Raw genomic sequence first — 144,179 nt, forward strand, 5'->3', positions numbered from 1 at the left:
TTGAAGTTCCTTTGAATCCTGATGCTGCTCCAAGATGCTCTCTCATGAATTGTTCTTCTTGTGCCAGCAGTTCAAGAGTTTCAAGGTAGTTGCCTCTATTCACAGAATTACTACTCTCAACATGCCCCTGGAAAGGAAGTTCTTGTTTACTAAGAAAACAAACCACTTGAACTAATCTACCAACAACCCGTCGATTATGTGTTACTACCTCATTATGTTTCAGAGCTGCAAGACATGCTGCTTCTGATAATGCATGCTCTACTCTATTCCTGCCAAGAAGAAGAAAACGCTCACTATTTAGAATATGTCTTTCAGAAATCTGGTGTTTTCGTGCTCTCCTATGAAAGTTTTAAAGGGTACTGATTCCATTCACTATCACCCCCAAATAACAAACAAACATAACAATAAAATTTACAGTCTGTCACACTTGCCGTAAGCCATTGATAATTCTTATACCATTGGGACTGAAAAGTTCTTGCTTGATTGCCATCTTTTTGAACAATTTTCAGTAATGGTTGTGGCCGCTTGTCTTTCAGAGCACATTTTGCTTCAAAAGATAAAGAAGAAAACGGAGTTTGAAGCAAATACTTCACCAGATCATTACACTGATCCATAGCCTAATTATTAAGAAGTTGGAAATTATGGTGAAAGTTCAACAACAAATTGAAGATAAAATTTCGAAATTGAAAAAATATTCAATTTCATTATTTATGATTATGGGTAAACGAGAACAAACCGCCGAAACTGAGTTTTAGGTTAAGAACGCACCAAATGTTACCATTACATGAGACATAAACCAACTGATTTATTTGAAATCTTCAAATTATTTTGAAAAGCATCGATTGCTTCAATGTCGACTGTTCGATACATCGAGATCAAGACATCGATGATATCGATTCAATATGGAACTCTAACTAGGAGCCTAGACTCCAAGCCCTACTATGTAGCATTGGTGCTACATCACGTTGTCATAGCAACCATATAATACGCCACGCCTACTATGAATGAAGTAGGAGTCTTATAAGTACGAGACTCACAATGGTGAAATTGAGTATCGTGTTAGCTCTCATACAGTGCAAACGTACTCGTAGTGTAGTGCAGTAGAAGTAGTGAGTCAGCAGTTGATTGTTCACGGTATTTAAGTGGAACAAAACATTGCATCAAATTTCGGTTAAAATCCACCGTCTTTATGCAATCGAAGTGACCTACTTTCGCGCGGCCTTCAATTTTCGTTCGCGCTCGCGTTTCCGCGATCGTGAGTGAGTACGAGGGCTTTTCGAAAAGTATGTTCGCAAATTATTGACTATGGCTACGTCAAGTGGAAAATTGTTGAAACTACCCAGTTTTCTTGCCCCGGAGTTTGAAGAGCAAGAAGACGAGGAAAGCAACATCGAGAACATGGACACCACCAAACCATCAGAGATCCAGTGTTCACCGGATCGTTATATTAAATCAAATAAGCTCCATTCAGCCGCTGAGCATGCACTCTTCATCACCTGGAAGGAGTCGGATGAGAAGAGAAAGCAGCTAGAGAAGAGCAATGTAGAACTTCAGCGGAGAATTGAAGACTTAGAATTGCGATTTCAAAAAATAGAACAGAACATTCAACAACCATGCAGTCCAGCAGTTGCTGAAAACTACTCAACTAATGAGGATGAGTTGGAAAAAGAGACTGAGTGGATCAGGGCCCGTAACAAACGTACTACAAAGAAGAGGAAACTAAATAGTACTTTGTCTCCTGAACCAAAGAATGAGCCTACTGGTAACCATCGTCAGTTGAACAAAATCACCTCATTGCAGAAGAATAAAGGTGAGGAAGTAAAGAACAAGAAGAAAGAAACGCCACCGCCACCAATCATAGTGGATGGTATAAAGAGCCTGGAGTCTCTTCATAAAAGTTTGAAAAAAGTGACTTCAGATGAAAAAATTTAGAATAAAGCTCTTGAGTAGAGAGACTTTCAAAGTAAATTCAGTAGATTCAGAAACGTACAGAAATATTACAAAAGAATTAATCAACGATGGTTTCAACTGGCACTCGTATGAAAACAAACAGGTGAGACCCATAAGAGTGATGATAAAAAAACTTCATCACTCCTGTAGTATAGAATCCATAATGGAGGACTTAAAGGCTAAGGGATTGCTAGTGGTAGATGTAGTGAATAAGTTGAAGTGGAAAACTAAAGAACCATTAGACATGTTCATGGTTTCGTTCAGCGCAGAAGAGAATGTTAAGAAGGTTTTTGAACTTAAACATATTCTGGGTTGTAGAGTAGAAGTTGAAGCATTGAAGAAAGTTAATCTAATACCTCAATGTAAGCGTTGCCAGGCTTTCAACCACACTCAGGCTTATTGCAACAAGGAGGCCAGATGTGTGAAGTGCGCTGGAAAACATGCATCAAAGGAGTGTACGAAACCTAGTGAAGCACTACCGAAATGCATTCATTGTGGTGAAGCTCATCCTGCAAGCTACTGTGGTTGCTCTGTAGCAATTGAGTTACAAAAAATATGTAACTCGAGTAGGGTAGCCAGTAAGAATATAACATCAAAAAATGTTGTCGATTCTCAGGCTCTGAATGTGGCTTATTCTCAAAGTAGGCCCACTCAACATCAAAGTAGGCCCACAGAAAAGAGAATGACTTTTGCCGAAATCGTATCCAAAGAAAATAAATCGCAGATGAAGAAAAATGAAGAAGTAAAAGACACCTCACAAATCCTACAGCTCATCTTATCTAAACTTGATAAACAAGAGAAAATAATTTCATCCCTTCAATCTCACATCGAGAAATTAGACAATAATAGACAACAAAAACCAAAATGATTCGTTCACTAAACATAATGGAATGGAACGCAAATGGACTCTTACAACGACAACTGGAATTGGAAGCAGTTCTAAACATAGATAATGTAGATATTTGTCTCATTTCTGAGTCTCACTTTACAAAACAATCCTACATAAAATTTAAAGGTTACAGGACCTACCATGCCTTACATCCCAACAATGTTGCGAGAGGGGGGAGTTCAATCATATAATCAAAGAGAGCATTCAGCATAATGAACACGTTAAATTAGAAACTGAACGAATTCAATTGATAGGAGTATGTGTGGAAGCAGTTAATTATCGATTTGTAGTTGCAGCTGTCTACTGTCCTCCTCGATATTCATTCAGAAAAGAAGATCATCTATCAATGTTTGATATGTTGGGAACGAGATTTATCCTTGGCGGTGACTTCAATTCAACTTGGATAAACTTGGAATCTAACCAATGCTTTCTACATGACGCAAATACTATAGTGAGGTCCACGTTATAATGACAGTGAATAAAGATAGAAGAATTGCAATGCCAATTCTCAGCATCAATTAATTTTATTTCTACACTGTCAAAAACGTAATTGGCATTGTTGTGGACCTAGAAAAGGATGGTACCACCGGCTTTGTCGAATGATAGACAAGGATAGCAAAACCAAAGTTGATCAAATGGTGTCATTATAACGTGAACCTCACTATATAAGCATTTTTATGCCTGATTTCACCATAACCAAAAACGAGGCAGTTGGAAATTGGTTTTTGTTCGTTTAGAGTCAACTGGCACTCAAACCAGGTCGCTCATAGTTTTAGTAAACAAGGGAACAAAATCTCGAAGCTCGATACAAATTGTTTAGATGCTGAGTAAGGCTTGTTTTACACCTATACGGTACTGTTACGCTCAGTTCGGTTTGTTTTCAGTCGATTCCGACAAGTTTGGTTCAATAAGAATTCGGTACCGAATAAAAACTGCGCAGAATAGCAAAACCAAAGTTGATCAAATACTGTCATTATAACGTGGACCTCACTTGTATTGATGGTAGGTTCGGATCATTTTAATGATCCGGATCAATTAATCTCATTCACTGCCACGAGCCAATCAGAAGGCCAGGATTGGAACTTCCCAAGGTCACGTGACGTGTCTATAGTGAGGTCCACGTTATAATGACAGTATTTGATCAACTTTGGTTTTGCTATACTTGACTATCATTCGACAAAGCCTGTAGTACTATCCTTTTCCAGGGCCACAATCATGCCAAATATGTTTTTGACAGTGTAGGAATATGATTAATTAATGCAGAGAATCGGCATCGCTATTCTTCTATCTTCATCCACTGTCATTACAACGTGGACCTCACTATATTACAATGCGGTGCTTCCTAACAAGATGGCGGATTTTGGCGTCTGGGTACTAGCCAAGTTTCCATACTGTATGTATACTGTTCCTGGGCCTCCTACTGTTCTGTTCTGTTTTCTGTTGACGCTGTCAAGTGTCAACGGGCGAACGTCAACGCCAATGCCTTTCCATTTTTGTTATCAATGTTCCATTCATGTAATAATTGTTTAAAGCTTTAATTTCCCCAGCTCAAAAGTTGATTGCAACGTATAAATAAATTGGCGATCGTTGATATAAAAATATTGAATGGGTGATAAGGATATGGCACGCTTGTCTGTAAGTACTGCCATAACTTACCTTACTGTAGTTAGTATGTTTGAAATATATCTTATAGGCTATTAGCTTGTCATCTGACATTTTAGGTTTTTCCTTGGTTTTATTCATGTTTTACCAAAGATTTAAGAATAGAATTCAAGGTTGGATTATAGATGGTAAAATAACCGGCTAAAGTGCACGTCCAGTGCCAACATACCTGTCATCAAATTTTTGGTTGGGATCAATTTAGTACGGTATGTTATGTTGAGCACAAAATCACAAAAATTAAACGGCGGTCACTATTGTTTTTAAAATAAACTAAGTTCAAAGTAGCACAACTTTACATGCATTTAACCTATAAGTAGCAATCATAAGTAGCTAAGGTTAGGAATGCTTAGGTTAGGAAAAGCTTTGGGTTAGGAAAACTCAGATTAGGAATGTCATAATTTGATGATTTCAATAAACAAAATGGCTGCTACTCATAGGTTAAATGCATGTAAAATTGTGCTACTTTGAACTGGACGTGCACTTACACCAAATAACCATAACATAACCTAGTTACTGAACTACGGCCAGTTCTTAAAAAAATTTGGTTAGCCATCGATTCTAGATGGATTCGCCAAAACGGTCTCTCCATTTGAAATGCATGGCTACAGCCTACAGTGTGGTCCACCTTATAATGGCAGTGGATAAAGATAGAAGAATAGCGATGCCGATTCTCTGCATTAATTATATTCCTACACTGTCAAAGACATAATAATTGTCATCGTTGTGGAACTAGAAAAGGATAGTACCACCGGCTTCGTCAAATGATAGACAAGGATAGCAAAACCAAAGTTGATCAAATACTGTCATTATAACGTGGACTTCACTATAGAGTCATTCACACATGGGGGACTTGCTGGTACCGTACTGCGTTGGTGACTGTGTCATTTGAGAGCTCTTCAAGGCCACGGTCTCATGCCCTGTGGGTCGCCGAAGCGGCTTCGGCTGTTTCCGTACAGCCTCGGGCATGCTCGGAAATGCTTCAATCACGTATGGATAGGCTTCCACTGAATTTGGTAATTGTCTAGGACCTGAAATATTTAGGCGATCTTCATCCAAACGTTTACTGAGAATTGAATTTGATAGAATTCCACCATCACTAGATTTTCCATAACCACCAAAATCAATTATCACGAATTTATAGTTTGCATCAACCAAACTATATATTACGCTAATATAACGCTAATTATACAACCGAAAATGTCGTTTATAGTTGTAGTAGAGTGACCCAATATTTTTTGGAGCTTGAATTTCAATATCCTTCCCATCAATTGCACTTATACAATTGGGGAACGGCCATATTGAACCAAACTTTTCAGCTATTTTTCCCCGCATTTCCTCTGTTGATTCTGGCATTTCTTTAGCAACCATACACTTTCATATAGCTTTCAATGTTGGAAAAATAATAGAGTTCACTGTCGAAGGAGCCAATCAGCTGAAGCTGACAGTTGTGAATTGCCTGAACCCAGGTATTTTAATTTTAATATCAATGCCAACCTTTCTTCTGGAGAAACTGGCCGCCTCCACCTCGAGTGTAGTTTTGATAAATCATGCTTTTAAGACGCGAAAATATTGTGTGGAATTCTCCGTCTTCATCTCTTGCTTTCCACAGCTGGTGCACCCAATATTTTGGCCTCTTTGTTTCTTCTTCTTCTTGTAATACAATAAACCCATCAACCGCTATAATGACATCCTCTTCGTCGGAATCCATCTCTGTGACTAAAGTAAAGAAGTGATTGCAGTGGAATGACGTAATACAGAGCAAAACAGCAACAGCACGGCCGCAGTACAGTCCCCTATGTGTGAATGATAGCGACCCAACACGACCGCAGTCCCATCGCAAACTCAACGCAGCACAGTACCAGCACAGTCCCATATGTCCGAATCAACCTTAAAGAAAGGAGACGGGGCCGCGCTACCTGTACACTAGGCTATTGTGCCAAAAAGGTTCATCCTCTAACTCTCGACTACCATCTATTGTCCACTGATTCCGCTCCATTGCCCCTTATTAGTGGTCCGTGTGGTTTCTTGAAGGCTGGTATCACCAACTTATCTATTAGTATGCACCTTACATACTTGTATTTTCTACAATTATTATTGAATTTAAATCAGTGATGAAGTTCTTGTAATTGTATTATTCCAAATAGTTCATTTGATGAAACTCAACTTCCTCACTAGCAGCAGAGAAAACTTCTATAATTTATTTTGCTCTATTCTGTGCTAGCAGTATACATACTATATTGAGATACATAAAATTCTATCTTATCAAACGTACGTTTTTTGGCGTATTTTCAAATTCTATTAGATTGAACACTACTTTGCAAACATATGATGTGTATCATGTGTTTATCAAGTTCCATTCAATTTCGTAGAATTTATAAGGACGGCAAACAAATGTAAGCTACGTCCAAAAATCGATGTGAGCTTTACACACCACGTACGTTTGACTAAATTTGTACTTATCAAAGATATTATTTGTGTGTGTTTATCCAATCACTGTAGTAGGCTACAACTGGTTTACAGCTGAAAGTGCCTTCAAGTAATCAGACTGGTCCACCAATATATTCCTCGGAGTGGAAACCTTAACAATAAAACACGAAAATGTTGAAATTTAATAGGCGACCACTGAAGGGTCACTATAGTGAGGTCCACGTTATAATGGCAGTGGAGAAAGATAAAGTAACAACGTTGCCGATCCTCTGTTTTGTCAATGCTTTCTATAAACGGTAGCTGATACAGGTTTATTGATGTAATATTAACTGTTCATTCTCGTTTGAAATAATAAATTATTATTAAGCGAGGAATTATATTTTTCAATAAATTCGTAATGAATTTTCATAATTAAGATAAAATATGTTGTTAATTAATTATTCATTCTACATTATTAAAAGACGATCTGGCAACAGAGCAAAGCGAGACAGAGATAATGCTATCCGCTTTGTTGAATGATAGACAAGGATAGCAATACCATTTCTAATCAAACACTGCCATTATAACGTGGACCTCACTATAGATTTTCTACCTGTCCATCCATTGATTTCGGCGGTCCCGGCTCGTTTCTTTAACCCATCCAAACATTTAATTTTGAAAAAGACTACCTGGTGTTTGCAACTCTTATTTCAGGTAGAAAGTTCAAATGTCTGATTACAAACGATTTGGTAGTTTTATCGAATGAAACGTTTATAGTTTCAAATATGGTTCCAATCCATTTCTTAGGTAGCTTTATCAAATAATCAAAACGTTTGTAGTTTCGAAGAGGTGAATTTGGTGATTTATGGCCCGACCACACAGAGCGATCTGCGATTCTATAAATATCTATATAGTTAGTAAAATCAAATTATCTTTCTAATTAAAGATGAGTGTTCGACATCTAATTTTTGTGACCAAAGTAGCATATTTAATCGATTGCTACCAACAATTTGATGACAGGTATGGGGGCTTTTACAGTCTTGACTTTGTCACAGAGTAAAATTGTGACGGAAAATATTGCTAAATAATTAATAATATTGAAGAAAGACGCTCGGCTATCAGCAACGCAAGCCGACCGTGGAGACAAGGAAGGTACCGATGGCGCACCATCTTTCGCGCATCGAGACGATTTCCACCGCCTCTGGCGGCGGCACAACTCCATCCCCTCCACTTTGGGGGAGTATTTAAAGGCCGGACGAGCCCCAGACCACAGCATTCCGCTCACAACCTTCCTGCTCCTTGTACAGCGGCCCATTGGCTGCCGTACGTCCCCGACCTCCTGTCCTGGTACAGCGGCCCGTTGGCTGCCGTACGTCCCTAACCTTCCATCTCCCTAGGGCACAGCGGATCGTTGTCTGCCGTCCCTGTCCTCCCATCTCCCTAGGGCACAGCGGACCGTTGTCTGCCGTCCCTGTCCTCCCATCTCCCTAGGGCACAGCGGACCGTTGTCTGCCGTCCCTGACCTTCCATTCCCCCAGGGCACAGCGGACCGTTGTCTGCCGTCCCTGACCTTCCATTCCCCCAGGGCACAGCGGACCGTTGTCTGCCGTCCCTGTCCTCCCATCTCCCTAGGGCACAGCGGACCGTTGTCTGCCGTCCCTGTCTTTCCATCCCCTCAGGGCACAGCGGACCGTTGTCTGCCGTCCCTGTCCTCCCATCTCCCTAGGGCACAGCGGACCGTTGTCTGCCGTCCCTGTCCTCCCATTTCCCCAGGGCACAGCGGACCGTTGTCTGCCGTCCCTATTCTTCCTTCTCCCCAGGGCACAGCGGACCGTTGTCTGCCGTCCCTATCCTGTCTGTCCTTCCTTTTCCTACTTCACTGGAGCGGAACCGAGGCCGTAAGGCCGATACAAAATTACATCAAAGTGGTGTCATCAGAGAAGAGAGCGACCTTCACGCCGTCAGAAGCACCAGAAGGTGCTGTTCACGCCAGCTGAGGCACAAAGAAGAAGGAAGAGGAACTTCGACTTGCCTCCTTTCCCCGCCCACATTACGACTGAGCGAAGTCATCCAGGAGCAACACCTGGGTATCAATCACCCACCTCTGAAGCTACTCAGGGTGTACGTGATAGATTGGCGCCCGCACTTGGGGCACGAGGCAACGAAGTAAGAACCACTCAGCGACAGGTGCCCAAGCTGGGTTCAGAACCAACATTAACACAAACCCCACTCATGGACCCAGGCGTGGTATGTGACAAAGTAAGAAGCTGGAGACTGTCATTCGACGGCCAGTCAGATGCTCCCAGCTTCTTAGAAAGGCTAGACGAGCTACAACAAGCCTATGGGCTCACTGGCAACCAACTACTAGTCGCGCTACCTGAGCTACTAGTTGGTAAAGCTACTCTATGGATGCGTAATCGTCGTGACCAGTGGAAATCATGGGACAATTCTGTGACAGATTTCAGATCACGCTACTACTCACTTACCTATGAGGAGGACCTCGAGAATCTAATCCAGACAAGGAAGCAAAAGGAAGGTGAGTCGTTTGACGAATTTCTCGAAGATGTACTGACACTCATGAGGCGTCGAGGAGGTTTCACAGACGAAAATAAATTACAGAGAGTGTATAAGAATCTCCTCCCACGGTACAAATTGTATATTCGGCAATCAGATGTTCATAGTATCAACGAATTGGAAAAATTCGCGAGGGAGTATGAACAAATAAAAGCAGAGGAGAAACAGAATAGACAGAATTCGAGAGTTCACATGATTGAGGACACGAAAAAGATTACAAGGCTCAAGGTTGAGACAGTTATAACCCCTACTAGTAACAGACCATCTCTTAGTGAGTCTGAACCCATGTGTGGGCAATACAAGAGACCGGGGCACTGGAGATCACACTGTCCCGATATTCCACCATGTAAAAGGAGCGGAAAGAGAGCACTGATATGCGTCTGTGATGTGCAGAAGGAGAATAAAACTCCGAACAAGACAGCAGTGATGCGAACGGCACACAGGATTCCTGTGATTGAAGAGTCATCAAGGGACAACAGACTATTCATTACTGTGACAATCGGAGGTAAAAAGTGTCTGGCATTGCTAGATAGTGGCGCTGAAGCTAATTATATGAGTAATGAGGTTTATGAAGTTCTCCAAAAAATAGGGATGATAAGGAAGGTACCAACTTATCACCACGCATTATTAGCTGATGGACGATCTACCGATCTACCCCATTAAATGGGAAGCTGACAACTAATGTCAGTATAGGACAAATCACAGTTCCACTAGTGGCGTCTATACTGGATGGACTTGGACAAGAGTTGCTATTAGGCATGGAATTTATGCGTGAGAACAGGGTGAATATTCACACATTCACGAGAGAGGTAGAGTGGGATCCTCCCCAACTGAATCCTACAAGTCCGCTAATAATGTCGCAATCTCTCTTATTGGGGACTAAGACAACAGCAGTCCCAACAATATCAGCTGTACAATCCGAATCTCAGGACAACAAGGATCGCGACAAAAGGATATTCATGCAGTTTGGTTTGAACAGAGTCGAACCCAATGCCTTGATTGATAGAAAGGCAGAGTTGTCATATATTCCGAGGAAAGAATCCAGGGGCAACATAGTGATGGATCACAGGGATGAAATGACTGACTCTGAATGGCGGGCCACGATTCATGCCCCAGCCACCAACACAAGTGGAAACTCTGAGAGGGATGTGAAAGAGACAACATCACCCCCCACGGTCATGGATGTGAACGAGACAACACCACCCCCCACTGCCATGGATGTGGAGGAGTCAATACCCTCCTCAACTGATACGGAAGTAGAAGAGCAAACACAGTCTTCGACTGTCAAAGAGGTAGTCTCACAGTCCCAGGATCCCAAACCAGGACTCTCAAGGAATAAGGATCCAGTGTTGTGTCACCGAGTCTCAACACCTGGTAAGCGTAAACGGGCTGGCAAGCCACGCATAAAAGTCCAATTTCCAGATGGACGATGTGAATATGTACCTGGTGGACCGGGTGTAGAAGATGCTCATAGTGAGTGGCATACACCCCTAAAGGTGATGCCTGGGAGGTGTACACCTCTTAAGGTGATGCCTAGATGGCTCACGCCTTTAAAGGTGATGCCATAGAGGGCTCTGACCCCCCCCCCCCCAAGTAGGAGTGGGGTGTCACAGAGTAAAATTGTGACGGAAAATATTGCTAAATAATTAATATTGAAGAAAGACGCTCGGCTATCAGCAACGCTATCCGACCGTGAAGATAAGGAAGGTACCGATGGCGCACCATCTTCCGCGCATCGAGACGATTTCCACCGCCTCTGGCGGCGGTACAACTCCATCCCCTCCACTTTGGGGGAGTATTTAAAGGCCGGACGAGCCCCAGACCACAGCATTCCGCTCACAACCTTCCTGCTCCTTGTACAGCGGCCCGTTGGCTGCCGTACGTCCCCGACCTCCTGTCCTGGTACAGCGGCCCGTTGGCTGCCGTACGTCCCTAACCTTCCATCTCCCTAGGGCACAGCGGACCGTTGTCTGCCGTCCCTGACCTTCCATTCCCCCAGGGCACAGCGGACCGTTGTCTGCCGTCCCTGACCTTCCATTCCCCCAGGGCACAGCGGACCGTTGTCTGCCGTCCCTGTCCTCCCATCTCCCTAGGGCACAGCGGACCGTTGTCTGCCGTCCCTGTCCTCCCATTTCCCCAGGGCACAGCGGACCGTTGTCTGCCGTCCCTGTCTTTCCATCCCCTCAGGGCACAGCGGACCGTTGTCTGCCGTCCCTGTCCTCCCATCTCCCTAGGGCACAGCGGACCGTTGTCTGCCGTCCCTGTCCTCCCATTTCCCCAGGGCACAGCGGACCGTTGTCTGCCGTCCCTATTCTTTCTTCTCCCCAGGGCACAGCGGACCGTTGTCTGCCGTCCCTATTCTTCCTTCTCCCCAGGGCACAGCGGACCGTTGTCTGCCGTCCCTATCCTGTCTGTCCTTCCTTTTCCTACTTCACTGGAGCGGAACCGAGGCCGTAAGGCCGATACAAAATTACATCAAAGTGGTGTCATCAGAGAAGAGAGCGACCTTCACGCCGTCAGAAGCACCAGGAGGTGCTGTTCACGCCAGCTGAGGCACAAAGAAGAAGGAAGAGGAACTTCGACTTGCCTCCTTTCCCCGCCCACATTACGACTGAGCGAAGTCATCCAGGAGCAACACCTGGGTATCAATCACCCACCTCTGAAGCTACTCAGGGTGTATGTGATAACTTATACCTACATATTATATACTTTTCTATATCCTCCCAATAAATTCTCATCGTAGATCTCTCTGTGTGACCTGGCCTTCAGGCCCAGCTGAACGGGCATTTAAATCTATCTGTGTCGTGTTCCTATATGGTATATATTTTAGCCAGTCTTCATAAGTGCTGTATGTTTCAGCGAGAAGAGATTGCAAAGCAGTTCCAACTTCCTGAACGCAAATCGAAAATCGCTACACTTTTGAAGCAAGATGGCCAAAAGTATTGTATCTGCAGATCGTCAGATTCTTCCAGATTTATGATGTGAGTACAATATTGAAAATATCATTGATTGCACTCAGATTCAACTGAACTGTAGGACACCCCTAATCCAATCTGAATGTAATGATGAGAAATCGTTTTTTATTGATTCTTCACACAAACACACACATGTGAATGTTCTTATTTTCAAGTATTTTATAATAGCCTACCGTTTCTGTTAAAATTTTTTCTATAACTACAGTCTATCTATCAGAGGCCTATAACTCAGCTGACAGGATTTTAGTCCACACGTTTAACTCATTAATCTGTTAACTTCTTTTTATTAAAAAAAAAAAACTTCGAAGTGCAGTATAAATGTTGTTCCAGTGTATGCTTCACGTTATTTTCTTGGTCATCCTCTCATTTTCTGTTCTATCTCTTCTTCCTACACAGAACTTTCGTTCACTACAAGATTAATTTGCTATCTTCCACTAATCTACTTATTTCTCTTATTCTACTTGGATAATTCCATTTTTTCCAATTCAAATTATGTTGAATTAAGCTATCGATTGAATTTCCTCAAAATAATATTGTTGTAATAATGCAACTGTGTGTATTTTATCCAATTATCAGAAGAAGTATTTAGTGATGCTGCCTTTGTGCACATGGTATGTCGAGGAAATCAAAATCCCACGAGTTGGAGTTTTTTACATTTTGAAATTAAATGTAAGAAATTTTACGAATTTGAAATGTTGAATTTAAACCATTTTACAAATTTATAAAAAGACATCCGTAAAGGGATAAATTTTTCATAAAAGTATGTGCATTAAACAGAAAATTCATTGCTGAATATTTGACATTGGTGCTCCAGTTCGACATACTGCTGCTATCATGATACTGAATTAATGAATACATTCATTCTATTCATCGTTTACAGAGGATGTGATAGCTGTGAAGAATGGTATCATGGAGACTGTATTGGCATTCAAGAGAGAGATGCAAAATTCATTCGGCAATTTTTTTGTATGGTGAGTTTCAATAATTTCATTATAATGACTAATCTCACTATTTCATAATTCTTGATAGTTGATTTTCATTGGAAAATCGAGAACATTCAGCTAAATATTTTCGAACATTATTTTGAACATTCAGCAGACGCACAGTCTGCGTCGAGCAATCAATGAGAGAGGTTGTATTTCTGTTTTGCTCCTGCTTATCGGTAGATAAGAGCTGTACTAAAAATGAGTAACTGCGTTAAATGTTTAAAACCGGTGAATCGGAGTTCGAAGGATAAAGTGAGTTGTAAAGTATGTTCGGGTTATTTCCACACCACTTGTGTTATTTTGAATGAGTCTGATGTGAGTTTTGTTTCGTCGTCTGCTAGTGACGGTTGGAACTGTGATAGTGTGTTAAAGACCGCCGTCTGAGTCGATCACTTAGTGATTCAACTCCAGTGATGGCGGGCTCGGACGACTCGTATAATGACTCGATTAACAAGCGTAATTTAGAGGCTATGCTAGCTAGAATCGAGAAAGGAATTGACTCGAGATTCAAACAACTCGAAGATGATTTGGGTAAGTCTTTGAATCCATGCCACAAGAAACTTGATGAAAATAGTGTATTGCTTCTTACTCAAAACGAAGTTATAATGAAACTTGAAGAGACTAAGTTTAAAACTGAAAATTTAGCATTGAAAAATAAGGTTGACGAGCTGCATGATTTGTCTGTTTCACTTTTGAGTTTTACTTGCGATATTATTATCTTATTTGAAACCTGGCTAACCGAGGACATTGAAGATGGCGAGTTCTGCTCTTGCGACGGCAGGTATCGAGTCTTTCGATGTGATCGCGACCGAACTGTATCAGGGTTAACGAGAGGAGGGGGTGTGCTGGTTGCCGGCTGTAGCTGTCGCGTCGAGAGCGGAGACCCAATACGAATCTCTTATCATTCGGCTTCGCCTACCTGGACGCACTATCAACATCACTGCTGTTTATCTCAGACTAACAGCTGGGCTCATCCATTATCAGAACTTTTCAGAGAGCATTGAAAAAGAGCAAATAATACAGTACTCAGCGAATATGAATTGAATGGTGTTAAGATTTCGGTTAGTGAAGTACCACAAAAATTTGCAAACTATTTTGCTTCAGTTTATAGCAATGATGCTCCATTTGGCTTTGATGACCTTGTTGAAACAGATGCTGAAATCAGTAGCACAGTTGATAGCTTTGGTATAAAAAATATAACTGTAGATGAGGTTGTTGAATCCATTAGGAATTTGAAACCTAAAAGGTCATGTGGGCCAGACAACATTCCGCCGTATATAATCAAGGGCTGTTCGGAAATTTTGATCAAGCCTCTTCAATTTATTCAATCTCTCCATTGACAAAAACAGATTCCCAAGTAGATGGAAAGAAGCAAGAGTGACTCCAATCCAACTTATCGAATTACAGACCAATATCTAATTTGAACTCAACTGCAAAAATATTTGAATATATATTGTATAAACGTATCTACAATCATTTTAAACCAATAATATCAACATGGTTTCCTGACTTTTTCCTAACTGACTTTCCTAAACGTTCAACAGTTAGCAATCTTCTATTTTTTACTAATTTTGTTTCTGCAAACCTTGATAGAGGCTTACGTACTGATGCCATTTACCTTGATTCTTCTAAAGCCTTCGATAAAGTAGACCACAAAATCCTTTTACAGAAAATGTTTGCCTTAGGATTCAGGTCTGAATCGGTAGCCTTTTTCCATTCATACCTACTTGATCGATTGTTTTTTGTACTCTTTAACAACATTAGATCAGGGAAATTTTATAGTAATTAAGGAGTACCTCAGGGTAGCAACTTGGGTTTACTCTTAATGGCATTTCTTCTTGTGTAAAAAATAGCAACTGCCTAATATATGCAGATGATGTCAAAATTTATCGCGCCATAAATGACTGTCGAGGCACTGAGTTATTACAACAAGACTTAGATAGAATACATGATTGGAGTCTGAGAAATAAACTGGTACTCAATATACAGAAGTGTAAATAAATGATTTTCACAAGGCAGCGGACGCCTGACGTTTTTAGCTACTCAATGCAGGGTAACCAACTTGAAAGAGTTTATTTTATGAAGGATTTGGGCATTTTCATTGACTCCACCCTCAATTTCAAGGAGCATGTTAATTATTTTGTTAAAAGTTCCAATAAGATGTTAGGCTTCTTGATAAGAAATGTTAGACATTTCACAGATAATTGGGCTTATCAAAATGCTGTACTACTCTTTGATGAGAAGTCGATTTGTTTTTTTTATCTCATGCGCTACAGGCAGTAGTTTCAGTATTGTTTTAGCAATCTTAATCACCTAGACTAGACTCACAGCTTTTATTTTTATTTTTTTTTCATACAAGTTTACTTTTATTTTTATTATTTATTATTTAAGTTGATAATGTTTTTACCTTGTTAATTATACTTTGATTATCTGATCACACAACTGGATACGTGATCAGTATAATTTCCAAGATACTATTTAATTTCTGCTTTTGTAATTTGTAATTTGAGGAGGAAATAAATTCATTTATTCATTTATTCATTTATTCATTAGAGTACTGTGCTGTGATTTGGAATCCATATCAGAATTCTTTTGTAAACTGTGTTGAACACATACAGAATAGATTTCTTAGATATTTTTTTTATAAAAAACATTATATTTACTATCCATATGATCAGTCCATGCGAACATCTTCAACGAACATTGCGCCTGTATAATAGTTGAAACCCGATTCTTGATCCATTTGGTGATAATTTACGCAAATTTTGTTTTAAATCTATGCAAGCTCTTCAATTTTTAATGTCACATTATTTTGCAGACCTTCAATATATTCTTCCTTTCATTTTTCCCCTGTTCTTCTTTTTATCATTTTTTTTTTGTTTTCTTCATTAAGTTTTTTTTTTAAATGTAGTTCTTATTTATAATCAACTTTTCTCCAACTATCTAATCTCGTTTTAAGCAACTGTTTTCTGTTTTCTTAATCAAGTTTATCTTAATTTTTAATATCAAGTTCTTATTTCTAAAACAGTTTTTTCTCTAAGCTACTATTTTCTGTTTTCTTTATCTAGTTTTGTTTTGCTTTTTAATTTCAAGTTCTTAATAGTATTATTTCCAAATCATTTGTGTCATACTTTTTGTTTAAATGAAGTTTGTTTTGGCGTTTAGCTGTAAACCTTTTCTAGTTGTACGTTTTTTCATGTAATGTATTCTCAATAAATAAGTTCAATAAATAAATATACATTGAAGCTTATGGAGTTTCATTTTGTTGAAAGTAGAAGCTGAATAATAATTATGGATATCAACTAGGAAGTAGCTCCTGAGTAATATTTTCGATTGTGTTCTTCTCGTCGTATATACAAAATTAAAATTGGCATTTTCATCGTGTATCTTTTTTTTAGCGATGCCAAGATGAAGACCCTACACTTGAGACGCAGTTCAAGTCTGGGGTGAAAGCAGAAATCGAAGCACGATTTTGTTCACCCAAGAAGAAGAAACGTAAGGAACGAAAAGAGCTGGTGGACACTGTAACTACAACTGCACCATCTTCATCATACGGTTTGTTTATCACTTATTTTCTTGTTTCTTCAAAATAATAACTCATTGTTTCATCAAAGACAATGTATTCTAGATCAACTTTACAACAATCTCGTCGTCGTCCCGCCGACACAATCAATGTAAAATGAATTCACAAATTAATAAAACAATATGAAAATCGGCGTTTGCTGAGCATTTAATTGAAACTTATCATAATTATATCAATATAAATTCTACTATGAAAATACTAAGCATTGGTAATGAAAGTAATACATTTTCATAAAGAAAGAAGAATTTTATACCTAAAACTGCAAAATTAAATAGGAATAATTTAATAAATATAATTCAATTTGACTTAAATAATCCCATTTTTGATAAAATTAAAAGTAAATAAAATTTAATTTCATTAAAATTTAATAACTTCAACCAAAAATAATGAATAAGAAATAAATTAATCATATGAAAATAAGCATATGTTCATATTATATAGTATCAACTTGTTTATTTATTTTCTACATTTCAACTTGAAAATTATTCAAGTTAGGGTCAAAACTAGTCGTTCAACTATTTTAATGTTTTTAAAAATAAAGGGTACCTACTACAAGATTGTTATATTGTTTTTATTAATTTGTTCAAAAGTAGCCCATTCAAGTATAAAGTGTTTTTATGAATTCACAAAATATTCTCTGAAATTACTCATATTTGTTTATGGTTAAAAAAATTCCAATAACTTTTTTCCAATCTTCGTAAAATTTCCAAATTAATTGTTTATGAGGAGAATATTGATTAAGACTGGGTTCTCAAATTGCAAGAGATAAGCGTTATCTTACTATAGTTCACCGTTCAGGGTGAACGGAGCAAGTGATAATCTAATCATTCGTTCTTCCACCTAGAATCGAATATCAGAAATTTCTGTTCTAATCACCTAATATGTGAAGGAGATAATATATTTTTAAACAGCAAACATTACAATATCACAATTTATTCCATAACAGCAGTCTTTTAGCAATGAATTTTCAAAGCTATTCTGTAAAGTGAACTTCATGGAAGGACTCGAATATTAAGCCACTGTATATTTGGAAGAAGTCAGCTGTTGGAGTGAAAGAAGTCTGTTGTTGGAGTATTATGCAACAGCTGATTGTAAAAGTCATGCCATGCTGTTTTATGGTTGTCAAACTTGTTGAATTCCATGCCATGATCTTGAATCATTATACATTCAATATCTTTTGAGATGTGAGAGTTGTTCGTAGTAATTTCGCTTCTATTATCAAAAATTTCAGTATTCTGTTGATAGTAAACTGTTGGTTGCTTTGAAATTGAAAATTTGCTAGTTGGGGGATTTTTAAATTGTGAACTATTCTCTCAGAAAGTGTCTGGGATGAGAAATTTATTTGATCATTTAGAATACTGTTGGGATATTGTTTTGTTTAATTATTGTAGATTTAGTATTGTTCAAGTTCATTCAGCTTTCTGCTTTTTTTATGACATTTAGGACTTCAAGATTGGTGGCTATGCCAGTGTATGTTGTTGGAGCGGATGAGTATCCATTTTGTCGGGGAGTGTATTTTATAATATTGAGCTCTTGGTTGTAAATATAATAGGCCATGGAGAAGTTCAATAGTCGGTGGATCATGGTAGTTGATATTTATTTTATTTATTTATTTACATGAATAGAAAAATTACAACAACATATAGAGGCTTACAGCTTCATGCCAAAACAAGCCTCATTGAAAATCAATTGTTTACAAAAACTGAAACTAAATTAGTAAGAAAGAAAAAAAAACTAAAAATAGCAATAAAAATAGTTTGGAAGAAAGATTATAAATAGGAAATAACACAAGACACAATAGAAAATAGAAAAAAGACTGAAGAAAAAAAAGGCAAATTGAAAAAAGAGAATAGGTAGCAAGCCTATTTTAAGAAGAAGAATTTGAATTTTAAATTTTTATAGTCTGAACATTGATTAAGCATTTATAATTATTTAAGAGCTTGATAACATTGTTCACTAAAATTGCGCAAATTATCAGCGAATATATCTAGAATCGTATTCAAAGAATTGTACAATCTAACAGTTTTTTGTAAGAAGCAATTTGCATGATGTACAGTGTATATTCTATCCAAAGCAAAAAACATATTTAATCTAGGTCTATTTAACGGAACAAAGATACTAAAGAGTTCGATAATATTCGGAATTTCTAAATGATTATTCAATATTTTAAATAAAACAATGATACGAAATCCCGCCTGTTCTTCAACAACATAATTTAAAAACTGACTCTCAGACACCTCATAGAAAAGTCATACGGGAATGAATGTCCATACTTCTTGTAATACATGAATCTGAGGAATTTATTTTGTATGCGTTCGATACTACTAATATATATCTCTTGATAAGGACTCCAAACAACTGCACAATACTCAAGTCTACCTCTCACCAGGGCCAGATACAGCATCTTGATTAAATCAATGTCTGTGAAGTGTGTGACATTTCTTATGATAAATCCTAGCATCTTATTTGAAATATTAAGGATGTAATTAATGTGATCTCTGAAGGTGAGAGTGGAGTCTATGTAGACACCCAAATCCTTAATCACATAAACTCTTTCAAGATGTTCATCTAATAATTTGTAGTCAGCAAAAATCTGTTGCTGTCTAGTGAAGACAATAAATTTACATTTCTTCACATTTAATGCCAGATTGTTTTTTTCACTCCAATCATTCAACCTGCCCAAATCCTCCTGTAACATCTGAGAGTCCTGATCATCCTGTATAGTTCGATAAATTTTAACATCATCTGCATAAATGAGACAATTACTGTTTTTAATACACTCTGGAATGTCATTAATAAGTAAAAGGAACAAAAGAGGCCCAAGATTACTCCCCTGGGGCACACCTGAACCACTCGTGAAACATTTTGATCTAATATTATTGAAATACACAAAGAATAAACGCTGACTAAGGTATGAGTGAAAGAAGACAACCATTTCGGATGTGAAACCAAAGGCAAACATTTTCTGCAGAAGGATTTTGTGGTCTACCTTATCAAAAGCTCTGGAATAATCGAGGTAAATTGCATCAACACGTATGCCTTTATCAAGGTGACTTGAAATGTAATTAGTAAATAGGAGAAGATTACTGACAGTTGATCGTTTTTTAAGGAAACCATGCTGACTAACCGTTATAATGTTTTTAAAATTATTGAAAATATGCTCAAACAGTACATACTCGAATACTTTTGCAGTTGCATTCAAGTTGGATATTGGCCTGAAGTTTTTCAAATCATTTAATTTTCCACCCTTAGGAATCGGAGTGACTCTTGCCTCCTTCCACCTTCTAGGAAACTTGTTTTTACGGATGGACAGGTTGAATAAATAGTGTAGAGGCTTAATCAAAATTTCCCCACAGCCCTTTATTATATAGGGGGGTATGTTATCTGGACCACAAGATCTTTTAGGTTTTAGGTTTTTAATAGATTCAGCTACTTCTCCCTCAGTAATGATTCTTATATTAAAAGAGTCTGAGACACCGTTTATTTTGAAATTGTTATTGGGACCTACTATGTCGTCGAGAACAAAGTGAGTATCATTATCATAAACAGACGCAAAATGATCAGCAAATGCTTGAGATACTTCTCTAGCAGGAATCTTCACATTGTCAATTTCATATTCCCCAGGTACGGTTCTATTTGCTCTTCTATCCTTCACGTAGTTCCAAAAACTTTTAATGTTAGTTTTAGCACTGTTTTGTACACCTGCTATGTAGCTGTGATATGCAACTGTTATTTGAAACTTCAGTTTAGTTCGAACTTCTCGAAACCTTTCCTTGTAATGATTTGAAAACTTTCTCAAACGGGCTAACTTATTTTTTAATTTGAGATTTTTTATGATATCATTGTTAAACCAACGTGGATACTTAATACTACTTATTTTATTTATTGTTGGAATACATTGATTCATAGCCTTAAGCAACAAATCATAATAATACTCAACGGCTTTATCAACATCCTCAATCAAGTATAAACTGTCCCAATCAGAATTTTGTAAAGTTATATAAAGCTTATGAAAATCTGCTTTTTTAAAATTATAGTAAGAAATGCTAGTGGGAAGGAAAGCTACGTGAGTCATTTCAATGTGAAAAACAAGAGCAGGGTGGTGACTATTTTGAGCAAGCGTGGGATCGTCTTGCCTGGTAACATTCAACGGGATATTACTCAAGATTAAATCAAGAGTTCTTCCATTTATATTTGGAACATTATTGAAGGAATTCAAATTTAACAGACTCATTAATTGAGCAATACATCTAGCCTTACTGGAGCCGACAGAGAAGTTGAAATTATAATCAGTAATCTCATTCAGATTGAAATCGCCAACAATAATATTGTCATCGTTTATCAAACCGTACTCGTTTTCAATACTGTCTACAAAGTTCTGATAATCGAGGAGTCCAGCTGTTGGTCTCAGATAAACTGCTGTGATGTTGATAGTTCGTCCAGGCAGACGCAGTTTGACAGTGAGTGATTCGGATCTGACCTCCGCACGCACACTCACCAATGCAGTCGACAACGAAGCAGCAACAGCCACCAGCATGCCCCCGCCTCTCGTTCTACCTGATAATGTTGGGTTACGGTCGCATCGATAAATTTTGTATTTGCCATCACAGAATTCACCGTCTCTAATGTACTCAGTCAGCCAGGTTTCAGATAAGACGATAATCTCACAAGAAGAATTCAGGAGTGCAAGAGATAACTCATGAAGTTTAGTTCTCAATCCATCAACATTCTGATAACAAACTAAAGGTTGTTGAAATCTAGAGTCTTTGTTAGTCGACATCACTAGAGATAAGAATTGCTTTGCTGCCTTCTTCTCGTTTAATCTTTATATTGCCTCCTTTGTCGACCCACAGAAACTTGTATTTTTTGTCGATTTTTATTTGCCGTGCTTACGCGAACAAAATCCGTCTTGCTCGGGACAAAGATTGATTTAAATAGATGGGTGTATCCGATGGAAGTCCTAGATGACGTGTTGACAGTGTGCGTTTCACACGTCTTTTCTGTAACATTAACTCCTTATCAGTTCTTCGTACAAACCGCACTATTATACCAGGAGTTGACCGATTGTTCTGCTTCTTCAATCGATGGCACACATCAATCATCTCAGCACGAACTTCCATGTCCAGTGCCTTACCAACCTCAATCACCTTATCTAAAGTGTTCTCGTTTGGAGTTTCAGGTACACCAAATATCTCGAGTGTATTAGCACGAGAATATTGCTCACTGTCCTCTAACCTTATCTGAAGTTCACTTATTTTATTCTTTAAACCCTTATTTTCGGTTTCTAAAGTGGAAATAGTTTCATGAAGTTTAGAGATGACTTCATTTTGCTTAAGAAGTAACTGACAGTTCTCATCGAGCTTTTCTATTATGCATTTTAATGCATCTTAAGTTGCCAGGTCTGATAAGAACTATGGCAAACACTAGAGCAGTGGTTCTCAAACTTTTTACTTCGAGCCCCCCCCCCCCTGCATAATTCAGCTGTAAGCCGGGCCCCCCTACATGTATAAGCGTAGACCCCTAGCCCTAGACAACTATACCTGTTGTACATTATGTATACGTACGTATATACCTACTTATTTTACACTCAATATTTATTTAGTTGAGTTTTGCTTATTCTATACATAACCAAATGGGGCAATAGTTTCAATCATAATAAAACAACAAATTCTATACAAACAATTATAATTTATTCAGGTACTAATGCTACTATAGTACATAGTTGTTATTTTTTATTAACAATAAAAAGAGCTTCAGTGTGAAGGATGAGCTTGTTTTTTCGCAAAGAGATTATTGAAGCGAGGTGTCAGCTCTGATAACGCTACTCTAAGGTCCTAAAGCCGCGTCCACACTATGTGGATCGACACCGATCTACAATGTCGAACAAGTCTGGACGTGTCGCTAGACATTGTTGAGCGCTGTCGAGTCGAGTCGAACGCAACCCGAATCTGGTCGGTCCGGATCAAAGACAGTCGAGTCGAAGGCACCAGTGTGGACGTGTCGATCTTGTCACTGCCGTTTTAAAAAATAGAATAGTGCTATACTGTTGTTCAAGTGCTTACATTTTTATTGAAAATGAATTGGAGTGATACCCAAACGTCGAATTTTATTGAAATGTACCGTGATCGTTCTTACTTATGGGATTCAAGTGATGTTGACTATAAAAACAGAAACAAACGGCATGATGGTTTGGTGGAAATTGCGGTGTCATTTGGCATTGAAAAAGTGGAGGTGGAAAAGAAAATTAGAAATTTGCAGTGTATGATTCGCCAGTTGCCAAAAAGCGCAGCGTTACTGCAAGGCGATGGTTTACTTGAATTGCTTTTCTGAATGGTGTGTCTTTTTTAATTACGTTCGGCGCAATCATTTTCAAAAGATTTTCAAAATAGGAACTTTTCATTCTGAAAAAGTTTTTAAAGCCCGCGTCACATCTATATTCTAGATTTAATTCGTCAACCTCATCCAGCAATAAATCTTCCATAAATTCCTCCGTACTATACTTTTTTCTGCCTCGAACAAGGCTAGGCCATACCCAAAATCTCCGCGGGCGTCGATCTTTTTGGCTTCCCAAGATGGTAATAAGAATTGCAGCAGAAGCCGCTGCTCCAACATCTTCATCATCACTTATTTTGTATAAAAACTCTATATTTAAAATAAAACACTCGATTAAATATAAAACACTCGATTATGTATGAAAATTTATGATGGTTGTCGGTCGACTCGTCCACATGTACTGAGGCAATTTTGTCGAGTTGACACAGTCGAAGGTGTCGAGCGACTTTATCGATCGACCGGGTCGACAGAGTCGATCGACATAGTGTGGACGCGGCTTAAGAGCAGAAAACCCAGTTTCACACGAATAAGTTGTCGCAAATGGAGTAAATATCTTCAATGCCTTTTCACACGAAATTGGGTGTTCCTGATGCACACCAATCCAGAAGGATGTGAAAGAATATACTTCAAACTTCATTTTAAGCGCAAAGTCACCTTGGAGATCAATGAGGTTTTCTTTTTCTATCATGTTGAGGGAGCACTCATTGATTGAGAATTTGAATGAGTTTTGAATCCATGCCAAACCATTCAAGTCCTCATTAAAATATTTTTCAAAACGACCTTTGAGGATTTCTAAATGTTCAAAAAAGCATTTCTTCTCATTGGCTGGAATGTTTGTTAGATCAATTTCTTCAGTAATAATCTTAAGATTAGGAAATAGCTCCAAATCATCACTTTCGAGACCTTTTCAGTCCATTGCAGAATGTTTGCATCTTTTTTCTGCAAAGATTTGTTTAGAACATTTATTTTCTCAAAGATATCCGCCATGTATGCTAATTGCAGCAAAAAATCTGAGTTTGTGAAAATCTTTGAGTTTTGGTGGTTTTCCTCAAACAAAAGTGTAAGGACTTCATGTCTGAGCTCAAATATTCTAGTCAAAGCCTTTCCTCTTGAGAGCCAGCGAGCTTCAGTATGAAACAGTAGAGCTGTGGGTTCTGTCTTCACAGAGAATCCTAGAAATTCGTGACTTTAAAGGCTTCCCTTTAATGAAATTGACTGTTTTAACGACCACATGTAAAACTTCATCAAGTTCAGTAGTCATGCATTTTGCTGCTAAAGCCTCCCTGTGAATTATACAATGTGTCCATCTAGCTTCTGGTGCTACCTTTTCGATCAACCCTCGAAGTCCAGTGTACTTTCCTGACATAGCCCGAGCTCCATCTGTGCAAATTCCTACACATTTGCTCCAATACATGTCATTGTCCTTCAAAAATTTATCAATTATTTGGAAAATGCTTTCACCAGTGGTATCAACTGAAAACGGCTCACAAAAAAGTACTAACTCTTCTCGCATTGCCTCACCATCGACAAATCTTATTAAGTTATTAAATGTGCATCTCTATGATGATCTGTAGCTTCATCAACGTGTATAGCAAAATGGGTATTTTTCAGCTTTTCCATCAATTGCACGTGAAGATCTTGTAATTGTAAGCGTAACTGATCTGAGGCTGAGCACAGTAGAAGCCTAGACGAGACGAAACGCATTCCTGGAATATGGGATAGTGGATGGGGGCTTCGGGAAAGTCCGGATGCGATCAGTCAATATCGTACTTCGTGGTATTTGAGCCAGAACAACAACAACTAGCCATGCTACCGAGAATCATCAAACCACTGTTGATGCAAACGCACATAGCTTTACTGTCAATAAACTTGAAATAATTAAATGTTTGACAATACGGTTGAAATAAATATTTTTATGAGTAAAAATTACACACTTGTAATTTTAAAAGTGTATTTGCTTATCGTAATTATTTTAGAAGTTACTATAATTTGAATAATTTTCCAACCAAGCTTTGCGCCCCCCTGAGCATTCATCGCGCCCCCCTTGGGGGTCGCGCCCCACACTTTGAGAACCATTGCACTAGAGCATGATGAGCAAGAAAATATCAATATAAAAAATGCTGAAATTAGTTTATATACGATAAAAAATAGTAATTAAACCAACTTAATTTGAATTAGGAGTTAGGTGTAGATATAAATTAATAGAGTAAATCCTATAGAGTTATTAAACAATATAAAGAACAGAACATATAATTTGATAAAGATAAAAGGAATAGGGAAATTAATATGGTTATTAATAAAGTAGTAGTAATAAACGTAATAATGTACGTGGAAACGTAAAATGTAATGAACGGAGCTCTCTAATAATGAATTAGGTGGAAATGAAAAAAGGTTAACAGAGGAAAAAATAAATTAGAAAGAAGAGAAAAATCTAAATTAGGAATAAATTAGAATGCAAATAAATAAAATTTTGAATCAAAACAAGCTCTTATAGATTTATAAATCTATTAGCCGGCAGGCTCGCTTCGCTCGCCTTATGCGTCTAGTAAGGGGGCTCCGCCCTCTGGACCCCCGGCTGGATCACCCAGAAAGAGAATCAACAGGCTCGCCCTGCTCGCCTGCATTTTTCATTCGAACTTCCTTCCTTCCGTCAAAAGAGGCTTTCAGGATCGACTCAATCATCAGTTTTCCTTGAATTATGTAGCCCAGGGTTGCAAAGATCTTTATTTTTATCAGAATCAATAAATATTCAGTTATTTCTCAATTAGAAACTTGGTTAGGGTATTTCAGTCTAATAGTTCTTTGAAATATGAAACAGGAATGATATGGAGAACTCAACAAACTTTAATATCGAACCCTATCAAGTATGAATTTGCTTGAGAAATGTAAAAAAATGCTTTGAAAGCTCAATGAAAAACTTGAAATAAGATACCCTCTAAAAAAACGCTGGGGAACGCTTGGAAAACGCTGTAAAACCGCTCATCTTTGGCGTAATTCTGAAGTCCTCAAGACAACATTTCTAGACCCTTGCTGAACTGCTGTACTAAATTTGAACATTATCTGTCAGTTCTTGAGAAGGCGTAGAAAACACAGGAAACCGCTCAAAAACCGCTGAACTTGAGCGTTATTACAAGACCCTCTCAATACAAAATTGTTATACCTCAGCTGAGCCTGTGTACCAAATTTGACTATTTTCTCTCAATCAATTCTTGCAAAATGAGAGAAAACGCTAGGGAACGCTGGAAAACGCAGTAAAACCGCCTATCTTGGACGTAATTCTGTTCTGAGTCCTCTCAAGCATGAATTTCTAAAACCTTGCTGAACTTCTGTACGTAATTTGAACATAATCTGTCAATTAGTTCATGAGATGGTCTAGAAAACGCAGGAAAAACACTCAAATAAATAAAACAGCCGATCTTGGGCAGTACATGGGCGTCCGCCTAACTCTAGGCGGAACTCAACTACCAATACAACATTTTTATAATCCAGCTGAGCCTGTACATTGCACTTTTCCTGTGTTTGATTTTTTACATTACCAAGTTTGAACATTTTTGCCAATTAGTTCTTTAAAAAACCGAGAAAACGCAGGAAAACGCTGCAAAAAAGCAGATTTTTGGCGTATTTCTGGATTTTTTTCAAATCTCTAGATGGCCAACAGAACAGACATACCAAATTTGAACGTATTTGGTCCAGTAGATTTTTAATTCTGTTGATTATGAATGAATGAATGAGTGAGTGAATGAATCAGTGCCATTTCGCTTTTATTTATAGGCTATAGATAAAATATTATACTATTATTTATGCAATATTAACGCTGGCGCGTTTGTATGTTAACTTACATCTAACACGTGATCTAAAGACCTTCATTATAAAAGTATTCTTCAACTGACAACTGTTCTCTTGAACGATGTTTCTTGATTTTCAGCATCAAATGAGCGGAAAGAGCGCGAGAAGTCGTCGTCCAAGTTGACAGGCATACGTGAGAGGCCTTGTGGGAGATGTGCCAACTGCTACCGCACACGAGAATGTGGACAGTGCTCTCCATGCCGCAAAAACAGGAGAGACGCCTGTGTTCACATGCAGTGTCTCAAGATGGTGGTCAGTTGTCACATATTAGTCACATTTTTCTTATCAATATCTTTCAAGTTACAGTGTAGAACTGAAATGGCTAATTGTCAATATTTGTTCGTAACTTCTGAAATCGGATGACACGAAAATCCAATAAAATTTAACAGCCGTAAAATGATATGTAGTTTATAGAATACAGTTTGAATTTAGTTTTTGTTACACTTTATGGTAATTTCCATTTTATTGCTGTGACTTAGATAGTTAAATGAGTTGGAATTTCTCTTTTTTCAAGCTGACAAAGGTCAATGAACTTCGTATTTTTGTGAATTTATGTGTGTGTATTTGTCATACGCTAATAATAATAATAATAATAACCGTGACTATGTCTTATTCAGATTTGTAAGATTTTTCTTGGACAAAATTAATTGTTATGCCAGAACAAATCTGATGATAATGTGATTGCTTTATTTTACGGTTTGTATTGGGTTGGCTGTTCAACTGAATCTTCTTAACTATGAATCCATGAATTATAATCATAAATATGACTATATGACTATAACCATACATTTATTACTATTATATTCATCGACCTTTACATGAAGAGTTCATGACACTTGCGGATGTGAATAAATAAGAATTGAATTGGATTCCGTTTGAGTGAAGTTGTGTAATATAGGCCTACAGGTCGAGACACGGAAATATGTTTTTATTAAATGCAACTCAACCGACTTTCAAATGAATGAATCAATCAATCAGATTATTACTAAAAAAATGCAATTGTCCTGTACATAAATGATGTGAAGTTGATGTTCATCTTGAAGGAATGAAGGACTGATGTCATGGAATTATGTCAAAAAATCCTCCATAACTTGGACTAAAATCTCTGCTGGGATAGCGCCATAGCAACAATTTATTAAATGATCGCATTCTTAATCTAGTATGAATTGCGTGGTTAGTGGTTATAGTTACAGTTCTTCAGTTAGGCCTACTCTTACAGAAAAAGTCTTATTATGACAAGTCTCCTGTTAGGCCAAGGAACATTGCCTGATAGTCAGATATTCCGTCATGCATCTGAAAATTTTCAAATTCGATTTTATTAGTTAAAAGTTTCAATACAAGTAGAAATAATTCAATAATTGTACAAATTAATACATAAATTCACTTTTAATCAATACTAATGACGAAAACCGCATATCAATATCTCAAACCGTTTCGAAGATATTCACATTATCAATCAATACCACTTGCATTTCATTTCTGATTTGCATGTTACTGATTGATAATGAGATATCGATGTGCGGTTTTCACAATTCATTTTTTCCTGAAATTCCCTATCGAAATCATGTATCGCATGACCACCTTCCCATTAAAAAAATAAAGTTGCATTAAAAATGGCGGATCCAAGATGGCGGACCAGATTTTTAAAGTCATGGTAAAGTAGTATTTCGAATTATAGTAACATCCCCAATCACACCCACCTTGGATTAGATACTAGACCATTGATAGATACTCTTTTGATTAGATACTAAGCCATTCTCGGACTTTTTTCTCTCCTTTCAGCTTTGAAAAGTATTGATTAATAATGTGAATATCTTCGAAACGGTTTGAGATATTGATATGCGGTTTTCGCCATTCATTTTTTCTTGAAATTCCTATCGAAATCACGTATGGCATGACAACCTTCCTATTTAATAAAATTAAGTTGCATTCAATATGGCGGATCCAAGATGACGGACCAGATTTTTAAAGTCATTGTAAAGTAGTTTTTTAATTTGAGTAGGATCCCCAATCACATCCACCGTCAAATTACTTTTGTGTATGAGATATTAAGCCGTTCTCGGACTTTTCACCCACCCTGTACGTATTAGAATAAATTGTTTTTAGTTACCATTTATGTTTGTTTTTCATGTTCATTTTTATATCTTGAGACAAGGGATCATTCCCATATTATGATCCTGAAGAAGTGAATATGGAAATGAATACTGATTGATGTCTTGGAAGCCATACGCTAAATAAAATCGATCTTATTCATGTAATTAGCTAGCTGCTTCTTCTTTAAGAAAAAAAGTCCGTTCAATTTTCTTGATCCTGTGTTTGTGCTATTTTATCACATAAAAGTTGTAATCTGTACTAAGAAGATCGTGAAATAAGCAAGTCTATATAAAATGTTTTCATTGCGATTTTATTTTTGCAACTAGCTCAATTAACCTTTGAGTTAATTTTGTAATAATTTTATATTGAGCATGATTATATGGAGTGTGTTAGTATCAAGGTTCTATTATTGTATTTAACATCGAAATAGATTTCATCCCTCGTTTGGAAATCCTTATTATCTTGAGATGATCTGAGAAAATTATATTCACAGTATCTTGTTTCCTTTTCAGACAAAATACTTTATATCAGAAAAAGGACGAGCGAAAACTCGTGTCACTCACAAAGTAAGCACAAAACGTAAAGTGAAGAATGTAACAGATGGCGTGATGGAAGTTGATCGACCAGTTGAAGAGACAAGACAATGCTTTGGACCTGGCTGTGTGAAACCCGCCTTACCAAAGAGCAAGTACTGCAGTGATACTTGTGGTATACAGCTGGCTACTAACAGAATCTATCAGGTTTGTTCAACTATAAGCAGTTCGAGTAAATTTAAGTAATGACCTCTCCCAGGCAGGAAATTGAACATGAGAAAAATGCTTCCCTAAAACCCTCTTCCACAAATCTACAAACTTGCTTAGTCTTCTGTGGCAAACTACCAAACTTTCAGCATGCTTGTGGTAATTGGTCTAGTTGACGTGTTACACACTTGCCCCAACCTGTCCATGACAAGTTAGTTGCACTCCATTTGTAGCAAACCTGTGGTATACCGTCCCTAGCAAACCTGTGGCATACTGTTCCTAGATAAATAGTAGTACACTGCTACTGGTAAATTAGTGGAACACTTGCGTTTTTCACTTACCTCTAATACAGTGTTTAAACATTTTTGCCCTATTACCATAGGTAAGGAAAGTATTGAAATTAAGGTACCCTAATTTCAAGTTTTCTATACATTTCAAGGTGCCCTGAGTCCAAAAACATGATTTTTGGGTGTTGGTCTGTGTGTGTGTGTGTGTGTGTGTGTGTGTGTGTGTGTGTGTGTGTGTGTATGTCTGTGAACACGATAACTCCATTCCTAATTAACCGATTGACTTGAAATTTTCAACTTAAGGTCATTATACCATGAGGATCCGACAGTAAGAAATTCTATAAAATTCAATTCAAGATGGCGGGAAAAATAGCGGATAATTACTAAAAAAACCATGTTTTTCACGGTTTTCTCGAAAACGGCTCTAACGATTTTCTTCAAATTTATACCATGGCTATTCATAAGCCCTATCAACTGACATGAGTCTAATTTCTAAGAAAATTGCAGGAGCTCCGTAATATTCTTGAGAAAAATGGCGGATGATTACTAAAAAACCATGTTTTTCACTCTGTTTTCAAATTCATACCTTGTATAGTTCGCACCTCGGCAAGAACATCGTGACATCTCAAAAATAATGGATTTTTAGTATTATACATCATCGTATTCGTTTTCACGAGCTCTACAGTTCAAGAACAACGTGACAAACATAACTCAAACCGTACCCGTTTGGAGTGCTGATCACAGTATTCTTGTGAGCAGTTGATGAGGATAATAAGGCAAGAACATCGTATCTTCCAGCCAGTAGTGCTGCGACATTGGTAGAGGAAGGACCCTACGTCAAGAAGAACGTGACATCGAGATGGCACAGTCTTCTTGCATCAAGGTAAGCTTTACCCACAGTAGTGCCGATAATGTCTCATTGTTCTTGCTTCAATTGCATTACTTTTTACATGATAATTGATTTTAATCTTGTGGTTTCCTGTACAGCCTGCTTCTATTATTTGCAATGAATTAATAATAATTATTGAAATCGTTATGATCTCTATCAGATTTCGTTTGAAAAGTAGCCAGTTATTTATTCAGATTTCACACTAATAATGTAATGCATATTCATCACAACCTAGACAATCGAGTTTATTTATCAATATTTATACATGCCGGTACAATAACTACATCTACATGTAATGATATTTGAAGCTTCATTAGAGTCAAAATAATACATGATACATTATGTATTTAAGCTCACATTAATGGACTATTGTCTGTTCACGGAGCCCAAAGCCATCAAAAACAAATAGTTTGTATTTAAGTAGTGTAGAAGTAGTGAGTCACCACTGGTGACTCATATCTGTTTTCAATTGCTGGATCCTTCTATACAAAATGATAAACATCATAAAGTCAGAATGAAATCACTTAGGCCTACTGTGAATGCTTTATCATTCGGTTGTTTGCTTCATGAATGTTTGGCTAAATTAATTTATGCACGATTTTATTAGAACACTCATAATGTGTGTAGCCTTTCAGTCTATATTGGGAATAAAAACTAATTCTCTTTTAATAATTGACTCATCATTATTAGCCTATATAATATTCAAAAGATTTTTTTAACTTTTTGATTCTGATTTTGATTTATCTTCTTTCCTCTTTCAACTTATATTTCTTAACAATTTCATGGAGTGGTGAATATAAATAAATTTCGATATGGAATAACTCTTGTCCTTATCATTCAAATCAATAATCCATGAAATACCATTTAAATGCTCATTCCAATCCCACAGGTAGACATTTCACATTTATTATTACAATGGAAATAAAGCTGCGACATTACAAAATTAAAATTATTTTATCAGTAGCCCAATTTTTATAATTAGCAGCTAAATACTATTCATTTATAATATTGATATTACTGGTATGTTCGTTTTCTTTCAGATACCGAAGAGCAGAGGGGAGAAACTTTTGAGAATGGTAAAAGTTGTGCCAGCAACTTCTCACATTCAACATCCGAAGAAATCGCTCATCGCCCAAAATGTTGATGAGTCCTGGAAGCTGGATCCTGGCAGTGTTTGGGCGGAGCTGAGTTTTGAACACAAACATTTTTATTGTGAAATAAGCAATGAAAATATTACATTGTTAAAAATGACGCTACTGTCTGATGGGTCTGACACAACTAAGGTGAGTGAAAATAAACAAGAGAATATGGAAGAGAACAATAATTCGACAATAACTCATCAAATGACCTTTGATGACTTGGATCAACCTCAACCCAAAATCACCAATGAAGAACTTGCATCTCTTCTAGTAGAATCAATTGCTCATGTAGAGACCCAGCAGAATCTCACAAGCATGTTAGATCAACTGCAAAATTTCGCTCAAACACATCAAGTTTCTCCATCTGACGCCAATGATGAATTTCTCACAGATGTAGCTGCAGAAACTGACAACCGTTTCACAGGTGATGTTCCTGTTCTATGTTCTCAAGAAGAAGTTATCGATAATGAGGAGGATGAACTGAGTGACGCTCCATCCACATTAGTGGCAAAAAAGGGAAAGAAAAGAATAGCGTATCCTTCAAAGTGGGAAGACAATAAAAGAAAAATACTCCGCAATACTGGCCAACAATATATCAGTAAAAAAAGTAAGACAACTAGACCTGCTCGAGCTTTGAAACCTGCATGTGATGACTGTATTTTCGACTGTGCATCTAAATTCAGTGAGGAAGATAGGCAAAAAATATTCTCTGAACATTGGGAAATTGGAGATGTAACGAGGCAGAGAGAGTTCATCACTCATCAAAAAAAGGATGTAACTACCCATAATCAAACTGATAAATCCAGAAAAGTGAACTGGGCTTACTATTTCACTAAGAATGGTAAGGAAATTCGGGTTTGTAAAGTTTTCTTCATGAACACATTGGATATCACAAGACGCACTATTCAAACTTCTCGTGAAAAGCTAAATTCAAGTGCATTTCTTGAAACAGATCAACGCGGTAAGCACGGTAGACATAAGAAAGTCGAAGAATCGGTTAAGAAAGGGATTCGGGATCACATCAACTCCATACCCCGAATAGAGAGCCACTATTTACGGAACCAAACGACTAGAGAGTATATAGAACTATAGAAGGTGGCAAGACAATTGCTTCTCTCTATCGTGACTACGTTGAAAAGTGTAAAGAAACTGGGGAGAAGTTTGGAAACTTAACAATGTTCTCACGAATTTTCAATCAAGATTTTAATTTATCATTTTTCACCCCGAAGAAGGACCAGTGTGAAGTATGTGCAGTTTTTGAAAATTCTCATGGTTCTGTTGGAGAGGAGCAGGCTGCTGAATACAAAAAACATCAGGAAGATAAACAACAATCCAGAATTATTGAAAAAGAGAAAGATAAGAGGGAAACTGGCAATGGAACAATTGTATGTGTGTATGATTTACAAGCAGCTCTCCCATGTCCCATCAGTGACGCTTCTGTTTATTATTATAAAATGAAATTAGCGACTTATGACTTCACTATCTACGACATTAAGAGCAAGGAAGGATACTGCAATGTATGGCACGAGGGTGAAGCGTGGCGAGGTGCCAATGAAATTGGATCATGTGTTTCAAGTTCATTGAGGAGAAATCAATTCAATCTACAGAAGACTTGGAATTTATTTTTTACTCAGACAACTGTCCTGGACAAAACAAAAATAAATTCATTCTAGCAATGTACATGTATGCTATTCACAAGTTCAAGAATGTGAAATCAATAATTCACAAGTTCCTGATAAAAGGTCACACACAGAATGAAGGTGACAATATGCATTCTGTCATTGAACAAGAGATAAAGAGAGCTAGAAAGTCTGGGCCAATTTATGTTCCAGCTCAGTACACACAGTTGATCAGATCTTCGAAGAAAACTGCCCCATACTACCAGGTAAAAGAAATGGACCACACCGATTTTTTGGATTTCAAGAGCCTTGTACAAAAACTGGGGAAAAACTTGAATGTAAATACGGAAAATGAAGGATTCAATTTCAATGATCTAAAGGTTATAAAAGTGGATCAAGAAACCCCTCCATTCGTTTATCAATATAAGACTTCATAATATGATGATGAATTCAAGTTTGTTGACTTATACCAAAAGAAAAGAACAAGCACTAGAAAATCAAGTCGATCCGGTGATGGAGACATATCGATGGAGAAGAAAGGTGTAATGGACTTGTGGGGAGAAAATAAGGCATACGCAGAACCGACTGGGATTTCTCTTAGGAAAAACAGGATTTAATGAGTTTGTTAGAATCTCGCCTAGTATCTACTGCTTACCGCGAATTTTATGAGTCGCTCAGAGTTTCCAAGTGAATTATTTCAATCAATATTTTTGATGTTTGTGATTTTCATAATTTTAGGTTTTGTACTTTTCAATATCAATATAGGTTTAGAACATTTTTTGAAAAGAAATTTTACATATTGATGGCTGTAATGGATGAGAAAGGTGTAACGGGCTTTTGGGGAAAAAAGGCATATGCAGAACCGACTGGGATTCCTCTTGGGGAAAAAAGGATTTAATGAGTTGGTTAGGATCTTGTCTAGTAAGTATCTACTGCTTAACATGAATTTTATGAGTCGCTCAGAGTTTCCAAGTTAATTATTTCAATTAATATTTTTGATGTTTGTGATTTTTATAATTTTAGGTTTTCCACTTTTCAATACCAATATAATTCTTAACATGATTATTTTTGTTATAGGTTTAGAAATTTTTTAGAAATAATGTAGGCTGTGTGAATGAAATTTAGCTGATAGTTCTTGTTTTACTTGAACTTATATCTGTAAAGTAGCTCAAGTTGAAAGCTCATGACATTTGTTCCTGATTAATAGTTACTAAAGACTGATTGAAACTATTATCTAGCATGTAAGCATGTACATAATCAGATAAGCCTGTTTCTAATTCACTCAAAGAAAATGTGACTGATAGTTCTTGTTTAGCTTGACATTAAAGTAGCTCAAGTTGAATGCTCATAACATGTGTTCCTTATAATATATACCAAAGACTGATTGTTGTAAACTATTATCTTGAATTGAACAATTAAGTAAAACATCCCTTCCACCCATGGTTAGCTATGTTACCTATGGGAAAAGTTTAGCAAGGGTGGGAAAAAAGAATGTATGTAGGAGTATCCTTATTATCAGTTTCTATGGAGAAGGTAGCCAATGACGATCTCAGCAAGTACAGAATCAGAAAAGCCTGTTTATAATTCCTTTAAAGAGAATGATTGTAATCCAAACTCTATTGTTCTATACTATTTGTATTTTATTATTCTTTATGTATTAATGTGATGCTCAGGGATTTCATTATTTTTTTATTAAACTGTTCAATAGTTTAAGATTTACTATTAAACAATGCATTTTGATTGATAACTTGAGTTATTAATACCCTTTGTAAACGATGCGCTATAGACTATCAATTTATGAGATGCATCCCACCTTTTATTTGAAGTGAAAAATCACTGATTGAAAGTGAGAATTAAAGCTGTGGATTAAGCAAGACAATAGACAGTGAATACGACAAAGTTTGCATCACTAGTAGCATAAAGTATGCTACATACTATAGATAGGGGCTAATTACATAGGGGCATACATACATAGGGGCTAATTACAACATTGTCTAATGCAATTTTGTAATTGTTCTTTGACAAAAATAAATTATTTATTATTTATTTATTTATTTATACAGTGTAAATGTAAAGGTCGGACAACATATAAAAAGGCTGTATAAAAATTGATGCAACAATTCCAATAAAGATGTTTCTATTGTAACAAGTTGCTTTTCAGGCACAACAGGGCTGAAGAATAGGAAAATTTCTGTTAGAATAGCTGCTTTATCTTATACTGTTTGTTACAAAACCATCAGGATATGCCAAATAACAAAACTATTTAGTTACAGATTGGTTTATTCAGTTATGATTGGCTATTATTTTATGAAAATATTTATGAATATAGCTCGATTACCATTATAATTTATATAAAACTAGATTATTTCAAGAAACTTGTAAGAAGTATTACCTATAGCAAAATGTTGTAGCTATGCTTTATACAGCTGGGCAAGATATCCGCAATCAATGAGTTTTACAAGCTATTTTTTGCTAACTGCTAGATTGTTACACAGTTGCTGTATCCAAAGTTTCAATACATGAATACTTGCTATTTATTCTTTGCAGCAGTTATAAATTTATGAGTTTTTATCAATTTTGGTAGAGCTATAACATGTGGATGCACCTTTAAGTGTGTTGTGAATTAAGAAAATGGACGTGATAACTAAGACTGGTCAATAGTATTCAGGCAGGAAGAACGTGACATCAAGAACCATTTGCATTAATCTCTGTTTCCATTAATATTAGTATTTTTCAGAGAGAAATACAATAATGCAAAACATTGTAGAAAAGATGTTTAAGAGAATAAACTAGAAATATGCGATGATTGTTTGATATTAATTAATTTATGTGCTCATGAAACTTTGATTACGATTTTCCAAAAATGTACTTTTTTGAGATGACACGGTGTTCTTGCCAAGGTGCGAGTTATTTATCAGCTCTATCAACAGGCATGAGTCTCCTCCCTGGGAAACTAATGGGGGGTCCACCCCTTGGGTCCCATCCTTGAGAAATTGACTTTGTAAGCTCCTTCTCGTGCATGAGGTAGGTAGGTAGAGCAGTTTATTAGAAAAACACATACCCAGTCGAGATATTTCATCTGTACAACAGCTGTTTTGACGACTTTTAAAAAATCTTCGAATTTCACAATTTACACAAAGGCAGAAGCACTCTAAAAACAATTATATACACACATATACAGTAGTCTGATGGTAGTTTCAAATATGTTGCCGCCAATTGTCATAATGTTATTCCCCTGAATTATTCTCTTTAAGAATGAGGATTACAGTTCAATTAGCAAGGAAAGTTGTGTGAGTGTACCACACCAGATTTTTATTCTAATTCTTGGTGTACAACAGTGGATCATTCAAAATGAAAATTCATTAAACATTTTAGAAGGGAAATAAAGAGTGAGTTGATAACCCATTTAAAAAAAAACTCAAACAAATTATTAAGATTGCATGAACGAAAAATTCGTCTGAGAAATAAACCATCTAGCACAAATAAATAAACATATTTTTGGGACCAATAACATAGAATAAACAAAAATTAACTGAAAAAATATCTAGAGTATACAAAACAATAAACTAGCTTCATAAGTTATACAAACAATTTTTATGAACTTATTTATAATATATATTTTATATACAGGGTGATTCATAATCATGGTAAAATAATTTAATACGTGATAGTAGAGGTAAAAATAAGAAAAAAGTTCTTATAAACATATATCCATAAACGCTTCATTAGCGAGCTATACAGGGTGAAAGATTTCGCCCGGAATTCAGTTCCTCTGGTGAAATACACCGATGCTGAATTGTTTGGGGACTAGTTTTTGAAAAACTTATGCTGGATTCATATGGAAAAATATCTGAAAAATTGAATAAAACTAGTCTGGAAGCTGTAGTGTGAGTAGTTTTTGAGAAAAAAGTTGAAATATGCAAAAAATCTTAGTAGAAAAACACAGACTTCTACGTTTGATGCCCAATAACTTTCTTTAATGAATTTAATTAGAGAATTTAATCCTGAAAAGAATTATGTAAGCTGTGTAAACTAAATTTAAATAAGTTGAATAAAATGTATTCTTATGTAGTACATTACATATCAAAAATTTTCTGTTTTATGAGGAGAGAACTAATAACTCATAGGTTGTAGCTGATTGCAAATAAAATATTCTGTTTTTTATGAAAAGTTTTATTTTTATATGGAAGTAAGATATCTAAATGACATTAAACTCATACCAAAAGACTAAAGATGATGTTCAAAGAGACCTCCGTTGTTCTCAATGCATATGTTCAGACGTCTTCTCATCGATTGTTGAACCCGTTCAAATATTCCAGGAGTCTGCTTTATCATTTCTATTCCGTTCAAAATCCTTAATCGGAGTTCTTCAATGGTATCAATCGGAGTATTGTATACTAAGGTTTTCAAGTGTCCCCTAATATAAAAATCCGAAGGATTTAAGACTGGTGACCTAGCTGGCCATGGTACTGGCCCACCTCGGCCTTTCCATTGATTTGGAAAGCTGTGATTCAGGTGTTCACGAACAGCAACACTGAAGTGTGCTGGAGCTCCATCATGCATGAACCAAATGTTTTGCCGCAACTGAACAGGTACATCTTCAAGTAAGATAAATAGCTCCTCTCTCAAAAAGTAAGTAGATTATGCCATTAAACTTGGGAGGAAGCTCGAACAGAAGTAGATGATCTCTGCTATGATTCCTGCACAAATGTTTACTGAAAACTGATGTTTTGAATGATTAGGATTGATGGCATGAGGATTCTCATCTGCCCAAATATGTTGGTTGTGGACGTTAACGATAGCTGTTTTGTAAAGTGTGCCTCGTCGGTAAATAAAACGGTTGTTAAAAAGTTTGGGTTAACAAGTTTTCCTAAAAACCATCGGCAAATACCAGCACGGGGAATACAGTCTCGTGGCAATAGAGTATGAACTTTCTGGAGGTGGTGTGGATGTAATTGTTGCTCTTTTAGTATCCTCCAAATAATAGATTGATTGACATTAAACTGCACTGACTTCTCTCTCGTGCTCTTCTCTGGATGTTCATAAATTTCATTAAGAACTTGTTCTTCTAACTCAACAGCAGATCGGGGTCTGCCTGCATAAATATGCTCTTCGGATATCAAAGAACCTGTTTCAGACAGACGTTGATGAATAGTCAAAAAACCTTGAACTTGGACATACTCGGTTAGGAAAGTTCTCTTGATACAAACGTCATGCTTCAGTACTATTACAGTGTCCCATCCCATACATTAAATGCATGTCAGCTAATTCGGAGTATGAATAATGTCTAAAATTACCTGCCATTTTCTTAAAAAGTTAATACTTAACACAAAAGCAAAGTGAAATGGTTACAAATAACTGGTTAATAGATTAAACAAAAAACACAGCGCGGTTACAGTAGGCCTGACTTAAAGTTTTTTAATAATTTTCAGCTGATAATTACTTTCAAATATTCTCTTATTTAAAACAAAAAAAAAATCAGCTGTTTTAGAACAGCTGCTATTTAAATCCATGTTTTATTTGCAATCAGCTGCAACCTATGAGTTATCAGTTCTCTCCTCATAAAACAGCAAATTTTTGCGGTGTAATGTACTACATAAGAATACATTTTATTCAACTATTATTTAAATTTAGTTTACACAGCTTACATAATTCTTTTCAGAATTAAATTCTCTACAATTTTTATTGCGAAAAATTATTTTTTTACCTGTCACTAAAGAAAGTTATTGGGCATCAAACGTAGAAGTCTGTGTTTTTCTACTAAGATTTTTGCATATTTCAACTTTTTTCTCAAAAACTACTCACACCACAGCTTCCAGACTAGTTTTATTCAATTTTTCAGATATTCTTTCATATGAAACCACCATTCTTTTCTCAAAAACTAGTCCCCAAACAATTCAGCATCGGTGTATTTCACCAGAGGAACTGAATTCCGGGCGAAATCTTTCACCTGTATAGCTCGCTAATGAAGCGTTTATGGATATATGTTTATAAGAACTTTTTTTCTTATTTTTACCTCTACTATCACGTATGAAATTATTTTACCATAATTAAGAATCACCCTGTATATTTAATTATAATTTATATTATATGTGAAGGCAAACAAGCAGAAAGGTTGATTGTCATTCATCTCCTCATCATCACCTATGCATAAAATACTTTCAGTAATTTGTCTTTGTGAATAAATAAATAAATAAAAATTCTTCCTGATTTTTAATTTTTTCATAGGATTTTCCTACAGCATTTATCCTCAAGTTTTAACCACAGCACTTATTGCACTGCAGAAATCAGTCGATTCAGGTATCATCTGGCAAACTATTAATTGAAAAAAATCTTCAGTGAACTAACTGAAATGAATTTGTGCAAATGATTTTGACTTGGAATATTTTGATAGAAATCATCTCGCTATCAGGTTAAAACTTACTCTTACTGTATAAACCAAACACTAAGCGTTTGTGAAATACTTTGTTTTTGTTTGCGAATTCAAATATGATGAAATCTATTCGTGTGCGAATTTTTGTTTGCGAATTCAAATATGATGAAATCTATTCGTGTGAAGGGGGAGTTCGGTGCTGTGTGATTTCTATTTGGTACCGAATTCAAACCAAATTACCATTTCACACTTATCGGAAAAGACAAACCGTACCGAGCGAAACTGTATGTGTGTGAAACTAGTCTAATGAAACCTTTTCGTGTCGAGGGGTTTAGTTATTGGGTTTTAGAAATTGTACCCAAGTCAAAACTAATTGCCGTTTCACACTTGTCGGAATCAACTGAAAACGAACAGAAAGCGAACCGAACAGAACTGTATGTGTGTGAAACTAGCCTAACACAATTTACTCAATACAGATGTTATAAAGATATACCAACTTGAAATAAAAACTTATATAACAAACAAATTTAAATCAGAATAATTATTGATGATGATAAACCGGGCACTCACCCGGTCAAAGCTATGATTGGCGGAAGCGAGTAACGCCGGGAGGAAGAGGAAGAGAAGGTAGAAAGGGAAATGGAATAGTGAGAAGAGAGGAGAGAGGAGTAAGAACAATCAACAATCACTACCACCTAAACCTATTGATTTTTCATTCTATTAAGTCAAAAATTGTTAAAACCCCATTCTAAACACAAGTTGACATTTAATTTAATAATTGCATTAATGATCCTGGTTTCCTTCCATATTCCAAAATTTCAATGTTCTAACAATACACATTTTTACTAATAATATTATAAATTATAACAAATGTCATAATATTATTCACCAATAGCAAAGCATAGTTTGTTCGTTGACAACTAGTTCTATAATTTTAAAATGCTACTTATTTACCATTTGCTGTCAACATAAAGTTCTGTTGATTGAAGTCGTTAGTTGGATTGAAGTGGTTCGTAAGTTTCAATTCAATTAATTATATTAATATCTTGCAGGTTTTGCCTCAACGCATACATGAATGGACTTTGTCAAATTGCATTGCTGAGGAAATGAACAAACGAGAGCTGGAGACGGTCAGAAAGCAGCAATTGGAAGTAAGAGGTGTTTTACAAGAGCTTGATAAACGTCATAAGGTAAGTGTATTCAATGAATTGAATGAGCTTGATAAACGCATGTGTATTTGATGAATTGTAGGTACTTGTTTTAAATAAATATAATTGATAGATTGTATGTATATAATGAATGTGAAAATAATCCAATTCTTTTGTTTGGATGGAATCAGATTCAATAATAATCCCCATGAAATGCCCTTCACTGCATGAATTTTCACAGAAGAATGTTTTTGTATAGACAATGTTATGGATAAATAATTATAAAAATACTTGGGGGCGAATTTGGGGTATAAATGATCGAATTGATTCATAAATGAATCACCATACACTGAAAAAACATACCTAAAGTTGGTATTGGTATCTTCCTTCATTGCTTGGTGATTCGATTTTGAAACAGTTTCTTATAAGTGATGAATAATTATACTCGGATAACAATAAGATGAAAAAGAAGAATTCATTAATTTATTTATAGATCATAATAAGCACATGCCATTGTATAAAATGCAGCAAATATAATCCTTTATGAGAAAGGATAATCATTTGTCGTGATAATCATGATAATCAAATGAAACAATCGTTGTTCTTATTTGAACAGAGTGAAACTTCACATTTCTCGCAATACACAATTGTTTGTTTTTTTGGTCTTGGGATGCTTGCAACTAACCCTTTTCGTTAAAAATTTACGGGTAAGTCCAATGCCATCAGTCCTGGTATCAAGTGTAGGCACTGCTTTGGGCCACGCCTTTTCTTTGATATCAACGCTTCTAAACTTTCTTGACTGGGTGCCCAAGCTTGCATTTTTCTGGTGTCACCCGACTTGCACAGGGTTATACCACAGAATACAAACAGAATGGAAACTCGTCTAGTATCGTGACGCCAATCCGTCATCTTGAAAGAAAGCTTATCTAGCTTTATCTTACCTAGAATGGCAATGATTTAGCAGTTCTTCGGTCCTACGTTTTTCGGTCTTCGGTCCTATCGGTCAGCTGTTCCGGTCCTATCTATCAGCTGTTCAACTATCGCCTTGTAAAAAATAGCTTGTATCAGAATTTATAAACAATTTTCCTATCAATGAATTAATCATCATTATACATAATAATATCTCAAATATCATTAGATAATTATGATGTATTGATTTATTTTGAGTGATTTCATGATAGCAATGTTTCAATTTGAATGATTTGAAATTAGCGTTAAATTTAATTTCTACAAAGATGGCATGGTCTTGGTATAGACAAGGTGGTCTTGGCGTCATGTAAAATGCATTGGTTGGATTGATAGTTTCCATTCTGTATGTATTCTTTGGTTATACCCACCTGCTCTCTGAAATGAGTGATGGTCATTGATCTTCCATGCAATCTCCAAGAAATAAATTATGCATTGATTATCGACATGTCAAATAGATGATAAAATATGCGGAAGTACCACTTCTTTGTTCTCATAGATATTCTAATAATCAAGTCCTGCCTTGGGGTGAAATTGGATAGGAGCCTAACATTTAAAAGCCACTGTGAGAGTACAAAGGAGAAGGTCAATGCCACAAATGCTCTCCTGCTCCGCCTGGGGTGCTGATGTCAGCACTCTCATATCTACAGCCTTAGCCCTGTGCTTCTCAGCTGCAGAATATGCATATCCTGTTTGGAGTCGTTCAGCCCACACAAAGAAAGTAGATGTAGCCCTCAATGAAATCTGCAGGACTGTGAAAGGGTGCCTGAAGCCAACCAAAACCCATCAACTCAGTGGTATCGCTCCCCCTCCAATCCGAAGAGAATAGCTGGTAGAGCTGAGTGAACTCGACAGGTTATAGATGATAGGCATCCAATGTTTGGCCATACTCCTGCCACTCACCGACGCAGTTTGCTGAGTGCAACAAAAGTGCTGGACTCTTCGGCCGCCCAGGAAAGGATCAGCTGTGGCAGGAGAGTACACATGTCACTGGCATTGAGCATCAGGAGCAGAGCTGCCATATGGCAAGTGGTAGGCCATGAACCGCCTCAGAGCTGAATGTGCCTGCACAAGAGAAAACTGCACAACCTAGATGCACATTGACGATCTGCACTGCGACTGCGGTGATATATAAACAGATGACCACTTCACCTGCTGTCTTGCTCCGAAGTGCTCAAGACATGACCTTTTCATCTTCAATGGCACGCACGAACGAACGATGTAGATGAACTAATAACTTAAAGTTCGAACAGTTGTGAAATAATTGTCACAGAAAAGCTTGTGATTCACAGCCACCTAGATTTTTTTCAATTATAACACTATTCTCTTGCCATGTATAGAATTCAAAACGGTAAGCATAGACTGATGCACCTCACAAGACATAGCTCTTGAAACCCCATTTTGGAGGTTCCATTGGGTTGTATGTTTTCATTTGATGGTGAGCTTTGGTGGCACAAATCTGCTCATCCAAGTAGTGTTCTTCCATTGAAATTGAAGAAAATGTATTATTCAAATGTTCAATTATTTTCGAGTTGATGAAGCCTATCGATTCGTGGTTTGGTGGCACAAATCTGCTCATCCAAGTAGTGTTCTTCCATTGAAATTGAAGAAAATGTATTATTCAAATGTTCAATTATTTTCGAGTTGATGAAGCCTATCGATTCGTGGATCGTCCCCACTTGGCATTACTGCCAGATCGTTGAAGTGCAGGTAAGATTTTACCTGTTCGAATTCATTCACTGTCATCGCTTTCATTATAATGTGATTTCTCAAATTGGAATTAAAATAAAGTGTTCATTATTCAGTTTCACAATACGTGTCATAATCAATATTCCGCTTCAGTTCGTCTTTTGAAATTTTGAAAGGTTTCTTTATGTCTGAATAAGCTATATTTCAATGTCTCACTCATAATCGAATCAAAAACACTATCGTCATTAAATAGCAAAACAATTCATTGAGAGTTTTCAGTTGTTTTATATCATCTGGAATATTTTCTGTATCTCCAGTAATTTTTTTCTACTTCAAAACACGGTAGGACTTTTTCACTGACCCAATCCGAACAATATTTTCTTCTTCTTGGATGTCCTCATCGCACAAATTGTTCAATAATTTATCTTGTAAAACTTTACTTTGCTAATGCCTGTCTATTACCTACCTTGGTCATAGCCCGTGATCGAGTGGGCCTGTCTTTACTTGGTCCATTATAAACATTGGTATTATTGGTATGCACAATATTCAAATTGTTATTAGGTTCAATATTTCTTGGTCTGGAATATCATTGTTCAATACATTAACTACTTCGCTCCATACTATGACAGTATAGCTAATTATTCAAAAAAAATTACAAAGTATGAAAAATGATTAATCAGAATACAGATTCAATGCAATTTAAATAACGATAATTTAATATTGTAATGTACAGTCATTACATAATATTATACCGGCAGTGTTTCAAAAAATAATTGTCGACTCTCTGAATAGGAAATAGAATAGTATCCTTCCCATCAACAAAGGACCGGAATAGAGCTGTTGCAAATTGTAAATCAAAGTAATGTTTCTTCGAAACAAATAATTATTTGATAAAACAATAATCTACATTCTTAAGTTGGTAATATTGAGTCTTTAATATAGTGTAACCTAATCTTCAATATTCAATGGCAACCGATAGGATAGTACATAATATTGTATTACTGAGCATCCATAGTATTGTATATTAATTGGAACATATCAAAGACATCTAACAAAAGCTAGAACGAAAACATCAAAATATTATTTATTGACTGATACAGTGTTATCAGTCAAAAGTTGCTTTATGTTGTGTGCCGGTTGTTTTCAGTGCAGAAGAAGAAAATAAATCAGTCTTATCAATTCATAGAGACAGCAGGAAACCCCTTATTTGTCCCTTTCACTAATACAGCAAACCTGAGATTTACTAATACTACTAATAATAATAATATCGAGTGACCTGGCTGGCTCAGGTCTGGTGTCAGAGTTTTCAGGTCGCAGCTGATCAATTTCAGGGCCTCTGACATGACCTAACGACTGCTTTTTAGGCAGCCGGGACCGACGGCTTAACGTGTCCATCCGAAACACGGGAGTGGCCCGAGATAAATATCTAATACTACTAGAAATATAATACGAAACACTACATTATTAAATACAGTATTACAATTACAATATAGGTATTGAATATTAAGAAAAAAACTTCTTAGATTGTATGAATTAAGGGCTACTTATTTTTATTTATTGAATAAAATTATTATACCCTTTTTTAAATTAATAAAATAATAGATTGAAAATACAAATTATAACAACTAGTTTCAGTGATCCACACCCTCTTCAGGGTTTAAAAAATACATTTTAAATAAACGTTCTACTAGTTATAATTTGTATTTTTAATCTATTATTTCATTAATTTCAAAAAGGGTACTTTTATTATATTTTATAAATAAGAAAAAATCGAATTATTGTGATTGGAATATTGCATTTCAAATAATATATGGCTTTTCGAATTTGAACAGGAGCTCGACGTAATCCTGGAACATTCAAAGTCGACAAGCATTGATGTGAACCAGAACGATGATAACGATGATGAGACGATGACTGAGATGAGCATGTACTGTATCACTTGTGGACACGAAATACATTCTCGCACCGCCATTCGCCACATGGAGCGTTGCTTCAATAAGTACGAGAGCCAAGCGTCATTCGGTTCGATTTACAAGACACGCATCGAAGGAAACAACATGTTCTGCGATTTCTACAATCCCCAGAACAAGACTTACTGCAAGAGACTTCGTGTTTTGTGTCCTGAGCATTGTAAAGATCCGAAAGTCAGTGATACTGAGGTAAGTTATTATTCCTCTCATTATTACTGATTTCATTTGTTATTAAACGATACTTCAAATTAAATGCTGAAAATCACCCCGAAGGCTTCTGCTACTGCAAATATTCACAACAGTTAGATGGAAATTCGATGAGAGCTACTATCCAAAAATTTTGATTTTGTTGACAGAACAGTTATCTGTGTTTTAGAATGCTCCTGCAATATTCAAGTTTTTATAAACACTTCACTTATATAGGCTACTTTATTCAAATTAATAAAAACAATATAAAAACTTGTAGTACCCTTTTATTAAAAACTTTAAAATATTTTAACGACTAGTTTCGACCATAACTTGGGTCATTTTCAAGTTGAAATGCCATTTAACAGGCCATTTTAATTTGAAAATGATCAATGGTCGAAACTAGTCGTTAAAATATTTTAAAGTTTTTAAAAACTTAATAAAAGGGGACTACAAGTTTTTATTAAGTTTTTATAGGTATTTTATAATGAAATTCAAATTTAATTATGTGTAACAATAATTCAAATGGTAGGAGATCGATGAATTTCAAGAAAATATAAGTTATTTCATTATTATTTCTATTTGAAAATAATTTTTACATGGTTTATAAATTACACAAATTTGTTGTAAACAATAATTATGATTCATGATAAATCTAACATTCAGTAATAATAGCTTAACCATTGCAAATCCAACTACTGTTATCCATAACAAAATTTTTAACACTATAATAATAATAATAGATTCAGCAATAGCTCCACTATAATATAACAATAATTTGCAAAATGCTCACTATTAGTGGGTCAAGTGGAAGAGGCTCTTATTGTCTCAACTTTGCCCACATCACTTTTAAATATCAGGGCACCGGGCTTCGCTATGGAGTACAAAAGCATAGAAGCATAGTTTTTATTTATTTATTTATACAGAAAACACAATTCTTTCAATTGATTGGGGAAGGACCAACAGGCATAGCCCAAAACTGTTTCTTCCCCGAATTTTTATGTATACACTATAAATATTTGGACGTAGTCCAAAAAGTAGGATATGTTCCATACACTTTTGAATTTAAGTCCCAATTTTCAGTCCAAACATTTTAAAACAGAAAAGTTTGAATTTAGATTTTTCACAAACCAAATTTAATATCAAAATAACACTCACTAGTCATTTAGAACTGTAAAATAATGATCAACTTTGAAAATGTTGAAATCGGTACTTTAAATAAAAAATAATAGATATTGAATAAAATCATATGGTTGGTGATGTCAACAATTCAGATAATGTCGATCAAGTCGGTTTATCTACAATTGCCAGATAATACTTCTCGTGAGATCCGCTTATTGATTGCAATAGTTCAACAGCTGAACATAATTCTGTCTCACTCCCACACAGGCACTCGCATCTTCCGTTATCGACAGAAAACGAAATTATCATCTGTTTTTCCAAGAATGAATAATTATTATCCTTTTTATGTCCTTCAGCGAGTTTTCCCAGGAATGAGACCATGTGCAATCGAATTTTCATATCAAGAACTTCCTATATTGCAAATTTCATCAAAATCGTTAGACCGTTTTCGAGATCCGTTGGACTTAAATACATACCCATATATCCAAATGAATATATAAATATATACAGAAATTGTTTGCTTAATATAATAGGAAGTTGTAAAGTGCAAATAAATTTATCTATCTATCTTTTAAAATTAAATATCGTTTAGGACATTAAATATATACACAAATATAAAACTATTATTTGGCTGATAGTACTTTGATTTTCATTAAAATATTCAACTTCAACATTTATTATCAAATAACAATGAATTAAACATCACAATGAACATTGAACATAAAGTCTACACTAACATTGACAATTCAGCACTAACATCAATTCTCATTGATATCAATAATAATTTGTAATAATTTCTTCTCATATAAAAGTATCAATTCTTTTGTAATATTTTCACAGCAAAATTTTTCAAGTCTACAAATTCTATATTAATAATTATAATTCTTGATTATAATAATTGATCACAATAGAAATTCAAGATACAATAATTATTCATACAAAACATTTCAAAATACAAATTTTACATTCAGGTAGTTTTCAAGTTTCCTTCTATACAACGAACATGGGAAAAACCAACATAGGTCAACTGATGTAAAATATTTCGGTGATGTGATATGTATAGAGATTTAGATTCCAATCCTTGGAATTTTCTTTCTACAGAAAGTCAAACCTTGATTCATACTGTGATCTTATTTTATTTCCAGAACCACTGTTAAATTTAGTTTATAAAGTCTCCAACAGGTAGTTCTGGTCCCAGTACGAATAATGTTGGGTAAATCTTGAAGGTCAGGTTAGCCACCATTTTATTTTCCAACATAATAACCAACATTAAATTACAGCATTAAAAAAACTTTAATGTATTATACACAATTATACATTTAAAAAGATATAATATACTAACATAACTTTTGTGATGACTAGTTTAATGAGTGATACATCAAGCTGATAAATACGCCATCAAGCTACCAAGAGTAGCAGCATACTTCAAATAGTGTGACTTTCTAATTCTGTTATATCGATAACTCTATGGTCGTTAATTAATTAGGAAATAATGTTTTGTAATTAATTATTTTTGCAAGTATTTTAATAGGGCTACCTACTTGAAAGTTCAATTATAGAAAAAAACTTCAACAATATCACAAGGCTACTAGTTATTTCGTATAATTGCATATGTGTGTAATTTATTTGAATAAATTGATTTTTAGTGCAATATCAATAGCCTAACCATGATTGGTAAATTGGTCACAAAATATTTTTGTTGTGATTTTAATTTTTTGTTTTATATTTTTCAACATCTTCAACTGTATGGTGGATAATTCCATCACAAAATATGTATTTTTTTGATTTAAGAATAAATGATTTGAGAATATTTTCTTTCAGGTATGTGGTTGTCCACTAGTGACAAATGTGTTTGATTTGACCGGTGAGTTCTGTAGGGCGGCTAAAAAAACTTGCATCCGCCACTACTGCTGGGAGAAGCTGCGTAGGGCTGAAATCGACATGGAAAGAGTCAGACAAGTATGTTTCATAATTTTTTGTGTGTTTGCTGATACTATAATTTTCTGGTCTAAATACTGAAGAGCTTTTTTTATCCTAACTCAAAAAGAAAACAGCAAGTTTCTTATTCTTATTGTGGAATTAATAAGTACACTTATTGATTACACTAAAAGCTAGATTTCACTCAACTCTACTTGAGAAAGCACTACACTCATTCAAACGGTTTCCTCGTTTTGAGCATCCGCACCAGTCCTCAATTATTGTCTTTGAGCTGGATTGCGTTGACTTTGTCGTGTTGGTAGAAGGTGGTATCAGGTATCAGGCACCCCCCTGCACAGGAATGTCTTGACCTGGAGTGTCCAACTACATCCGTAATGCACATGCTCTGGTAATGTGTTAGATCATTCAAATCAATTCAAATATTTGTTATTCCTTCAAGTATTTACAGTGAAACATGAAAAAAAAACTCAATATTACGGAATTCCTCCACAAAGACTAAACGTCTGCGTGTGAAGGAGAGTTCCATAGACAACACAAGCAGTCACAACATAAAATTATTATAATAGAAAAATATAAGCTTCAGAATAAAATAATGGATTAAATTCAAATAATAGTAAAATAAGAAATAAAAAATGATACTTAATTAAGAAATGAGATTGATACTTAAATAAGAAATGAGAAATTCCTGCACAAGAAATAAAAACAATCCTAATTTTAGTTAATATTACATTTTTATAAACTAAAATTAGGATTGTTTTTATTTCTTGTGCAGGCCAAGAAATCCCAGGGAATGAAGAAGGCTTTGAGTTCGCGACCTGCAATGATGTATTTATTTTATAATCTAATTAATATTGATAGAGAGGAAAAAATCGATATAATAAATATTTTGATAGTTCTGGCTTTCTGATAGTTATCGGATATAACGTGAGCGGAGCAGGGCTTCGGCTGCCCCCCAGCCAATGTGATACAGCCACTTGTCCACACCCCTTCGGTACACGGCTAGACTATACACCTCCGCCTCTCTTATCTCATTCGGCAAGTTTCTATATAAAATGTGAGCCAGGTAAAATGAATTTGACTGCTCTGTCCCATGTGTCAGTTGTGGATATTGTAGTTGGTCCTGTGGCGAGTTTCATACCGGAAATTTAAATTTGTTTCACCTAAGATCTGGGTTTTGAATTTTTTAAAGTGAATTAATAATGTTTTGATGAAGATCTGTCTAATATTTAGAACTGGCAATTCTGAAAAGACATTTCTTTATTCAAAATTGTTTTAATAATTGCTCTCTGTGTGGCCGTCAGTGGTTCCAAGAATGTAGAGGAAACACCCCTCCCCCCACCCAGGATACCATACTGGATCAGCGACTGAGCAAAGGTGTAATATACTTTCCTACACTGATCCAAACCCTTCACTTGTCTATAAGCTCAAAGAAGGCAAATAATAATTTCCTGAGCCTACTTTTGACACACTGAACGTGTTGCCCCCAACTAAACTTGTAATCAACACACCCAGGTATCTGTAACTATCAACTCGTTCAATAGTACTGCAGCCACAATCCTGCATCCTTGCCTTTCCACAAGAGTTCATTTTTAATATTATTGGCCCAGGATCAGCCTGGTTTCTTGTTGAAATTGGCATAAATTTAGTTTTGATGACGTTAACCGTGAGACACTTGTGGTCGAACCAGTTTTTTTATTTTGCAAGGAAAATATGATGAGGTTGGGATTGGATAAGGAAAGTTAAGGTTTAGGGTTAGGATGGCCACTAACGACAGGACAAGTGTGTTAAACATGTATGAACACATATGATCGTCCTTCATGTTGTGTCATCAACGAAAGGCTTTGAAAAAAATTTTTGGGGTTAGGTTTTTGTATCTTATATTTTTGCACATTATTTATATAAGACGAACTTTAAAGTATAAACTGTTTACTGACTGATTGCGAGAAATGATTATCGTTTCGCCATGTTGTACTGACATCTTCAGACTGACTGCATCACGATGGGGTGACAGGTGAGCAGGTGACAGCATGATGCCAGACCAAGAAGGCTAAACACGTATTTATTGTTTTATCAAAAGAGTAAAAAATAGTCCGTTGAACATAGTAATTTGTTGTACATAGTACTTTCTATTTTGAAGTTTCAGAAATTGTGTATATAATATTTGGAGGGTCACAGTTCGTCAAGATAGTTTATAAAGTGCCTATTTTGACCATTTTTCGAAATACTGAGACAAGTGGGAATTGAGCTGTTTAGTTCAAGTTTCACGGCATCATGTTTTTGTTGCAGGCTGATACCCAGCCAGCTGCACCGTTGCACACTACTAGTTAGGGATGAGTGAGATCCTGAGATCCTGTTTGGTATTATTTAATAATTTTGGAATTTAATATGTGATACTGGACTCTCTGAAAGCAATAGGAACTAACTTGAATTGAAAACTGGACGTACTTAAGTTGCCTACCCGGGCTGATTCTTGATCAACTGATATCTTTATGCAGTGGATGTCACCCATAATATTCTAAAGTAAGAAAAATAAATGGATCAACAACACTAATTATTTGTGTTTTTTATTTGACAGTGGCTGAAAATCGATGAATTGATAGAGCAAGAACGTCAGATCAGACAACGTATGACTGATAGAGCTGGCGTTTTGGCGCTGATGCTTCATTCAACCTACAACCATGAGCTGATGCAGGAAATGGCCAGAAATGCCTCGTCCACTACAACTCCAGCATCTGAACCGACTGAGCAACCATGTGCTTAATGAGGAAGCCATCCTTTTTACACAAACTAGACAACTTACTCTTTTCGCAACAGGCGAAAAAGTCTACTAGTGTTCTGGTTATCTTTTTCAATATACTTACCAACAAGTTATCAAAATAAACATATCAGGGAATTCTTTTCTCTGATAATTACTTTTTGAGATATGATCGCCTGAAGATTGAATACTTGAAACAAATCATTTCAAATTTGGTAAGAGATAAATTCTTGAAATGTTGAGGATACATTCTTCATTGTATTGTTGAAGAAATGTATAATTTTTCTAAAAATATCAATTTTTTAAAAAGTTATTTAATTTTTTTTTATCCAACGATACATTGCTATCTAGTCTAGGGATAATGAGCAACTTTTTTCTGTCCTATAATACTAATAAATACTTCATACAAGAGAATCCTCCATAGGGTCTCCTATTCAAATTCTAATAATATTATTAGTAGACTGCTTATGACTGTACTACACAGGTGCAGGTGGGTTTCACTCATTTCCACTGCTCTGCTTTTCACTGGACAGAAGCCACTTGAATCAGCACTAGACCAGTTCAAATGGCTTCTTTGAAAACATTTAATTAAAAAAAATAACTAAGCTAAGTTATTTTGAATCATCTTTTAAAAAAGGAATAACATTCTCAATAATTGAAATTTTAAGAATTTGCTTTCATTCAATCAACATAATTCCATTAATTACCAACTTAGAAAAGATATGTTTCAAATATTTAAACTTTAGACACTCATTTACTTTATGTATGTTATAACTTACATAGATAGTTTTATTTTATTTTACCTTTATCCATATCAAGCTGACAAAGGTCAAAGACTTGAATATTTTTGTGAATTTATGTGTGTATGTTTATGTATTAATAATAATATTTACATGCTCAAATCTCAAAAAGTATTAATCAGAAAAAACTCCTGAGAAGCGTTTTATTTCGATAACTTGATAGAATCCGAAACGAAAAATAAACCAGTAAAAACGTTTTAATTAGCCTGATACACAGCCTTCAGTTACTAGACTCTCAATTCAAATTCTTAAAAGTATTTCAATACCTTTATTGAACAAAGGTAGAAAATATTAATATTTATCGCAATTATTTCTCTGGGCAACTGGAATCGTTTAAGTTTGTTGTGCAATTGAATATTCATTTTTGTACGATTGCAGACAAGTACAAATTTAGATAATAAATAATTGTTTATTTTTATTTCTTTCATTTGTCAGAAATGTATTATTCTATCTCAAACTCGGATTAGTAATACTGAAATTCCTCTAGTCTAGGTATCAATCTATATTTGAATGGCAATAATTATTTTTGTTTTCCATCTATTTTTATATCTATTTCAATGGCAATATATAAAACCAGTCACCTCTTTCCTCTTATATTTTCCTTTATTGCTGGTTTCAATAACTTGCTGTCACTGAAGTAAAATTAAATTCAGTGATACAGAACAGGTATAATAATTATTACTTTGAATCCAAGTTACAAAACGCCACTTGTTTGAATTGTCGTCGCCTTATTTTAGTACTTTATCAAACAGTTCTGTAAAAGAAGTGAGTGATCGCGTCACAGTTCGACCATTTTTCCAATTAACGTATTTGTCCAAAATACAGGGTTGATCAATGAAGTATGAAGGATTTGGAATAGCTGCTACATACTCATTTCTGAACAAAACCCAAATTTTTTTCTAGTATGTACCTTGGATGTTGCCATTCTGATAATCAGAAAGGAAAAAATTGTAGTAAATTCGGTGAAGTACAAAAACTATGTTGATTGGCGTCCGTTTTTGTCCATACTGTAGACATTGTGAGAAGTTGACCATACTCATTTGAAGCTTTGCACGTGGTATTGGTCGAATTTCTTCTGTTATTATCTTACTCAGGGCTTCAATTTTTCGTGGTTTTTAATGTATACACGTGCCTCTAGCTAGCCCATAAAAGATATTCACAAGGTGTCAGGTCCGGTAACCGACCCCACTCCACATCTCCATGTAATGGAAATGAGTACTCCAGGGAAGGTCTGCCTTGAAATTCCATATTTTCTCTGTATGTATGACATGTTGAAACCAAACAGAATTGAAGTTGATAACCATCTTCTCAATTGTGACAGAAAAATCACACATGATTGTTAGATAACGATCTGAATTGACAGTAACGGTTTCTCGTAAAAGTAAAGGCCAATAATGAAGCCTAGACTAATGCCTCACCAAAAATTCAATTATTCGCCATTTGTACAAAAACAGCATTTACAAACAGAAAACCCCAATATTTAACCACCAAGGTTCCCTTCACGGCAGGTACGGCAAGTTTATCTCTTGCACGGCACTCAGTCATCAACTTCTCACAAGTGCTTCGACAAAAACAGATGCTATTTCTCGTAAATAATTTTTTTTCCAATTATCAAAATGGCAACAACCAAGTTACATACTAGAAAAAAATTGAGTTTCGATCAGAAATGAGTACTATAAATGTAACAGCTATTCAAAATCCTTCATACTTCATTTCCCAACCCTGTACAAATAAAACTTGAACATTGTGCAAGTTTTATTTGTACAGGGTACACCTAAATCAACAACCTTTAATTTGGTACAAATTGCATGTCATTATCTCTAGTGAATCGTTTACAGTGACTGTCATTACTTTGCAATATTAGTAATATTAGCAAGTCTTTCAATATTATAAATGTAGGTTTATTGGTTGTATTGCAATATTATCGAGATCTCTTAATCTTATTTAACTTTAGTCCTCAAAATCCCTCATTCCAAGCCACGGCATGGTGTGAAATGGAATTATTTGTTATACATTTATTTACCTATTTGTGATTTTTTTTAAATCACAGCATTAATGTGCAATATTATTGATACATTTTAGTATTTCATTGAACCATGAATAATTTATCCCATATGCACATTAACCATTATTCATACACAATAAATTGTGGTCATGTATGATGTATAAGCCTTGACTTAGTTACACTATCAAAATTTTCGATAATAAAAAGTGATTGGATTGATTGATCAATTGCCTTTACGGGTGCAGTTAGGACTTTGGGTCCTCTTTGCTACACATCCTTCAAGTGTTGCTTTTTATACATAAAATAATATTATCTTATTTCCCTTATTTCTTGCAATTGAATGAATTTAAACGTATTTCTATTATTACATAAATTTCGAACCTAGTCGTGTATAATTGGAAGAATATTACAAAGGTAGGCCTACTAGTTATTTTCTATAATTGAAATTTAAACGTATTAATTTTCTGTCCATACAATATGCAGTATTATAATAACCAAAAACAGGAGTTCTTATTATCTCTCATTTATATTTTTTCATTTATATTATTATTTGTTATATTTTTGTAATAATCCTTTTCTACGATAACTATTACAACACAATTAAACTTTAGGTTTGTAATAGTCAAGTTATAATTTAGTGTTTACACAATTTGCATAAGTTTACACAATTGAGTTTGTAATAATTATATTCTATAATAACTATTACAACACGTTGAACTATCACAATATTATTTTATTCGTGGCTAATTACTATTCGATATTACACATGAATATTCACAACTTAATTCTATAACTCAGAGAAAAAGAATATTTTGATTTTTGATATTGCATATAGTTTGATATTTGATATAAGTATATTTTTTGTGTTATTTCATTCTATATTATAATATAATATTATATGTTATTTTTAACACCTTATAATGTAGTTAATAATATTATTGTATCCATGGGTAGTTCAATGACTTAACTAGACTTGCTATCTGGTTCGGAAAATAATTTTTGGTAGAAGATGAAAAGTGATGTATTTGTCATTTCGTGTTAAGTTTAGTTGATGTCAGATGTAAAATTGAAGAAATGTGACCGGCCCCTTTTGGCTCTGAAGTACACGACTATTAAATTGTCTTTGAATGCTGTCACATATTAATTATTGCAACTGTTTGTCAATTTTTTGTAGCATTCTAAGTGTAATTATTTAATTGAATACGGTTCTACAATATTGACAATGACTCAGTCGAATTTTTGTAATTATTTAGTTGTGAAACGTTTGTCTATGATGCTTAATTGATTCAAATATCTCTTATATAATTAGTTTTAAAGTCAATGTTTTCAGATTTTTAGAAGTAATATCCAATTCAAAAGCTTCTTAATAAGCTAATAAAACACACTACAGCAATATAGGATGATTTAATGTAGGAGCAATGTAGGGGTTTTGTAAAAAAAGAATATATTTTAGATCATTATTTTAAGAAATCCAACTAAAGTGCAATAGACTTGAATTAAAAAAAATTATCAGAAGCAGATCAGAGTTAAAAATATAACATAAATGTTAATTTACTGAAGGCGGTTGTGGAGATAATAAGGTGCATATACTGTCGAGAATCCTATCGTCATTATGTCTTGTCTGTGACCGTATTCAGAATTATTAAGCATCTAAAGCATAAGAAATAATTGAATATCACCCAGTAGAAATTAATTTAATTTTATGTTTTATAAAATAACGTTTTTCTTTTCAGATTGCATAACATGCTACATAATTTTATTGTATTTGTGTATTCTTGCAGTAATATGCTTTGCTGTCAGTCTTTAAAATATTTTTGTGATCTGTCTATTTTGAAATATTTTATTAAAATGTTGTTGCAGCTTGCCATAAAATGTCAACTATATGGCTTTTCTATAACATCGTTCATTTTCATGTTGGTTGTCAATCTATGTCATTCTACTTTTATGTGTTTCGTGTAACAATAAATTGTGTTCAATTACTAATTGTGCTGTCCATTTATTTCTATTCCTATATTTGTTAATATATTAGTCATTGGTTCACTTCCCAAATTTCTTCCTGTAACTCAACAGATTGGTCTCTTACAAATGTAGTATGGCTATTAAATACAGCGACCATAATAATTATTCTAAGTATTGCATCGAAATGTCGATGATTACATATGCATATATGTAGCATATTATTAATTTATGTTCTATTGAAATTGGAGTTAATATTCATAATCGAATAATTTGGATTCTTTCATGAATTTTATCCCACCATCAGAATGTATATTGTAGAAACAAAAACGCTGTTTTCTGAAATAACATCAAGGTTTTTGCGCTCTGAAATTTATTTGCAAGAAAGGAACTAGGTAATATCATCATTTTACACTTCTATTAATCTTCATTCATTGCTTTCTAATATGTCATAGATTAAGTAGATGAAAGCAAGCCCGAAGCTCCTTAATAGAGGGAAATAAGAATGAATTTTGAGTCGACACAGTAATAATACATTGACACCTTTTGAAACAGCTTTTTCACTTGGTACAGCAAATGGCGATGTTAATTTATGAAATTCCTAATTACAGGAATGTTCCATAACTTCCATGAAGTAATTAAATCAGATGGATTTTATATTCTTATTTATGTACATATTTTTAATCTCTAAAGTAGCCTCCTCATTCACAATAACTGTTGATTGTAAGTTGACTGTTTATTTTTGATCATTTGATTATTGATTCAACCGTTTTCCTCATTATTTGATCTCACTCAACTTCCCATATCGATTGATTCTATGATTATCGAATCCACAAATTGATTTTGATTAAACTAGTGACCCGCTGGGCTGGAGAACTCGCTCATGAACTGTTGTATTGTAATCTTTGAGATCAGCAACTTTTAATTAATTATGAAGAGTTGGTGAAAATTATGGAAGCAGCTAAATATTTCTTTCACAAGAATAATTTGTCAGTAGGTTTCATTGGGGATCCTATTTGATATGAAAAATTACTTTGTCGCTTCAACATTTTTGTCCCTCATATCAATCCAAATAATTCATTTTTTTAAATGAGAAGGTCATCATGTGATATATGATTTCGATACAGAATTCCAAGAGAAAATTAATGGCGAAAACCACACTTTGATATCTCAAACCGTCTCAGTTTGTTGATGTAGAAGTTGTAAATTATGTTGCAAACTAACCAGTTGAAATCATGTATCAGCGCATAACAGACTGCTGTGTGATAGCTCCCAAAATATCCTCAGCTGATGTTATGAATGAATGAATGGAAATACTACAATAATTGCATGCAATGAGTACTCCAGTCCAGCTGATTAAATGATAAATCACAATTTTTTCTTATGCACTACTTTCAATGCTATTTTTATATCCTGAAAAAGGACGGAGTCGGTAAATTTTGTTTTCCAGCGAACTTGATCTGTAAAAAGGGTCGAAGATTAATGTGTTCGAAATTTGAAGCTGATTGATCAAATCTTTCAAAAGCTATAGTCGAACATACACAAAGACGGACAACGACTTCGGCCTTGAGTCAGAAGTAAGAACTCGCTAACGCTTGCTTGTTCAATTACAGTATTCATTTATCAAATCAATATTTTTTTATTAAATTACCGCATAGTTGATTTTTATTCTGATTTTTTTATATTGATGTTACTCATAATTAATATTTGATCAATTTCTCTATTTCTTTCATGTCCAAAAGCTGTTGACGAACTTACATGAGATTCATTTTCAACTGTCAGAATTCCTTAAAAATAACATTGCCATTCAATCAATGCTGAAAAAATAGATTGAATCTCACCATAGTTTATGTCTGACTAAATTTCAGAATGGAAAAATATTTGGATGCAGCTTTTGACACGGAATCAATAATATTGTAGGGTATGAGCATGACTGACGAATAGCCGGATGAATGAAGAGAAGAGGACATTGTGCCCACGGTTCGGTGAACTGAGCATTGTTTGAGGGAAAAGGGGGGAATCAGGGAGAGACTTTCTGTTGAGGATTAGAGCGAGTGAAGTGTCTTCGTTCGCAACAAGTGAAGCATATCGTGTCTATTACCAATCCGACACAGGGCACGCAGACCGTACTGCTACAGCCTACAGAGATTGTGACGACGGAGCGGCGAAAGCGAGACGCCAACAGGCCAACACTAGCCTCTTCTCTCCCGTGACGACACTCTACTATACTCGCTCGCTCTTCATCGTCACTACAATCCTCAGGTGACAACAAGAATAGAAAAACAAGTCCAAAAAGCCATAACCAATCAGTCAAAGAGTGGCAGAGGAGACCTACGTACCGAATTTCCAAGCTTTGTCACAAAAAGGTAACATCGAGATTAAAATGAAAAAATATTCATGCTATCAAAATCAATCATGAGATAAGAGCTGTGGATGTGAGAAGTTTAGTAAGATCAAACACAAGGGAATGATCAATAATCGAAAAAGCAAGTAGTTAACTTCTTATCAATGATGATTCTTTATATCATTTTTGGAGCTGCTTGTACTTTCGATTCGATTTATCTTAAAAAATATTTCCTGTATTATTATACTAATTCAATTGATGCTCTTCTTACGATTCCAATGCCCAATGTTAAAATAATGCAGTCATGAACTGAGGATAGCGATTTTGGTTCTAATGTATTGCATATAAATGAGTAAATGTAAAAAATATGGAAATCAATTCAGCAACTACGCTTTGCTAATGTTGTATCAAACGTCTACTCTAGCAAGATATTGATATTGAATACAGAACCACAACATAAATAAATGAATGAGCTTTATTGAAATTCTAAATAGAAAAAAATCCCCTCATATGACGAGGTTAAATTGTTGACATAGTAGAAAATAAATCTATCTATCTACAATCTTATCTATTTATATTTTTCTTTTACAATTTTCAATAATTTTGCTTCACTTTAATTTTTCTGTCTCTGGCTATGGTAAACCACATATGTCTTATACTCGCTGTACCACTCATCTCTCCATTGGTATGCGGGATGTCCTCTTCCTCTGGTCCGGCCACTAGGTATCCACTCCGTGGAGATCCACAACAACCAACATGAAAATTAAAATGTAAATATCCTTTATTAGGCGGAGTTAGGACTTTTAACATCAAGTTGATGGTTGATCATATCAGCTTACTGAGGTGAGTCATTTGCCACCGTTGAGGTTATAATCGAATCGAAATCAATGTTAAATCATGGCACAGGTTGCGCTGAACAAACAAAAGGCAGGACCCGCGGGAGGGTGCAGGTTCTGGGTTTGCAAGGCCACCTAGTGCCCATGACGACCTTCACGAAACGGGGTTAGCGGAAGACACAGGGCAGAAACCTGGTCGGCTTTCGGAAAAGGTCTAGACAATGGCAAGATGTGTCTGGCCCTTATACTGACGGCTACTCAGAAGGAATTAGCGAGCCGAAATGCGGTTCCTTTGAGGCAGGTAGAGGTCTGGCAGCTAGGCGCCAGTGTCTTTTGCAAAAAAACTGTAACACCGTGCTAAAAACATTCGACAAGCTCTGCTCACATCATCGCCTATCATCTTGGCAATCATTGTTTCAAAAGGCGAAATTTTCTAGACTTAACGATTATTGTTTACTTACCCATATATTATACATAGTATTATAGACTTTACATATTATTGCAAGCGACTTTTTAAAGGCTACAATAAATTATTAATCGTGAGTAAAACAATGTAAATTTACTTTACTCCTCCAACTTTCATCTATGGTTGAATTTACACCGGATACATTATGAATTGGAAGTAGCTGCTGCAAAAACCAATATACCGTACAAAATTTATGTATAATGGAAATTTATAAATTGCATATTTTAGATTATAGATTACTAGGTATATTAATTTAATTCCTGAACCAAGAATCGTATACATTTTTGTACCGTTTTGGTTTTAGGGCTTAGAGAAGGCTATTCTCCTTTGTATCATTAATTTCAGATTTAGATTCAAAAAACCTTCTGAACAAGTATCTCTTAATTTACCTACATCTTGTATGCTAGTATGTGTGAGCAATCTAGTTTGGAGTAATTTTTTTTTTCAAATTGGTGCTTGCTTTTTTCTCACGTGAGATCCACTTGCTACATTTATTTCCCTACATACCTTACTTTCATTACTTATAATCGATTTCTTTACAACCATCCAATACTGTCCTCACCTATAGTCACCTATTGGTAAGGGAAGTAATGCTTATCAATGAAAATAAAGTACAACAATTTCAAGTTTCCTATACGTTCCAAGTCCAAAAAGGATCAGGTTTCAGGAGCTTGTCTATTTGTGTGAATGGGCTTCACACAAATGAATTTCATTTCATATCTGCATGCTATACACGATAAGAACTCCATTTCATTTCATTTTAACTCAGGCTATACACGATAGCAACTCCATTTCATTTCATTTTAACTCAGGCTATACACGATAGCAACTCCATTTCATTTCATTTTAACTCAGGCTATACACGATAGCAACTCCATTTCATTTCATTTTAACTCAGGCTATACATGATAGCAACTCCATTTCATTTCATTTTAACTCAGGCTATACACGATAGCAACTCCATTTCATTTCATTTCAACTCAGGCTATACACAATAGCAACTCCATTTCATTTCATTTTAACTCAGGCTATACACAATAGCAACTCCATTTCATTTCATTTTAACTCAGGCTATACACGATAGCAACTCCATTTCATTTCATTTTAACTCAGGCTATACACGATAGCAACTCCATTTCATTTCATTTTAACTCAGGCTATACACGATAGCAACTCCATTTCATTTCATTTTAACTCAGGCTATACACGATAGCAACTCCATTTCATTTCATTTTAACTCAGGCTATACATGATAACAACTCCATTTCATTTCATTTTAACTTGATATTCTCAACTTAAGGTAAAAATATCATAAGGATCCCAAGAAATTCGATAAAATACAATGAAAAATAGTGGATGATGAGTAAAAAATTATATTTTCCTACAGAACCTTGAAAAATGACCATTTCTGCACTGATTGCAGGCCGCAAAGAATCACTTTTCTGCTCTAGTGTGCAAAGTATTACTTTGCGTACTCCAGATTTGCAGCATGACAACGCAAAATAGTTAGTAGGATATATGGAGCACCAGTGCAGGAAAATCAAAATAAGTTGGTAACACTGACTGTGGTATAGTGAGGTCCACGTTATAATATGGCAGTGGAGAACAGCATTGCCTTGCCATTATGTCCTTGATAATAGCCATTTCAATGCTTACATAAGATAAACCCCTTCAAGCAGTCTGGTAATCCCGTCCTGTCCCCAAACCTATGGATTGGGGTACAGTTAAGATTTAATTCACGAAAACGTCAACAGCGCCAAAAGAAAGTCTATTAATTTGCACTATCCTTGGAACTGGCGAGGAAGTGGACTGTATATCTCGAGTGTAGAAGTTACTGGTGATATCCTGTCTTCATGTGTAGGCCTATATGATATTGCACATATATCATGAAACGGAACGAGGTAATTGCATTCAACTCGAATGCCACGGAACAGGAGAAACGGAACGAAACGTTGTTGACTTCTCGAGCACGCTTCTTGAAGTGCTGGGTTGAAAGATAAACGGGGAGGATGAAGGAGGGGTGAGGGAGAGTGGTTATCTTGCCTCTTTGGGAGAGGGGGAAGGGGAGGAAAGCACAAACTAATCAACCTGCAATCAAGGCTGCCGATCCTCCGTGAATCCACCATCTCCGCCCGCCTTGGAATGCCCCATTTCCAAGAACATAAACTCAAAAAAAAACTAAAATTTAAAAGTAAAAGAAAAACAAAACAACATGCACTGAACGGTAGAAAAGGAAAAACGAAGGGAAAAAGAAATAGGAAAGGAAAACGGAAAACTTGGTGTGTGGGTTAAACTAATAGGGAAGTATGGGGGCAAGTTTCCTAACTGGCCTAACATACTCACCAGAGTTAGTTTTTACGTGAGCTGAGCGCACAACACCCTTAGCATCACTTATGATTTGGGTGACTCTACCTAACGGGTATGATAGGGGTGATGAATTGTCCTCTTTAATCCATAATAACTGCCCTACCTGAAGGTTTGTGTCACTCTCAAACCACTTATTCTCCTGTTGAAGAGTGTGGAGGTATTCACTCTCCCACCTCTTCCACAATCTCTGAGTGAAGCGATTAACCTTTTCCCAACGAGACAGTCTGTGCTCGTTGACATCACTCACGTCAATTTCAGGAACCGCCAACAGAGGGCGATGAACAAGGAAATGTCCGGGAGTCAGCGCCTCGTAGTCATCAGGAGATGAAGAGAGCGCATACAACGGTCTCGAATTGAGTACCGCCTCAATTTTCACCAACAGAGTGGAAAGCTCAACAATAGTTAGGACCGAATTTCCCACTTCACGAAACAAATGGAATTTCACATTTTTAATATTAGACTCACAGATTCCATTCATGAAAGGAGCATGTGGAATATTAAAAACGAAATTGGATGCTTTTAGATGACTTCGCATCACAGACGTTGGATTGATTTTCTGATGATCTGAGAAATTCAACAATTTCCTTCAATTGTCGCGCAGCACCTTTGAAATTTGTCCCTTGATCACAGAATATTTCTTTAGGCAATTCACGCCTAGAAACAAAACGATGGAGAGTGTTAATAAACTCTTCGGATGAAAGACTTGTAAGCACCTCAATGTGACAAGCTTTTGTTGCCAGACAGACAAACAGTGCAAAGTATGCCTTGTACATACGAGCTTTGGGCCGAATACTCTCTTTGACAGTGAAAGGACCAGCTAGATCGACCGCAGCCTTCAGAAAGGGAGCACTGGGAACAACACGAGAGCTGGGAAGATCACCCATGACGGGAGCAACAGGAGTTGCATTGAATAAACGGCAACGAGTACAATTGAAAATCACATTTCTGATAACACTGTGTGCTCCAACAATCCAAAAATAATGCTGAATAAGAGCACGCACTATTCTTGGTCCAGCATGAAGATGAGGAATATGATAATACTCAATGAGGAGTTTAGTAAAATGACTATCTTTATGTATCAAACAAGGATGCTTGGCTTCATATCCTAAAGCACTATTTACCAATCTGCCACCAACACGAATCACACCATCACAATCCAAGAATACAGACAATTTTTGGAAACTCTTATCACAAGGTTTACCCTCTTTCAATAGGTCGAGTTCACGATTGAAATGACACTTTTGAACAATTTTAACACAATAAATTTGTGCACATTTCAACTCTTGAACACTAAGTGTGCCTGATTTACGACAGACACCACTAATTGATGCTTTACAGTTATTCACGAAACGTAAGACATAAGCACAGGAACGTAACAATCTCATGTATGAGGAGAAACGTGTTATCTGAATAACAGCAGTCTCTTCAGTGATGAATAGAATGTTTATTTCGCCAAAATTACATAATATTTACAAAACATGAATGATTTGGCACAGCCAGCAAAGTTAAACTTGTGCGCTAGCTGTGAGTTCATAAAGCAAACAGTACGAAGTAGCCTATAGCAATACTGAAAAATGGAAAAAATATATACCTATGAATAAATATTATAGTAATGCTTCTTATAAATAATACAATGAAAAAACAACACCTTTATTTTGTTTCACATCAGGCAGATTTTCAATAGCAGGGTAAGTCATAGATGACAACGGCCAACATGACAACAAATTAGAACACCACGTTGGAGCATTGAACCAATCTTGCGAATTGCACAACTTTTGGGGAGAAACGCCTCTTGAACCAACATCGGCAATATTGAAATCAGTACCAATGTGATTCCAATCTGAAATATTAGTCAACTCTAATATTCTCACAACACGATTTGCAACAAACGTTTGCAACTTGTAAGGAGGTATATGCAACCAAGATAAAACAATAGTTGAATCACTGAACAGAAACGTAGATTGAAGATTGATTTTTTCCAGTGAAGGAAGGACTGAAACATACAATCGCGAAAGCAACAATGCAGCTTGAAGCTCTAATCGAGGAATAGACAGAATTTTTAACGACGCAACTTTAGTTTTAGCTTTCAACAGGAAGCATTTCACCGTAGATTCTGACGACACAACTCTCAAGAAGATACAAGCACAGATTCCTTTCTGCGATGCGTCGGAAAACCCAAGTATTTGACAAGAAAAAGCATCGCCATAAACGCATCGAGGAATTGAAATTGAACTTAGAGCAGGAAGCTCTCTCATCAGCTCGTTCCAGCATTTGTTGTAGTCAACAGGAATCGGCGTATCCCAATCGATGCCCAACTTCCACAGCTCTTGTAAAAAACATTTCATTTTGAATATTACTGGAGCTATAAAACCGAGAGGGTTATACAGACACGCGATAACGGACAGAACAGTGGGCTTAGAGTTTTTCTTTTGAAACTCTGGAACGGAGACTTTAATATGAAAACAATCAGTAGTTGGGTTCCACATTATGCCAAGAACTTTCACATTTGAATTAGGCTCATCACTGATATGAAGTGGTACTTGAGTGTTTTCAGAACGAATCAAATCCAAGAGCTCAGGAGAATTACTGCTCCATTTATTCAACTTGATATGAGCACAATTTAGAAGATTACAAAGTTGTGATTTTATTTCACAGATTTCTTCTAACGAATTAGCACCTGTGAGAAAATCGTCGTGATATATATCATCACGAATAGCTGCTGCTGCCAACGGAAATTTATCTCCTTCATCTTTCGCCAGTTGAATGAGAGCACGTTGAGCAAGAAAACCAGACGGTTTCAAACCATATGTGATTGTTTTGAGCTCATAAACGACAATATCATCGGAAGGATCTTTACGAAACAATATGTGAAGGAAAGAACGATCTTCTTCATCAACGAGGACAGCACAATACATTTTCGTAACATCACACGTGAATACGAATGAGTGAAGTCTGAATCTAGTTAACACATCACATATGTCATTTAACAATTTTGGACCTGAATGAAGAACTTGATTCAACGAAATGTGACTCTTTTTAGCAGACCCATCAAATACAACACGAACCTTTGTTGTAGGTGATGACGGATTGAATACACAAAAATAAGGAATAAGATATTTACCTGGTTTTTTAGCAACTTCCATATGATCCAAAAGAAGATACTCTTCCATAAATGATACGCAATCAGATTTCAAACGAGCATCACGCAGCATACGACGCTCCAACGACAGAAAACGATTTAAAGCAACATCATGAGATTCATGAAACTTGAGTTGATTAGTGTCAACTTTGAAAGGGAAACGAACAACATATCTTCCTTCAGTATCACGCGTGTGAGTTTTGGCAAAATGTTTCTCACAAAACTCATCATCGGGACTAGGAAATTTATGATTAGGAATTTCTTCACTTTCACTTCCAAAACTTATAAACCAAATTATTCAACGAGTTCTCAGAGGTGGGACACATCATTGATGCAGTCAATGACTGATTAAGAAGACCGGAATGATTTGGAAATTCACCCAAAATAATGTCACCAAATACGGTAGGAATCACGCAAAACGAACACTCTTCACTAGATGAGACTTGACTATGATGACGTAATATTTTGTTGAATAACTGACATCCCAATAGAAGATCAATGAAACGTTTTTCATAGAACACAGGATCAGCAAGGTTGAATTTTTTCAACTCATTTTGCACTTTCGAACTGAGATAAATAGGGGGCAATGAACCAACTATTTTATCAATCACGTAAGCCTCAGCTTCTAGACGAGGGTGATTTGAGCCCTTAGGTTTCAACAAACATTTCACAACACCAGAAGAATTCCCTACACTCGAGGAATTCAAACCAGAGAAATTTTGATGACAATCAGGAACAGATAAACCAAGTTTCATAACAAGATCTTTTGTGATGAAATTAGCAGTACTACCAGAATCAATCATTAAACGAACACGAATAAACGAACCAGATGAATTTTTAATAACTGTTCGAGCAGTACCTAGAACAACACTCGTTTTAGGAATTAAACTAACAATTGATGACTTATCAATAACATTATCAGTAATACCACAATGCTTAGAAGAATTTGAATTCTCAACAACATTCATAGTGCTATCAGTTTGAGTAATCGAATCAACGGATTTCGATTACAAAGCAAAGAAATTGGATATCTTAGTTACCTTGCTGTCAGATGAAAATTACAAATTGATAATAGATTGTACTACATTCGAGGAAAGTATCTCCATCCTTGAAGGCGTATTTATCAAGAAGAAAAGCGAAATCTTTACAAGGTATCTTCTCTCTATAAGAAAACAAAAACTAGGTGAGTCCATCAATAATTTTTTCCTAAAACTGAAAGAACTCAGCCTAGAATGTAATTTTACAGCGATCTCTGCTACAGAGAATCGAGAGGAGCACATAAAAGAAGCATTGATTGCAGGTTTATATTCATCCGAAATCCGCCAACGAATTTTAGAAAGCCCAGATATGTCTTTGCATGAAACTCTTAATCGTGCAAGAGCTTTTGAGTCTGCAAAAGATCAATCACAATGCTACAATAAATCTAATCCTCCATTTGAGCTTAATGCTTGCAAAGATACAGAAAATGCATCAAATCTAATTCCTAATCAAAAAGACACTTCAGACTCCTCATTATCAGCTGTTAGTATTAGTGGACAAGCATGCTTTTTTGTGGCAACAAAAAACATTCTCGACTATTTTGCCAAGCTAAAAACGAATTCTGCAAGAAGTGTGGTAAGAAGGGACACTTTGCTCGGGTATGTAACTCAAAATCTTCCGTATTAGAGAAAAAAAGAGAGTTTAGTAATTCGATATTACTAACACCTTCAGTGCAAGCCGAAAAATGTCTTTCAAAGGTTATTATTCCTATTACCATAAACGGAACTGGAAGTCAAGCACTGATCGATACTGGAGCAACTGGCAACTTTATTGATGATACCTATGCAAAAAAAATGAATTTAGAAGTTATACCAGAGATAGGAAAAGTAACTTTAGGCTCAAAACGCTTCACACCACAAATCCGAGGCAAAGTTAACGTGAATTTAACAGTTCAGGGAGAAAGTTATACAAACACAACCTTAATGCTTATGCAAGACCTCTGTGAAAATATTATTCTTGGGCACGAATTTATGAACAATTTCTCCAGTATAGAAATACCATTTGGAGGTAATAAGCCACCTCTTACTATTTGCGGAATAACTCAAGCAAAAATTCCTCCTTGCTCCCTTTTTCAACATCTAAAACCCAATTGTCAACCAATTACAACCAAATCTCGCAAATTATCAAAAGATGATGAAGATTTCATTTCCAATGAAATTCAACAATTACTGGAAGATGGCATCATAGAAGAAAGCCACACACCTTGGCGTGCCCAAGCATTTGTTGTTAAACCCAATAACCGAAAAAAAGGATGGTTATAGATTATTCTAGAACTATAAACAAATTCACTGAATTGGACGCCTATCCCATTCCAAATATGGAAGATTTAGTTCGCAAAGTAGCTCAGTATTCCTGGTATAGTACTGCAGATATGAAATCCGCATATCACCAAGTACCAATCTTACTTGAAGAAAGGCAATACACAGGATTTGAAGCATGTGGGAAACTTTATCAGTTCTGTCGTATTCCTTTTGGTGTCACTAATGGTGTTTCAGCTTTTCAAAGAGTAATTGATTCACTCATACAAAAAGAGAAATTATTTGATACCTATGCTTATTTAGATGACGTCATAATTTGTGGAAATTCAAAAGAAGAACATGACACTAATCTTGAACGGTTTCTTGCAGCAGCTTCAAATAACTCACTTACTATAAACAAGGAGAAGAGTAAATTCTGTCAAAAGGAGATACGTTTCCTAGGATTTTTAGTTGGAAACAAATCATTACGTCCAGATCCCGAACGCCTTGAGCCTCTACTTAATATGCCCCCACCTCCTAATCCCAAAACTCTTCAGAGAACTGTGGGCCTCTTCGCACATTACTCTCGATGGATACAAAATTTTTCAAGTAAAATTCATGCCTTGGCACACTGTACGCTCTTCCCTCTTCAAGGAAAGGCCCTTGCAGCTTTTGAAGATCTTAAAAAAGAGGTAGCTGCAGCTGTAATACATGTTTTTGATGAAGGAGGCATTCTCACTGTAGAGACTGATGCCTCAGATTTCTGCATAGCAGCAACACTATCTTACAATGAACGTCCTGTTGCATACTTTTCACGAATGCTAAACGAAAGTGAAAAACGACACTCATCAGTTGAAAAAGAGGCATATGCCATTGTAGAATCTATTAGGAAGTGGCGTCATTACTTATCTGGTCGTTTCTTTCAACTTATTACTGATCAAAAATCTGTTTCATTCATGTTCAATAGCACGGCAAGAGGCAAGGTGAAGAACGAAAAAATCATGAGGTGGCGCCTTGAGCTATCTCAATACACCTATGAAATCATTTACCGACCTGGAAAAGAGAACATAACTGCTGACGCTCTTTCTCGAGCATGTGTGATAATGGGATGTATCACATCAAAACAAGACTTGATAAAATATCATCAAGACCTCTGCCACCCCGGCATCACAAGATTTTTTCACTGGACTAAAGCTCATAACCTTCCATACTCGGAGATGACATCAGAGAAGTCTGCATGGAATGCAAGATCTGCTCAGAGCTGAAGCCAAGATTCAACTGTTTCAAAGGAAAATTGATAAAAGCAACTCGGCATTTTGAAAGGATCAACATTGACTTCAAAGGACCCCTGCCATCATCAACTAGAAACAAGTACATCCTCACTATTGTGGATGAATATTCGAGATTTCCCTTTGCCTATCCCTGTCGAGACATGTCATCAGAAACAGTAATTCAAAATCTCAATGACTTATTCACCACATACGGCTATCCTCCATACATACACACTGATAGAGGGACCAGTTTTCTATCAAAAGAGGTCAAAGATTACTTAATGTCCAAGGGTGTAAGATAAGATAAGATAAGATATTTTTTATTGCCAATAAACATATACAGTGCAGTAATAGGCAAAAGTCACAATACAAACAGTACAATAAAAATAACATAATCATATCACTGGCGGAAATCACAATACAAACAAAAGATTACCAAGTGACAATACAACCAACAACTGAATCAACCGAATACAATCAAACAATAAAACAAAACACAAAACTAACCAAAACACTCAACACTTTACCACAAGTGTAACATTATCACAATATGCTTATTTTATGAAAAATTCTTATACAAACTCTACTCTGCTAAACATTAATAACAATATCACCTTCAAGAAACTCTTCCACTGTATAGAAGGACTTAGATGTAACCCACTTGCTAACGACCATCCTAAAACGACCAACTGGAAGCGCTCTAATTTCTAGCGGCAGCCTGTTGAATAGTTTTATTTGTTGGAAATAATGGCTTTTGTATGTTTTCCTCAGTCGAACGTGAGGCACTGTTAAATTCTCCCTATTCCTAGTATTGAAATTGTGGGTATTTGACTGGGTATCAAAACTGGAAATTTTTTGTCTTACCTGTAACAGATTTTGATAAATGAAAAGTGCCGGTAGGGTCATAATATTCAGCTGTCTAAAAGCTTCTCTGCATGAATCCCTAACACCAAGGTTGCTTATGATTCTTATCGCTTTTTTCTGCCACAAAAATGCCCTGATGCTATGGGTTGAGTTTCCCCAAAGGTAAACACCATATGATAGAATAGAATGGAACAATCCAAAATAAGTGGTTTTTAAAACTTGATGGCTAACGCAGAATTTTAATTTACGGAGCAAAAATGTAACTCTAGCCAGTCTCTTACATAGTTCAGTGATATGCACATGCCAATCAAGCTTTGAATCCAAGTTCATACCCAATAGCTTAACAGAGGTGACACCAACATCTGCTAATACATTATTATTGAGTGAGAAGAATATTTCTTCTGTCTTGCTCTCATTAATGCACAAGTCGTTTGAGGTGAACCATTGCTTTGCATCAACGTAGGATTGGTTCAGCATATTCCGTACAACCCTCCTACTTACATTAGAATTAATCAGAGTGGTATCGTCTGCATAGAGCACAGGTAAAGTGTGAACATTGGACTGAAGGTCATTCATAAAAATCAGAAACAGAAACGGTCCAAGTACGGAGCCTTGAGGAACACCTGCTAGTACTTCCTTATATTGAGAATTTTTCGAGGTGTCAGCGACCACAACTTTCTGTTTCCTATTGATTAGGTATGATTGGATAAGTTTAAGCTCCTTATTTTTAACACCATAGAAGTTTAACTTATCCAACAATTTTCCATGGTGGATACTCTCAAAAGCCCGGCTCAAATCTATCAATTTCGCACCAGTTACTAATTTCTTTTCAAAGCCTTTCAGTATTTCATTCACTACAAATTCAATAGCCATCACTGTGGAATGCTCTGGTCTAAACCCATATTGATGGCAATACAATAAACCCTTACATGTAAAATACTCATAAAGCTGAATCGATACACACATTTCAATGATTTTGCTTACAATAGGAACTATGGCAATGGGTCTGTAGCACTCTGGTTTACTGTGGTCCCCCTTTTTAAAAACAGGGATTATCTTTGTCAATTTCAGAGAGTCTGGGAAAACCCCAGTTACAAAAATCAGGTTTATTAAATGAGTGAGAGGAAGCAGTATTGCATCAATAATGTGCTTGATAACATAATTAGATAGATCATACACATCTGCAGTCCGTGATGAACTCAACTGCATAGCAATTGTCCTAACGGTGGAAGAATCTATCTGTCGTAAATGAAAATTGTCTTCCCGCTCATTTCGTTCCCATACAAAGTTTTCAAGTAGCTCAAGATGACTGGGTTATGAAATAACTGTTAAAAACCTCTGCAGAAATAGAAATTTTCTTTGGTGCTCTCTTACACTGCTCACTCTTGACAATATTCCATGCCACTCTACACTTGTTTCTAGAGTCCTCAATTAACAGATCATTCGCCTCTATTTTTGCCTTTGTTATTGCAGAGGCATACAATTTCTTATATTTTTTAAAATTCTTCTTATCCTCCTCCCTACTTGTCGATTTCCACCTATTATAATATAATATCAATACAGCTCTCATATTACCAAGATCCTGATTGAACCATCTATTTTTCTTAAACTTACCAGCCTTCACTGATCTAGAAACAATTGGACATTTCTCATTGAAAACTGACAATACACATTTCAAGACTTGATTAAAAGCCAGGTTAACATCACTACTTATAGGCCTACTGAATAGAAAAGAACAGTCAATATTCAACAGACTAGAACTGCAATTCCTTAATCTTGTTTCTGTTACCAATCTGGATTTTACTATTTTCCTACTACTCTTACTATTAAATTCCTTATGATCTAACTTTAATGTAAGCCATATACCGGCATGATCTGATAATAAATTCTGCTCGAGCAAGGTATAGTCTAATTTATTAGAAGAAGAATTGATAAATATATTATCCAAGCATGAGGAGTTCCTTGTAGGTTCATTTAGCTACCAGTTCCACAACACCTTACAACCCTCAAGGTAATGGACAGGTGGAACGCTACAATGGAATAATTTGGAAGACAATCCGTTTAGCCCTACGGTCCAGGAACATGGATACTTCTCACTGGGAAAAGGTACTCTTAGAATAACTAAGCAGCATTCGCTCGCTTCTCTGCACGACCATCAATTGCACACCTCACGAGCGAATGTTCATTCATCCTCGTAATCCCACGTCTATGACAAACTTGCCATCCTGGCTGATCAACGCCAAGGAGGCATGGATGAAGACCTTTGTAAGACGCAGTAAGCATGATCCTGAGGTTGAAAAGGTAGAAATTATTCATTTGAACCCTCATGTCGCTCAAGTAAGACTTTCTGATGGAAGAGAAGTTTCTGTCAACATTCGTAGATTGGCCCCGGTAGGTTCCACCACTGGGAGGGAAGAATGATATGATTATCATATGTCATAAATCAGTTGTTTGAATTATTCTAAATCATCAGAAAGTTTGTTATTTTATCTCAGTTTATTTTAGTCAATAAAAGCCATTATTCTAGCTCTTCAATGGTCTCTATTTATTACACATTGGTTTACAGCGTGAAATTTGGAGAAACAATTGAAACAGACTCTCAATGATTTAATAAATTCATTCCTAGCTTTTGGATCTCTTTTCAAGAAAGCAGGACATTTGAATAACGAATGATTCATTGAGTTGCAAAGTGAGCATTTTGTTTCAGCACTATCATTTAATTCACAAGTAACTGAGCTGCTTTTATTTCGAACGCTGTTATCAGCCTGAGTAGATAAGACAACCTTTTTCTGAAATGACTTATTTTTCGGCTTTTCGATAGATTTTTGTTCATTAACAGACGGCACATCAGATGCAGATAATTGATAAGATCTAACTCTCTTATTCACGAAATCAATCAACTGTTGACAAGAAGGAAAGCTCTTATCAGCTACCTCGAGCTCAAACGATTCACATGATATTTTGTCTAATTGACGAATAGCTAATGAGTACAAGATATAATCAGCCAAATCAGGAACTTTCAACGATTTCAGAGTGGTAATACTATCACCTACTTTAACAAGAAAATCTTGAAGCGATTGTAACGAAGGTTTAAATGGGATTGAACTAGTTTTCAAAATCTCATTTACGTAGTAGTTAGCTAGCACCCTATCACTTTCATAACGCTTGCATAGAGTTTTCCATGCCAAATCAAAATCACTACTTATCTGAAATGATTTCACTACTCTGGCTGCTTCGCCTTTCAACAAATTATGCAAAATATGAGATTTATGAACAGGAGAATAATATTTATCATCCACAATCAATGATGAAAAGATATTTTTGAATCTAGGCCAGTCTGAAATATCAGAGCCATCAAACGGTTTTATTTCAGTTGGAGGTAATATCATGTTCAAATGGGGAGAATGAGAGGTTGAAGTTGAGGGTTCACTTTTCTCCTTCGGTTTCTCATTTTTAATTTAATTCAATTTATCACGAGCATTTATTATTGCACATGATAAATTATCAATAACGGTAAGTGATTGATATTCAGGTTCTTTAGTAGGTTCAACTTGAATAGATAATTCATTGATTTCATCTAAGAGTGCAGAATATTCTTTCACAGTATTTTCAATGGATATGCTTCTTATCAAAAATTGAGATTGAATTTTAGGATCATTGATGTCCTTCAACAAGTCATAAGCTTGTTGAACACGGCTAAACAAAGTTTCTTTCTTCTTCACACGAATAGTAAGCAAGGCTTGTGGGCTTGCCATTGTAACTAAGTAACTGATTAGATAAACAAGGAGATTTGGAAAGGAACTTTGTAACTGGATTTAACATGGATATCAGTGCATGTATCAACAAGTAACTCTACTATTAACGAATTGAAATTTAAATTGAAAAATAAATCTCTTGGAAATAGAACATATCCCAGGCCAGGTAGGACCATGTGTGGTAAATTTTCATCCCGTCCTGTCCCCAAACCTATGGATTGGGGTAAGATTTAATTCACGAAAACGTCGACAGCCCCAAAAGAAAGTCTATTAATTTGCACTAACCTTGGAACTGGCGAGGAAGTGGACTGTATATCTCGAGTGTAGAAGTTACTGGTGATATCCTGTCTTCATGTGTAGGCCTATATGATATTGCACATATATCATGAAACGGAATGAGGTAATTGCATTCAACTCGAATGCCACGGAACAGGAGAAACGGAACAAAATGTTGTTGACTTCTCGAGCACGCTTCTTGAAGTGCTGGGTTGAAAGATAAATGGGGAGGATGAAGGAGGGGTGAGGGAGAGAGGTTATCTTGCCTCTTTGGGAGAGGGGGGAAGGGTAGGAAAGCACAAACTAATCAACCTGCAATCAAGGCTGCCGATCCTCCATGAATCCACCACAGATAAATTTTCAATTGAATTACTAATCATTATAATTTGATTATTGTTATTCAATTTTAAATAAATTAAGGTCTTTATTAATAATAAAATTACACAGAAAAACATTTGATGGATTTCAGGGAATTTTACCCATAATTATTACCCACTTTTCATATTCAATGGTAACTGTAGGAAGAGAATAATGGATTATTGGTTGAAGACCAGTTTGGATTTCATAAAAAGAAGGACATTTCTGGAGCAATCTATGATTTTATCAAATATATGTCACTTGCAATTGATCGATCGCAGCATGCTGGTGGCATATTCTGCGATTTTTCAAAAGCTTTTGACTGTGTAAATCATGAAATCCTGCTAGAAAAATTGAGCTTTTATGGAATAGCAGGCACAGCTCTAAGATGACTCCGCTCCTATCTTTCCGACAGGAAGCAATTTATGAGAGATCCATCTTCTGCAAAATGTTCTTCATTTACCAGGGTCCCAAATGGAGTACCTCAAGGATCTGTCCTCGGACCTTTGCTATTTTTGTTGTACATTAATGATTTACCTAAGGCAACAACCAATTCAAAGTTAATTATGTATGCGGATGACACAACTTGTATAGCATCAAACGCTGATCAGATCATATTGGTAACTCGATTAAAGAATACACTTATAGAAATCAACGAGTGGTTTAAAGTAAATGGACTTTCCTTAAATTGCAGTGAAACACACCTGTTACAATTTCGTTCCATATGCAATCAAACGAGGATAGACGAGACTCACCTTCCAACCATTAGGGATAATAATTAACCAATTCTTGGGACTTGTAATCGACCAGAATTTTTCCTGGAAGGAGCACATTAAGAGCTTAATGAAAAAATTGAATCAAGCCTATTTTGTAATTTCAACTCATTCGACAGAAACACATTATTGACACATTATTGTCTATTATGCATATGTTTACTCCCACTTGAGCTACGGCACAATATTTTGGGGTAATTCTGTAGACAGCCGTAGAATCTTCATCATGCAGAAAAATATATTGAGAGTTATCTATAGACTGAGATCAAGGGACTCATGTAAAGCATTTTTCAAAGACCTTAAAATACTCACACTTCCTTCCATTTCCATTTACCGGCTAGTAGTTTTTGTTAAAGTAAATATCAATAAGTTCCAATTTTGTACAGATAATCATAAATATAATACTCGAAATAGAAATATTATTGCATTTCCAATCCACAGAAATGTAGCTTTTGAAAAAACTCCATTTTATTCAGGAATGAGACTCTATAATAGGCTGTCAACAGACATTCAAAACATTGAATCAGTCATTTTATTTAAACAGGCTGTCAAAAAAATGTTATTAGAGAAAAGCCTATACGCAATCTCAGAATTTTATTCACAAGAAAATTGATTTTTTTATATATAATATATATCATTACCATCCTTAATGAAACTTGACACTTGACACCTGAATAAATATTTTATTATTTTGATTGTATGTATTATAGTATTAGGATTAGTATTAGTACTGACAAGTTACCTGTCAAATGGGATTATTCCCAAAATTGATGTAATGTAATGATTATTAATAAATAAATAGAATAAAAAAGAATTTAATGTGAAATACGTGTGCAAAGTTCATTTGCTGCACTCAAGAAACCATTATTCCGCACTCGTCTACGGCTGGTGTCTGAACGTTTCTTTCGGTGCAGCAAACTGTCACTTTGCGCACTAGTTGCACAAATAACTATTTCACGGTTTTCGACAAAACAGCTTCAACGATTATTTATACCCAGGATAGCTATTCAAAAGCCCTATGAACATTCCCACTGACATGAGTCTCGTTTCTGGCAAAATTGCAGAAGCTCCGCAAGATTTTCGAGGAAAATTATTTTTTTGTTAAATTTCTATCACAATTTCCTCAAAAATGGCTTGACAGAATTTTATCAAATTGATATACTGTAAAGTTCTATCAACTGGGCAGAGTCTTCTTCCTGGCAGACAAGCAGGGGCTCCACCTCATCCTTGAAAAAATGAGCTTTGTAACCTTGTAACCTCCTCATGCATGAGATAGATAGGCAACCCGCATCACAAGGCTCGCTCCAAATGATGAGGGATGAATATCACAATTTTCACAGCTTAAAATCTTAAAATGAAAAGTCGTATACCAAAATTCCAATTGCTTCTTGTCTTCTTTAACCATTCATTATTTTTTACAATTAGTTGAACAGTTTTTATTTAAGGAGGGAAGGCATTTTGTGCTGAAAACCTTGAGGGTTTTATTTGTAATTATTCAATAAATATTATTGAACTATGAGAAAAATATTATCATTGTAAGGAAAGCAGTGTGAGTGAGCCACACCAGATTTTGTTCAATTGTTATCCTTATTCACAATCGGTTGAATTAAGGAGTGTGAAAGGAAAACCAGCTTGATAATAGAAAATTTTGCTAAATGCTGTGAAAAATATTAAGAGTTAAGAGTTTCCTAGTAAAGTAGTGAACAGTTTATTAATGATATTCCCAAGTATTCAAAAACGTTATCAATGACGTCGGAGCTTTTTCACAGAGTACTTGTCATGAATAACTTGAGGTACAGTAGCCTATACTAGTTCAGAATAGAATCATTCATAAATCACGAAAGAATTATTACTTGAATGATGGACATTTATGATTATTTCTCATAGCTGAACTGAATTTTCAAGCAAGACAGTGTCAGACTTATCAATGAGGAAACCAATTGAATTTTTCGAACAATTATCGAGTCGAACTTGAAAGGAATGACATTGATAGTTCTTGAATCACTCATAGTACATGAGTCAATGAATCGCTCATGAATTATCTATCAGTTTCTGTAGTAATTATAATTTTGTTCAAGAATGGACATTGATAAACATAAACATACGAAAAACACACGCATAGAACATACGAAAAACATGAACATAGAAAAAAAACGCTAACATCTTACCTGTATAAATCTGGTTGCTACTCAGAAAATAGTGTTTACAATAGAAGGAAAATAAAAATATGTGAAATAATATTGTAATGAATGCCTGAAAAATATTACAAGAAGTATATCAACATAATCCACCATTTTAGATGAAATAATTCTCTCAAAAATCTGATAAAAATCAGATTCAGCGAAGTGGGGAAGTGGTAGATTAATATTCCGTTCCGGAAAACAAATTGTCCGTGAAAGAAAACCGATAATGTTGCCGGTAGAAAAGGAATAGTGAATCAGCGGTCTCTGTCCAAATTGAATTGTTAGGAGCAGTTGGTTGAATATTGTGAGCGCATTATTGTCGGGATTCAGATGGAGTAGGTCTCACTTCATCACTTTGCCTCATAACTTACAGCTTATCAACCGGAACAGCAGCTGTTGGCAATTCAATTTCAGTGACTATCAATATTGCATATATCACCAAATGCTTATACATTGGATCCCAACCAGGTGTAAACGTGGAATTTGATAACTTCATCAGTACATCCTTCTTCTACGTTGACAGATAATCATAAAATCTAACAAAACCTTCTTTGTCCTTTCAAGATGGAAGCTCTGTAATGATGATTTTTGAATAACTATAGCGTTACTACTTCGAGAATACCATATTTTTTTCATATTTCTGTTTTTTTTTCAGAAGTGTGCATTATTTTTTGTATGGAGATGCAACAGGGTTTTCAAAATTACAACTGAAATCCTACGTTCGACAATAGGTGTAAATGAGACTTTTTCAAATAAATTTATTCTTTTTTCGAAGAATTGTTTACTGCATAGAGCTTTAGAGCTCATTCATTGTTTGTCCTATTCTCACTGGTTCTGATCTTCTGGTGGAGCTACTATCTGAACATTGGAGCATTCCTTGAAAGATTCTCGTTTGAGAGTGTATGGAGATAACATTGGTTCGGGCGCAAATGCCACTCCGTGGTCATTTTCGAGGAACAACTGTGTGAGATCTCTAAATTTCTTCGTTGGGACTAGTATCACGAGGAACGCAATAATTATAAGTCGAAATGACAGGCAAACACCTCGAAAACAAGATGGCCACAAAAATTGACAGGCTTTGCTATATCCCGTATTTTGATAATCGTTCGAAATATTCCACCATTTATCGCACGAATATTTTCTTGTTCATCAAAATTCATAAGGAATATATATTTAGAAAACTTCCCTCTACAATTTTTGTTAAATGGAAGTTTTCTCTGAAACTTATATTTTATTTTTCATAACCTCCCAAAACCCTACAGGAATTAAGTTTTTAATTTTCTCAAATTTCTTTCTATAACTATTTGTGCGGGAGATACAGTGGAATGTTAAATCCATGAAATGTAGATAGTTTTCTCAGCTTCGAAATCATATGTTAGTCTCAAAATTATATATCTCAACGCGCTTTACGTCAATATGCTCTCCAGTGCCCTCCAAATAAAACCCTGCATGATTTCTGGTGGATTTCCCCATACACATGAGGTAAATCCAGTTACAAACACAACGATTTTGTTCGTACGATATTTTGCCGTCCTTATGAATTCTATCAGATTAAACGGAACTCGACAAACATCATCTGTTCAATCTTATAGAATTTATAAGGACGGCAAAAAATAGTATATACATTCAACAATCGATGTGTGCGTAACTAGCTTTTGAAGCAGAAACTATAAGATCTATTTTTTTATTACTACTTTATGATAAAGACTTGCAAATGGTCTCAATCTCTTCTTCACAACAAGTTGTACAAGAATATTGATGATGGAAAATACAAAAATATTCGTCATCATTAAAAAAATGAAGATGATTATCAATGTTAGAGAAACATTGCGTAGAAATTGGGCTGAGGAAATAGGTATTGGTAGGTTCTGTACTTGACACAGCTGACTGACGAACAAAAAACGGATTGAACAGAGACAGAGACAGAAATGGACAGTTGGACACCCTCTCAGCTGCGGCCGCAGAATTCTATTAGCGAGTGAAAATGTCGATCCGTGTAAAATATATCGAGCCGCCAACAACTAAGCGAGGCGTTCCGGTTTTCACAAGTGAAAAGCTGAACATCACTCGGACTGATTTTTTATCTTGTTTACAAATTGGAAAAATAAATAGGAAGGCAGAAGAATAGGGCTGCGGTGCCGGTACCGTATGTACAAGGGAGGGAGTGACACCTACCTGTAGGGCTCGGCAGGTTCTACCTTTGGAGCGGCTGAAGAGTTTCATCTGTAATTAACCGTTCTTCTTCTTTTGGTACAGCTCTTCATCCTGGTTCGTACCGCCCTTCCTGCCGAAGCTCCCCACAATGCCGCCTGCTAATAATTAAGAGAGTGTCTCGCGGCTAAACAAAAGCGGCGGCGCGGACCTTAAGGCCGAAAAAGGCGCAAATCTCGAGACTCAGAGACCGCAGCAGTGCACCACCCTGAAAGGCACACACACCAAACGCCTCAGGGCTGACGCCAGCCGACCAACTCAACACTTGTTATTAGACGATTTTTTTCAGTAACAGCAAGTTTTTGCAATTGTTGGTGTGTCATTGGTGCTTCAAGTCAATCTAGGGTAGTTAGGTGGAAAGCGGAAGTGAGCTCCACCTTGGATTGAAAGGTGGGCACCTCCTCGAAACCTTGAAAAGTAGTGTTGATCATCCAAGAAGGCTGACCGCTTTTTTATAAAGATACTATCTATGAGCTTCGAGAGATCGTCCTATTGCTATCAGTTCTATTGAATTTGATAATAATTTCAACTAAAATAAATTCAGTGCTATCATACAGTATGGAGACATTCACAATGGCATATATTGTTAGGATGATAATATATGTGGTAAATATTAAGTGAAGACGTCTAAACTTCCATATTATTCTAACCATAGCATATAATCGTGATTATATCGACAGAAGAATCGATAGCCAACGTAAAGTAGCGATCAACTTTTTATACAATATACAAGACTATTTCACTAATGTTAACGAAAAATGAAATCATAAGCATGTTAGTCTATGTTGTTAATCAAATCATGTTAGCAATTTCAATTTTGAAATAAATCATATTCTTTATTATGTATTCATTAATACAATAAGCACATCATCGAAATGATAGGGAGAGGGAAAATAAGGTAACTTTGTGCTATTCCTCTCCCAAATTTAAATAAGGTTACACATAGTCCGAAATAGTTTGAGTCTTGTAGTTCATCAATTCACAAAATTTGCAATCCTTAATTAATTAATTAACAGTTAAAAATCGTTAAATCATTAATTAATTGAATAAGACACAATATCGCTCTTAAAAACTCAGGCAAGTTATAAAATTGTTGCCAGTTTCTAATTGATTCTTATTTTTTTAGTGAGTAATATGTGTTGTAAAAACATTCAAAATCATGTTTCATGTACTGCGGGTTTATCTCATAGAATGCAGTTTTATGGTTCTGGATTAATTGATTCTGGATGGTTCTATGGTTCTGGATATTATTGTAATCTAAATATATTAATAAATAATTAAAATGGAAACAAATAAAGATACATTTTCTGCTCGTAAAACACTTATTTACGTACTGATAACTTATCGTAAAATAGCAGATTTTTGGGTAGGAAATCGATAATCTATTTTACGCTCGCTGCAAATGCTCAATATAAATTTTTTACTTTACCGCTCCCTAAAATTAAAGAATTACAGTAGAACGTCAATAATCCGGATTAATTGGGACCGGACCCCATCCGGATTATCAAATTATCCGGATTATCGAAATTACGTTAAAAAACGGTAAGCAGGCACTATTCAGGAAACAAAGCTGTTTAATTGCATTCAATTATTGGTAGGTAGAGTATAAGTTATATTGTACATTAAAACACGTTTTTCTCCCGTCGCCCACTCTAAAGTAAGGAGCTTAGCGCCGAGGGCAGAAGGTACGAAAATTTTATTTCTTGCCAGAGACGAATTAGGATTATTGACGGTCCGGATTTTTGACGTCCTAATTATCGACGTTCTGCTGTATAATTTGTTGTCTATGATGAGCTGATTAATTGCTGGTTCCAGCTATAATGCAGTATCATCCAAGTTCCATAATGGCTAAGGTTCATAGCCTCACCAATGGCGACAATATATTATATTTGAATTTATTGTCTTGTAGTGCTATACTGCAGTTGTGGGAAAATTTTGTATGCAATTCGAGGGTACGCATAATTCCTTTCGCAAAATTGTCTGACTGAAAGTGATAACTGTTCTGCTCAAGTCGCGTTTCACGCTTTCAATACATAAATAGCTATTGAATTGTTAAAAAAAAACTCCTTCATCCATAGCCTCAAATGGCTCAGATCTGCATAATCTTGAACAAAAATTATTCTTACTTTACTTTTGTTTGATGACTGGATGAGTCAATCTGATATGACAGGGATGAGACAACGAGACAACTGTTGAATATCTGTCACAAATTCTCATTTTAGAATGGATATTTGGCAGGTCAAGAAAAAAGGACCCTATTTCGAATGATGTGGAACACAAAGAAAATAAATGAACACAAAAGAGTTGCTGGACAGTCGTCGGCAAAGTTTCTAGAGAAAAGCAGCTCAAATCTACCTGCTGAGAATAGCCTCTTCTGAAACTAATCTGTATACACGTCGGACTGATTGAAAGAATGCCGAAAAACTTCTCTGAAAGCACCCTTAACAAATTGAAAGCCATCATGACCTAGCCTCTACACATTAATGTCACCTACATCGTCTCAACTGCAAATAAACCCAATGCTCAACAATCGTAAAATAGCATCTCTCAACAACATTTAGACATTTTGTCTGCTTTATTAGAAGCTTCCCAATAGCCAACAATAGTTAAAATATCACTCCTCAACAACATTGAAACATTTAGTAGATGCTTATAGCTTATGTAATTTATTGAAGTGGAACTCCAACAATTTTGTAAATAAAGTTACAGAATTTGTGTTGCTAAAGAGGTGGTAGTGATTCATACTAACACCCTAGACCTGTCGAGTCTTTTTCGCAGAGTACGATAGCTGATAGTGATGTTTGTTTATACGATAGCTAAAACCGATGGGAAAGTATTGGTTTGAAAAAAATTGTCTCTCTTCCAAACTAGTTTGTGACAAAATTAAAAATCCAACATGACAAGATATTAATAATGATGAACTTTGAATTTATTCTGTCACAAAAACACAATAACGAGTAAAAACAAAATACATCCATCAAATTCATTTAGTAAAACACAAATTATTGTCAAAGGTACTGCAGGCACTCGCTGAAAGTGTTTCTTTCCCGATAGATATGATGTTCCAGAAAGTGTTTTCACTTCATCGATATTAAGTACAGTTAAGTTATTATATTAAGAGAAAATGTTTGATTTTGGTACATTGGTTGTTCAGCTAAGACGTTCAATGTTATTGAGAAAGGGCTTGAAAATTACGCCAAAGATAAGTCCGAAATAGGTGTTTTACTTCTTCTCAGTTTTATGAGAAGTGATAAGTGATTGAAAGAAAAATTTGAAATTTGGTTCAGTGGTTCAACTAAATTTTACAAATTTTTTATTGAGAAAGCCAAATATAATCGGGAATTTTCCAGCGTTTTTTTTTCGTTTTTCAGCTTTTCCGAAAACAAATTATCAGAAAACGTTTAGATCAGTTACAGAGATTCAGGTAGAATCACGAGATGTCTTCAAGATTCAAAGAGTTCTCAGGAACGACTGAACTTGAAAGTCTAAACTCAATACACAGGTATAGTTTGGTGGTCAAATTCAGAGGGTTCCTTCATTTCTACAATTTTTCAATGCATTCTTTTAGGTTTTATGTAAGTTCCTTACTTATTTGCTTCAAATAATTAGACTGTAATACAATAATTCTCATATCTTAATAGCTTCTCTACGTGGGAAATGATTCTGATATTAAAAATAGACTGACATTTTTTCAACCCCAAGCTACATCTTCAATACAGTATCAACTTGTTCGATGTCTGATGGCTTGTAAACGTTCATATTAGTACAGAAACAAGCTCAACTGGGGTATAACGATTTCTTGTAGAGAGAGCTTCAAATGTTCGCCAGTAATACGACCAAAATCAACGTTATCCAGCATTTTTTGAGCGTTGTCCTACTTAACTGGTGATTGAAATGAGCCTGAAAGCCTGTATTTGATTATTTGGCAAACGCAAATGAAGAATGTAGGTGAGCAAAGCGAGTCTGCTGTTCTCAATGCTGAATAATTCAGCCAGTAGTCTAGGGGCGGAACCCCCTAGCTAGACAGATAAGGCGAGCGAAGTGAGCATGCTGGCTTGTGGTATACAAAGTGTCCCAAGTAATAGCCCGAGACCATAGATTGAAATGTGTAACAAAGAATGTCCAGTAAAATTACTTTGGTATTGAAATTTTCCCAACAAGTATATATTAATTTGAAAGGTTATTAAATGGCAAAGTTTTCCCATTGTTGAAAATATATTGTTACCCTGAAAAAAATGGAGAATAGACTGTTTGAAATTTGGTTTTGAACTTGAAGAATTTTTCAACTTTGAGCGCTCATTAAAAAATCAAAAACATTGAACAAAGGAAGATATTATATGAATCTTATTAGAAATATTTCTTCCTCTTTTCAACCATATCCATCTAGTCCGGGCGCAAATGTCATTCCGTGGTCATTTTTGGGTAACAGCCGTGGAAGATATCTCAATTTCTTCGTTAGGTCTAGCATAATAATGATCATGCTGATGATAAGTCGAAATCACAGGCAAACTTAATACAACACTGTGAACTTAATTTTCTACAACACTGTGCCAATAATACTAGTGTATATTTACTGCGAATACATATAAAGAGTTGAAAGTAAAATATTGGCCCCAAAAAATGTATGTTTCAAGTTTTTGAAGTTAAATTAATCACGGAAATAGTAGTCTAAATGAGACGATTCTATCGAATATTATAGATTGGTTGGTTCTTAACACTTTAGTGGTAAAATCAATCCGATATCTATCACAATAAGCAAGCGATAAAAAAATAGCAAGCGATATAAAAATTTCTGTCAATAAGGATCGCCATCTTGAAATTTTTAATGATGTCGAATATTTTCGTTGTTTCCATCATCAATATTCTTATTCGGCTTGTTGTAACGAAGAGATTGAGGCCATATGCAAGTCTCTATCTTGAAGAAGTCGTGAAAAATCGATTTTATAGTTATAGCACAGAGTAGAAAAGCACTACTCTGTAGTGCACTGATATGTAGTGCACTGAGTAGAAGCACTGGTATGTTTATTCCGTGGTTCTAGCTTGTAACCTCATGCGTATGGAAAAACGCACCAGAAATCATGCAGGGAGATCGCATTTGTTGACATACAGCACATGAAGATTCATCGTTTCAAAGCTGTATAACCGATCTGAATTTCATAGATTTAAAATTTCTCTGTATTCCTTGCACAAAAAAGTTATAATGGGAAGAAATTTGAAAAAAATGGGAAAAAACTGTTTTTTGGGGCTTTTGAAGGTTATAACTAATAAAATATGCGTTTTAGAGAGAAATTTTATAGTACAAAATTTGTAGAGAAAGATTTTAGAAAAATTTTCGCTCAAAAAACGGTTGAATATTTTGAACGGTTATTGAAATACAAGCGATATAGCAAAACCCTAAAAATTTTGGTAGCCATCTTGTTTTCAATGTGTTTGCCTGTGATTTCGACTTATCATCATCACGATCCTTATTATGCTTGACTTAACGAAGAAATTGAGACATCTTCCACGGCTGTTACCCAAAAATGACCACGGAATGACATTTGCGCCCGGACTAATCCTTATAATTAGATGTTGATTGGGAGTTTTCTATTTATTGATGTTTTAATGACTATAAGTGGGCCCAATTCAAAAATATCAAAATAGGGATAGATCTCAAAAGCTAGGTCGATATCACTAGGTCGAAAATTTCACTAGTCATCATTTTTTGTTGCAAATTCAATGTAGAATCTCCGGGTGTTACACCTTTCGTGGGACATTCTGTATATATAATCATCGCTCATATTTATATGTCGAGTGATCGAAGTGACGAAACTTTAAATTGACAAAACATTTCATCCCTTATCTACATTATGCTGTGACAATGCCAAGTTTTTTATTCAAAATGAATGGATTCATCCACCAAACATAATTTTCAGTACAACACAGAAGAGAAAAATATGAATAAAATCCTTGAAAGTTCTCTCAGCCCAAATGGGAGATAAACTGTTTAAATTCATAAAGTAATTAAATGGGTGATGAGTGAAGTATGATATCCCGTTTGGTTATTGTGACAACCCCTTTGTTGTGCTTAATACCATATTATGTAACTAGCCGTCAGTCTCGCTTCGCTCGCTTTATCCGTTTAGCTAGAGGGCTCCGCCTCCTGCTGAATGATCCAGAGATGTGAGTACAGCAGACTCGCTTTGCTCGCCTGCATTCTCCATTTAGATTGCTTCCTCCCGTCAAATACAAGCTTCTAGTTTCGATTCAATCTCCAGTTGACTGTGATCACGCAGCAAAACGCTGGTGAATTTTGAAGCTCTTTCTATAAAAAATGTTCAAACAGCATTTCCCATCCATCAGTTATCGAAAAAATTGATATTAACTAGTAGCTCAGGGTTGGAAAAATGTCTTTGCATTTTAAGTATGAATATCATTTCCCGCAAAGTAATAAAGATATGAGAATTATTGTATTTCAGTCTAGTTCTGTAGAACAAATAATGTACAGAGCTTACAAAACATTCATTTAACCCTTTCAAGTATCAATCTAATTGAAAAATCTAGAAGGATGCATTGAAAAATAGATGAGAAGGAACCCTCAAAAGTAGCACCGTCATTATTCAAACTAAACTTGTGTATCTAGTTTAGATTTTCAACTTCAATCCTCCCTGAGAACCCTTTGGCAAAATCTTGAAGTTCTTTCTAAACAATCTCTCTAGACATTTTTAGCGAAACCTCTGTAGAGCCACTGTTCTAACAATTCTAAACGTTTTGTGTTCATTTGTTCTCGAAAATGAGGTTTGTTTCCCGAAAATTTGTTTTCCAGCATCCCTAAAAAAAGGGCGCTGGAAAAACACCGATTTAGAAATTATCTTTGGTGTCATTTCCAAGCCCTCTCAATACAACACTATAGGAGAGCCACTGTACTAAATTTCAAACTTCTCTGTCAATCACTTCTTATAAAAATGAGAGAAACAAAGAGACGCTGATTATGGGCGCATTCCGCGAAATTCTGAAGCCCTTCTCAATTTCTAGAACCTAGAAATTGTTGGAGAAATTATTATAGAAGTTAGTGTCCTTCAACAATAACACCTCCCTATAAACAACAATTAGCTGAACGTATGTACTAAATTTGAAATTTCTCTTAATTACTAGTTCTTTAAAAATTTAAAATTAAAGAATACACAGAAAAAACGCTGGGGAACGCTAAGAAACGCTATAAAACTGCCTATCTTGACCGTGATTTTGAAATCCTCTTAAGACAAAAGTTCTAGACCTTAACTGAACTTCTGAATCAAATTTGAACATTTTTTATTTATTTATTCATGGAGACAACAGGTAGAAAACCCATTTTGCCTCCTCCACACTTTACAATAATTTCCAACATAATACATTTTTCAATAAAAAGAAGATAGTAAATATGAGAAAATAATAAATTATAAAAATAGCTAATTATAAAATTAAGAGAATGAAATAAGACGAAAAATAGAAGAAATATACAGTCTTATATAGAATTAAAAAAATACATTAGCTGAATTCAATAAGAAAAAATGCACACATACCTCAGTAAACTATAATCATTACTAGTATATAGACAAGAGGATTGCCTTTATGAGGATAATTGAATAGAAGAAATGTAAGCGCAAATCACGAAATGATGGACCACATACTACAAGACTAAATCATATGAAATCCTTCGGAATTTGGAGAGGGAGAACCAGAAGATGTCCAAGTGCTCTGAATAAGTATTGAAAATTCTTTGAGCTCTACTTAAAGGAAAGTTATAATGTCTTACCGTTCTGGAGCGAGAAATATGAAATGAAAATCCAGAACGTCGAGCAATGGTATTTATATATATGTTAATATTTTAGAAAGCAGGTAGGAAGAATCAATTTTATTATTTAACAGATTTTTTGTCAATTAGTTCTTGATAAATGTGAGGAAACACAGGAGAAAACAATTTAAATCATGTTATGAACGCTGTAGTCGTCACTATTTACATTGGTGCTTGAAATTTATATTGTAGTTCTGATTTTTTAATATGTTATTTGGATACATGAAAGAAGTCAAGAATTAATTTCTTCATAAAAATTTCCTTGTGCCAGAGTGGCCCAAAAACCTCGTATTTTTAGTTCATTTTCCAGTTTTCAGTTATTTCTGCCAGTAATCGGACAGAATTTTTTTTAGATTATTTTTAGATTATAAAATTCTGAATAAAATGAGATTATTCGGAACTTACAATCTCCAATGAGTATTATTATTTTTCAAAAATGAGTAAAATTTAAAGAAAAAATCAATTCTGATGAATCTCAGTTTTCGATCATATTATAATATCTTCCGATTGTTACCAGATGTACAATTCAAAATCTCTCTGGGCGTATTTTCGTGCTCTACAATCTGAGTTCAGGTAGAGCGCTCTATCTCATAGTTCCAGGTACTCCTGACAACAATGCTCCTTGTATTGTGAAAAACACCTAATTTTCAGCTCCAACCATCATCACCAACTACATTGTCCTCACATTGATATGTCGCACAATGACATGAGCTCATGAGATTATGCTCTATAAGGAACACCAGTTAGATGCACTTCATTTCAGTATTTCCTAGTGGAGAGGCACGCATAAAGACACATCAAGGATCAAAAATTTCAAACACTTATAACTTTTGACACAATGCTCAGATTCCATCGTATTACACTTCATTCTTCTCGGCTCGTCAAGGCGGTCCAAAATCATGCATCCCAAGTCAAATTCGGTCGGAAAATAGAAAATTTATTGTTGAATGTACTCAAGCCCATATTCCAATAAACAAAAAATAGTAAATCTCTATATTCAAAGCTGCATAAAGTTGATATTTTCTTTAAATATTACTGATTTTTGAAAAATCTTACCTCAGTACTCATTGAAGATAGAGAGCTACGAATAAACTCATTCTATTCAGAATTTTATAATCTAAACAAAAGGTAGGAGCAATTTCTTCTGTCCGATTACTGGATTTAGCAGAAATAACTGAAAACTGGAAAATGAATAAAAAATACGAGGTTTTTGGGCCACTCTGGCACAAGGAAATTTTCATGAAGAAATTGATTCTTGACTTCTCTCATGTATCCAAATAATGTAGTAGAAAATCAGAACTAAAATAATGTTTGCAAGCACACCCATTTTTTATGTCTATATTGACTGGACTACTTAGGAACGCCAGAAAAAGGCAGTAGAACCGCCAAACCTGGGTGTATCATTGGCGAACTGAATTATTGTACAGTATTTCAGTCTAATAGGTCTTTGAAATTTGAAATAGGAACGATGTGCGGAGCTCAACAAACATCCATATCTAACCCTCTCAAGTATGGATTTGCTTGAGAAATGTAGAAGAATTAATAGAGAACTCAATGGAAAACTTGTGAAAAGAAGCCCTCTAAAAATCGCTGTGGAACGCTTGGAAAACGTTGTAAGAGCGCCTATATTTGGCATATTTGCTGAATAGATCGCAAATATCTCTACAAATAATCAATTTTATTTATAGATTCAAATAGGAGATCAAGTTATTTTTGTCCAATTCAAAGTCAGTTTTCCACACTGAGAGATCATACGAGAGACATGGGTCCAAAGCAGGAAAACTTTATTGGGCAAATGCCTGACTGCTCCTATAAAGGAAACTCCGTTTCAAAGCAGGGTAACTTTGTCGTATAGATCATAGATATTCATGAAAATAATCAAATAGAAAAAATAATCCATTAAAAATAAATACCAATATGAATGTTCTCAATACCAGTGATACATACAGAAGGAATCATGAATTCAATAGAATACATGGGGAGACCAAGAGAATTTTGTTGAATTAAAAGTCAGTTTTCCACGTTGAGAGCTCACAATTACTCATAAAAATAGAAGTCGGTGTGCGTGCGTGCGTTCTTGCGTAAGCATGAAAGTTAGTGGAGCGGAATGCGCCTGTCAAGAATGGCAGGGGGCGGAGAGGAAGGTACAGGAAAAACCACGTGTCTGTGGGGAAGGGAGTAGAAGGGGCGTGGCTAAACTAGCGCAGTCTGGTGGTGGTTGCGGGAAACAGCCGATTCGAGGAGGGTAGAGACGGTATCAATCAGTCGTGTGCGGACGTTGGTGGTGAAAACACAGAACGCGCGGGATTCTTAGCTAGCAATTCACGACAAGCACCACGCTGAATTACACAGATCTCGGAAGTCCCCCCTACGGGGGTGACATGGACGACAAGTCGGCGTTCCTCGACTACAATGCGAGGCCGCCGTACCACCCTTACCAGCCGCCCTACCCCTACAACAACAGCTACGCCGGCTATCACCTTGCAGCCGCTGCGACCAACCCCTACCCGCCGCAGTGTCCATCGCCTCCAAAAGACGGTGAGCCAATGTCAACAAAAGTGAAAATCTGTCAAAAGTGCATCAACCCTAATTTCCACCCAAACTTCGTGTGTGTGTTACGAGTGCGTGCGTGTGTCTTCCGATTCGCGGTTGTCTTCTTCATTTTTAGGTTAGGGCCACAGTGGTTCTTACATGAACAACAAACTAGTGATGCAAATCTAACGTGATAAAAAACCAACCCTGGAAAACTCGCGTTCCTCAATTGGGTGATGCAAGTCTTTGTTTTCACATCAATATTCCTGATGACAACTCCAATCCGTCGGCTGATGCAAATCTTGGTTTTCCATGCGCGGGTACCGTGTTGATCAATTGGATAACTTGGCAACCCCACATCATTCTCTCTTGGTGTCATAACAACTTGGATATAAAACTATCATCTTTTAAAAATTCATCGGATGATGCAAATTTCGTTTTTCAGGGATAATCAGTTAGAGATTACAAAGTGGATAACTTTGATTGGTGATCAATCTTCTGTTTTTCACGGATGAACAGTTCATGATTACTCTTAGCTTGAACCCCCAAACAAGTAATCAAAGAAGCTTTCATCATTGTTCATAAACAATTACAATTTATGATAGAGAATTGAATAACCTCAAATAGACTTATCAATTAGCTATTGAGTGTTGTGTGTGTGTGTGTGTGAAGTGCGACGTATTCCATGTCAACACTCGCATTCCAAACCAATATTTTCAATTTCGCGTGCCACCTTACCAAGTCGAATGTCCATGTTATTATATTTCATTCATCTAACTCAGCACGTCAAAGTTCTGAGCTAGTACTTTTTGAGTTGCTCTCCAATAGATACATGTAGATACAATATTATTATTTCTTGCCTAATCTCTTACTACAATGTTCAAGAAGAGATATATATACAAATATTATCTAGTTTGTGATAATTGAGATTTCCCTTTCAAAAACGCTCCCACAAAATTATTCAAAATCTGTTTTCTCATCCTTGTTAATGAGCTCTCAAGCGAATTTTGTAAAATGTTATATTATTGAGTGACCGATAGCAATGAGGGCTCAAAAAAATAAACATAAATAACTTTTTACTCAAACTCATGTGTATATCCATGACCCTTAGGTCATGATTCTTCATCTTCTTATGAAATTATCATATCATGTTTTGTAGGAACGCAATATTATTCAACAACCAAACAAAATTCAAGAACAATTCGTGAGGTGACTTCAATGGACAATTTTACTAGTTTCACTAATAAATAATAATTCTCTGAATTCAATACCTATCAAAACGTCAATACACATTTTTGGATAATTACAACCATCTTCGCTGTAGAAGTAAATTATATCATTGAGAAGTGAAGGTGTTTATAAAGTATTTTCAATTTTTATTCTCATCATCAAAAAAATCAATTAACACATTGTGTGCTTATTGAAATTTCGGCATTACCTTACTCCAATAATAAATCAAATAACAAGACTTATAATTAAAGTCTAATTATATAAAGTCTTATAATTGAATTTGAAGTCAATCCACTGAGTTTTGAAACTTCGACTAAACGTTAACAGTAATGCGCAACCCTTGCTGATAGAGATCTTGTCTGTTTATTGTTTGAACTTTGAATTGCTATAGAATTAGTCTCTACAGAGCATTTCCGAATGTCAAATCTTTGAAAATAGGAAAGAAGTTACTAGAGGAAACGCCAAATTCAATAGAAATTTCAGATTATTCATTTTAACATTCAACGAATGTTGACTTATCAAAAATGTATTATTGATATTCTTCCTATTCTCTCTTGATTCAACTACTTTCAAATTCCACTTATAATTCTTAATGGTAATTAAGATTTGGCAATTTTACAGGAAAAAATAATCTATAGCTAGATTTGACTTACAAATACTAAATTGTAATGTTCTTTGTTTTAAAAATTGTCATGAGAATAGATTTCAAGTTGATTGAATTTCTAAACTATTTTAGCGAATATCACACTTGATTTGATTATCTATCCAGTTATCCAATTGTATCAATGAAGTACTTGATGTATTAATATTCCCAGGTATGCCTCCGTTTTGGAACGTTTTCTGAAAAATAATTTGAAATCTACAGGTTTTGTCTGACTGGGCGCTAAAGTTGTGATGTCGGATTTTTTGTCCGTATTCGTTTCCCGTACATGTTTCGGCTAGTCTTGTTTAGAATTTTCATTTTAAACGAAAGGATGATGAATTTAAATGGTAGTTTCGGTTAAATTGTGTTTGTGTGAAATTTTCTTGGATATGAAATTCGGAATGTAAGTAGAAGCTCCGCCAAAATGGTAAGTACCGTACTCTTCTTTTTTGTTGAAAATTTAACGGTTAAATAATATAGTCATGAAAATTCATGAATTCTAGATATTTTGAAGAATAATGCAAAAATAAGCATAAACAAGTATATAATATGCAAAAATATAATCTTTTTCACGCAATTATTTTCTAAACTATAATATTCATTCAAATCTATTGGAATATATTCACAAAAGAACTCAAATGAAGATACTTTCGATGAGAATTGAAATAGATCAGAATATATTTATATACTCAGCTGATTTCCTATATAAATATAGGAAAACAGCTGAAAACTGTTCAAACCTACATAAAGTGTATTAGAGAATTTATCGAAAATTATTAGAATCTTGAAGTGAACTTCATTATATTACTACTGTACTGACGATTTATAAACTTCTATTATTATCTAAGTATTAAAAAATAGATTTTATCAAAGAAGGATTCTCTTGTAATTGTGGATAACTTTGCAAAATTGAGTGGAAATATATTAAATATTTTATAAGACGACGTTTATTGATCAAAATTTGAATGAGTAGTGCGCGGATTAAAATTTCAAAGTGTCATCGTCGTGATTTGAAATTTCTTCAAGATAATTCAATTTTATTGTTAAAATTAATTCAGTTACTGGGTAGAATATTGAATAAATCCCTACAATAATTTTTGGATCGATACTATAGTACGATTTTGAGTTTGAAGGTTTTACAATATCATCTACTACTACTAATTATTCGGAAATGCAAATAATAATTAACATCGTAGGATTGAAAATACTTGTTAGACTTGAGGGTTTTCGATAAACTTTATTCTCATTGGATATTTGGAAGCCCGAATGCTGAAGTCGGGAAATAACTATATGAATCCCCAACTTTTGCATTTGGTATCAACCATAATAGGCCTATCTTCCAGCTGAACGCACATACAATTTTTAATATTGAGTTATTGTGAATGTATTCCAAAATTTTTGAACTTACTCACACATTGAAAAATTATGAAGATAAGTTATTTTTTGTGATATTTTTAGTTTTTTTATCTTGTTATTAATTATAATTCTGAATTATTATTATTACAGTATTGATCATGAACATTTAAAAATATAGCCTATTTTCTAAGATTCATTTTTCTATTTATTAGTTGTATAGTCTTGAGATAGCAAATAATTTATTGTAAGAGCCAAGCTCAAATGCATGAACTATTGTTATTATTTGATTTCAAACTCTTATATTCATATCATTGTCCTGCTAAGACTTGTTTTTCAAACAATTTTTAATTTTCACTGAATTTCAATATAATTTTCTAAGGTAGTTTTGTTTGAAGCTGTGTAAAATACTTGATGGAACACGGCGCCAATCAATCTTGAATAAAAATTTATCAAAACGATATTGATTTTGTTTATTTTCCAAATATTATATTCTCATTCCTCCAAAATTGATTTCGAAATGATTGATCACCTAGCCTCTAGAATCTAACTCGGTTTATTTGGGACTTTATTTGATCCTGATAGACTTTATTCGAATGCCATTCATTTTATATAATGGGAACAAAATTATAATTGTTGAGTTTTATCAAGATTTTCTTTTCCTATAACAATCTTCGATTGGCACTCTCAGTATATAGGCTGCTTTGAAAGTATAGTCACTACGAATCAAGAAATCTTGTTTTTCGATTGGAAACATCTATGAAACTTTGTTAAAGTTTCCGATTTTAACTTTCCAATAGTATACTTCGTACTCATTTCCTTTACTCATACTCCGCAGATCGTTTCCAAATTTCTATGAAAAGGAAAACATTGAAATAAATTTTCTACTCGAACCAGATAGCTGGTGCTTTTTTGGAGTATTATCAAGATTTTATTTCGAAATGCGAGATAGCGTTGGAGTGTTGAGGGCGGTGGTAGAAAACTCATACACTAATGAAGTCTTTTAATTCTTGTATGAGAGTATGTTGTATATTCATCAATATTTGAAAAACTTCCCAGTGACAATAAATAAGAGTAAATTGGAAAAATAGATAGTTTCAAAAATCGACCAACTAATCTTCTTATACAGATGCAGGAGTCCGTAATTATATATGATACTGGTTGCGGTTTAGGTTTAGATGTGTTTTCTGTTATACATAACAATTCTTGTTCAACACATTCATTGAGCTACAAGTGAATTTTGAATAAGAGAATAGAGAAAATCTTTGTACGATGCACGATGAACACTTCCTTTGTTTAGGGATGATTCAAAAGAATAACTTTTTCCTAATTTGAAGTGGCTAGTCTCTTTTCAATATATTTCTGTCTAATTATGCTCCATAACTTCTTTTGATAACTTGGATAGTACATTCGGTAATGGCTAAAATCAATTATCATCCTAAAGAAGTTTCACATTTTCCTCGAAAAATTAATCTAATAGTCTGTTTGTTAGCTATACCAATGTTTTCCAACCACTCAATTTTATTTATGAAATATTTTTTTAGCCTACCAACTAGCGAAAATATTGTTCTTGTAATTCAAAAGTGTATTGCGGCTAAATTTTGTATTGCATGTACCTACTCAAAGCTTGAAGCTCAAACGAGTCACAGATATAATTCAAAGAATAATAAATTTGAAACCGATAATAACAAGCAATAATATCATAAATTCAAGATGATATTGTAAACGGGGAATTTTGTGATAACTCTGTAGGTTGTCGGCTGAAAACTATGATAACCGCTGTTTTTGTACTTCTTAACTTTCTTAACACTCCCTCACATGCGCTGCTAACAATTGCAAACTAATAACTATTACAAACTGTCTTCTGACATATTAATCCTCTCAAATTATCTATATCCTCCATTTTTAAAGAAATTGTACGTATTAGATTGCTGAAATATGGATCAAGGAATAGCTTTAACGGCTAGAATATAGAATTTTTCATTTTGATTCAAAGTAATGGGTTACATTAGCGGTAAAAACGGTAGACTAGTCTGTGACATCAGAACACATTTGAGAATGAAGAAATACAAGATGGAGAAAAGAGAATTAGAAAATAGTCTATTGTTTATTCTATTCTATTTTGAAACTAGAACATGTCAAATCCGCCCACATACCCTCAATCCTTATTACTAGAAGATTTTTATTACTAGTTACTAATTTCAAATTATTAGTCTTGGTGGTTCCCCACTTAGCTACATTCAAATATCGATAAATTTTTGTAGTTATAACATATACATTTTTGTTAAAAACTCATAGTAAATAATTCCTCATTCTCAGTTCCTATACTTTTTATAATATTTCTCACTATGTTGAAGTGTGTAATAACGTTGAAATTTCGATCAGCTTTTTGAATGATGACATTTCACTCTCAGCCCACAAACCCCAGTAATTTTTGAAATTTAATAATCAGGATTCAAACTGAAATTATCAGGACTGACTTCGTTGACATTTTGATTGTGCTCAATTATAATTGTATTGTAAAATGAAAAGGAAAAATGTCAGAACACAAGGTCAGTGAATAGTTTGAATGCAGCTTCCGCCTTGCCTTCCGTTTCACTATGTACACGATGTAATGCAATGATCTCGTGTAATGTGTAGTCATTGAATATGTGAAAGCTTTTGCAACAAAACTACTGTATGATCAAAAGCAGAACATTGTCCCATCGAAGCACACAATTCGGCAGTCCAATTCAACAAACATTTTTCAGACTGCCCGCGGACCTAAACCTTCCTCTATTACAACCAACTGTTCTCAATATTATTCGCACTTTTCCAATTTATTATTACTTTTCAGTCATTAGCGATGTAATACGAAAACAGCACGTGAGATCTAGAAATGTCTATGAAATAAATAAATTTAGAGTGGATTTTGTAGTCTAAGATTGCTTTCTAATATTCTAATACGACTAAATGAAGTAGCAAATTTAGAAGATAAAGACCTCGTGAATTAATTCATGAAATGGATAAAAAAACATTTTAATTACTTGAAAAATTTATCGAACCAAATGAAGTCTAAAACAAATGTCAATAATGTACGAATACAGTAGTCAGGTTTGAAAAAATTAGTTTTGATTAAATCATCTATCAAGTATTAATAGTAAATCTGATAATTCTATATATTAATGCTGCAATTAGGTCCTAGTAGTCTACTGAAGAAAGTTATTTGTCGTTATTGATGCACCTAATAATACTATGAAAAAACAGTTGATCATATCGTCCATCAATTGTTATTCATTTTACTGGTTCAAGTTGATTGAATCAATAGGTCAAATCTATTGTTTTGGAGCAATATTTAGTGAGCTCACCAATACTTGAATGTTGATTCTATTTTGATGTACCTGATCAGGTTGAACACTGAATAGAATTTTACAATCTATGAAGCAAAATAATATTGAATTTCCATGACTAATTGAAAGTTTTTCAATGTCTTCGAATTATGGTACCCCACTATTAACATTGAACCTAATGAACAGTCAGTTCTTTAATCTCTTAGTTTACCAAGTAACAGTTTAATTTCGGTATTGATATTTTCAAAAGTTGCTACAATATGGATTTTTCAGTGTCAGAAATTTAACAAAACCATTTTTCGAATCAGTGTCCACCGGATAAGAAGCCTATCTAATATGATAAACTTTAGAGGCTATTCACCGTGGAAAAAACTTTCATAATCTCAAAAAAAAAAACATTCGGAATTATGACAAATAATTTGCAAGTCTGAAGAAACTTGTAGGGAAAACCGTAAAGAGTGTAACAGTGTGACATTGGACGTGAATATTTCCATTCATTTCTCACAAAAGACAAAGAACTGCTTCTAGTTCAGGTAGAAAAATATAAATCATTATTCAGTGTGACCACAGTATATCCAACGAAGTTATCATATTTTCGGGGACACGATAAGTTGAGTAAAGTACCTTGAGTATTCTGCCTAGTATTTCTACCAGTTTTCAACCAAAGATTTATTGGTTTGTTATTCAATGTCCTGAACGGGCGTTGATAAGAGACAAGGAAACAACAATGAGTTCGGAAAAAATGTTAAACCTATCGTCTTTGCTGTAAAATAGGTTAGTTAGTTCGGACATCTTTGTTGCTCATTCTGAAAAATCTTATTCATTGGAATCAAATCGATGAAGTGGAGGATTGTATTCCTAATGAGGATTGCTGATAATCGATAAGGATAAGTATTCAAATTATAAATTGAATTTGAAAGTTTCGATTTATCAATGGAAGTTATTGCTGTGATTTGAATTTTACCTTCATTTCTACCCCAAACCTACCCTAATATTATGGAAATCGGTTTCTCGTTTCTTCTTGAATCAATTGACTATTGTGAAACTGAAAGAGGTAGCAACATTTAGGTAAAGCTTTAAAGCAAGAAAGCACATGACTTTATAAAGTTTAGGGAAACACTTGGGAAAATACAATTATATCTCACCATGAAATGGTAAATCATTGTCATAGTGAAAAGATACCGTTAAGAGATACCTTGATTATTTGTCTCAGTCATTATCTAGTATTGTTAATGCCTTAGCCAAAGAAATAAAAAACATAAGGAAGCTAATGAACTGTGCTATTGTAACAAATACACCATTATAGGAAAAAACGGAGAAAGATGGTTGTACAGAGTATAATATAGGTATATTAGAGAAAGATAGATTGGAATTCAATAAGATGTGATGGATATGAGTAAAGAGAGATTCAAAATACAACCAAGAATATTAATAATCATAGCTTGAGAAAAAGAAGGGCCTATTTTGCCTCAAATTTTTATGTTTATATATCTTTATTCAACGTCCACGCCAGGTCGAGACTTGAATGTTGGCCCAAAGTTCATAGAATAATGGAACAGAGGCTGTAAAATTCATCCTCCATTCAACTTCCCTTGAATGAGTGCATATGCATCCCATCCACTTTAACGCCGAATTCCATTGTGATAAGACTTTGCAAGACTTTGACTCTTTTGTCAAGATTGCCGGAATTATTGTTTCATCTTATCACATTCAATTACCTATTTTATTATTGACCAGCAGGTAACCCGTGCTCCGCAAGGGTCTAATTAAAAGCTTGACAAACTGAAACTCGAACTCGACTTACTGAAAGAATTTCAAATAGGCCTATAACCCTCCTCGGCGAATTGATAATCCATATGCAAAATTTCAAGTTAATCAGTTCAGTAGTTCAGACGTGATAATGCGTCATTCGTGAATTCCCTATCCCGTACGTGTAAAAGCCAATTCTTTCTTTTATTATTATAGATCTACATTCATCTTAAATCCAAATTTCAGTTCCCCTTTATTGTCTTTTTGATTTTATTTTCCCATCTCTTATACATTTGTCCCAACTTACCTCCAGTTGATCAAATTTCCTCATGTTAGAAATATTGATACAATTTGTAGTCATGTTCAGATGCGAAATTTGGCTAAAAAATTCGAAAGGATAATACTCCATATTAATGCACAACATATTTTTAATGAAAACATTACATATATATTTATATACACAATGTTACAGAGTAGAGAACTAAAATTATAACAATAGAAGAGTGGAATTTGTTTCAACTTACCCCTTATATATATTCTAGTAGCCTAGAAGTGACAAAAATATTTTTTCATTTGTTAATATTATAAAAATAAGATATCATCTTTCGAATACGTTTCTTACTTAGTAAATTATAAATTTTATTCATTTATACTATTTTTTGTTAGTGAAACGTTTCCATCAAGATCATTCAAGTCACTCTCTTTAGATTATCATTCAAGATTAATAAAAAAATCTCTATAAAGATTGATAGCGATCGGTAACTTATTGTTAGTTTTGAGAAAGTTAATCTAGTAATCATGTAATTCCTTTAGTCGCTAGTCCCAGTCTGAAACCCCCAGAATTCACCAGGAAACATTTGAGAAGAATAGTATTTGTCCAGTAGGCTACTTGAAAATTCAAAACATGCCCATTTAAATAGTGCCACTAGGCCACTAAGCTCTGTTGAAAAGGAGTTTGCTAGAGAACTTGTGGAGAGTTCTTATGAGGGGAGGGGAGGTGGTAGAAGACAAATTACGAAATTGATCACTAATTGTCCCTCCTAATTACATCTGAAAGCGAGATCCATTCTAATAGATCTCAACCATTACAGTAACGTTCAATGACCCATGCTTTGTGTACATTGATCTTCAAAATGTCGTCCAAATTCGATCAGTTTTTCAAGCAACAGGTGCTAAGTAACAAGAAAACTTCCAACAATCATCAATCTTTAAACTTACATAAATCAATTGGGTTTCCATTGAATTTTCTAAAAGGCTTAATATTTTATTTTTTCCTCTATCAGACTATATACTTTTATTATCCATTTATGGATATATTCATTCTATTCATTGAAATCTATACACAATCTCTACACATTGAAATCTGTTTTCTATACCTCTGCGCTTTGGAATGGACTGTGTGTGAGTTCTATTAGTAGACTGTTTAAAATTAATGTTATTATGAAATGGAATATCAAACTGATGTAGCCTACTTAATTGTGTGATTTTCAGTCAATTATAATGTCAATCACAATAGTAATAAATACACAACTCACTGATAAATCAATTGAATTCTCAGTTTACACTTAAGAATATTGTAGTACACTTACTGTAGTATGAAGTACAATATGTTGTGAGAGGCCATATGGGAGCTCCTTCTCGATGTTTTCCTAAACTTTACTTATTTGAATACTCAGTTGTTGAACTTATTTGTGAACCCCTGGTTCACCTGGCCTGTGGTTTGATGACTAAACTCTTTTGACTCGGTATGTTAGATTTTTGGCAGTTATGCCCTATAAAGCCTAAGAACACAAAGCAAGTGATCAATGGTCCTATCTCATCGGGGTTTGAACCCAGTTTTGCATTTTATAGAGTTGATCCTGGACAATACATCTTTCAAAGTGAAATGACGTCGGTTGAGACTTTTAATATCAAATATGCAAAAATTAGTTATCAACATGACAAAACTAGATTCTATTTTTATTGAACCACTAGAATTTTCTTGAGTAAAGGTCTCAATATTCCTTATAAAAGTATAGTTTAAATTGAATCTCGGAATTTGATAGTCTCTGACAAAAGTATTGAATTGATGTTTTCTTCATGAAATGTACCTTCATTAGGCCTTCATTAGAACTGCAAAAGACTACACTCCTTCTAGAGTGTATGAATAATTTGATCAGCATCTATTGTTTAGTGGTAATATAGACTATTGAATTGCTACAGTGTAACTTGACTGTGCTCGATCAAATATTCGCAGATCTCAACCCACGACAGAAATTCTAGATCCACATAACAGAGCCTGTATTGATGACTCACTTTCCAGAGCGAGAGTAAGAGATAAAAAAAGAATATTGTATGGTTCGTACTTAGAAAGTACATAGAAATTCTATCAATAAAGGCAGAACTTGTTGTATCAGAGTTGTTGCAAGAAATTAAGTTTTTGAGTTCTAGTACAACAAAATGGTTTAATAATGATTTCTAGACTTGTTACATGCGTATAGTCTGATTGAATTCCAAAGGTCAGGAAACTAGATATCATACAGTAGATGATGGACTGATGCAATGAAAAACTAGATATTGTAGATATTAGAATATTGATAAAATAGCATTGATCTAGATATTCAATAACTATATTATGATGAGCGAATGAAATATAAGCTTACAATAATTTGACAACCACCAATTTCAACTAAACTTCCAATCTGATAAATAATTATTCATTTGTGAATTCCCTTTATGAATTTTCTTTGTAACTTTTATAAATCCTAAGCAGAATTTCAGAAAATTTTGATTGAAATTCGCCACAAACTCATATTCAATATTATAATGCAGCGTCTGATTATGTCAACACAAACATAATTTCTTGAAGTAGGAGAAGTTCCAATAACCTTTCCAAGTTCGATTATAGTAGACCTTGAAGTAAGCAAAATCTTCAAATGGGTACAATCTCATTTCAAACTTACTTTCCGACAAGACTGGTCTGTCTTCTATTATTGATGATCCTAATTATTGTATGTTTGATACTCTACAAGCTTTTCCAAATAATTATCTTTACTATTTTGAAACTGAGATCCGTTACTTGTTTGTTGTTTTTTTTGAAATTCTACAACCTTCCGGTCTTATGCGTGTGGCTCATCAGCAATTAAATTTTATGGTTATTCATATTAAGTTGGCATAGCGAATCGCAGTGGATCGCCTCTAATTAGAAAACAACTAATCCCATCATTTTCAAATCATAGCTTGCCTAAATCATCCGTTTAATTAATAGTGGTTAAGTTACAGACATATTATCATTGTTGAGGACACAAATTTTCGGCAATGTATCAGAAAAGAAAATCATGATAATAATATGATAATGCAGACGTTCATCTAGATCAATGGTCGCCAAACTTATGAGCCTGTGAGCTAGAATAGCATTTATAAAACTTCTAGTGAGCTACCAACGAATATTGGACTGAAGAAAGTAGGCTATAATTTTATTGCCTATAAAGATGCATTACTAGTGTTGAGATCTACTTATCTCAAAGCAAAAAGTAAAACAAAAGTTGAAATGTACATTCCAATGAGAGCAGTGGAACTCTTTTTGGACATCAAGTATTTTTTTGATGTTTAGAATGTATGTTGCAGCCGCCATTCTGATGCAGTTATCCAAATGTTCATCAGTTCCTACATCGATTTTTTATGAATTTCATACTTGAAAAAGATGCTTCACACAAATAGGTAGAGCTGAACATAGCTTTCAACCTCAATTCAACTTGAATAAATAGTTGGATATTGTTCTTTGGGGACTTGAGGCCAAATATTTCCAGTTGTAGAAAGTGATCTGAGATGAGAGACAGATCATTTTGAAAATCCACAAATTAAATTTCAACTGAAGCCTGATCTCCACCAAAATGTTGTACATCACAAGCTGCAAAATCTTCTGCATAGATCTCTACAAAAGAGAGTTGATGAATTGTACCAAATTTGATATGCTTTTAAAATCTTGAAATCGTTGATCAAACTGTTGTCTCAAGTCTGAAAGAATTGTAACGTATTCTTGATTATTGCTGCGGTGCTGTGGACGATCATTGATGTTCTTTAGACTGGAAAAGTTTTTATATTCAAACTGGACGACATTCTTTCGCACGAGTATTCTGTGAGCTACAAAAACTACCCCACGAGCTACTGGTAGCTCGCGATCGACTGTTTGGCGACCATCAATCTAGATAAACTTATTTTTCCATGGAGAAGTTTCTTCCATATTTGCCTTCCTTCTACCCTCAATTTCCCTCCATCCATCTTTTTACAAGTCTTATTATTTCTCTTCTTTTTCTAGTCAATGGAGGCAATTTTCTTTACTGAATACAATCACTGTTGATCAGAGTTTGTCCTTGTATCTGAAGCCTTGGCCTCTTTCACCACTGCGTTCTTATCATAGAACGTGTCCTGTCTCCTCTATAGTCAAGTACTGTAGCAAAAAGGAACAAAATTCAAAACAGAATCTTCATTATTTGAAAAGACAATAATTGTGTTCGGTCACAGCTTACATGCTAGAAGTTCATTGAAATTATTTGCCTCCCAATTTTCCAATTACAACCGGCGCAAATAGACTAGGATTTGAATTTATCTTTCTCATTCTTCTAATAATTGTTTCTAACAGTATTGCCGTCATAGGTGAATGCAGGCCTATTACAATGTTAGTTTTTCACGTGAAAGTTCAGTTATAGTGCTACCTTAGTTTTTCGTGAAATAGTTTAAGCTCTTGTGAAATTTAGTTTATTCACAATTATGTTCAATCATGGAATGAAGCTTGAAGTCAATGAGAACTGAATAAGACAAACAAATTCACATTGAAATACAGCTAATATATGGATTCAAACAAAAAGGTTGAGATAAATAATAGCTGTTATGAAAGTCTTCAACATTTTATTCAGAGATTGAAAGTTCATGCATGTTGTATAAGTAAAGAAGGCTCTTGTTTAGGTTTTATTGGCCAACTTGTTTGTGAGAGAACATATTCTGTACAAAGGAGGGTCGACATGATTTGATAGATTTATGCTTCATAGTGCTACGCTGTCTGAATTTCGTTCGTTATCTGATCTTACAAGCCGGTATTTAGCCTTCGGGTACAATAGTAGCTCAGGTACACTACTCTTCAATTCAGCCCAATATGAGAGATGAGTTACGAAATTTTCATTGACTTAGTTTCTACTCATACGAGCAGACCCACTGTCCCACCGCATGTAAGTTTTGAATTAAAATCAAAGAATGAGATTTAATAAAATTAAATAATATTTGGGTCAGAAAGTTATAATAAAAAAATCACTCTCCAAAACAAGTTAACAAATCTCAAAGAACGGTTACTTCACATTAACGTCTCGATAATATTTTACTCATGCTTATAATAAAATGAATGACCAATGATTCCATTTTATGAACAGAAAAATAAATAAATACCTTGGTGTTAGCATAATATGACTCTCATGTTGTCACAACATACCTATATTAGCCCATTTCGCTCTAAGAACGTCACATATCTCAAATTTATTTTGTCCTGTTATATTTGTTTTGTGATGTATTTAAATGAATTGATTCAAGAATCAGTACTTGAAAACTTATCTTGTGTAAACCCCACTTTCAAATGCGCCAAGAACCTTCGAAAAATACACTAGAAACCTTTTTCATGTTAGATTTATAATTTGCACCCCAAGATCCTGGAATGTTTTGAGAGAAATTTTCTTTAGATGTCTGTGTCTCTTTCTTGTGATGTCTGAAAAAAACTTCTGTAAAATTTCAAGCTGTTCCCGGCTCAAACAAGTGATTGATATGAAATTTCTTTTGAATATGTTTGTACATCTTCAAAGAAGACACCCTGAAATACTCGAGTCATGAGGGACATCATTTATTGCACATTAAATAAGAAGACTGAGAAATTGTCAAAACCACAGATTTTATTTAAAGTAGAAATACCGGTTTCGGTTGCTACACCATTGGGCAATCTCTCATAAACTCCTATTGCTGATCATATTCTCTTGGAAAATTCTGTGATATATTGCTTTCTCAAGTGAAGAACAATTATTTGTAATATAATTTCTTTCTTTACACCATCTTGAAGGAAGGTTCAGTAGATTTATTCTAGATTTGTATCCTAGAAATCAGTAATCAAGAAACGATTTGTTTTAGATATTGACTGGTTCTAATTTGAGCACTTGTCGGACTTGATGATCAGAACAGGCGCTGATAGGTTCAAGACTTGATAACAGATCAATTGATTGGTGTTCAAGTAGCTGGGGATGTAATAAACTCATGAAAAACCAACTAAACAACGTCATGCAGTGTGATTGATGTGTCAATAACTTGGAGATGAGTAGTGCAAGGGTCGTTGATAATCCGAGAAGCTTATTGGCAAACAAAACCCTGCGAGCCTCTTGTGACGTGTTTTCAAAAGCGAAAGGCGAAACTGATATTATGTTATAGGCTTATGGGGTGTCGGTATCGGATATCTGTCTTTGTTGTAAGGGCTGCCCGGAAAATCCCACAGCTAGCAAGATTTGCGGCCGCTGAAAGGTAAAGCATAGCATAAAATATACTAGACTATAGCACACTATAGTATAGTACCTCCACCACCACCACCAACAAAAACAAACTGCACATTTTTCGCCCCGAACAACGTTTTGTTTGACTACAAAAGACCTTTCAGAGACCAAAGGGAGCGATCACTCCACTAAAAAGACACAACTCAGCAGGGGGCGGCGGTCTGGTGGACCCTTGTAGGGTCTTCCTGGCCTCACCATCTCCCACTGCTTCAAATAAACACATCTTGAAATTTAAAATAGGCCATCTACCTTTGCAACAGCAGCCCTTCACTATGATAAACGTTTGTATGGTGCATGTATTCACAAGAAGAATATCGTTGATGCGTGAACTTGTAGTAAGTTACTCCAAGTGCTCTCAAGTGTAGGCTCATGTAGAGCATGTAGTCAGTATCTTGACATTCTTGAATTCGTAAAATAGCAACTTTCAAGTGCATTTCTTTCATCTACTCAAAGCTAACGACATCCACTTCCAATATTACTTAATCTCTCATCATTTTCATTGGGATGAACAGCAGAAAAAGGTATCTTGTTTGGAAGAGAATATCTTTTGGAACTCATTTGAAGTGGAACTAACTCTTCTCTGAAATCAATACTATAATATATCTGTTATATTCTCTCATAGATATCCTATATTATAATCAAGATTCTCTCCGTATGATTCTATATTATAGAAAATTATAGGTCTATGGAGAATAGAATATCTCTTCTCAGTGAAAATTTTCTTTAATAGGTAGATTAACATGTTGATTGATTGTCAGTATTAAAAGTGAGTACATGATTAGTGGGGATGGAATCATGTGCAATACAAGAGAATATCAACCCAAAATGAAAGTTTTGCACTAAACAACTGAATTTTCAGACTGCGAACTGAAAATAAAACTAAGAAAAATCAATGTAGCTTTTTTCAACCAAGTGTATACAGCAGAGATGTTGCAAGTATAATTATTATTGAAGAATAACTGGGCTGCTACAGTACCCTAAGCTCTACCAAGTCGTGGAAAATGAATGGATGAGAGAGTTGATGTTTTTATCACAGGATGATAGTTTTGATTGGTTGCTATGACCACCAGCGCATGTGATGTACTCTGGATTAAGATATTGCATCAGTCAAGCTAAATAATTCTATAGCCAGGAGCCAGCCGACAGAAGTTGCAAATTTAATGAGAGCAATACGGCGTGGTGCTATCAGTTATGGATTGGTGAGGGGGCGTCGCAATTGTTATTGAGAATGGTGTGATGCCAGGGTGGCCGGTGGCCGGCTATAAGTGAATACGCTCGTTAAATTGCTACCCTTTCATAGACCATACTCGCCCGTTCAATTACTATCAGAACCGCACCTATTCCTCAACATCCTAATAGTTTGTTTAAACAAGACTCTGGGCAGCCAGCGTCAACAATTTACTCAGGTCAAATCTTAATAACTACCGCCTTGCCAGTTCCGATATCTGAGTTTTCCCTCCCACCAGACACCAATTTCCGATTCATTCGGATGTCGCATCATTTCATCATGAACCAATGAAATCTTGCATCTGGATTGCTTGCTTCTATTTTTGAATTTCATAAGCATCATCTTCCCAATCTAGGCTACTGGTTTATTGATTCGATAACTGCTTGACAACAGGGCTAAGAGGGATATAAATAAAACTGAAATGAATCAAACGTAGTGCTTGAATACTGTCTATTAAATAAACTCAAATATCGATGATTGATTGTATCTCATTTCCCAACTTCCATAGTTCTGGAATGAAATAAAAACACACATATATCGTCAAATTCTACAGTTTTATTTGGTACAGGACCATGGTTTTGTGACCACCAATCGAAATATCCAAAATTTTCACAACCCTCATATTTATGTAAGACGACTAATGTCAATTACTGTAACGTTATATGCTCACTATATAAAATAAGTCAATATCATGTTCTGAACCACATATATCTAGGTTTCATTTGAATTTTGCAGAAGTAGGCTACTTTGTTGAGAAAATAGCCAATTCCACTATAATGGATAATATTATTCAAATAACATAAAAACCGTCAATGTGGTTAGAAATGTAGAATAAGTGAGAAAGTTTGATGGTATCATCTCTTGAAAATACTGTAATTTTATAGGATTTTAGTTTATGCACGTGATTTTTTCAACACATAATAATTGATGTAATAAATAAACTCTCTGGAGGCTGTGCTGCACCTATGATAGTTTCTTGTAACTGATGAAGTATGAAAAATATCCAATACTTCCACAGCACTAACTGAGCGGCTACTATAGATTTGAAAGTGGTGAAATTTTAGTTATTTATTACAACTGAACACTGAAAAGTATAGTGGATTGTTTTACAAAGTATGCACTGCAGAGGATTTTCCACAGCATTGAAACATGACTATACTATTCAATTACTTCAGCAATGAGGGTGCCAGATAGAGATGGATTTAGGCCTAGTTGATTATTAAATGATTCTCAAATTAAAAAAGAAACATTTTAGATTCAAAAGAGCAACAGAAAACCATAGTTAAAGGCGTTATTCTCCTTCAATGTTTCTCCATCACAATTTTCTTCAGTTTTTGATAAGCTCTTGATGAATTTGAAGGATTTTGATAAGAATATTATTTTCTCTGTATTCCCTCTCATTTCTCACTCGCATCCAAATTCATATCCTTTCATCATAAATTTCAGTCAAACAATATAAAATAATTATGATGCTTCCATTAATTGTATTAATTGGTTGGTGTAGTTGAACTGAATAATAAATTGAATTTTCCTATCTTGAATAATGATTTCGAATGCACTGTTTTAGTCAACCAATTCACATATCCTAATCACAGTTTATTTTATAGTGGACTGGGTGAAACTATTTGTTTTAATCAAAATTTATATTATTACTCAGTGATGGACGTGTAAGAGACACCATTCTTATTTACTACCTATCCCATTCACTAATTTCTGTTGGAATGCATTTCTAATACAATCGTTACAATCATCTACATTATTATTGTCATCTCTGTCCAGTTTTCACCACCAACTTATCTTTGATAGTGGTCGAAGCTAACTCTTAATGTCTAAAACAACTTTCTAATCAATTATTTATGCTCGTCTCTCATCAGCTTTGTTTCCTATTCTTAAAGCGTTGATCTACGGTTATGTCCCAACTGACTAGTTGAAACGTTGAATGTTTCATGATTTGAGACCAATTCCAAAAAATATCAATCCTAAACTTCTCACGCTCAGGTTCTATACTGAACTCAAACTATATAAGATTGAAGACGCGTATTTTCGAGAGATCATTCTTGAACGTATCTGTGATAATTTGCCAATCAACAAACTAACAAGGAATAAGTTTTTAAAGCATCACATACTCTGTCCCTCATCGATATCAACATTTTAAATCAGATTTCTTTTCAATTGAAATGTATAGAAGTGACGTGTATCCTGAAGTTGTTCGAACAGATTGGGAAATAAACTATCATCAGGAAGGAATATCCTAAGTTTTACTACGATGTCACTGCTGAAAGTTTATGAAGACTTTCCAAGTATTTTTAATAATAATTGAAGTTTCTAATTTATTCATTCTATAAGTTTAAATCCCAATGTGTTTTTTCCAATCTAGCTCAGCTTTAATTCGTCTTTTTCTCACATTTTATTTTAATAGTAACTCGTATCAATCGCTTATTTATTCAAAACTATGTCGTGAATACTTGCAAATCCTCTGTGAGTTGAAAACTTATCGACCATAATTAGACCGAAATTGATGATTGAACCGAAGTCCAATCATTAGATCTGAATGTAATCTCTAGGGTTATTAGAATCAGGGAACTCATTGTGAATAACTGAGAGGGGTTAAAATCCTAACCCTCAGTCAATCGAACTAGAATCATAAAGCTCTCCTAATGCACAATATATTACATGTTTTCCTCAAAAGATGTTAACTTGTTAGTAGGCCTATACACTTCTAGAGTCTCAAACAATAAATTATTCTCACCCAAATGATGGTGCGCTATGTTATACAGTAGATCTGCAGCTCTTTCTACTAATAATTATAACTTGAAATCACATAAATATCATATTGTTTTCGTTCTACAATATGATTGAAATGATGTTGCTGTTTGATGGTGATGAATTTGAAGCTGGGATAGCTCAGTGTTCTGCTCTTGATTTGAAACCTTGCGTCGAATAATTCTTGTGGATGATTATTTATTTTTTATAAGAATACGTGAAATGAACTCATGTGCGTTGAGTATTTCACAGAGCAGAAAGGCCGCAATCTTTTTCGACATTATAATAACCCGGTTTGATCCGATAATTTGTGACTGGCTTGTCTTTGAAGCCGTCAACGGACGAAAAAAACACATATGACACACGGCAGACGAACAAACACTGATGAAAAGTCCACTAACGCACGCACGCTCATGCCCATTCACTGGCAAATATGGCCGACTGGTAGGAAGGACGAACCAGTCACTGAGCAGTACACTGGAAAGTCACATTAGAATGACTAGAAATGACCATTCTCTGCTTATCTCGTACAAAATAAAGGTTAATGATTTGTTTGCATGCGATTCGTTTATTCAAGAATTGTTCTCAACCGAGCAGGATTGCATCTAAGCCCGGAAAATACAGACTTTACGGTGTACAACTTCAACAAGGTATTCACCAACACGTCATCATTCTCAGCTCGCAACTCGATATTCACTTTTCCTTGCAAAACGATGCTCAACTACCATAATCTTCAGGTTTTACAGGGTATATTATACATCTCTACGGTGAGCTTGAAAGAGCGAGCTGCTCATAGTTTTAAATGTTCGTTCAGCGATCTACAAGTAGTTGAAATATCTGAAACTCATATTAACAACCAATGCTGCAATTCGTAACGACTCAAGAAATTTAAGTTTCGTAACCTTATTCATTTTAACTGTTTTAGAAGTTTGATTGCTCTGTTAATCCACGTTTTAACTTTCAGGCCTACAAAGCAATACTGTAATGAACTGTGTTATCTTTTAATATTTACTACGAACTTTGGATGCTGAAAACTCTGATAGTTGAATTAGTTTAAATCTTACTGGAATCTTACTGATTGAGAAAAAATAAACTATTCATGATCATTCTATCTTCAATCTTATACTATCATGATTGACATTATCTGAATGGATTAGTGACTTGGTATAAAATGAATTCGTACTAGCAGAACCATTCTGCATTTAGGTATAGTCATGCTTTGTTCAAGGAGTTTTAACACCAGATATTCACATACCATTCAAAAAGAGAATGTTTCTAATCCTGTCTCCTGTGACAAAATGAAGTAGGGATGTTTCATGACTCTAGCTAGGAGTTATGAGCTGCTTTGTAACAATGATGGTGAATGTTTCATGAAAAGCACATCCACTTCTAGCTGCAAGTAGTGGAAAGTGAAGCAGACAATTTCCAAAACCGTGCGGTCTTGGACGACCGAACAGCATTTTGCATTCTGGAACAGCCGCCATATTGGCATGAGGAGAAAATTTTGAGGAAACTAGGAAAGAAAACTCTTCGGGGAGCCATCTTATGCTAAGAACTTTGGATTTGTTCAACTTCCCGGAGTTAGGCTAACACAACACGAAGTGATTGGCTGAAACTACTCTATTCAATTCAATAATCTGTAAAATGTTCTTCAACTCAATGATTGCGATCAAAATATTCAATATTAAGTTACACTTGATACCTATTATCAAGTATTTTTCTGTAATTTTGATAAAATCATAGTTTTAAGAACTTAGATAACAAGTGAAGGTTATATTGTAAAGTGCAAGCTCTGTAAACTATAAATAAAATATTCATTCAATTTCAATACATATTATTTGATTTCTACTCCTTTATTATCCATATATTTCTCCATAAATGTATAAGGAAATGATGATTATTGTCGTCATGAGAATGTTCTCTATTTTCATAATATTGAGCAAATTATGTCATACTTTCTTTCAATCATGCTTGACAAAAATCATTCCTATACTGCGTTTTTATTGAATTTCATGTACTCTGTTTATGCCATCATTTGATAAGATAATAAGATCAAATCAAATTATATCGGACTTCATACTATTGGACTCGAATGTCCACTTCTTCCAATCTAATATGAATTCACAATAGTTTGGAATCTTCCAACTCAACTCCATCAATCTCTGAAATCAATTAGTCAAATATCAATATGAATTTACAACCATCCATTAAACTCAATACCGTTCTACTAGTTTTGTAATATTGATATAGTATTCTACTCTTGAATCTATCGAGTTCAATTTTTAATTTGACATTTTTTTTAGTTTTATGACATTAACACCCTTTTCGCTCTGATTGAGTTACTTTTTTCTCTTTTATGTACTCTGTCCTTTGACAATATTGTATTTGAAACATTGTTTCTTTGTCTAACCAACATCAATATTCTGACCCAGGATCTGCATTATTATTAGGTCTGATTCAAATTAGTTGATCTTAATCTTCGATGATCAGATCAGCTGATTAGCTCATAATCAATTTGATCTTATTCATAAAATTCACTCTTAGAACATAAACTATATACACAAACAATTATTATGAACAATCAATTTATGAATTGTTCGAGAACATGAGGATAATAGGAAATATATTATCAGCTGAGATAATCAAATACAAATGTATATCTCAAATCATATAGTTGATTAGTAAGATCTTGAATAGGCTGATTGAAGATAGTTGATTCTGTTCGGTGCAACTATTCTGGTCCATGGTGGCTCACTTCAATAATGTTTTGTTTGCAGAAAAATGCGGACTTGAAGAAGGTGGCCTACGGAACAATGGCAAAGGCAAGAAGATGAGAAAACCAAGGACCATCTACAGCAGTCTCCAATTACAGCAGCTGAACAGAAGGTTTCAACGAACACAGTACCTGGCTCTTCCAGAGAGAGCAGAATTAGCCGCTTCCCTCGGCCTCACCCAGACTCAAGTAAGTACTCAACTCAATCAAACTCATCAAAACTAACATTTTTCGTTCTTCTCAGTATACAAACTATCAGCAGTATAAGCTCATGAGTAGTAGCAGGTTTGGGTACTCGTGTACCTCACATCGCCGTTACCATGACGGCGGTGCATCCTATAGTGAGGTCCACGTTATAATGACAGTGGATGAAGATAGAAGAATAGCGATACCGATTCTCTGCATTAATTATTAATCATATTTCTACACTGTCAAAAACATAATTGGCACCGTTGTGGACCTAGAAAAGGATAGTACCACCGACTTTGTTGAATGATAGACAAGGATAGCAAAACCAAAGTTGATCAAATACTGTCATTATAACGTGGACCTCACTATAATACTTAGTTTTCATCATCAATAAATCCATCTTTTCACATGAACACATTTATAGATAGAGTATAATTGGATGAAAATTGAAAGCTGAATTATTATCAAAAACTTTTTTATAAAAAGAGTCTCACCAGATAAGTCATTATGAGGGAATTTTCATGTCCTTGGTTGTCCAAGTCCTCAAACATTCATTATAAAGTAGCTTCAACATTGGTGGTTTTTTTTCAAGTCTTGAAAATATACATCAATAAACAGGTAAAGAATGTTCTGTATAATATATTATTGTAAGATCAGAAAGAGGTGCTAATATAGTGCTCTTTGAAATGATATTATGGTTCAATTCAACTCCAGGGTAATAGGCGGTGTGATAAAAATTAAACGTTTAGTATATGCATAAAGTGAGTAAATATACATAAGATTAAACACTAAATGGAAGTGAGTGACATCAACATGTTCAGCATTTTATCCTCTTTGAAACAATATCAAAACCAATTTTCAATAAAAATCCTATAAATGTTACTGGCGAGTCTAAAACAAATCGTTTGAGAACACGATTCGATTTAAAACATACCATTTCAAATAGTTGTTTGTACTTTCTCTCACTTTTTTTGTCACAAACATAAACAGTCAATATCAGCCCTAAGAATGTATGAACATAATTTAAACATTATAAAGATTTTTATTCATCCTAATTATGAACAAGAAAATAGATAACCACGACTTTCAATAACTTCAATGCTGTTATTTTTATAAATAAATAAAGTGAATTTCACTACCGCACTGTAAGGTACTTGAAACATTTTATGAAAAATTAATGACATGGTATTTAAAGTTATAATCAGTTAAAGTATTCGAATAATAATTAAGATCCATTCTTGCTTTACACAAGTGTTCTTTGCATGCATAAGTATCCCATGGACACATTGTAATCAAAAATAACCTTCTGCCTTGAATAATATGATATTATTGTATATTTGTTTTCCATGAAAATAATCAATAAAATATACAATCTTCAATAATAATTATAATACTGCATTGAGTAGAAATAAAAACACTTAAGAGCAATGTGTTGGCACTACGCTTTCCAGTAGACAACTGAAATATTATTAGTAACCAGACAGTTGAACGATCTAAAAATAGCTTGTAACCATGATAAATAATTCCAGGAATTTGCTAATTTGATTGTAAGTATTTGTCAATGAGTCCTAAACGAATAGCCATATGCAAATGTTTGCGATTATGCATTCCAGGCGACGATACTATCAACTTTCACAAACTTTTGTCAAATAAAAAACAATCCTTTTAAATTTAATTGGACGATCAGCATAAAATTATATTTGTTCTCTTTATTTTGTCGTATTTTTCTTCATAATAAGTCCAAAACAAATAAGTTACAGGCCTTTACACAAATCGGTTTCATGAATCGGTTTTACCGATTGAATATAGTGATAGGTTCATTGACTTTCTATACTTTTCGAAATAAATTAATGTTTTTAAAATACATATTATTGAAAAGGTAGTTTCTTACTGAATTGAATCGCATATTCATTTTTTTTATCAATACAACGGTTTTTATGTGAGGAATTGATATTTGACGCGGTGTTTTGTTTTGTATGTAATTCATATGGGAAGCCGGTATACGAAAACACGATCGAGGCAACCTGCTTTAAACTATCCTTGCTTGAGCTTTGTGAATTAGATCCCATACCCCATCATAATATTGTACTCCATAATTTGTATAATATTGATAAAAAACTATATTGGAGTGAATGGATAGAAATTTATAGATACAAATATGACTTATTCTGAGGATTCATCGTGACTTGTCTTTTTCTCGGTTAGAAGTCATTATAATGTCAAACAAATAGCGAAGAATACTACAGTTTTAGAGTGCAGTAGTTCAATATTATAAAATCAAAAACTATTATAATTCTGTGAAAGGTATATAAATCTTAGAAGTAGATAGATATTTGTAACGTAGGCAGTAAGGTTGCTTGGTCATAAATTTCTGGAAACTTACTGTCATGAAGTAGCCTTGAGGGATCATGAGCAAAGATATTCTCCTGACAGAATATTCTTGGCTCATTTTAGAGGCAAGAACTTGAAAATTTTTTGAATAACTTGAGCATCCATTCTTCAGCAAACATCAAAGGAAATTGTGCCTAAAGGTGCAGACGATTTTATGATCTTTACAAGCGTCAAAGGAACCCGGCTTACCTATATCATGAGAAGTATGACTAGGCTCTGTTCATAATCCAGATGAAACAGTTTCTGAAGATAGATAAATCCTGTTTTATTATGATCCACCTCAAAACTAGTAACTTCCGAGCATAAACTTCATGGAATTGCCTTGAAATACATGAAATATCAAGGTCATAACTCCAGAAATAATTCGTTATGTCGTAAGATGATAAGACACCAAATTTTGCAAGTTGAAACAACTGCGGAATGCTCATCAATGCATTCAAGAAGCTGATAAAATTCGTTGATGGTAACTGAAATTATATCCTAGTTTTAGGTCCGGATTAATAATACATTTTCAAATAGAAACAATATGGAAATGATAGCTATACATATAATATGGTCTAGAGAATTAAAAATTCATTCTAGACAATTTGTTAGTCTTTTTCATTCAATATGAATAATTACCACAATATCAACTTCTCAACTACACAAAAAATGGTCTAGAGAAGTAATTAAACATTCTCAGATATTAGAAAAACTGTATCAAACCAAGTGCATTGTATTGAATGTTTTAAAATAAGTTTTTTTCCTTATTTCCTACTTTCAAAATTATTAAAGTTTTGCAATTCATGAGCGACAGCCACAGTAGGAGTCATAAAAGTAGTAGCATTTTTCTCAAATATCCTACCCTATACCCATAATGCTTGTTTGAGAAGCTAATCATAATGATTCTCCCCTACTTATGGGTCTATTATCATCTTTTTATCCCTATTACATTACCTGCTTGCTATTTTTGAATCTTAACACTGCACATTTTTCCACCCTCATTTGGTCAATTTTCCTGATCACTTGACCTGGTGAAATTTTCAAATTTACTTTTAGTAATTTTTTTTCATAATTTTCCACATTACCAGCTGTTTCTTAAACTGTATCACAATAACCTTCTATACTTTGTGAGGATACTCCTCTGTTTCGTATTGCTCTTGTGTTAAGACATCAAATAATAACAATGTATCAATTCTGAAAAAAGCTCGAACAAACTTGGAAAACTATTTTATTGTCGGGCTGTGAAGACAAGCCAACCTGAGTGGGAAACATTGCATGTCTTGCAGAGGGACAATACATAATGCATCCTATTCTCCCAGACAATTACTAGAGTCGCTTTTGCTCGGGCTCTGACTATGTCCTTGCTGTGACTCCCTCCTGCATTCACTTCTCCACCACCTCATTCTCTTTTCCTCCTTCTCATCTATTCCAGTGACCAAGGGATCTCTAACCTAGCCCGATCTCTGTTCATAAATAATCGAGCAAGCAGGCAACCATGAGAAAATCCTCATCCATCTTTTTCTTCCTCACCTAATTTTTCACCTTCATCTTTCTTCCGTGACGACCTCCAAACTATTTGTCCACATGACCCTGGAATGATATTTGAATAAAAATCTGAGGCTGATCATCAATGTGACGTACATACTGGCAGATTCAGTTTAATCAATGAGTGTGATTCGTCTATCAAAAGTACATTATATAAATCAAAATCATACGAATATCATAAATTTATTTTATGATGAACTCCATTCAAAATAATCATTTCCATTCATAACTATCGATGTATGAAAGAATTTAATTCCGTTTACACATTGTATATAAGTAGTATAATGCTGTAGAAAGGTTGATCTCTATAACTGGAGAGGTCAAGATTGTTCATTTGAATAATATAATCACTTATTCTTTCTCCAAGAATGGACATTAATATGTAAACCTCTCTGATTCATACAAAAAAATTGAAACATCATTAAATTGCATTTATCTTCATAACGTTTAGTGACAATATTATTCAGTTCAAAGTATGTACATTGAGCTAAACGAGCTTATAGTCAATTTTCATCTACTCAAAAAAAGAAATCTTATTCAATTCAACAGACTTGATGGCCATATTATAGTAAATATTGACCATACTTTGTTAAAAACTATTACTCTCGTATTGTTATTTCTATGCGGTTGATCTCCATAATTTGCAGAGGATGGGAAGGGAGATATGAACGAGGAGAGTGAAATACAGCACGTGAGCATTGGAAATTTATTAGACAGTGGGTGACGAAGAAAATAGGAGCATCTCGGTTGAGAGTAGTCACCCGAGCCATTATCAGTAGGACCATGAAGTCCTGACCAGTTGATCACCCTAACAAGGTGAATACACGCCCTGCCACCTAATAAGCTCTCAGCCTAACAATCACGCAGTCATCGATGATGCTCTAATTGGCTGTTCTAACTGCTATCTTATTACAAATTTGCTACGTGGTAGGCTATGACTTACTGCCCCTGCAACACAATCAGGGTCACCATAGTCACATACACTCTAAACTTGCAGCATTGTTTGAATGGGAATCGGTGGCGTTATCGATAAGGAAAGCTGACAGTTTCAACTGAATTTTACTATATATCCATGTTGATGAAACTCACTTTAAGCTGTCAACATTGTTTGAATGTAAAGCTTAGGTGCTATTTACAAGGAATACTGACAGATGTTGTTGGTGTTGCCGAGCCTGCCCCTTCTTTTAATTAAATCGCGCTCAAATGCAGATCCTCGAAAATACTGGTCGATCTTGTTTCACATATCAGCTATCGTTGAAATGGTGTATTTGTTGTTTGTTTTCATCCAAGGTGTTGTCACTTCTATTGATGAACAACAAAACTTGATTTTCAGTTTGGAACTCAATATTTCAAAATAAAGAATCTTCTCATTGCGGTTTACATTGGATTTTTTGTTTTAATTATATAGACTACAATACTTACTGGCATAGGTTCCACCAGTGAGTATAGAATGTAATACATTCTATACATTCTATATTCACTGAGATCCACTCCATAATAACTAAAGTAACAATATAGCTTCTGCGACTGAAATTCAATGAACGTTACAAAGTATGAACTACAGAATCAGATTGAACTACAGAAGATTGAAATTTACATGCATCTTGTTCATATCTACATGAAACAGAACAGATTCAGCAAACGAACATCCATCTTTGCGAAAGATTCTTCGACTCATATTAACTTCTATAAAACTTATCTTTCACTGTTTTGAATTCACATTTTAAATTAACCCATTGTAGAAAATTTGGACTATTCAGGATAACGTACCATGGAGCGATTTCCCATCAACTTGTGGAAAATCTAAGAAATAGTTGAGAGTCCAGTAGCGTGGGCTCAATAGACCTGCTCGTTCTCAACTTATTAAGAAATGTATGAGAGATTATTGCCAAGATCATAGCGAGCAATTGTCTAATGTAGTTCATGTAGTTGACAATAATTCTTTCAAGTAGCCGCGTACTTCAAAACTACCGACCAGTATATATGCACTTGTGGCTGCATTCAACTTATATGACGTAACAGGATCCTACATATACATACATTAACATTACTCGCCCTGTCGTGAGTTGAGTAAGAGCAGTAGAATATGGTATTTATTACATCGTAACTCTTCGCTCTGACATTTGCTTCGTTTATTCTTGAGAATCTGTGAATATTTTCAACATGAGAGAATAAGACAGATCATCAGGAAAAAGATTAAGAAAATGCCTTATAACTTTGATCAATGATTTATTTATTTCATTCCGTCATCATTTTTGAACACCTTCAGTCGTTGAATATCAGAAATTTAGGTCTCACTACTTCAATCTATTGGATTATTAATCATCTGAGTTGTTGACTCACAAGGATTAGTTTGAAGATTAATAAATATAGGGTAATTGTAATAATCAAAGTCACCAATATTTGTATTAATTTTCCAGTTTTTGTGATGTGTTCTCCAATAGTAGATAGTATATAGCAATAAGTGGTTTTCACATTCGATATAATATTCTAAATAATCATATAGTGAGAGACTATATGACTAACAGAGTATTTGTACTGTACTTATATTTGATTTGTTAGTTCAATAAACAATGCCAACATTGCTAACAGTAAATTACTTCAATTCTTTCCAATCCTCTTGAGTTATTCTCCTAATATCGATCACATTTTTTCGTCTTTATGTATCCTACATACATTTCTTCTCACCTTTCTATTCTTTTTAATCTTGCAATGATTAATACTTTCTTCCCCTTCACCAATCTTCACTAGAATTTTTATTCCGATTTCCTCTTCCACATTCCAATTCATTTTTACTTCTGTTTCTTGGGCATTTCTCTCCTATCCACCATATTCCTCTAATCTCTTTGTTCTACATCACACTTTTAACTCCTCTTTCTTTTTCCTACACCACTTTAAGATATTCTGTCTATTTCTCCTCCACTATTGCATAAAATATTTTTTCTCTCTAGTGTCTTTGCCATATTTGACATTTCAAATTGTATTTTACAATTTTATTATTATCATTCTCAAGCCTATTGAGAATTATACTTCTCTGAAATGATGATCATTGTATTTCAAATCTTTTGCAAATGCAAATGATTATTGTTTTTGAATAAAAACTGATAGAAGCTAAGTCAAGACTTGCTGCAGTTGTCTACGTAAATATTGTGTGTAGTGGAGCGTTTACCTGGAAATTTCACAGTAAAGTTGTTCAAGGGAATGCTTTCAACGTGGCAAGGTTGGCTAGCATGACTCCCAGTATAATTACGTTAAAGTGCATCAATACAAGTAGGCAAAGCAACAGCCGAGTTAAAATGGCCGCTACTTTGACAATGACTGTTCTGACTCAGTTTTGTAGCTCGACTTACCGTACCTTGTCTCGTAGATATTGTAGTTTAGTAATTTCGAGTTACCTGGCTTCAGCTAATAGTTTTAATTTGAAGCTTTGTACCTTCTACTAGGGTTTTTAGCTGTTGAGTTGAAAGCTAATCTTGAATATCCAATTCTAATAGTATAATATTGAATTGAATTGCTCAATGGAGAGTGATACTAAAAAAGGCTATCAATCCTAATCCTTTAAAATTATCCAGTTTCAATACATAAATCTCCATAATCTCCCATTCTATACACCAATTACATTACATTCGAAACGACAGTTACATCGCAATTAAAACTTTTTGTCTTTCATAATCTATTGTGTATCTAATGCTGCAACTAATCTATTTTCATCTTATATTTTATATTTCACTGTTTTATCATTACATTTGTGAAGGATTTCTCTGGCAATGAATTCCAATTCAAAACTGAACTCACACAGAGCTTGCCGTTGATTTTCTATTTATTATGCTGGCAATGGTTTAATATCTATAATTTGCAGTTGCTCATATTTTTGGTTCATTTCCTTCAATACTAATAATAAATGTCTGAATATTGATAATGACAGATCCTATTTTAAGAAAATGTACAGTAGCACCGTAAATAATTGAGAAGCTCATACATAAATACAAGGGAACTACTTATCACTTCCTCAAGCACAGCGTCAATGCCTAGAATAAGTCACCTACATTGCTTGCACTCGAACCATACTAAGCGTGACCAAATACTGTACTGATTTAAGGAGTGTAGTAAGATGTTACTTTTCGCATGTGAAAGTCCAATTACATTAACTCCATTCACCTAGTTAATCCCGAAACATAAACATAATAAAGGGTCTACAACAGCATGTTAAATCTCACGACAGAACGTTATGAATATTGAACAACATGAGAACATTCAACAATTATTATAAAGTACAAACAAGTTTAATCTTACTCTACTTATTGAATTATTGAGAATTATCTAGATATGCACTTTATACTTCATACCAATTTCTAATGATAATTAACAAATCAATCTCTAGTCAGCACGATCAACAAATCATAATAATAATGTTTCTACATTCTAGTATAATTCTCTCGAATTATTGCCATACTTCACGTATGATGATCATGCTCATTCAAATGAACCGAATTCAATCATATGAATTGGTAATAATCTTTTTGAGAGTTATTGTTTCTTCTTCAAACATTGGGAAATAATTGTAGAATATAGTGAATAGTTATTATTGTATAAGGATAATGAGAGATATATGATTGTGGGATTATTCTATCATCTATAGAATTGATTATTGGATAATTCAATAATCATAAATCTTGGTATTGAATATATTATATCATAAACATAATAGTTATTACCCTCGACTATCATCCCAAATTTTTACCATGTAGTATTCAAGTCTCAACTCAAATATACTTTCTAGTGGAATTCACTTTCTTTTGAATCTCCAGAAATTCTTATTGAAAACACAGAGACTTTCCTACAAAAACTGCTTTCGAAGTGAAGGTTACCAGCAACTCTAATGAAATGACATTGTTTTAGGTCTCTGGATAGTCGAACGAAAAACCAAAGTGAACTAGTATCGAGTATTGTGTGGTTTTCCGGACCATTAGTCATAATGTTGTGGTGGATGCGACAACTGATTCTGTTTCACTCATTGTTTATAAAATTATTATGAAACCCATTCAATTGAAAACTAACCAGACTTTTTCTAACCATTCACTCTGCTACAGGTACTATTACTATCAAGATCCATGTTGAGCTATCAATGACTACACATCACTAACTGTGTTCGTGTTCGTTCGAATCTGTGTTATTGCCATTTAAATAAACTTGAGCATAACTTAACCATATACTTCATTTCAAGACTGAGTTCTTAGATTTAAATTGATTCCTGTATTATGAATCCCAATCTTAATGTAAGTGACCAGTGTTCAAGCAATACCTAATCACATCCACATCTTGGAAAACGTGGAGGAGTTACTCAAAACTGTCAATCACCTACAAGTAAAATAGAAGAAGCATTGTAAAATGTTTTCTTTTTCATGTCTTCATTTGACAGTAGGCTGAGACTTGTAGAATTTAGTTGTGAGCGCCCCTGAGGGGCACGCATAGCAGACTTGCTTCTCTTTTGTTCTCTCATTGTTTTTCTTATTGCCGTTCTCTCTGTACTCCTTCTTTCTCGGCAGGTGACTTGGCCCTGTAATTTTCCTGTCCATCTATCCTTGACTTGGATTTTGGTGTCCTCACGGAACCTACCATTAAGACGACATATCCTTAGTTCTAAAATGTCCAAGTACGTAACCGAAACATCCTACACATTGTTCTTCACTTCTCCTCATAACTCCCCCCCTCCCTTCACACTCTCTCACACAAACACCTTCAACAAAACTAAAAAAATCTGTCTTTCCTACTCAGAAAGCTCACCATATTTTCTTTTCTCTCTTTATTTTAATCTTACATTGAATCACTGAAAATTTGTAATTTCTACTTTAAATGTTCAAGAAATAAGTCAAGTCCTATTCTTTTTGAAAGAGCTACACCTTCTAGAACTGATTCTGTCTAGTTAGCATAAATCCTTGGCTGGTGTTGTGCTGTGATGTCTAGAGAAACGTTTGAGGCTAGATAATGATAGTTGTTGAAGTCAGAGTGTAATTGCATTGTAGTTCTTTGGACTCTCATTGAAGAGAGACAACTGAATATTCATCATTGAAATTCTCGAATCAAAAAACAATTTTAAAAGGGGCAGCATGCAACAGTCAACTTCCAGGCAGCTCATTTCGAAAAAAATATGGTATGAAAATCAATAAATTTTTATTGAAACGTCTGAGGTCTGAGTATATGTGGAGGTAAAGAGCGAGGAGAAACTAATATTGAAAAGTACACTTCATGAACTGAACAAGAGCATTAGAAAAGTGAAAAATATTCATACAAAATTATAACGATAATACCATCAATGAAGGAAGTCCCTCTTTCATTTAAGCACATGATCATGGATTCATGGCCTCTCCAGACACATTTCCAATAGTAATTATTGATGTCTGAAAGTTGTCAATAATGGTTTATACCTAACTTAAATTCTTCAAGAATCCTAAAAAGTAACGGAATAACCATCGTTTAGTAGCCTTATTCGTTTTTCCATAATGCTTGGGTGTCAAAACGGGATGTCAAAACAATTTCCACATTCGACTCTTTCTCGATGACGAATCTTTTTCTCGCGAAAGTTTTCTCAGAAGTACAATCAGGAGCCCTTTTCTACAGAGTGCCCCTCACAAGCGAATCTATTACACACGTGTTCTGGGGAAGCTAGTTGACCAACTTTCCCCACCTGTGTGTTGCAATTGTTAATTATTTTGTTTACTGTAACTGCAGTAATTTAGCAGATGTTCAGTAATTTGCTTCTCAGACTCAGTGAGATCTCAGTTCTCCCTTCAGAGCTAGACTGTCCATAGCAGTGGAGTACGCGTCTAACGCTCTCTTATTGTGAAATATGTCACTTGGTTCGATGCAGTCCACTTCATGTTGACATATTAGTGATAAAAATTTCACGATTACTGTTAGAAGCTCTGTTTAGGGAGTTTTAGAAGTTCTCTGTCATTTTTTTACAGGTACACAGGAAGCCACTGACAATTTTCTTGAAAGTACATTTGTTTTTCACATTCCAAACCAATGCTATTTTCTCCAATAAAGTTTCACGTTTCACTACCGCGTAAGTAGTTATACACAGCCTCGAACAAGCATTTGATTGGAAACTATAATTTCATAAATTAATGTCTTAGTCATATTCATCCATCGCATACAGATGGGGTTTCGAGCGAATCCGTTTTCTTTTCACATGCAGTTGTCAATATCACTTGATCAATAAGAAAATATTGATATGTAGTATATAAATATATATATATATATATATATATATCATTCTCTTTCAAATTGTAAACAAAGTTCATGCAATTTCAGATCAAAGCAAATTTATCAGCCAAAATAGGCCCATATAGAGAAAATTGACAAAATGCAATGAAGATACAAGTACAAATACAAGTATTCCTTAAATGTAATCATACTGAACAAGACTTTTGATTGTACATATGATGTTTTGATGTACGATGTATTGATGGCCAAGTTCCAATAAGATATGAATAAATTCACGGTTTTGTAGATGGCAACCCATTTAGGGATTCCGAGCTTCAAAGCATAATTGGATAAGTTGAATCAAGTACATATGTGACGCTGTCAATATGTGACATTGAGGGCTATATACTAACACTAAGTTTAACGCTGAACCACGTTTACTGGTAGATATGATTGCATTTATCATAATGTGTTTCATACGGGGTTGAAACGAACAGCTCACATTTCTCCGTTTAAACCGAGTATCTGCATACGGGCCTGAATATACTTTACTATGCGATTAATATACTATATAAATAGTTAGGTCTTCTACTCTACTTCTTTATGTTTTTACGGTCTCATCTACAGTCGAGTTCATTTTTATTGGCGCTCCCCCGAATACATGATGTCGAATATGACCGCAATAAATTGAGAAGGATCTGTGTAGGATGTCAAAAAAAGCATGTGGAATAATAGATGAGTAGTTTGGTAGAAGGATGCTCGACACTCGGCCTTGGCAAACAAAAGAGCCAAGTCAGTCGACAATTAAACGACCTCATCCCCTAGTGAAGGCGAGAGGTGCTAGATGAACAACGCGTGCAAGTCATTCGGCATAATTCAGTAGCAGATGAAGTGAGTAGCAGCCAAACCTCATGTCATCTCTATCAGATGCTCTGCTCTGCTCTGCTCTACACTCTCTCGTGTCAACTTGCCTTGTCAGCTCAGCTGATGGCCGGTCAGAGTTCTACTGATGGTCATTGTAGTATTAAACACAAGACACAATACGTGCGGCGATCAAAGACCATTGTGTTGAGAGATAGATGGAGACAGTGCGTGCGAGAAAGAGGCTGTGTGCGAGAGAGAAAAGAGGAGCTGCCAGTGAGAGTGTGAGAAAGATCAGTTTGAACAGCGAACGCAAGATTTGTGGAAGAGGGATACCAGGTTTGTGAGATTCAAAGGTGGCGATAAGATGCTGTGAATAGAAATGTAAGTTGTATTTAATCTGTAAAGCCTGTTATGGTTATATTTTATTTCATAGGAAGTATTCAATAAAGTGAAAAATATATATAAGTTACTTAGTGCCATCTCCAAGTAGAAAGGATATTTTCCAAAGTGAAACAATGTTTTTAAACCTTATTTGGCTACACTATAGCTTCGGATTTTATTGTATAAAGTACATTTTTGTTATGTATCATTAGTGAATGATTCTAAGCCTGACTTTGTGGTGATGATAGTCTGATAGTTGCTTATTGAAGTCTGTATTTACTGTTGATTTATAAAAAGAGTCTCATCTCACTAGACATCGAATCCGCTTGCAAACCAGTAAAAACCAATCTGAAAAAAAACAAATTGTTCAAACTATATGAATATATGAATTTCCATGTACTAATTTCCATGTACTAGTTTCCAAGTTAATGAACTTGGAAGTCAACTTCCTAAAGTATAATAATCTTCTGTTAAATAATAACATTGAGAAATATCAAATAATAATCAAAGTTGAAGCTACCAGCAAGAATTATTTTTGGTTCATCCATTAGTGAATTAGATTCACAGTCAAATTGAGCATGCACTTCACAACGCACAACGCACATTGAATCGCTTTGGAATTAATCCGAGTTAAATGGTCTACTAGGCTGCTAGTAGTGATTTACATGTAAATTGACTAATAATTATCGCTTAATTATCGCAAAGTTCATGACCGATAGCAAAACGCTAGTGTTCACGCACTATGATGCCTTCAGTAAAATAATAATACTGCCGCCGCCTTTATTGCACCATTCAGTGCATGTTTTGATAACATAACCTAAATACCTGAGCCTACTAATCTATTAAAAATTCAAATGATTATTTCATTGATTTTCCTCGGCATCTAGGCTCTAATCTTGTTTGGGCATGTAGCAATTATATAATAAGCAATTTGATGTTGCTCAACATCAAACTCTTCATTCATATTTTTATGTACAAAGAAAAATTGTTCTTATCCTTGGGAGCTTATATGTTATAACGAAAAAATGTATTCAATATATATTTCCATCTATTCTAAATGAAGTAGGCCTAATCAAGAATCAATATCAATGATTTTCTCATAGTTTGGTAGGCCTATTTAAAATGGAAATTTTCTCATGTAGAGAACATTGTCTTGGACTCAATTGATGAAGTTTATTGCGAACGAATTTTTAATTAGTGCAGGAGCTTCTTCACACCATTCTTTTCTTGTATATTTTTCTGCTTCACAGCTCAGTGTGGAGAAAGAAGCGTCTCTGTTGATAACGGGTAGGAATTATTTTGCATATAAAACAACCGTTACCATTATCAAGCTCTTCACCACACCTTCGGAAACAAGCTGGCTCTTTTATGAAGGTGAACCTGGATAAAAGGCACAATCGTACAGCCCACCACATCACTAATAATCTGCCGATTGCAATGATTTCATAGCGTAGAATTACCAAATAATAGTATCCCTGAATCAAAATGAACGATGTATCAGCACAAAATTCAATTACTATCAATGATAAAGACTTTCAAATGATCTGTCACTCCATTATTAATATTATATATCAAATGATTCATAACATTATTGTTAACTCACCCATAAGATCAATCTTAATCACAAGTAATTATCGATAATTCATTATTTGACTATTCACATCATTTTTCTACATTATTCTCATCCATGAAATTAAAAAATGGTTATAATTCATGACGCCACTCAGTCCAAATTGATTGTGTTTCAATAGAAAATAGAATACAGCATCTCTCAATACATTATTACACATCATTCCAGTATATTGAGGACTGTTATACCATTTGTATTTCATTCTTATTAAATAGTTCATCAATCGACAGTAAATAACACTCTACTGAGGCATCAAAAAACATTCAGATAATGCTTCGGCAATTGATTTCTCACCTTTTTTACACTAAACTGAATAGATATAAGCCTAATACCTTATGATCCAATACAATACTGTACAATGACACCCTTTGTCATTGCCTTTTATTCTATTGATAAGTTGAAATCGCTCTTCTATTGCTCTTGATATGAGCCTTGCTGATGAGTAACGTGAGCTTAACTTACTAAGACTGCATTTCTTTTGCTCATAAGTACCTCAAACTTGAACTAAGAAATCAAGCGCAAGTAAGTTCAATAATTGAATAGGCTCTGGTTTATAAGATGAATGAATGTTTAGGCTGTTGAATTCTAGCTCGGATATTGCTGTTGAACCTAATAGCTGATGAGTGAACTGCATCAACGCTCGTGCCCATTAGGTACATGCATTGAATCGAATTGAACTCTTAGCTGAGACCTAATCAAACAAGTTCAGACTGAATGCAAGTCGATAGTTTATCGAGGATGACCAGAGTAATTGATTCCATTCCATTCCATTACACGCCTTTTAGGTCCACGCACTTCAAATCATTCAAAAACAGTTTGCTGTAGTACAGTTTATATCAATATTTACGGCGCAGTTAGTTGTAAATATGAGTACAGTGAACAGTATAGGCCTACGGTGTACACAGTGTTCTAACTTGTACTGCATGATCTGCTTGGTTGGCTACGCTGATTCACCTGGTGAACAGGTGATAGGTGATCAAGCCCCCCCCCCCCGGCAATAGTAGCTCAAGCACGCAATAACTCACACACACGCTCAAATACACGCTCACACATGCAGCCAAAGAGAATGAGATAGTAAGATGCAGCCAGCAGTTTTCTTGTTTGGTGAGGGGGTGTACAAAAAAGAAAAAGGTAACACGTCTTAAGTACAAGAACATCATAGTCATTTTTGTGTGAGTGTGTTTGTTTTTTATATTAATGTCCGCATTCGTCTTAATCCGTTCACTGTCGATTATTTGGTGTGAGTAATGTATTCCAGCTTTCAATTATAGCTTCCTCATTTATCAGGCCTGAATTTAACATTTTGACATATGTGATATCTTGATGGTTTTTCAAAATCACCAAATGAAAAAAATTAATATGAGTAATATGCTAATTGATAAACATTATAGCAAACAATACAACTGAGGACTAGATATTTTTCCATCAACATGTATTATTATATTATGATGAATTTATAGGTAATAAATCTCGACAGACCCCTCATGACTGCAATGGTATCACTGCAACCTCCATAGCCTGTAACCAAAGACAATATAGAGCTGGATAATATAAAAGGATTCGCTTTCCTCTTAAAAATTTTAATTTGTCATACTATTCTTATTGTATGGCTACACTTATAGTATTTACAAATGGTATAACTTACTTTATAGTACTTTCAAATTGAGTTTGCTTGTGTGGAGTGTTGGTAATGTAGGTGTTATTGGGTGTTTTTGCGGTCTTCTCTCGTGTGAGCTTCAAATTGAAGTTCTATCTCATCTTGTTGGAATAATCGTCTCTATAAAAAATTTCAACATTTGGTTCTCATGATGGAATCTGAATTTGGCACTACAGCTAATCCTCAAGCTCTTCTCTAGCAGGAGCTCATTTTCTCAGTACCTTGGAAAAAGTGAGTAATCTTGAAATATCTCCAGTCAGCTTTCGTTTCTTTCCTTCGACACTGAACGCAATTAATTTCTTTAATGACATCTCTAGAACTTGTTCAGATATTTTATGTTTTTTACGTTCAGTTCTCGCGGAGGTTCTGTTGTGGCAAGCCTAGTACAACCTACGGTACCCGGTTTAGCCTACAGCCCAAGGCAATCGAACCTGACACATGCTCTCTCATCTCCTACTTACTCTCTCTTTTCTCTCTCATTTTTTTATACTCACCTTATTTCTAGATTCCTTAAAGACTTGCATTTCCACTCCACTCTCTCATAGAGCGAACAATTTTGATACTTTACACTATAACTGTCTTCAATGAATCTATCCAGCAAGTTGATAAGAATTATATTGTCAATGATTATAATACACAATTCTTTGAATAGAAAAAATATAGAGGATAGGCCGATAGAATCACGCATGTCAAATTTTGACATGTTCGCTTAAAGAGGGTTGTTGGAAATTATTTCAATTGAAATTGTGATTATCGTTGTAAAATTATCTAAAAAATCATACAGTTGTATCATTTATCTCATATTTTACCTGAGGGCTGAAAATATATTTCTTCTGATTATATAAGTCAATTGAAAATTTGTGATGGACTCAAACGATCCTAGTACTACAATGATATATTGTAGATATCCATTTATGAACCTGATTCAGCTCAAATTATTACTTGTTTACTACACTACTTCAAAATCAATTTGTTTAATCCTTTCGGGTTGGTCACTTAATATAATTATGATGTGATTCTTATCATAGATATCATTTTACTACAGAAGTCACAAGATGATTCAAATGGAAATATTGTGCACCAATTCTAACAACCTGTTTGAGAGATTAGGTAACAGTCCTATTAAATGAGTGAGCCTCGAATTAAAATGAATGGAGAACATTAATTTAGATTCAATTTACACACTAGACGTATCGTATTACTTTCGCCTTCCCTTCTACAACTGAAGTATCCGATTCAATCGGCTTTGATGAGCTTCAGCATGCCCATTGATGGTTAGTAGGGTTAGTGGGGGAGGGGGCTGATCCTGCTCCCTTCTAAGCTGTTAATGTCTGAGAATTTATTGTCAGACCAGTGTTACACGTTTTGGTCCTTCACTTCTCGTTATTAAAACGTGTAGATAAGGAACCACGGGACGGAACATATGCTCACATCTAATTGACCATGAACCTATCAGTTACGGAATAAATTCGAAGATGCTATTAAAGTATCAGCACGTTACAAATAAAAAAATAGGAGCCTTGAAAAGAAATCCACAACTTCATTCAATAATACTTTGATGTTTTCCTTCTGGTTTAATTTCAGTTTAGGCTATAAAATAGGGAGAACATGAACCTCAATTATTGATAATACACCACAGCTTCATCCAAAAATACTTTTCTCATGCATAGAAAAATAAAATACATATTATTCTATTAAAACTAAATATTAAATCTGTTATTATATCTAAATATTAAATAGTCAGATATACAATATGGTGTCTTCAGACACGAAATAGAAAACGAAGAATTGAAACTGGTATAGTCATTGATGGTGGTTTATGAATTAGCATAGTCAAATAATTTTATATTTTGATTGATCCATTGGTATTGGCTTCTGTAGGTAATGAAAGATAAAGATATTGCTATCCATTTTTATGAACTATACCAACATGAGATTGAATTGTTGTGTTGAAGAATTCATAATAAAATAAAATTGAATGAATATCTTCCTGGCCTTTTTTCTACATCGAGTTGGAATGTTATCATTAAATTATTCATTGTAAAACAGAGCAATCTAAAAATAATATGCAGTAGTCTACAAGGTGTGTCATCGAAAAATATGTTGTTGGAGCTTTCAGAAATAAAGTTTTCTAAAAAAAGACTTGGAAGATGAATTTTAATAAATTATGAAATGAAATCAAATCAGAGAACAAAAGCAAACTAAGAAAAATATTCTAAAACATCACCCCTTCCTCAAGCCCACAGCAGCAGAAAGGCTTCTTTTACAGATAGACAAAGAAAAATACTGAACTTCTGCATGCAGACGTGAGTAGACAATAATTAGACATGAATGCAGACAGACGGACATCTGTATGTATGCATTGCAAGTTGCAACATTCGAACACCTGACCTGGAAAGGGATTTCTCCTCCGTTTGTCTGCATACGTCTGTCTGTCTGCTGCTGTCGCTGTTAGCAAATTTTTCACCAATTTGTGAAGCTTCAAAACCGAGATATTTATTAATTCAAACTGCTAATTGGAGTTTAAAAATCGTGTCTGTATCCCTGACATGTTTGTTTGTATGGAATCATCATGTATAATGATGTATAATCCTTATAATCATGTATAATCCAGCATCTTGGTTTCGAACTTATCTTGTTGCAAGTGGCATTTTTCATGATTTTTACGGAGTTTATGCCTATGTGTCCCAAGCGAAAGATTCGGTAGATAAGTTACTTCATTTGAACGACTCTGAGAAACCTTTTGCATTGAGCAGTGTCAACTTTTCAACTTACACATATCCCAAGTCTCATATCAATTTTATATCATTTTTATGGAGTTCTGTTCGAGATATTTAGTTAAGTTCAATTTCTTATTGCGGCTTGAACAAAATATGGCAGCTGCTCCAAGTAGGTCGATATTAATAATAAAATATTCATTACCACAGGTAGCTTGCATGTAGATAAGATCATAACAGGTCACCCGGTATATAACTGCGAGAGCTTTTAAGAGCATGCCCGTTAAGCTGCAAACTGTCCAGATGAAAGGACCACTTACTAGTGCGACTGCTCGAAAAACAATCAGCTTTCTATAAACTTAACAAAGCTCACATCAGATATTCACCAATAATATAATGAGCAATATTTTGTATGATAAATTGAGATATTTATTATAATAAATGTATGTATCTTCATAATAATAAAAACTCTGAAGTTTCAACGCATTATTGAACTAATCTGCGCACTCTCAACATTAATGTTTTGTGTGTCATTCAAGAAATAACTGTCTACACTTACTGTGAATGAAAATAGCTCTCAAATCTCACTATTTTATATAAAGGTTTTTAATACTCGGCTAAAGCATTTCAATCAATAATGACAATCCCATCTTTGTTTAGAAAGAATTTGATTCTGATCTAACATGATCTCTTCAATCAAAGTCCAATTCGACTCTCTAAAATGTGTGTTGATATTAAAATTTCTAAAAAAAATTAATACATTTTCTGTTGGTTGATGCTGTTGATGAAATGGAGGAAACACTGAAAACTATCCAGTTTCATTGAGTGTTTGAAAATCGGTGTATGACTTCACCATATCGTCGTTGCACAATGATAATTATTATTGTAAAGCTCACCTTGGCTTCAAGTTGGTTGTTCGTAGCTGGAAAAGAAAACGCAGCCAACGGTATGAAGAAAAGAAAAGAGAAGTCAAACTACGAGGCAAGCCAAGAGCTAGTTAGAAGGAGCTGGGAGGCGTTACCCCAGACAAGCCGGCGCTGCCTGGACTCAGGACTCAGGTCCCAAGCCAACGCGTCTTTTTCTGTCTCCGTCTTACCCACCTGTACGAAAAATAATAATCAGAACAATAACAACAGCAAAAAGCCGACAACATACAAGCTCCGTTAGAATTTCATGCTCCTTCTGGACGTAGCTCACATTCAAAGCATAGGCGCTCTTCGCTAACAATTAACATTTTATTAGATTATTCAATCACAGTTTGCTTCTCCATTTATCATTTTGTGCATGTTTAGTTCACTAAAAATGTGGATTCTAGGTCTTCATACACCATCATATTATTCAGAAGACTTGGAATAGGCTATCTACTGTGTTCTGTGTTATATGTACTCTAGTACACTAAATGTTCTTTATACTAGGTGTACCTGAACTGGATAAACAAACATTTTTGGGTCTTCAATATGAATAGGCCTAGAATGTGTGGAACAGTTTCACCAAGTCAATATTGTAATCATATACTACTGTACTGTATCCCAAAAACAGATACTGACACTATAGACAGTGTTGTAGCAAAGGGGGGGTTTTGATTACAACCTCCCCCCATGAGTCCAAAAAAGAGGCCCAAAAATCCAACATCCAAAATGCAATGACCATAAATAATTCTATTAAACTACAATATTGTTTTATGAGCATTGAAAACTATTAAACTAATTCAAATGATTTGTAATTGGCTACCAGCAATCTCAATGCTAATAATATATTGAAAAATCCGTCTCGTTATTTTCAAATACAAAAACAAAGTTACAATAAAAACAAGCAACTACAATTGCCTACATTGATAATGTTATGCTAAAGAGAAGCATTTTCTATCGCAAAACAACCACCCTACCCCCCTAACAAGTTCTATGTTGGCAAAGTCACAGGTTAAGGTCTATAGGGGGCCCAACCATTTTTCACCCCCCTCATTCCAAAATCCTCGCTACGCTACATACTGTAGGTACTACCTTGAATTCTGTTGCACAGTTTGGATAGGGTTTAGGTTGGGAAAATTCTATGAGATTCCGAACCTCCAGGAAATGATTTCAGATAGAACCTTCTCATAGAATAGTTCGCTGTCAACGAAGAGATCAATGACAATGAGGAGAGCTGGTTCAATGAAGAAGAAGAAGAAGAATTCAAGACAAATTGTGAAACAATTACCGTACTTCTACACACGTTTCACGTAACAATTACATTTACAAATGCTGTCTCACTTGTTGGGTATGTTCAATTAGGCTATCATCACATGGAGAATAGGCGACCATGTCGGTACATGCAAGCACATTCACTTACTCAGACTACCCATAAATTTTTCATGAGCAGACAATTGAAACTTTTCATTGTGCACACATAAGCCTATAAAAAACGGCCGACTAGATGTGTGGATTCGTTTCACTTCATATCATACTCACTTTCAGTCAAACGAGAAGGTCTATCAATTTTCAACTCGAATGATAAAGCTTTTGATATCAAATTCATTACTCCAAAATCAATAGATTATCATGGAAGAACAAAGATCGCCATGATCTGTCTATTATTTTATTTTATTATAATTGAACGATGAGTTTTGGACCAGCTTGTTAGGGACATTGGTCCAGCTCATAAAACATATTCATTAAGCAACACTAAAAAATCGAATAGCAAAATCATGTTTATTCAGTACATCAAGTATTCATTGTGTCAAGCTATCATTCCGTCAAGTTTTCAATTCGTCGGGTTTTTAGTCCATCTAATTTTTTAGTACGTCACGTTATTAGTTTGTCAAGTTTTCAGTTTGTCTTGTTTTCAGTTTTTCAAGATTACTACTCACTCTCTCTTGGTAGCTTCTCACCAATTGTTTTTTCAATCTTTTTACTATATAGGAAGCTAGTTGGTTGTTGGTTGATTTCTAACGTTACAATGTGATACTTTGCTTGAATGGTCGTACATAGAATAGTTTTATATGGTTTTAGTTTATAGTTTTTTATAAATACAACAGGCTTGAATGGTCGTAGATAGAATAGTTTTATATGGTTTTAGTTTATAGTTTTATACAAGAGTTTTATATGTCTCGTGAGATGTTTAAGATAGGCGTTCACTCACATGTGTCTTAATTTTACATCTAACTCGTGTTTGAAAACCCTTATTATAAAACTGTTCTATAAACTGTTTTGTAAATCATAAACATTCCATCTTGACAAGTTAGATGAACAATCAACAATCTTGTGAAGAACAGTAGTAATAATATTATGAGAAAAATACTTTTCTCATGCGATTTGAAACTTGTATGAGAGAAGCAAGTCAGTGGAATGCATAAATCTAGTTTGTAGTTTTTATAATGCCATTAGTTCTCTCTTTTTTTCTGCCTTCTGTTATTATTGTATAGTCGGTGAGTGAGTAGACTCGGATGGAGGCAATCTACTTTGAATCATTCTTTTTCTAGTGACGATCAGGTCAGTAGAAATTGAATGACTTGTTTGGATGTGAGCGGTTCAGAACAGTGAGAGTGATTCAGTTCTGTACAATAATTTTATCTTTGAAAATAGCTTGTGAACTGGTTTCTAATTGCAACATGTGTTGGATGGATGGACACCCACAATTGCTGCTCTCAAGGCTAGAGCCTTCGATTCGATTTAAATTGGGGCAAAAGACTGACTTGAATTGATGGGCTCAGCGATCATATTTTGCATTTTGAATTAATCAATATATCAAAACCCGATTTAATGTATTCCAGATTCATTTGCATTTCGGATAAATATAATAAAGCTTTCTCCCATTTTCACGTTTAAAGTTCATTCTAAGTTTAGTTTGGAGAGGAAAAATCGTTATCAACTCTCCATTTCCAAGTTAATCATTTTTTGAGACGATCAGAAGTCTCCATCAACGCCATTGCAGTGATATTCTTCCATTTCTCTCTAAACATGAAAATTTGCTAGACTGTAATGATAGATGATAATGATAACCATTGTACTCCATATGATATATCATTTAAATGCGTAGAAAATTTTTAAAAATCAAATCACTCACTTTTCAATTGCTCAGTTGAAGGTCTGCAATAATGGAATATATATATCAAATCTTCCTTTCTTTACTTCAAATTTGAATGAGTTTGAGAATGTATAGGTGCATCATGCCACCATGCTCTTTTCTTCATCATTTGCTGAATTATTGGAGTGAATTGCTCCTTGAATTCTCTCTCACATCTTCCTCTATCAATGATTGCTGAATAAAAGTGTATGGTAATTGGACTGGTAGGTGTTTGCATAGGAAGCCATGCAACGTGCAGCTGACTTGTGAGTGGAATGGTGACCGCTGAGCTCGCGGCTCGCTGTCACAAACACATATAATTACGTTGGGCAGGATATAAATTTGTTGCCGCACTATAGTGCCTAGTGCCTTGCCTTGCTGCTTATCTATCGGATCGATCTATGTAGACTCCCTGCTCCATACACCATACAATACCACGTTTCTGGTACCACAAAACTTATATCTCTTCATTACAACGACCGCAGCAAAACAGCAACAATGGACAGACAGTGGCTACTATTGATAATCTCCATTTGGTAGCTGCACATAAATAAATGTCGATGTGTAAATCCGAGCGCGGATAAGAAGCTGCTTCAACGATGAAACTTTAAGTGCTCGTTGTTTATCGACACAAGCAGACCTCACCTTATTTCTGCCCTTTACTCTGGAGAAAGGCGCAGGCGCAATCTATGGCTGTGATTATCACTACAAATACCGCTACATAAACGCGCACCACTCCAACTTGTCCTGGATATTCATGTCCTGAAATATTACATCACTTTAAAGTAACTTATAATTCATTTCATTGTTTAAGAAAAATCCAGGAAAATAATCTGTAGGACAAGAATTGAGGAAAAGGGGCAGTAATAAGAAGGAAAGTAGGAAGAGAGTATTGGAAAATATTAACAAGTGTAAGAAGAGACTAAAAGGTGAAAAGAGTCCAATCTATTTGACATAATATGTGAAGAATGATACTCAAAAAGTAGTAGTAATATTAGGGGAGAGTAATGAAAATTATAATTCGAAAAAAACGGTTTATAGGAGATAAGCATTATGTAGAGGAATGAGTGAGGGGAAAAATATTATATAGGAAAGGGATCGACGTTGGGGAGGAAAAAGTAATCAACATTTTATTGAGTAGGGAAAGACGGGGAGGAAGAAGAAGATAGTAGAGATTTAGGTGGATGGAGGTGTAAAGTTGAGTGAAGCTTGTCCGGAAAAGTGTCATCCCAGTTAGTTAAAAAGAGCTTACGACAAAGCATTGTCATCCTTATTCACTATTAAATAAAATTACATTAATTCTTTGGGTGATGAAAGAATGTTGATTAGTGATTATTGCTCAGTAATTAAGAAGGTGCTTTTCAAAATAGGTGGACGCTCTTCAATGAGTTGAGGAGAACTGTATTAATAATTCATCTGGCTCAAAATGCTGAGAGCATTTTCAAATGACAAATAGGCAGCTACTGGAAACGCGACTACCGTCACAATGATAGAGATTTGCATCAATTTGAGTCCCATATCAGTTTCTCTCATTCATTCGCTGCTCTCTCTGGTTTTGTTTCGTAGTTTACATCCTTTTCCCGGGTCAGCCCCCAGCTGATTTACAATACCGCAAGATCTTTTTGATCATTAAACAAACAGGCGCGTTCGCTCAATGACATACGATCCATTGTCATGCTAATATAACAGTATCCACAAATAATTTGACCGGAGACTTCGACTAAACGAAACACTAAACTTTGTGGAGACTATGTAAGTCATTCTAATAGGCTGGTAATGAATTACACGGCTGCAAATGAATATTCTAGGATTGACATCAAACTGAGAACTCAATCTTTGAGAACCTACAGTGTTCAATTGATTGACGGTTTCATTTGACAACAAAAAAGCTCAATCTACTGCATACCAATAAGTAGCCCTAAACAAGACAGTGAAAATAATGTTCATATCATTTTATAAAATCACTCAGTTGGATGTAAAAAGTTGTATCCTGGCAAGTTTAGTATAGGAGTATTCATTTCTTCATTAACTCATTCCTCAGATTCCCTATTTCCATTTCAAAATCTTAATTGATAAGACATTCTTTGATCAAGTTCTTGTTCAATTTAAAGCTAATTGAACTTGAATGGAAAGTTAAACTACAGATAAGCTTACCAAATGTCAGCTATCGTTTCATATTTTTGGAGACAATGGCTAAGCTAGTGAATATGAGAAAGTAGAAACTAATATAGTGGATTCTTATCAACGTACCACATCTTTAAAAAGGCCTTATCATTCAGCAAGGCATTTCCGGTTTTCAGATATTATTAATGGGAGAAAAAGTGACTTATGTCGGAAGTATTTCTTTTAAAGTTTTTTTGTAAGTTTTGAAATCAAGTAGTGTGCTAGCAATTATGTTGTTGTTAAGTACCCGCACCGGTATGAAACTGACTATCAGCCATGAACTTCACTTACTGCTCCACCGTCTACTTTCCATGAGTAGGCCCCCACAAAAATGTATGAAATTCTGTGTAAAGAAAAAGTGCTAACGTTAAACAGTGCTTGATATAAGCATCTTTAATACTGGCATATTAGATGATACATAAGTTGGAATCTAGAAGAATTGGCAGAGACAGTAGACAATTACCAGATTTAATATTTGTACTCAAAAAATCTGTTTCTTTCAATTCAACAAACTGACAATAAGATGTATTTGAAGCATCCAGAATTGGGAGTCCAATCCCAATAGACGTCAAATGCTTGAAATCTGTCAGATATTGTATTCTCCACTAACTCTCACAATGATGGAACTCAAATTTAACACTAGGGTAATAGAATCTGTCGAATTGAGAGACACAATATACGATTACTAAATTCAATATTTTAAGAATGGAGAAACTGCAGAACTAGATTTAGAACATCAGATATGAAGCAGTAATTGGGTAATATTTGTTCCAATTGAGTGTCTCTTCCAATTCATCTGATGAGATACTAGATTTATAGAATCCAAAATAATAATGGAGATCACGTGGGTTCACATGTGACTCGAAAGCCGATTGTATCGTCAAAATCAAGTTTTTGCAGTCAAGATGAGCCTGCTGCCTGAACCGAATGTGGTTCATGGAAAAGGCATTCATTACAGAGGAAAAGTTGTGAGGCCTACTGAACGATAGCCCAGGTTAAAGCCGATCCAGTAACTGTTAGCCTGGATCTATGCTAATTACGTTCCAACTGGTTATCAGTGGCTTCTGATCATTCTCATGATGCTGCATAATATTTACATCTTAATAAAGCAAATCTACCCGTTAACAAAGAATAAGGTGAAGGTGCCTGCTCTTGTGTGACTGAGAAGAAAGAGCAATGAGAAGAGAAGAGGAGAGAGATAACGAACTACAGCAATAAACAGAGAAACAGAACAACGGAGGAAAGAGACGCGAGCGCTCAAGGAACATTTGCCGCCTCTTACAAACAGGACTTGACTGCAAACAAATTGTTTGAATAGCCTTCCGACATAGATTCCCAAACCCGCCAGTAACGGACATTTCTGACCTAGCTGCATGTGAAAAACATGGTTAACACATGCACTACTATTAAATCGTTCAATTTCTTTCACATTTTCTCCTGAACGAATTTCATTTTCTTCCGCTTTTCTCCGTTTCGCTCGATATTAATTGCATCATTTTGAATCACCTCTTATGTATCCAAGTATATTGAAGAAAAAAGTCCTGTTGTCACCTCTGAAGTCCTTAGAATTTTAGTCATTCATTGGAAATGGATAATTCTATCTTGAATACTCTTGGGATGTTGAAAACTCTCCCATTCTGGAGAAAATGAATACTTCCTTGTGGCAAGTATCCCATTCAGGAATGTGAGTTATGGGTGTTCATGAAATTCAATATCGTGAATCTGAGAAAATCGGATTATTTCGAACTGTAATTTTCATTGAATTCCTGATAGAAAGTTTCCTATTTGAGAAAAACTATTCTTATTCTATCAAAAATGTATGCAGGCACAACATTTTGAATGTTTTTTGTTTTATTCATGCTTAAACATTCGAATATGTAAATCTTCTAATCTCAGAGACATTTTTCTTTTTCACCTTATTTCATTTCCCAGTCCAGTTTTCATTTTCCTTCTAGAAGCTGTTCTTCCAGGAATAGTTTTGTGGTCTAGGTTCTGTATTAAAGTCAGACTCTCACATACTAGAATGATTATTATACTTGTATTTTCCTTGTATAGTTATACAATGTGTTCATGTCCCTAATCAATATTCTGGGAATGACTTATGACTTCTAATAAAATAAAATCTCTGAGTGATTGTACTGGAATAGAAAATATTTGAATAGGAATAAACATACATGTCAAACACTAGATACTAATTAAAAGGCTTTAGATCTCATTAAAACCTATAATTAATTATTACAAATAGAATTTAGTAGGATGAAATATTTTGTTTAACTTTATAGGTTTTTTCTGCTATGAAAATATCTTTTTGATCATCAAAATGTGTGCTCAAAGTTGGAGAAAATGAAAATTTCTCAAAATAGTAGTACTAAAAAATAATATGCGGTTTAAAAGATTCCTACCTTCCATTTGCTTATCACCCCTGTAGTCTCCTAGTAAGCTATCCTCCACGACCCCATCTTCCATCAATCCCACCCTCCCTAATTCCAATTACACTTCATTGATCACCCACAGTTGATAAGTAAATATTATTATAAATTTTGACGAGAGAAATGTTATGATTATAGCCACTGTAGTCATGATTCAAAAATAATAGAAGGCAAATCTCCAAGAATGTCTAATGCACCTCTACCTCATTCATCGTGAAATGCTAGCTAGTTATGTAAAGAAATATTTTTAAAAAAATCTTGGAAAAAATGGGAGGCGTTTCTTTCTTGCGGTATGAGTGTGAGTGAGTGTGAGTGTGAGAAGGAAGGTTACCAAGTTTTATTTCTGCGATAAAACCAGCTTCAACTAAACTGAAAACCTGCATCTCTGCATGCCCAATCATTTCATCTCGCTTTCCTCTCTCACTCACCTCTCACATTCTCAATCATTCTTTCTTTCTTATAAGTCTTTCTCAAGTATGTGCTCTCTCCTTCTCACTCTCACATCGGTTGCAACTCTTTCATTCTTGTGATCTTGTTTCCACTTCATAAAGGAGTTTCTTTCTCACGTATACAACACTCACACACATATACAATATATACACGTATACAAAGCTCCTCGCTCTTGACGAAGATGGAATAGGTGTGTGTGTGTGTGTGTGTGTGTGTGTGTGTGTGTGTGTGTGTGTGTGTGTGTGTGTGTGTGTGTGTGTGTGTGTGAGAGAGAGAGAGAGAGAGCGTGTGCGTGCGTGCGTGCGTGCGAGTTGATATACGGGTTCGGAACATCCGCAGCCTATCGCGGGATCACGGATCCTAAATATTTATTTATTTGAAACATCACAACAACACGTTGTAAACTCCAAAACGTCTGTTCGAATTAATTAATGTTGGAAAATGTTGGAGCCTATAGGCTAGCTAATGGAGCGAGTGACCGGCCTAGTCCATTCATCATAGCCGCCGCAACCGTTGGCGGTTGGCGGATGGCTTGGCGGCAATCGTTCGAACCGAACACTCCGCATAAATAGTTCCAGTGCTACTGTTGTATCTCTTTCCGCTAATAAATTATCAATTAATTTATTAACTGGTCCATCCACTTGAATATACCTTTTCTAATGATAAATAGCGGATTGAATCGTTTCCTTGTGATTCATACTTGTCGGATCAGCTGGTGGTCTTCGATAGAAATTGGGTGAGGGTCATGATGATGATTATATATTGATCGATTACTGGAACAGTTTATATTGCTGTTGTAATGTGTGATAACATGCTGAATGGGCACATAATATGAATATGGTTGTGTGATAAGTTAACAGTTTAATAGCCAGCAAGTCAAGTTTTGAAGCAGTTTAATAATATTTTCTCTTGATAATTGAATATCACCTTCAAATTTGAAGTGGATTATACTTCTTGGCAGGATTATCCTTATCCTCTAAATTAATCTTAGATTATCCTCTAAAAATTTGTTGTTGTAATATGAATTACAAATTTTGTAATCTTTTTCATCTTTAATACATTTTTTCTTCCAATTATTTGATTTTCCTTTCATTTTTCAGGAAGGCTCCTTTGCAGGGTCATCCTTACAGAGAATTATTTCAAATCTTCAGACCTGGAAATTTAAACTTGGAACATCTCTATGTATTTCATAATCCTTTTCCATCCAATCATTTGATTTGAGTTCATTAGTAAATTTTGGGGACTTGACAACTTTTTATTTCACTGAAAGCAAGAATAGAAGCGTCCAGCATAAGAAGAGCAAAAATAGCGGTAAAATAGACAGAGGAATATGGAGAGAAGAAGGTAGTAGAGGAAAGGAGATAAGAGAAGAAGTGTAGATTATCAGCAGCTGGCTGGCAGCAGCTCTATAGAGCCCTCACGCCCCTTACCGTTCTTTGGATTCAGTATAGTAGGCTATGTAGAGCACTCCCATGTCTTCCGCTACTTGTCCTGTAATGTAGAAAACCGTGGTCTCCGCTTACAGTTTCTTCCTCCTGCCTTTCTCATGATGTCCGTTCCACTGTTAGTTGAAGACGAACAAATGCTCCAATTGTGATGTTTTTAATTTTTTATCAAAAAATTAAAAATTGATATATTAGAAAATTTACAGAACTGCCTAGAATATTTTAATATCTAATTATCTTAAACAACTTTTTAATACCTTTTTATTTAATCTGAGATTAATTGCAATGGCTCATTCATTTGAAGCTAATGAGTATTGTTATACAGAAATTGGAATCAATAATTGTTGTTAGAATTGCTAGTCATCTTGATTGTCAGTGACGAATATTTCATTAATTGAAATAATTAGGAATCTATATATATTATTTTTAATGAGTTAATTACATCATAATACATATATCCCATCCATAACAATATTCATATCATTATCCTTGATAGTATTGGTAAATTCATAGAAGAAATTCTTTTCATAGTACTGTGATGACGTTCCCTGAAAATATTTTCATTACCCAAGTTAACGCGCTAACGTTTATAGACGTTAATTTTCGCAGTTATAATTCAGCCATATTCTCATTGAGAAAATAAAAACAAGAGATAAAATATACAGAACAAGAATTTCAAATATTGGAATTACGACGTACAGATTTCGAGAAAATTTATGTGAATTATGCAATTTTGGACTACAAAATTCAAATTATCTGAATCACTTACTTGATCAATACTCACTTGATTGATTCATCTGAGTTACTTGAATAAGAGTAGCTTATTTACTAATTGCAATATTTTAGTTGGAGATCAGTACGCTTCGGAGTGTATTTCTGTGCCGTTTGAAGTAGTGTGAGCAGCGATCTTCTAAGCAAGACAACGTTTTTGATCAGCTGATTGGTGACGAAACGTCTCGTCGTGATGCGTCGGTGACGCATGTCGTAGTACAGAGAACTGAAGTGAGATTTCAAGGCCCTCTTATAATTAATTCAGCACTACCGCCTTTACAGCCCAATTAAACGGCCCACGACCGACCTACAAGTTGAGCCAAAGGCCCCGACACTACACAGCTTTTTTCTACAGCTTTGCTACATCATTGCTATTGTGTACATCACTGTAACTACAAATAAGTCACTGAATGCGTTCAGCCCTTGTCATTTGGCAATCAAATTTTTAATTTTTATAGATTTTCTCTTGTTCTTCTACACTCTGAAATCGTCACTCATTGGCTACACAAATAATATAGAAATTAATGAATAATCCAGATATACTTATGGAATCGTAGTAAAATATAGTTTCTATTACCAACAAAATAATTAACTAATAACATATCATTAAATTATAAAAACCAAGAATTAATTCCCAGTTTTTCTCTCTTCTGAATCAGATCATAAAATATCATTCAGGGTGAAAATTATAATATTCGTCCCTTAGAAGATCCTTTAAATTATGTTATGTGAGTGAAATAAAACATTTTCAAGTGTTTCCTCAGATTTATGTAGCAGCTAAACTCATTGAATCTAGATGACCTTTGGTGGAAGTTGAAATTATCACTGACAAAATAATACTTTTCAATCAAACAGAATGTTGAAGGGAATTCTTAATGTCAAGTTCTATTGCAAATCTATAAAAATATGTTGACTCAAACAAAAACTATGTTGATTGAATTGCTAAATGTTGAATAATTTGCTGCTTTAAAAATAATATTTCAGCTTAGCTATAATTGTTTGATTATTTAAGAAAATACTGTCCCATAATTTATCAGATGTTTTCTTCATTGAAAACTGAATATCTAGCCTTGAATAAGTCCAAAATATTGTATTGTAATTGTTGTGCATTTTATTATAGAAGGGAATACTCTCACGAGTTTTCAGCAAAAATAGTTCTTTAGTAGGTGGTAATGTACCACGGTCTGTTCACTATTGTCTAGAAAGGACAAAGAATTTAATGACCCGAGAATATCAGTTGTTTTTCTCTCGTTTCTCTGATCTTACATCCTTCCACCACTTTCTCACCTCACAATCGGTGCTTTTTGTTGTATTCCTTCGGTTTTCTGCTGCTTTTTCGAATCAAGAAACGGTTGCAGAATTTATGCGACAATTTGCCATTGCCCGTTGACAGTTCAGATCATAACTAAATTCTGAGTTTCGATAAGAAATTTAATAATAGTTTATAGAACTCAATAAAATTTCACCAATTCATAATAATTGACTACGTATAATATATATTGACACAATTTGAATGGCATTATTCCTCACAAATGAGACATAATTCAGAGTATATAATAAAAAATCACTTATAGTTAGAGCATGAGAATGATGACAATCAGTTTTTCAAGTATATTTCCAATATATAAATGAGTCAATAGAGAAAATATTCAATTTACTTTTCAATTGTTGTACTATGAGTTCTGTAGAAATAACCAAACCCAGAGAAAAGTTGATGGAAATATTTCTCTCAATCTTTTATCAATCATCAAGTGAATTGGAATCAACTTTCTCCACCGACACTATTAAAACTTGCCAAAGAAATGGTGATTAGGATACAACTATTCAGTTCACGTTTCGTATCATTGACCATAGGTTTTCTTCTTATTTCCGGAAAATGCTGCTAATTTTCAAGTTCCCGAATCCCGATTGGACTTCTCAATTGATCACATTCGGATACACATTCACTAGAATATAAACCAATGGCTTGACACTAACGGAGAATTTATATCCGGTGCAAAAACCGTCTGTTCAAGCAGTTTTCTCAACCGATGATTTTTATCAAAGACTTCATAATATATTATATGTGTACTAAAGATGAGGAATAAAATGTAATAACATAGGAGTATTTCTCAAGAAGTCTAGAATTACAAATTGGTACTTAGATTTTTGGCTGAATCTCAAAACCATTGAGGACTCAAAGAATAATTTGATTTTCTATTGATCTCTGACGTGAGTTGAAATTTCAGTGAACCTTGCACTACCAACATGAATAGCGATCGTAGATCGTATCACTTGATGAAGACATTGAGCTGACCACCGTCAATGGATCGTTAATGTTGTCTTCCGCTCCTTGAATACAAAGTGAGAA

At 34.9% G+C, this 144,179-nt stretch overlaps 3 protein-coding genes and 1 long non-coding RNA gene across 6 annotated transcripts in view; 3 read left to right on the plus strand and 1 right to left on the minus strand.

Annotated features, from left to right (window-relative positions):
* The first annotated feature begins 4,256 nt into the window (after window positions 1-4,256).
* Window positions 4,257-56,907, plus strand: LOC111046772 (CXXC-type zinc finger protein 1). Its single transcript, XM_022332398.2, has 10 exons — window positions 4,257-4,474; window positions 12,341-12,462; window positions 13,337-13,427; window positions 16,841-16,997; window positions 27,284-27,456; window positions 29,811-30,038; window positions 41,398-41,535; window positions 45,981-46,307; window positions 49,248-49,385; window positions 51,940-56,907. The coding sequence occupies exons 1-10, from the start codon at window positions 4,445-4,447 to the stop codon at window positions 52,123-52,125; spliced, it is 1,590 nt and encodes a 529-aa protein (XP_022188090.1). The 5' UTR covers window positions 4,257-4,444; the 3' UTR covers window positions 52,126-56,907.
* Window positions 30,845-36,242, plus strand: LOC120354918. 2 transcript variants are annotated; one of them, XM_039443055.1, is made up of 3 exons: window positions 30,847-31,208; window positions 32,255-33,258; window positions 35,569-36,242. In XM_039443055.1, the coding sequence occupies exons 1-3, from the start codon at window positions 31,185-31,187 to the stop codon at window positions 35,636-35,638; spliced, it is 1,098 nt and encodes a 365-aa protein (XP_039298989.1). In that variant the 5' UTR covers window positions 30,847-31,184; the 3' UTR covers window positions 35,639-36,242. The 2 variants fall into 2 exon arrangements, with proteins under 2 accessions (XP_039298988.1, XP_039298989.1); XM_039443054.1 differs by lacking the exon at window positions 35,569-36,242 and having other exon boundaries at window positions 30,845-31,208; window positions 32,255-35,539.
* A 33,152-nt stretch (window positions 56,908-90,059) lies between the features above and the next one.
* LOC111046773 (homeotic protein distal-less) overlaps window positions 90,060-144,179 on the plus strand; it is a 73,643-nt gene continuing 19,523 nt past the window's right edge. Inside the window, exons 1-2 of one of the 2 annotated variants that reach the window (XM_022332400.2) lie at window positions 90,060-90,349; window positions 111,973-112,157. In XM_022332400.2, coding sequence (XP_022188092.1) covers window positions 90,193-90,349; window positions 111,973-112,157 — 342 coding nt within the window. In that variant the 5' untranslated portion in view covers window positions 90,060-90,192. The remainder of the gene's footprint in view (window positions 90,350-111,972; window positions 112,158-144,179) is intronic. The other variant, XM_022332399.2, reaches the window with a different exon arrangement.
* On the minus strand, window positions 124,755-139,230 carry LOC120354920. The gene is made up of 3 exons (XR_005573302.1): window positions 139,137-139,230; window positions 131,427-131,630; window positions 124,755-124,874 (listed from the first exon to the last, which is right to left on the minus strand). It is a non-coding gene; the product is annotated as an uncharacterized LOC120354920 (long non-coding RNA).

The sequence above is a fragment of the Nilaparvata lugens genome, chromosome X (assembly GCF_014356525.2).
Source record: "Nilaparvata lugens isolate BPH chromosome X, ASM1435652v1, whole genome shotgun sequence".
NCBI classification, from domain to species: domain Eukaryota; kingdom Metazoa; phylum Arthropoda; class Insecta; order Hemiptera; family Delphacidae; genus Nilaparvata; species Nilaparvata lugens.

Bases quoted from the DNA above. Each gene is read 5' to 3' on its own strand.
- LOC111046772 (XM_022332398.2), top strand. From the start codon at position 4,445: ATGGGTGATAAGGATATGGCACGCTTGTCT. The intron at 27,457-29,810 runs GTCAGTTGTCAC...TTTCCTTTTCAG, and splicing joins TGCAGTGTCTCAAGATGGTG to ACAAAATACTTTATATCAGA. The intron at 41,536-45,980 runs GTAAGTGTATTC...GAATTTGAACAG, and splicing joins AGCTTGATAAACGTCATAAG to GAGCTCGACGTAATCCTGGA.
- LOC120354918 (XM_039443054.1), top strand. From the start codon at position 31,185: ATGGCACAGTCTTCTTGCATCAAG. The intron at 31,209-32,254 runs GTAAGCTTTACC...GTTTTCTTTCAG, and splicing joins CACAGTCTTCTTGCATCAAG to ATACCGAAGAGCAGAGGGGA.